Here is a 144,179-nt window from a genome sequence, read left to right on the forward strand (position 1 = left end):
ATACAGTCCCTTCGCACTCAATAAATACCATTGATTGTCTATTTGGGGAACAACACTGGAATAGATGCTTCAATCAATCAATCGATAGTATTTATTGAGCGTTTATTGCATGCAGAACACTGTACTAAGTGCTTAAAAGAATACAATGTAAGAGAGTAGGTAGACGTGTTCGCTGCCCACAAGGAGCTTACAGTAAAGACAGGGCCCTTGTATGCCCCTGAGGAGTTTACTTTCTAAAGGTTATGCACCCCCTTGACCTGCAGTTCTAAGGAGATGAATTTTAGGGTAATAACTTGATGAGGGAGGAGATTATACCAGGACCAGTTTGAGGGAACAGTATTTTCTGCCCATCTGCCCCTTCATGTTTATGCTCCTTGATGGCCCAATAAATCATGGAGGAAACTGGGCTGGAGAGGAAAATGCAGTCTGCCCCTTGGAGAGGACTTCCAACCCTGATCTCTGGATCTTCCTTTTACCTCCTGCAAAATAGACTTGATTTCTGTTCTGTTCCTGCTCAGTTCTGATCTGTTCTGCTCTGATTTGGTCCATTGAAAGCTTAACTTCTGTGGTATAAGTCCAAGAGGCTAATACAATGCTCTAAGCAGTGGGCATCTAATAAATAGATTGGTATTGATTAGGCCTGGAGCAGGGCACACTCTTTCAGCATGGCTTTCATGGATAGTAATGCCTTATTTACAAGGTAGAACTTGAAGGGCCCAAGTATTTAGTGCTTTTTGTCTGTCAAATCTGCAGAAACCCGGAGGCTTATGGGATCTAAAAATAAACAGGGATTTATCTGCATCCTTTTTTTTTCCTCAAGTCTTATAAAATGACACAGATTTTGACTAGTCAAAAGTTGCACAATGCCTGGCTGTTCTCTTTCCTCTGTTAATTTGTCTCTGGTCGAAAAATGTTCTAATTAGCCATTTTGCCTCAATCGGGAAGCTGTGACAAAACGATCCATTATTCATGTAGCCCACACATTGGTAACTACTCTATGTCATCTTCGCTGCTGGAATGATAAATTTTCCACTCCAGATGGCAGTCCTTGCCTCATCGTTTGGCTTGGGACAAAGCAGGGGAGATCCAATCAATCAGTTAACCCATCAATATTTGTTGAGTGTCTACTTAGGGTAGAACATGACACTAAGCACTTGGAAGAATGCAATAGAATTAGTAATAATAATAATTGTGGTATTTGTTAAGTGCTTACTGTGTGCCAGGAACTGGACTAAGCGGTGGGGTAGATAGAAGCTAACAAGGTTGGACACAGTCCATGTGCCTCACAGGGCTCACGGTCTTTATCCCCATTTTACAGATGAGGTAACTAAAGCATTGAGAAGTGAAGAGACGTCCCGAAGGTCATGCAGCAGACAAGCGGTTAAGTTGGCATTCGAAGCCAGGTCCTCTGACTCCTGGGCTTCTGCTCTTCCCACTAAACCAAGCTGCTTGTTCTCTAAGGTTACTTTTATCATTCTAAAAACAGAGTTATGGAGAAGGATTGGAGACAAATGAGTCCCACCAAAATTTATTGAGGTGAGTTCTTGTTAAATGTTAAGACTTCATCATGGGCAGGAAATTCCCACACTTATAAGCCAGGTGAAATGTATTTCTTGGAACCATCTGTTCTTCTGGGCCTCACCAGGAACTTCCAGTCAGAGAAGGTAAATTCCCCCTCAGACTTTTTTGTCTATTTTTAAATAGTACTTGTTAAGAACTTACTATGGGCCAGACACTGTACTAAGAGCTTGTTAGATACAAAACAATCAAGTTGGACACAGTCCCTGTCCCACAGGCTAAGTAATGATTAAGGAGCCGGGGGGAGGGGGTCCTCATCTAATAAGAAAATTTGCTACGTTTACATGTAATAATAACAATCATAATGGCATCTATAATCTATTTCTCTATACTCTATTACTCTATGTATTTTACTTATACATATCTATTCTATTTATTTAATTTTGTTAGTATGTTTGGTTTTGTTCTCTATCTTCCCCTTTTAGACTGTGAGCCCACTGTTGGGTCCGTTCCCTTCCCCACAGCACCTGTATATATGTATATATGTTTGTACATATTTATTACTCTATTTATTTATCTTGTACCTATCTATTCTATTTATTTTATTTTGTTAGTATGTTTGGTTTTGTTCTCTGTCTCCCCCTTCTAGACTGTGAGCCCACTGTTGGGTAGGGACTGTCTCTATATGTTGCCGACTTGTACTTCCCAAGCGCTTAGTACAGTGCTCTGCACACGGTAAGCTCTCAATAAATACGATTGATTGATTGATTGATTAAGCCTTTATAGAAATTGTGGTATTTGCTAAATGCTTACTATGTATCTCTAGATTAAAAATTCTTTTTGGGCAGAGAATGTGTCTACCATCTCTGTTGTAATTTTACTCTCCCAAGTGCTTAGTACGGTGCTCAGCACCTAGTAAACACTCAATAAATACCATTCACTGATGGATTGATTGCCAAGCACTGTATCAGACACAGTCTCTGTCCCACATGGGAGCTTACAGTCTAAGAGGGAAGGAGAATGGTTTAATCCCCATTTTATAGGTAAGGAAACTGAGGCACAGAGAAGCTAAGTGATTTGCCCAAATTCACATAGCAGATTAGTGACAGATGAGATCATTATTATTATTATTATAATGGTATTTGTTAAGTGCTTACTACATGTACATATTTATTTTATTAATGATGTGTATATAGCTATAATTCTGTTTATGCTGATGGTACTGACAACTATGTACTTGTTTTGTTTTTTTGTCTGTCTCCTCCCTCCTAGACTGTGAGCCCATTGTTGGGTAGGGACCATCTCTATATGTTGCTGATTTGTACAGTGCTCTGCACACAGCAGTGCTCAATAAATATGATTGAATGAATGAACGAATGAATGAATGAATGAATGAATGTGACAGGCACTATAAGAAGCAATGTGAAAGATACAAGATTATCATGTTGGACACAATCCCTGTCCCACACAGGGCTTAATCTCTATTTTACAGATGAGGAAACAGAAGTTCAGAGAAGTGAAGTGATTTACCCAAGGTCACACAGCAGACAAGTGGAGGAGCCGAGATTAGAACCTAAGACCTTCTGACTCCCAGCCCTGTTCTCTTTCCACTAGACCATGCTGCTTCTTATCCCAAGTCTCCTACCTCCTAGGCCTATGCTCTTTCTACCATAGTATGTGGCTTTATCCCAAATAATGTGGGACCAGAAACCCCCAGGACATTACACTCTTTGGATTAAGTTTGTAGCGATTATGGATATAAAGATTGTATAGTACAGAATCCTCAATTTTTGCACATTCTGAAGTTCACCATAGTGTCATTTCCCAGTGGGTAGAATTCCATCTTTGGTGGTTCTGAGGGTGGTTTCCCCTGAGCTTTGTTTTTACTGTAGGTGTGTGGAAGGGGCCACAGGACTTCTCTAGTGAGGAGTAAAAATCCTTAGTTCATATATTGGTCCATCTGCACCAGAATCTTGTCAACCTTGTCCTCCCATCGCCACGAACTAGGGTATTTATCAAGTGCTTACGATGTATCAAGCACTTTGCTAAGCACTGGGCCTGAAACAAGGAAATTAAGATAGTCCTTGTCTCACACAAGTGTAAGAGAGGGAACAGATATTTTATCTCCATTTTATAGAGGCAGAAACCGAGGCACGGAGAAGGTAAGTGACTCACCCAAGGTAACTCAGCCGGAAAGCGGTGGAGTCGGGATTTGACTACAGATCACCTTTCACTTATTCAATCATAATTATTGAGCGCTTACTGTGTGCAGAACATTGTACTATGCACTTGGAAGAATGCAATATAGCAATAAACAGACACATTCCCTGCCTACAGTGAGCTTACAGACTAGAGTGAGCTCAGAGGCCAGTGGTCTTTCCATTCATGGACATCTCTTTGTTTGACCTGAAGAATGAACCATTTACAATTTTTTTGCACGACTCAAATTTCTTTCCTCCTTTCACTGGATCTTTCATACCCAGGAGATCCACACCTGCTCTCTGCTCTGCTGCTCATCTCTTAAGGCTAAAGAAACTTCACTGTTGCCACCTCTTAGAAGAAAGGCAGAGGGACAGAATAGAAGTTGAAATTCTAAGTGAAAAGTGTCTTGTGCGGGAGGAAGGTGTCAATTACTCTCATCTGCTGAATGGAAACTTGCAGTGAAAAGCATGCTTCCTTACTCCCTTGTTATCAGATGCTCATGTGTTAACACAACCTTGCCTCATCATGTTCATACTAGAGCTAACAAAGCCAGAAGGGAAACTGAAGACACCGCTCCGAAGAGTGAGTTGGGCATCATGTATCAATAACGGTGTTATCTTCTCACTCCATGGAGTCCAACACATAGACATGTCTTGTTTCTATTAATATTTCATATTACCAGAAGGAAGTGGGGGAGTCAACCCCTCTCCACAGGCTACATTTTCATTTCTGGATTAGCTTTTAAGTAGGAGTGGGTTGATGAGCTCTGTTCCGCGGGACATCTCTTCCATCTGAGGAGGATGGATATTAAGGATGGAAGATTTCCCTTTGTGTGGGAAATCTGACTGGGTCACTGCATTTGCCACGAAGAGGCATAAAGGGGTAAATGACTTGGAGGTGGAGGATAATGGAGTGTTTTGGGACTTGGACCTATAGCAGAGGGAAACAATATGGGGACAGGGGAGGGACACTGGTCTCCTCCCACTTAGACTGCTTCCTTTGGGGTTTGCGCAGGATCCAACCCTGTGGTGCTCCAGGATGGGAGGGACCTGAAGGGTTAGTGGGAAAAGAGCTTTTCTCCCAGGTTTTGAGAACTCCTTCTGGTCTTCAGATTCCCTTTTTCTCTCTCCCAGCCTCTCCCCTGTGGGCCTGTCCAGTTGAAAAATGTCAGCATCTGTCTAGGGCAGACTGGGATCTGGGTTTTAGGTGTCAGGAGACAGGAATGAGGAGGACATCCTATGGTCCCTACACCTTTCAGCTGTAGCAAATTCACGAAGGTCCAAGGGGGAGGGAGGAGAGCTTCAAAGGAGGCAGTGTGGCCTAGGAGAAAGAGCTTGAGATGAGGAGTAACGAGACCCAGGTTTTAGCCCGGGCCTGTTGCATGACCTTGGACAAGTCACTTCTCTGTTCCCCTTTCCTCATCTGGAAAGTGGGGACAAAATACCTGTCCTTCCTCCCTGTTTGATTGTGAGTGTTGTGTGGGACAAGAACTATGTCTGATGTGATTATCTTCTATCTACTACCATGACTGGCAAACGGTAAGCACTAAAAAATGCAGCAATATGATTACCGAAGATTGACGTTTCAAGTGTCATACTGAAAGTTTAGGATGGACTGAAAGCCAGAAAAAAATAGCAAAAAGCTCTGAAAGAGTTTCTTCTGGACGTTTTCATGTTTAAGACCAAAGATGGGTGAGTTGACATTTTCCTAGCAATAAAGCAGGAAAAAGTGTAAGCTCCTTGTGGGCAGGGATCACGTCGTTTACCTCTATTGACCTCTCTCAGGCACGTAGTAGAGTGACCTGCATGCAACAGGGGGCTCGGTAAAATCTTTTGAGCTAAACATTGTTAGTTATAGGAATGTTGGGAAGATTGAGTTCTTCTGTCTCATTAACCTGACAGAAGGAACTGGTTTGTGTAAATATAAAAACATTGCAGAGCTTAATAAAAGTGAACTGATTGTTTTCTCCCGGGCTGTACACTTCATTGTGGATTTTAGCTTTGAGGGTGATTTATAGAGAACTATGGAAATAATTATTCAAGGGATGCATTGTAGACTTTTCTCATCATGAGTGATCAAAAAAAAAAAAATCCCAGAAAGCTGTTCTGGTCAGGTGATCTTTTGGACTGAGGGATCTGTTTATTTTAATTTCCAGAATTTTTCCACTCTCCACTATCTGCCTGAGAGAAGCATCAGAGAATGGCATCGGAGAAAGCGATGGATGGTTTCTCACTCTGCAGGCCACCCATCAAGTGATGGAAAAGAGCTGATTTGGTAAAGGTAATACCATTCCTCAAGGGTGGTTTATTTCTCCACAGTTTCTTGCGGGTGGGGAAGGTAATTCCATGTCCTCCTCCAATCCCCATTCCAAGTGTTTCCCTTTCTGACGTTGTGCTTTCATGTGTGACCTGCTGGTTGTTAGTAGTGAGGAAGGAAGACATCCATTGATAAATGGATCCAAAGAGGCAGAGAGGCCAAGAATGTGAAACTGCTTACAGGGCTTAGTAGGTCACTAGGATCTGTGGAATGATTTGCTGAAGCCTTCCAGGTCAAGAAAACGGACATTTTCTTAGTAATGTAAGCAGGGTGGGTTTAGTTTGCTGTGAAGGAAGCATCTGGATTTGAAGTTTTGCTACAGCTTTTGCTCTCTCATTGTTTTCTTCCAGGGTTTGACTCTCTAGTCGGAAGAGATGTGGGCAGGCAGAAAGTTGTGGAAAGAGAAAGAGAGATGGGAAAGAAAGGAAACCAAGAAATGTTTTCTACCAAAATACTCCTATTTCCTTTGTTCAGAAGGTTCTTTTCTTAATATTATTCCAGTACATGTGCTTTCTACTCAAGCTTGAAGTGCCCATTACAGCCCTCTGCATAAATAATGTATGTTAAAAATGCTTCTTTTGAACCATAAATATTGACCTTATTTAATAATTGATTTGGAGCTTATGTGTCTGCTCCCAGGAAACTGTGCTAAGAGACTCCCTTATCCTTGTCATTGGCCTTTATTTAGCTTTCATTTGCTTTTCTAAAATTCACTCACCTTTTTTCTTGGAGGAGGAGAGTAATTGCTCCAAGGCTGCTAATGAATAACAGCCCCTGGTTTAGGGCAGTAAAGCTGATGGAGAGGAACCACGCTTCCCTAAGGAAACACAAGTATTTTCTTTTGTCCATTTGGTCTCTAGAAACAGCGAAAAACATCCTTCAGGCATGAACGCGTCAAGGGGAGAGCCACTTCCCTGAGTGGTGGAGACCAGGTCTGTAGCCATTCTGTCTGTAGCAGAAGCAAGTAGATTTTGGTTACCTCCCTCACAGAGGGGACAGAAGATGTGTGAAGCAAGGAGAAGCAGTGTGGCCTAGTGGAAAGAGCATGGGATTGGGAATCAGAGGTTGCGGGTTCTAATCCCAGCTCTGCCACATGTCTGCTGTGTGACCTCAGGCAAGTCACTTCACTTCTCTGGATCTCAGTTACCTCATCTGTAAAATAGAGATTGACTGTGAGCCCCATGTGAGACAGGGACTGTGTCTATCCTGATTGTCTTGTATCTACCCCACTGCTTAGAGCAGTGCTTGGCATATAGTAAGTGCTTAACAAATACATACATATATAAAGAGAAGCAGCGTGGCTCAGTGGAAAGAGCTCGGGCTTTGGAGTCAGGGGTGTGGGTTCAAATCCCAGCTCTGCCAATTGTCAGCTGTGTGACTTTGGGCAAGTCATTTAACTTCTCTGTGCCTAAGTTCCCTCATCTGTAAAATGGGGATGAAGACTGTGAGCCCCATGTTGGACAACGTGATCACCTTGTATCCCCCCAGCGCTTAGAACAGTGCTTTGCACATAGTAAGCGCTTAACAAATGCCATCATCATTATTATTATTATAAAGCAGAGATGGATGCTCTCAGAAAGAATTCTCATATCTCATGAGTCTTTCATCATCAGGTAAAAATGGCCCCTTCCCTGGCTCCTACTGACTACTTGGAAAATAGGAAGTAAAAACACGTTACCTGCCTGCAAGAGATTTGGGATACAATGAGGGGCTAAATATCGAGATTCATTCATTCAATCGTATTTACTAAGCACTTACTGTGTGCAGAGCACTGTGCTAAGTGCTTGGAAGGACAAGTCGGCAACATATAGAGACGGTCCCTACCCAACAACGGGCTCACAGTCTAGAAGGGGGAGACAGACAACAGAACATGTAGACAGGTGTCAAAATAGTCAGAATAAATAGAATTATAGCTATATGCACATCGGTAACAAAACAGAGTAGTAAATATGTACAAGTAAAATAGAGTAATAAATCTGTACAAACACATACAAGTGCTGTGGGGAGGGGAAGGAGGTAGGGCGGGGGAGATGGGGAAGAGGAGAGGAAAAAGGGGGCTCAGTCTGGGAAGGCCTCCTGGAGGAGGTGAGCTCTCAGTAGGGCTTTGAAGGGAGGAAGAGAGCTAGCTTGGTGAAGGTGCGGAGGGAGGGCATTCCGGGCCAGGGGGAGGACGTGGGCCAGGGGTCGACGGCAGGACAGGTGAGAACAAGGCACAGTGAGGAGTGGAGCAGAGGAGTGGAGAGCACGGGCTGGGCTGCAGAAGAAGAGAAGGGAGGTGAGGTAGGAGTGGGTGAGGCGATAGTAGTAAAGGATTGTTCTCCTTCAATTAGTAGTTTTATTCAGGTAAAGAATGGAAAGAGCACAGGCCTGGGAATTAAGAGACTTGGATTTTAGTCCTGGCTCTGCCAGTTAAGGTCTCTGTGTTTCAGTTTACTTCTCCATGAAATGGGATAAAATACCTGCTCTTCTTTTTTTAAAATGGTATTTGTTAAGCACTTACTATGTGCCAGGCATTTTATTAAGCGCTTGGGTAGATACAAGTTAATCAAGTTGGACCCACTAAATAATAATAATAATAGTTATGGTATTTTTTAAGCACTTACCATGTGCCAAGCCTGATCTAAGCACTGGGAAAGCTACAAGGTACTCAGGTTGCCCCATGTGAGGCTCACGGTCTTAGTCCCCATTTTACAGATGAGGTAACCTAAGGCACAGAGAAGTTAAGTGGCTTGCCCAAGGTCACACAGCAGGCAAGTGGGGGAGCCGAGATTAGAACCCACGTCCTCTGACTCTCAAGCCCTTGCTCTTGAGTCACGGCCAGGTACTGCAGCCAAAGCCACAGCCAGAGCCAGTCGAACTACGGAGAGTTGCTCAGGCATGCCAGTGTCACCCAGTCACCTCAATGATATTAAGAGCATCAGGAAGAGGCAGAGTTAGCAGCATGGACCATTAACCCCTGGAGGGGGGTGTTATAGACAATCTCCTTCTCCACCATCCCTGGACAAGGACTCCTGCCCTTGTGAGCCCCGAACGCAAGCCCCCAAGCTGTTCTCTGAGCTGAGCTCCTCTGAAGGCTTCTCCAGCCATCTTTGAGACTGATGAGCCCGGCTCCTCGCTGCATGCCATTAATTTCACCCAGCTGATTCCCAAGTGCTTTCATGCTCCGCATCCTTAAACTCGTGATTAATCATCACCCTGGACAGCAGGCAGCAGTGAAGTGACTCGCACCAGGGTGACGACAGAAATGTGTCACTGTCCTCTCCCGGAAAGGTTTTTGTGACCTTTGCTGGCATTTTCAAGGAGGCATTTTCTCTGGTGCTTCCACAGGCCCTATTGATCTCTGCCCAGAATTCAACTATAGACAAACAGTCCGTATCATTTATGTAAATTCTGCAGGTAATTAAGCTCTCTGCCCAGTGGAAAAAGGTCAGTGTAGAATATTTAAGATTTCACTTAGGTTTGTGAGCCACTTGTTAGAGAAGGGAGGGACTATTTGGACTGTCGTGTAATTGGATCAGGGGACATTCATAGGTCAGTCCTGGCTTTGCTGCACGGGAGGAAGAGCCTGGGAATATAAATGAGCAGACCTGGGCTCTAATTCTGGGTCTGCAACTCGCCTGCTGTGTCACCTTGGGCGAGTCACTTCATCTTCAGGATTTCAGTGTCCTCACCTGTAAAATGGAGTTTAGATACCTGCTCTCTCTAACTCTCAGGCTGTGAGTTCTGTGGGGGACAGGGACACTGTCCAAACTGATTATCTTGTATAATAACATTAATATAATTGTGGTATTTGTTAAGCACTCACCATGTGCCAGGCACATTTATTGAGTGCTTACTGTGTGCAGACCACTATACTAAACACTTGGGAGAGTTCAATATCACAAAGCTAGTAGACACGTTCCCTGCCGATAACAAGCTTACAAGCCCTGTATTAAGCCCTTGGGTAGATAAACAGGTCCCACATGGGTCTCCTTTCTAAGTAAGAATGAGAACAAGTATTGAATCCCCATTTTGCAGATGAAATAACTGAGGCATAGAGAATTAACTGACTTACCCAAGGTCACACAGCAGACAAGCGGTGGAGCCAGGATTAGAACCTAGGTGCTCTGACTCCCAAGCTCATTATCTTTCCATTAGGCCACATGGGCAGTGAATCCAGGCTCTATGAGCCTTCATGCTGCTTGTTTAGATATTTATTCTCCACCAATTTCCGTTTTTCTATGTTTTCCCTTCTCAATAAGGAAGTTAATAGCCAAACAGGCAGAAAATATTTTCTTGTGCATTTTATATCCATATAGCAACAGGAGAAGGGTGATTTTACAGGGAAAATGAAATGGACATGGAGAAAAACGTGGCTTTGCATCACGAAGAGGAGTGGGTGTATTCAGAGGGACATCATGTGAGAAATGATCAAAGGAAACAATTACAAGATGGGGAGAGAGTGGCTGTTCAGAGATGAGTGTGGTCAGTGGAAAGAGCCCAGGCCTGCGGGTCAGAGGACCTGGATTCTAACTGTAGCTCTGCCACTTACCTCCTGTGTGACCCTGGGCAGCTCACTTAACTTCTCTGGGCCTAAGCTACTTCATCTGCAAAATGGGAATTAAATCTTGCTCCCTCCTACTTAGGCTGTGAACCCCATGTGAGATAGGGGGATCGGACTAGATTGACTTGTATTCGCTCCAGTGCTTAGAGTAGTATTTGACATGTAATAAGCACTTAACAAATAGCATAATTAACATTATTATTATTACTATCAAATGACATCATCTCTGCTTCTGGTGGAGAACCACTGGAAGTTTGAAACGCCAAACTGCAGCACTTCAGCAGCTATCATTCATTCATTCAGTCATATTTATTGAGCTCTTACTGTGAGCAGAGCACTGTACTAAGCGCTTGGGAAGTACAAGTTGGCAACATAAAGAGATGGTCCCTATCCAACAGTGGGCTCACACTAATTAGGGTACTATTCTTGCTCCTTCTGCCAAGTTGGTAGGATCTATTACTTCATCCCCTGAATGTAAGGCAGTCAATGTTCTCAAGGACAGGGCTGTATCTATTCCCAACTGCCTAATACAGGGAGATGCTTGGGTTGTGATGATGGAGGGGATTCTGATGTTGTGTGAGTATCATCTATCATCAATCTGTGAGACTACAGTGGTTCTTTTTCTTTTGGAGATGAAGCTACCGAGAGCGGGATCCTACACAGATACGGAAGTGTGGTGGAAAGACCAATGGGTGTCTGACTCTCCAGTCTACATTTTTTGCATGTGAGGGTGATGGATGATGGAGTTTCCCATTGAGAATGACGGATGAGGCTCAATCCTGGGACACTGTAGTAGAGAGATCACTGCAGGGACAGACCTGTTTGGAGGCAACAATGTCCAGACCCTTCATACCTGATGGAGATGCTGCTGCTCTGAAAGGATTCACCGGTGGATGTTTGTGAGGCTGTCACAGTACCAAACACAAGAGGCAAACACAAAGTAGTTGTAGTAATTATTAAGTATTTATTTATTTATGTGTATTTATTTATTATATTTGTATTATATTTGTATTAGTATTTATTAAGCAATTGTTCTGTGAAGACCACTGTACTAACAAGTCTGAAAAGACTGTCTCTATTTTTCTTTCACTCACTACAGGAAAGGGAGGCAGGGATCTGGGATGCAGTCTTTGCTCTGTCCCTCACCCGTTGCGTGACTTTTGGCAAGTCACTTAACCTTTCACACAGTAAACCTTCAATAAATACCATTGATTGCTTGATTTGAGACTCAGATTTCTCATCTAAAAAATGGGGATGAAGAGAGCGTGAGCCCCAATTCGGACAGAAACTGGATTCCATCTGAACCTTGAATCTTCCATATAGTAAGTGTTTAATAAAGGCTACAATTTATAATTCATTGAGCAGTTATTTGTTCAGTGAATTGTACCCATTCTTGGGAGGATATGGTTCCTACCCTCAAGGAACTGACAATTTAGGATGAAAAACAGTGTGTCCAGGCCAGGGTAGCCAGGCTATTTCAGCTTCAGACCCCCAAACCCTTCATGGTCATCAGCTGACTCCCAAGAGCCCAGGTGCTTTTTGACAAGAACACAATGGCAATTCGTATTGGTAGATGAGTATGATTTTTCTCTCCATTAAATTTCTGGAATAGGACTTAGAGTCCGATAAATAAACAAATACTTTCCAAAATATATTTTGTCACAGCTCAGGGTGCATTGCTCCATTAGGTCTCTAAAAAATTTAAAGATAAACAACGGTAACATTTTTCCAGAGGGCAGACGGGTGCCTTGAAAAGGTTTAAGTTAACGAGGATTGAAAAATACTTTGTACACCAGGGAAAACCTCCTTGTTGACACCTCCTCTTTCTTCTCCCTCCTCAGCACTAAATTCTATTTATAAATGGAAGTGGAGGCTTTCGCGGTTCCCTACAGGGGCTATAGAGAGGTCACAGCCATCTTAGACTGAAACGTGGCCTGTGAGCCCATGATAGAGATGGAAGAAATAGAAAATTTGGGTCAACTACTGCTGGGTGATAGAGAAATGGAGAGGAGAAGAAATGAAAACTAGAAAACAGCCTATTCCTACAAAGTGAAAATGAGATGCCGACATAATTTCCTTTCAAAATAAGCTCCCCAAACTCCACAGATCCAGTCCAAAACTCAGCTCCTTGTGGGGGGGAGACAGCTAGAGCCTGGGTCGTGCCTATCAGCGGCCTGGTATCTGACCAAAGAACCATCTAAGGTCAGTCAGTCGATCAATCATATTTACGGAGCACTTAGTGTATGCAGAATGCTGCACTAAGCGCTTGGGAGAGTACAATAAAACAGTGAAAAGACACATTCACTGCCCACAGCGAGCTTACAGTCTATTCTGTACCCCTAACCACAGTACCCTGCTGATGAGAGATTTTATCTTCGTGTTATCTTAGGTTTTTTGGTTTAATTTCTTCTTACACATTAGTCACCAGACCCCTCCCTCCAGTTTTATTTTTAGATGGAGAGCCTCCTGAGGGGCAGAGACCACATCTAATTCCCACCTATGTGTTTTTTCCAGTGCTTAGTGCAGTATTCTGCACCCAGTAAGCACTTAATAAATACTCTTACTACTATCGACACTATGCCTGAGGTGACTTTGCCCATAAACTGTTGCATATTCATAAATTCTTGTGCACACTTCGCCATGCACTGGTCTGTCTGAGACCCTAGAGGGAACATGATGGGCAGAGACAAAAGAGGATAAGGGGTGCTGGGCCAGCCACTAGCACTATTATCAACACCTCCACATTGTCCCTGCACAGACCATGAAACTGAGACAAAAACATGGATTACTGCCCAACTTCTCTTCTCTCGCCACCCAAGGTTATGAAGAGGTCAGACATTTCCCAGGAAAAGGGTAAGGATAACTTCATTGTTTTTCATCTGCAAAGAACAGACTCTAGACCGTAACCTCCTTTAGATTGTAAATCCTGGTGGACAGGAAACATGTCTACTGACTGTTGTACTGCACTCTCTTTGTACAGTGTTCTTCACACAGTAAGTGTTCAGTTAGTACTTTTGATTGATTGGAAAGTGCTGCCTGAAATTAAGGGGGAGGAAAAAATCCACAATTCTCTCTGTTGTGGTGTTATGAATTTGATGGATTAGAAGTGATTTGGAAGGAACTGGGACTCTAACTTCAAGACCCCTCCATCTCTCATGGTTTTCTTGTGTGGGGGAATGCTGATTTGCCAATACTGACTTTTTTGAGGCATAAGGAACTTGAAAACCATTTCATCTGCTTCATCCCATGGCAAAGGCCAGGCAGAAGTTATAACATTTCCAGTTTCATTTCCATGAGCTCATAGCAGCAAAGGCAAACACACTCCAGGAACCTCTCATGGTTTACATAACAAAGCTGCACTGTTTCCAAGAACTGCATGCTGCATATTAGGATCTAGAGGTTCCGAGGCATGAACAAACTTTGCGTGTAGCGTATTTATCCTTGTCTCTAAGGCCGTCTTAGCGTCTGATTGCTTCACTGCTACCAATATGTATTGCTCCAGTCTTCTCTTCTTACCTATATTCATAGATGGAGAACCCCTTGGTGGACATGGTCTGTGTCTAATTCCCACCTGCATATTCCTTCCCAGCGTTTAATTCAGTGCTCTGCACACAAGAAGAGCGTATTAAATACTACTACTACTATAGTTATGTGTGCTGTGGTCTAAGGGGCCATGGTGGTGAAATTAACAGTCTGGGGTGGGGCTTGTTGGGTGGGCCCAGTAATACTAGTAATAAAAATTGTATATTTTGAGTGCCCATAGGGGCAATGCACTTTAAGGCTTGGAAAATTACAGTTTAGGGAATTATAACAAAAAATTGAGGTATTTGTTAAGCCTTCACTATAAACCAAGCACTTTACTTAAAACAGTGCCCAGCACTTAGAACAGTGCTTTGCGCATAGTAAGCACTTAACAAATACCATCATTGTTATTATTATTTACTAAGATCTGGAGTTGATACAATATAAGCAGATTGGATGCAGTCTCTGTCCCACAAGGGACTCACATTCTAAGAGGAAGGGAGAATCAATTAATCAGTGGTATTTATTGAACACTTAGTGCAGAGCACTGTTCTAAGCACGTGGGAGAGTACAATACAACAGAATTAATAGACATGTTCCCTGCCTTACAGGTATTTAATCCCTATCTTCCAGATGAGGAACCTGAAGCACAGAGTGCCTAAGTGACTCATCCAAGGACACACAACAGGTGAGTAGTAAAGGGTAGAGGAGAAACGTGACACCTCCCTCACCCACAGGGAGTTTGCACTCTAACAGGAGAGACGGGAATAAGAAGTGGAGCACTCAACATCGATAACTGAATGTATAATCAAATAAAACAAATGTACACGTAATGGTAAGGCTTGTGCTGGTTGCAAAGGAAATGTTCAATCAATCAATCAGTGGTATTTATGGAGTGCTTATGTGCAGAGCACTGTACTAAGCACTTGGGAGAGTACAATTCAAATGGTTTCTCTTCTCTCCTACACTTGGAGCATGCACATCCTTATGGATCAAGAACATGTAAAATGCTCTTACTGGGCTTGATAGTTTGGAAAAAGCCCAGGCCTGGCAGTCGGAAGATCTGGGTTCTAATCCTACCTCTGCCCTCGCCTGTCATGTGAACTTGGGTAAGTCAATGCACTTCTCTGTGCCTCAGTTACTTCATCTGTAAAACGGGGAAGGAATCCTCTTCCCTCTGACTTGAGATTGTGAGCCCCGTGTGGGACAGGGACTGTGCCCAACCTGATTATCTTGTCTCTACCGTAGCACTCAGTACAGTGCCTGGTACATAGTATAGTGCTTAACAAGTACCATTCAAATATAAAGATGGACAGAGGCAACAGGGTGTTTGGAGAAACTGCATGCTGCATCTTGATAGCCAACTGAACGTTTATAGAAGGACCAGCGAGCATCTACACCAGACCACCACTGTCCCCACCTTCAAAGTCTTATTTAAGTCACATATAATAATAATCATTATTGTGGTGTTTGTTAAGCACTTACTATGTGTCATGCACTGTTCTAAACGCTGGGGTAGATACAAGGTAATCAGGTTGTCCCACTTGGGGTTCACAGTCTTAATCCCCATTTTATAGATGAGGTAACTGAGGCACAGAGAAGTGAAGAGACTTGCTCAAGGTCACCCTGCAGGCAAGTGGTACAGCCCACATTAGAACCCAGGTCCTTCGATTCCCAGGCCTGTGTTCTACCCACTAGGCAACACTACTTCTCTGTTTGATTGATTGATGACTTTGGGCAAGTCATTTCACTTCTCTATGCCTCAGTTACCTCATCTGTAAAATGGGGATGAAGACTGTGAGCCCCCTGTGGGACAACCTCATCACCTTGTAACCTTCCCAGCGCTTAGAACAGTGCTTTGCACATAGTAAGCACTTAATAAATGCCATCATTATTATTATTATTATCCTTAAATTTCCTCTTAATAGTCCATTATAGCCTGAGTTTACCTGCTGATACTTTCGCTTGCAAAACTAATAGTTTCAGCGTTTGCCACCTGCTGTGGAGAAGTATTTTCTTTTGTTTGTTTTGAATTTACCACCTCCAAAGATCAATGGGAGTCCCCTGATTTGACTGTGGAATTTGGTGAACAATTATGTGTTAATCCCACCCCAAATCAAAGTGATTTTGTAGCTTAATCATATCAATTAATCAGTCAGTGGTATTTATTGAGTGCTTATTGTCTGCAGAACACTTTACTAAGTGCTTGGGAGAGTACAATCCCGGAGCCCTGGCAGGTTGAAGGCCTATGAAAATTCAACTCCCTTCTTCATTACCTCCTTTTTCCTTCTCAAATCCATCTCCATATATAATAATAACTGTTAAGCACTTACTATGTGCCAAGCATTGAACTAAGCACTGGGGTCAATACAAGATAATCAGGTCCCATAGTCTAAGTAGGTGAGAGAACAGACAGATGAGAGAACTGAGGCTCAAAGAGGTGAAGTGACTTGCCTAAGGTCACAGAGCAGACAAATGGCAGACCTGGAATTAGAACCCAGGTTCTCTGATTCCCAGGCCGGTGCTCTTTCCACTAGGCCATGCTGCTTCTCTATGCATGTCCTTCCTAAGATCAGGACACAGCAACAGTGCAAGGACTCCAGAAACTCTGCCTTCCATTTCGTTTTCTTTCCTCTTCCCACTGATGCCCAGATTTCTGGTGGCTGTTTTGACTACTGCCTCACAATGGACCAAAGGAGAGAGCCTGCAAACATGTGAATGTACCAATTTCCACTCAATAATTACTACTGATCAGTTGGAAAGAGTTTTTCAAACATGCAAAACTGTCATCATCATCGATACAAATCAAGAACTGTCTTTTGAGTCCTGATGTCCTGATCCTTTAAGTAAAATTCCCCAACTACAGACTCCCCAAACAGTTTAAAACCCATGAATGTCCCTTATTTGATGTAGCTGATAAATGAACTGAGGGTAACGATTGTTCTAAAACAGGTCTAAAAGACGTGTGCTTTATTATCTTATTTCAGGGGAAAGAAAAGTGAAAAGAATATCCATTTGTAGGAGCTGAGTGACCCAGCGACGGAATTCACCCCTCTGCAATCCCTTAAAGAGATGCTCTGCGTGAAGAAATCTTATGAAGCATTTACACTTTGAATGGGAATGAAAGTTGAAAATGATGGAAATGTCCTTCTCTTTGTTATTTCGCCCATAGAAGAGGAAGTTTGCAGAGATGAGCTATAATTTCAAAACGATTATCCACTTTCCCCATGTGTATATATTGATCCTTTGTGTCCAGGCCTCCTGCTAGCAACAGATATTTCTCAAGCATGAAAATGTGACTGGAACTATCCCAAGACCAGCAAGCTCTTTCATACACTAAATGAGAAAGCATTCTGTTGTTTATGTAGTGGAATAAAAGAAAGAGTACAGCGCAAGGAGTCAGAAGACCCAGGTTCTAATTCAGGTATTGAAATTTGCTTGTTATGTAACCTTGGGCAAGTCACTTAACTGTGCCTAAATTTCCTCATCTCTAAAATGGGGATTTGGAGATGGAGCTGAGGACCCCAAAGTGCTAATAATAATAGTAATAATAATAATGGTGGTATTTCTTAAGCATTTAATATGTGCCAGGAACTTTACAAAGCTCTGGGGTAGATACAAACAAATAGGGTTGGACACAGTCCCTGTCCCAGATGGGGCTCACGGTCTTAATCCCCATTTTACAGATGAGGTAACTAAGTCACAGAGGAGTGAAGCGACTTGCCCAAGGTCACTCTACAGGCAAATGGCAGAGTCGGGATTAGAACTCAGGTCCTTCTGACTCTCAGGCCCACACTCTATCCACTAGCCCATGCGGCTTCGCTGATTTTGTTGGAATGGCACCCACCCTGATAGAATTAGATTACCTGCAGATTTGGGCCCCAAATTCATTTGCTCACTCAACTATATTTATTGAGTGCCTTAGAACAAATATTATTATTATTATTATTATTATTGTTATTCTGTGCAGAGTTCAGTCCTAGGCACTTGGATATGTCATAAGGAGCAGATGACCGGGGCCCTGACTTTGGGAAACTCACAGTGCAAATCACTTACATTGGACATTGCATTTTCCCCTGAAAAATTTGTCTTAAGAAAAACAGATTTCCCCAAACTCATGTGCACCACGTTCACAGGACAGTCAGAGAGGATGGAGTAGGAATAGAACCTTGGCCACCATCACGGAGTTTAAGGACGGGGTATGTTGTGCTCCAGATAGAGGAGCTGCATGTATTAAATGTCATTTTGTATTGAGCGCATGCACTTGTTTCGGGGACACAAAAACGCTACTCCATCCTCATCCCTCCCATTTGTCTGCCTCTTGATCAATATCAGAGTCTAGACCAGGATGACTGTAGAATCTTATTGCAGCTTAATTTCCCATAAGATTAACCTGACTTCCTGAAACATCTGGGATAATAGAGCACGGGGAAGAACAGCGGGAGTGACAAATGTCCCGATTCCATATTAAGAGGCACAATTAACAAAGCTAAGTACTTCCTGTAATTCTTACTCGATACTGTACTGGATCCGCCTGATGAATGTTTAGACTGTATTTGCCAAATCAAGGCCAAGGTGCTAGAATGAGTCACAAATCTTAGGAATTCAGGTGAAAGCCAACAATTTGCTTAATCTCTTTGGAGTGCAGGGCATTGGATTTTGAGTTACATCTCCATTCTCCTCTACAGGGAGAGTTGAAAAAGGCTAGTATTTTTCTCTCCAGTCAAGAAGCGGTATAGCTTAGTGGAAAAGAGCACCGTCCTGGAAGTCAGAAGACCTGGGTTCTAATCCCAGCTCTGCCTCTTGTCTCCTGTGTGACCTTAGGAAAGTCACTTCACTTCTCTGCACCTCAGTCCCCCCTTGCATGATACGATTGAATGAATGAATGAATGAATGAACACCTCTTCTCCTTCCTACTTATACTGTGAGTCCTGTGTGGAATCCAATAATGTGATGTCTTCCCCAGTGCTTAGTACAGTGCTCAACAAATAGTAAGCAAATCATGAATACTAGAATTATTATTATTAGTCATGGATTCTCAGCTTTCAGTCTTCATGGCAGGATAATAATAATGATGGCATTTGTTAAGCACTTACTATGTGCAAAGCACTGTTCTAAGCGCTGGGGGGGATACAAGGTCATCAGGTTGTCCCGCGTGGGGCTCACAGTCATCCTCCCCATTTTACAGATGAGGTAACTGAGGCTCCGAGAAGCTAAGTGACTTGCCCAAGGTCACACAGCAGACATGTGGCGGAGCTGGGATTCGAACCCATGACCTCTGACTCCCAAGCCTGTGCTCTTTCCACTGATCCATGCTGCTTCTCTTTGTGATGTGATGTGATTCTAGTACTTTTGAAAAACCTGGGTGTCTGTGGATAAAGAGAGGTCAGGGCAGAAATGATCCACAGAGTGAAGCTGGTTACTGCCCTTAATTGGTATTCTTAGCACCTAGCCTTAGACTGTATGTGGGGAATATATATTGACTACACGACAACATTTGCATACTATGGATCTGGGATAGCAAGTGTGGAGTGAAAATCATTATGAAAAAATGGTGACTTTGCAGCAACTGGGGGATTTTTGGCAAGTTTCAACCCTTTATCTTTCAAATGGAAAAAGAAGAAAAAAAAAAGTCTTCTTCCACCCTGGGGAATAGGATAGCCTATGAAAGGCCATTTAAGGAAATGAAGTCCTGTTAGAAGCACCTAAATCCCTTTTTGAACAAGATGTACATTTGGAAAGTTTGAATAATTCATACTTCATCCCAAGAGGAGAATTTCTGCATTTCAATCTGGAATAAATGCTCATGATCGGGAAATAGAACCTTAGAAATACATGTTCAACCTGGAAATGCAGACCTGCCTGGAACCAAAGAGGAACCGGGGATTTTCAAACAGATGGGATCAAGTAAGTCAAATATGGAGGATATAATGGTCATGGAGGTAGTAGTCACTAATTATGAGCCTTAAAACCAACTGTACTAATGAGGGTTTTTCTTCAGTGCTTATTATGTGCTCTGCACTGTTCTAAGTGGTGGGGTAGATATATGATAATCAGGTTGGATGCAATCCCTGTCCCTCACAGGGCTCATATTCTAAGTCGGAAGGAATAGGATTAAATCCCCTGCTTTACAGAAGGAGAAGCTGAGGCACAGAGAAGTTAACCAACTCATCCAAGGTCACACAGCAGACAAGTGACAGAGCCAGAATTAGAATCCAGGTCCTCTGACTCCCAAGCTTGTGCTCTTTCCATTATACCACACTGCTTCTCTGCTTTCTAGTTGTAGTATTCTGTGTTAAGCAGTGTGATAGATAATAATAATAATAATAATGATGGCATTTATTAAGTGCTTACTATGTGCAAAGCACTGTTCTAAGCTCTGGGGAGGTTACAAGGTGATCAGGTTGTCCCATGGGGGGCTCACAATCTTAATCCCCATTTTACAGATGAGGTAACTGGGGCACAGAGAAGCTAAGTGACTTGCCCAAAGTCACACAGCTGACAATTGGTAGAGCTGGGATTTGAACCCATGACCTCCGACTCCAAAGCCCGTGCTCTTTCCACTGAGCCACGCTGCTTCTAGATAAAAAATAATCAGATGGAAAACAGCCTCTGCCCCACATGAAACTCACAAGCTAAGAAGGAGAGAAAACAGATATTTTATTCCCATTTTTCAGAAGAGAAACCTAAGCCCCATAGAGGCTAATCGACTTGCTCAAGGTCACAAAGAGGCTAATAGCAGAGCTAGGATTCAACCCAGTCTTTCTGCTATCCACACTGTGTCTGACTGAAAAGGATAACTTTTTCCACAATTTAAATGAGAAGATAACGATTCTTATATATAAAAGTCATTCTGGTAACAGAAAAATTTGATATATGTCTAAGTTCAGCTATGAGAATTTCTTTTTAACCTGCCTTCTTCATTTTAGAAGAGACACTTATTCTGCAGTAAACTAAGTAAAATCTGAATCCACTTCTCTACTCACTATGTCTGAATTGTTTCTTGCCCTCAGTGAGTGGGCTGGTAGCTCATTGCAAGGATGCTTATACAAACACATAACCACCCTAAACTTGAATATAAGTTCATTGTGGGCAGGGAATGTGTCAGTTATATTGTTATTTTCTACTCTCCTAAGCAGTTAGTACAGTGCTCTACACCCAGTAAGCACTCACTAAATATGATTGAATGAACGAATGGTCATGGCAAGCAATACATTTTCACACATCATCTGGATTCAAACCCTCCAGGAACCACAGAACTAAATTCCTAGCCAAATAAATTGCCCCAGGGAATGAATGGCAATTTTGTAGGCAAATTTTGAGACTAAAATTTTTTAAAAAAGCACTATCCTAGTAGATGCCTTAAATAAAAACCCCATAGGTACAGGATTTGAAAACCCCATTTTCCTTTAATTCTGTGGTGGGGATATGGGGTTTATGCTGTTCTCCAGTCTTGGAGACAAGAGAACCAGTTTGTTCAGGGCTCTTCCTCCTGCTGGCTTGAGTTAGCAGAATTTACCTTGACCAAGAGAGATTTTATAATTATCTAGATTTCTCTGTGACATTTTCACTTTTGGGTGGAGCTCTGTTCAGTTTGAAGAGGGTGGAGTATGACAAGGGTAAAGCCCAGATGGGCTGGGGTTATTGTTCGTGTGCCTCTAACTCAATGTCCCTTTCTTAGGAAGCTCTTCCTTTCCTCTCCCTCTCCTTCATCCTCATCAATCCTGGCCTTGGCCCTTGGAGTTTCTTGAGGGTTTCCTGAACAGATAAGTCAATCAGTCAAAAGTAATTAATGAGCACTTACTCTGTGCAGAGCCCTGTACTAAGCCCTTGGGAGAGTACAATAGAGGTGGAAGACACAATCCCTTCGCTCAAGGAACTTACAATCCATTTTGTGTGAAGAACTCTATACTAGGCATTTAATAGAGTACAACGGAGTTGGTAAACATGATCCCTGTCCACACAGAGCTTACAGTCACTGGGGGTGGAACTCAGTTTCATGGGAGAATTCAAGCTAAAATAAGATGATGGCTTTCAATATTCTACTGCCTAGAGGTGGAAGACACAATCCCTTCGCTCAAGGAACTTACAATCCATTTTGTGTGAAGAACTCTATACTAGGCATTTAAGAGAGTACAATGGAGTTGGTAAACATGGTCCCTGTCCACACAGAGCTTACAGTCACTGGGGTGGAACTCAGTTTCATGGGAGAATTCAGGCTAAAATAAGATGATGGCTTTCAATATTCTACTGTCTCCTAAGTGGTGTGTATTTCTTGGGTTTGGGATTCGGAGTCACCTTGATTGACTTGCATAATAATAATAATAATAATAATGATAGCATTTATTAAGCGCTTACTACGTAAAGCACTGTTCTAAGTGCTGGGGAGGTTCCAAGGTGATCAGGTTGTCCCACGGGGGCCTCACAGTCTTCATCCCCATTTTACAGATGAGGGAACTGAGGCCCAGAGAAGTGAAGTGACTCGCCCAAAGTCACCCAGTTGGCGGAGCTGGGATTTGAACCCATGACCTCTGACTCCAAAGCCCATGCTCTTTCCACTGAGCCACGCTGCTTCTCTAGACTTGCATCCCAGAAATCCCTGCCAGTTAGCAGCTACAGAAGCCTACATTGGGGTAGTGTGGTATAGTGGATAGAGCGTGGGCCTGGAGTCAGAAGGTCCTGGGTTCTAATCCTGGCTCCACCACTTTTCTGCTGTGTGACCCTGGGCAAGTCACTTCACTTCTCTGTGCCTCAGTTACCTCATCTCTAAAATAGGGATTAGGACTGTGAGCCCTATGTGGGACAGGGACTGTGTCCAACCTGGTTAACTTGTGTCTACCCCAGCAGTGAGTACAGTTCCTGGCATATAGTAAGCACTCAACAAATGCCACAATTATTGCTATTATTACTAGTAGCAGTAATAATAATAAATTTGGCACCAGGGTAGGGACTGTAAGTTCCTTCAGAGCAGGGGTCCTGTCTACTAATTCTAATGTACTCTCTCAGGTGTCTAGTATAGTGCGCTGCACACACAGTAGTTGTCAAGCTCCTTGAAGACAGGGATTGTATCTACTTATGTATAATATCTGTAATTTTATTTATTTATATTATGTCTGTTTATTTGAGTCTATCTCCACCCTACCCCACCGCCCCCCCCACCAAACCCCAGACTGTGAACTCACTGTGGGCAGGGATTGTCACTTTTTATTGCTGTATTGTACTTTCCCAAGTGCTTATTACAGTGCTCTGCACACAATAAGTGCTTAAAAAATATGATTGAATGAATTAATGAATACTGATTTCCCAAGTGCTTAGTCAGTGCTCTGCACACAGTAGGTGTTCAATACATATTATTGAGTAATTAATGTGATTCATCATCAGAATGCAATTCAGAGGGAGAGTCACAAGACATGTGTTTTGAAAGATAATTTCACCTCTGTGTACCTTCTTTGCCCCACAATATCCCCTAGTCCCTGAATTGATATTCAGAGGTTGGAAGAACCATATTCACAGAAAAGTAAAAGTATCTAGGCAAGATTTTCAACATTGGGGAGGCTAGGGGAACTTAAGGGATAAGGGGACAGAATCCTTCAGGTTGGAATAATAATAATAATAATTATGGCATTTATTAAGCGCTTACTATGTGCAAAGCACTGTTCTAAGTGCTGGGGAGGTTACAATGTGATCAGGTTGTCCCATGGGGGGCTCACAATCTTAATCCCCATTTTATAGATGAGGTAACTGAGGCACAGAGCAGTTAAGTGACTTGCCCAAAGTCACACAGATGGCAATTGGTGGAGCCGGGATTCAAACCCATGAACTCTGACTCCAAAGCCCATGCTCTTTCCACTGAGCCACGCTGCTTTCCCCCCAAAATAAAGAGAATAAAGGAATAAAGAGAAAAGTTACTGTCAACCATTTTGGGCAGCATCTCACCACCTATAAATGTCTCTCTAGAGTATGCTTAGCCTAGGGTGATGCTTTTAATTCTTCAGGTGTGGATAAAAGGCTTTCTTTGTTCTAAATGCTCCTAGAAGGGAGTTGGAGTGGGAAGGCCAACGAGGCGACAGAAATAGCCTTTGGCTGGGGTATATTAGGTGGGAGGCAGGCTAAGGATTCTTGGACACCAGAGAAAAGGATAGTCAACTAAGGATGGTGAGGTGAATGAGGAGAAGTCATCCAGAGTGGAAGCAGAAGGAGAGGGAGAAGAGGAACTCTGAAATGGATAAGGGGGAAGAGAGGAGAAACAGCAGCCAGAAAGAATCAATTGTATTTATTGAGCACTTACTATTCATTCAATTGTATTTACTGAGCGCTTACTGTGTGCAGAGCACTGTACTAAGCACTTGGGAAGTGCAAGTCGACAACATGTAGAGATGGTCCCTACCCAACAACAGGCTATGTGCAAAGCACTGTACCAAGCACTTGGGAGAACACAATACAATAGAATTAGCAGACACTTTTCCTGCCCACAGTGAGTTTACAGTCTAGACAGGGATACAGCTATTAATATGAATAAGTAATTTATAATATATAATTTAAAGATAAATACAAAGGGCTGTGGGAATGGGGCAAATATCAAATGTCCAGAGGTCACGGGTCAAAGTGCCTAGGTGGTGCAGAAGGGAGAGTCAGCTGGGTAAAAGAGGGTACTGAAAGAATAGGGCAATAAATGGAAAGATATCAAGGAGGGATGCTGAGTAGGGCAGCCCTCCATCTGCACCTGAGTAAGGATCCAGAGGCCTAAGGCAAATCCAGGTGAAAGCATTCTGGCTGATGCTGCTCATTACCACAAATAGGAGACCAAAAGGAAAGACTAGGGAAACGAGCTAAGAGATGTGAGTTGCAGGTCTAGGGAAAGGCAAGTAATAATTATACTATTTGTTAAGTGCTTACTATGTGTTATAGACTGGTCTCAGCACTGGGGTAGACACAAATTAATCAGGTTGAACATTTTCTCTATCCCATATGGGGTTCACAATCCAAGTAGGAAGGAGAACAACTATTGAATCTCCTTTTTACAGTTGAGGGAACTGAGGTACAGAAAAGTTAAGTGATTTACCCAGTTCAGGTTCTGACTCCTAGGCTTCTGGTCTTTCCATTAGGCCATACTGCTTCTTGAGCAGAAGGAAGACATCAGGTAGCTCATGGAGGAAAAGAGCAAAGCAGAAGAAACAAAGGCAGCAGGATGAGGAATGATTCCATAGAAGCAACACTGCGGCTGGTCCTGGCCGGGGTCACAAGTAAGTTTTCATATGGGACCATTTACAGGAGTCAAGGTTCACGTTAATTGTCTGAAGTTTCATAAGGCTAGGGTGAACACCACGGGGTGGTAAAAGAATGACTCGATCTTATCTGTTGGCAAATCAACTCGAATTCAAGGCCAGATGGGTTGGATGTGGTGGTGAAGAGTCTTTATTTTGGGGATGGGGTGGGGGGAGATATGGTTAAAGGAAGCCCGGTGGAGGTGGCTTTATCTCATATAGTAAAGAGAAGGAAAACTACAGGGCAGGATTTATACCCAGCCTTTCTATAAGGACAAGTTTAGACAGCTGTATATCTTCCCTAGGCTTTAGGGGCATAGGAAGGATCAGAGGAGTCAGTCAGTCATATTTATTGAGCACTTACTGTGTGCAGAGCACTCTACAAAGTGCTTGGAGGAGTATAAAACAACAAAAAATAGACACATTCCCTGCCCATAATGAGGTTAGAGTCTAGAGGAGGTGTGTGTGGAACTGGATGAAAGTCACATATAAGGCAAACTATTTAAAACGTTTAGTACAGTGCTCTGCACACAGTAAGCGCTCAATAAATATGATTGAATGAATGAATAAAAGCATGTGAAGGCTCAAATAGAGGCAAGTTGCATTTTTTATTTTAAACTCATTTCACCTCACTATCCCAACTCTGCCCCTTCCTTGCAGATTTCTGCCCTGACTCTCTGAGGGACTGGGATAGGAATCAGGCTTGCCGGGGGAAGAGGGATGAGTGGGTACATCTGATGGATGAACTGGAAATTCCAGTTTCTTGGTGCTGTGACTTTGGTTCTTTCCCCTATTGGGATACACCAGCAGGCCGAGACCTGGTTTATCCTTGGACTGTCAGGACACCAGCACTAGGTGACTCCTCCTTCCTTGGGTTGGAAATGAAGTGGTTCCATTTGTGCTGTTAAAGAAGTTAGTGGATTCTTAACTGCTTTCAAATGAATGCTCGTCCCCTCTTGGTTGCTGAGTCTGCCCAGGACAAATGATTGAAGTGGCGCTATTAGGGAAAGAATGAAGAAAATCTCTGAGGGCAACAGAAATGGTAAAGAGGATAGAATAGAAACATTAATTTGCAGTTTCTCTGATGCGTTGGGTGGAAAATTTGAAAATGGTCAACAGACTGAGAATGCAGTAAAGAAGAACATGTGTTTTATTGCTGTGGAATAACCTTATCAGTGCCCTTTGAAGAAGGAATGAGTATTGCCTTAGATGTACTTTGAAAGGGAAAAGAGGGAGTGTGGATTCACAATATTCCAAAGGTTAAGCATATGTAAAGTAGAGAGTTATCAAATGTCCACTAGTGTACTATAATACTGGGGAAAAGCAATTAATTCACTTTACATTTCTGCCTGAGTCCCCTCCTCTTCTCTCTCCCACCCCCGCCACCATCCTGCCCCACACCAATAGCTTTCTCTCTTTAAAAAATAAAAAGTGCTTTCTTTAATCTTAAACCCTAACTGATGATTGGATTCTTAACTTTTCAGCACCAACAAGAGTAAAAAATTGATTTTTCTGGGGTTATTTTAATTCCTTTGGTGAACCCCTCAGAAGTCAGCTCTTAACCACCCCCTACTTCCCCAATCCCCTCTCCTCCACCGCATATAGCATGGCCTAGTGGAAAGATCAAAGGTCTGGGAGTAAAAGGACCTGAGTTTGAATCCCAGCTCTGCCACTTGTCTGCTGTGTGACCTTGGGTAGGTCACTTCTCTGAGTCTCAGTACATTCATCCGCAAAATGTGGACTCAATGCTCGTTTCCCCCCTCCTACGTGAGCTCCATGTGGGTTCTGATTATTTTGTATCTACCCCAGTGCTAAGTGGAGTGGTTTGCGCAGAGTAAGCACTTCACAAATACCACTATTACATTTCAAGCCTTGGGGATTTTGCATGAGAGTCTCTTCACTGTTGTTAGTAGGGAGAAACACATCCTTTTGACAGAGACTGTGTTCTAGAGGTGGGTCAGCTGGAAGGAGTGCCTTGCAAAACACAAACAATCCTTTGTGATTTGCATAATCATCTTCTCTTGTGGTGATGGCTGAAAGGGAAGCAGTGGATACTAGAAACTATTACAGTCTTAGGTGTGACTAGAGATTCAAGATAATTAGATCAGGCACTTTATAGGTGAATATATTGCGGTCCTGAGAGGTTAAGTGACTTGCCCAAGGTCATCCAGTAGGCCAGCTCTTGAAAAAGATGAGATTAGAACCAGAGTCTTTTGCTTCTTTCTACTAAATTGCACTGTCTCCCAAACTACAGTAACTTCTTTTTCTTCTACAGAGCAGCAGAAAATAATTTTTAGGAGCCACTACAAGAGCCATGTGTGGGTTTTTTTTTTTCATGCTCTAAAGATGGCTCTTGCTTACTCTAAGTCCAATAAAAAGAGTGAGCAATGTTACTACAAACATTTATTTTAACAGCAAGTATGAGATGTGGGTAGAGGAATCTCCTGGCATCTCTGAAAAGGTCACTACTTCATTTCTGGCTCTTTCCCCTGTGCCTGGAAAGTTTGGGTGGGGCAGAGCCCCTGGCTCTCTGAGGTACAACGGATTCCAGTAGGGAGTAAAGCAATCCAAATCTATCTTTTTTTTTCCCTATTATAAATAAAGATAAATAATGTACCTTAAGAGCGTGCTGGGAAAGGGACAGATAATCAGATCAAACATCCACCCTGCCATACACAGGTTCACCCTCTGAGAGTTGGGGAGAGCAGGTACCTTATCCCCATTTTACAGATGACGAAACAGGCTCAGAGATGTTGTGATTTGCCCAAGATCACACAGCAGGCAAACCTGGGATCTGCTGATTTCCAGTCCCGTGCTCTTCATCTTTTACACAACCTCCACTGAGAAGACAGTTTGTCAGCTGCACTTGGCTTTGAAATTGAGGACAGTGTTTCACTACCCACCTCCCCTAGCCCACTTCTTCCTCCCACCAATCTTCTTGTTGTCAGGGAGGGTTTATTTCAGGATGGCAGAGGCTGGGAGAGGTGAAAGTATCCAGCATACTGACAGCCTACCTGCTACACGTGAAGGAAATAATGAAGCAAGTCTCCCAAGTTGAGGAAAATCTTGGTTGGCAACAGTCTGGTTAAGTTGATCAATGGTGTCAATCAGTGGCATTTATTGAACAGATACTGTACTAAGCACTTGGGGAAGTACAATATGGCAGAGTTGATACACACGTTCCCTGGCCACAATGCACATGCAGTCAACAGCCCTAGTTCATTCAAGTCGCCCTACCCATCTCATCCTCAATCATGAGTTATTCTTTTATTTTTTGGGCCAGAACTAATTGAATCATTTTCCCGGCTCTCCCTGTCTTCCCCCTCCCCACACTTTTTTTTTTTTACCCTGGGTACATTCAGGGCTTATTCTTTGGTTGCTGGCAATCTCACTAACAGAACCCAGAGGAGAAACTCTGACTGTCCAAGGCCCCAAATACCATAAACAGTTATGGTTCTTTGGCCTTCCTCATTAATTTACCAGCCCTGTTAGGTGAATGGAGGTGAGCACCTTAACGTGAGCACCTGCTAATCAAACTATGCCCAAAGTTATACTAACAACCCATATATCATTCTGCAACATAAATTCAGGGTGTTACTCTTTTATCACCTTAATTACAGAGAACAAAGCAAAGAAATATTGATCCAAGAACAGAAGTTAACCTTGAAGGACAAACACGATGTGTATTCTTTAACTTCTCTTCCTTCACCTCAACCATTCTGTGTTTTCTCTCAACATAAAGAAACAGGTAAATGGCTGTGAGAACTCATCTGCCAGTTAGTGAGTTACCTATAAAAATCCAAGGAAGTTGTCAGGATAAGCCTAGGGGTGTCTCTAAAGGAAACTGGCCCTAACTTCACATCTTCTTGGCCTGCTGCTTTTTAACTGAAAGGAAGATTTTTATAGTCCTTGTATTGTTGGCCATTTTTCTGTAAAATCAAACATTGGTATTTATTGAGCACTCGCTGCGTACAGAGTACTGCAGTAAGGACGTGGGAGAGTACAACACAGCAGAGTTGACAGGCACATCCCTGACCGCAAGGAGCTCACAGTATAGAGGAGGAGATAGACATTAAAATAAGTAAATTACAGATGTGTACAGTGCATATAAGTGCGGAGAGTGGAGTATCAAGTGCTTAAAGGGTTAAAACCAATGTTTCTCTACACCCCGTATTCCTAAATCTAGGATGGAAACACAAACTTAGTACAGGGAAGGGAAAACTCCTCACTCTCAGCTTCAAGGCTGTCCATCACTTCGCCCCCTCCTACCTCATCTCCCTTCTCTCCTTCTACAACCCATCCCGCACCCTCCACTCCTCTGCTGCTAACCTCCTCACTGTACCTCATTCTCACCTGTCCCACCATCGACCCCTGGTCCATGTCCTCCCCCTTGCCTGGAATGCCCTCCCTCCGCACATCCGCCAAGCTAGCTCTCTTCTTCCCTTCTGAGAGCTCACCTCCTCCAGGAGGCCTTCCCAGACTGAGCCCCCCTTTTCCTCTCCTCCTCCCCATCCCCCCCACCCTACCTCCTTCCCCTCCCCACTACACCTGTATATATGTTTGTACAGATTTATTACTCTATTTTACTTGTACATATTTACTATTCTATTTGTTAATGATGTGCATCTAGCTTTACTTCTGTTTATTCTGATGACTTGACACCTGTCCACGTTTTGTTTTGTCTGTCTCCCCCTTCTAGACTGTGAGCCCATTGTTGGGTAGGGACCGTCTCTAAATGTTGCCAACGTGTACTTCCCAAGCGCCTAGTACAGTGCTCTGCACACAGTAATCAATCATATTTATTGAGCATTACTGAGTAAGCGCTCAATAAATACAATTGAATGAATGAATGTGCCAAGGACTGGAGTAGACTCAAGATAATAGTAATGGTATTTGTTAAGCACTTACTATGTGCCAAGCACTGTTCTAAGTGCTGGGGAATGTACAAGGTAATCAGGTTGTCTCTCACAGTCTTAATCCCCACTTTACAGCTGAGGTAACTGAGGCATAGAGAAATTAAGTGACTTGCCCGAAGTCACACAGCTGATAAACGGAGGAGTCAGGATTAGAACTCACGACCTCTGACTCCCAAGCCTGTGCTCTCTCCACTAAGCCACGCTGCTTCTCCATAATCAGTTTGGACACAATCCCTGTCCCGTATGAGGCTCACAATCTGAGAAAGGAAAACAGGTTACAGATGAGGAAACTGAAGCACGGTGAGGTAGAGAGACTTACCCAAGGTCACCCAGCAGGCCACTCTGCTTTGCATAAGATAAGATATTGTCTCTCCCTCCCCCTTAAATTATGAGCCTGATTGAGGGCTGAATGAGGGGGAATTATGTCCAACTTGATTATCTTGTATTTCCCCAGCAATTAGCACATAGTAAACACTCAAATGCCATTAAATAAATAAATAAGCCGACTCTAATCAAAGGGAACCAGTTACAATGCAAATAGTCACTACTTCTGGGCGGGCACTATAGTAATTAAAGTCCTTGGATAGACTGGGAGTTGGAAGAAGCAATACAACTCTTCCATAAACACAGACATGGGACATGGTTTACCCAACACCTGCTCCATCTATAATTAGCCCTGCTGTCAGAGGACTTTGACTCCAGAGTGGTTGAAGGGATTTTTTTTTTCTTTCTGTTTTTAAAACCATGATCATTTTCTATTTATCAGGTTTGATGTTTCCCTTTCACAGCTGGGGAATCTGTTGAAAACACATTACTGGGCACAGAAGAGAAAGCCACTTTTGTTCTCCACTCCTCCTCTTGGACCAACCAAAAGCTTCACCTAAGTGGAAGAGCTGCTCTCTGAGTGCTGCAAACTAATTATTATTATTATTCTTATCATTTTAATATTTGTTTAGAGCTTACTCTGTGCCAGGCTCCATACTAAGCGCTGAGGTAGATGCAAGCAAACCTAGTTGGAAACCCCCAGTGTGCCACTTGGGGCTCTTAGTTTTAATCCCCATTTTTCAGACAAGGTAACTGAAGCACAGAAAAGTGAAGTGATTTGCCCAAGGTCACACAGCAGACAACTGGTGGAACTGGGGTTAGAACCCAGCTCCTTCTGGCTCCCAGGCCTGTAATCTACCCACCACTGCTACTCTGCCAACTTGCTGGAGACAATTTTATTAGGAGGTGCTGGTTTTGAGGGGGAAGAAGGGCACTGGAGGCATAGTTAACTGGTCGTTAGTGATATTGAGTCACCCCAATATACTGCTATGTGTGGATTCCTTTCCTGGCAAATATAATCAGTTCAGAGGACTCATTATGGATGGGAGGAGGTGGCCAAATGAATTTACTACCCCAAAAGTAATAATAATAATAATAATGATGGCATTTGTTAAGCGCTTACTATGTGCAAAGCACGTTTGGACAAAGTACAAGAGAAGCACAAGATATTTTTCCCTGCCCACAAGGAGCTGATACTCTGCTGGGAGAGAGAGACCAAGAAACATTCTCAAGTGGTGGAAACAATGAATTAAGTTGTATGTTAAACTGAATAGTCAATAGAATGAATATATGTATATATTCATCAATCATATTTGTTGAGTGCTTACTGTGTGCAGAGCACTGTACTAAGCGCTTGGGAAGTACAAACTGGCAACCTATAGAGATGGTCCCTACCCAACAGTGGGCTTACAGATATCTCATGCTGTCGAGTCATCTCCGACTTACGGTGACGCCATGGACAAATCTCTCCCAGAACTCCCCAGCTCCATCTGCCATTGTTCTGGTAGTGTATCCGCAGAGTTTTCTTGGTAAAAATATGAAAGTGGTTTACCATTGCCTCCTTCCACGCAGTAAACTCTAGTCTCCACCCTCGACTCTCTCCCACGCAGCTGCTGCCCAGCACAGGGGAATTTTGCCTTGTATCAGATTGTGTCCCACTCACTAGTGACTGCCCCAGTTAGGAATGGAAAGGATGTGCCTCTGTCTGACTCTCCCTCCTGTAGACGAGATTGGTAGAGTACTGGAAACTCCCCAGGTGCGACCCTGAGAGGGTGTGTGTATATATACATTTATATATATATGTGTGTGTTGTGGATGACAAACAAACAACTAGGTGAAAGAGGCAGCTTAAGAGTTGAGATTTGGAATACTGATAATTAATTGTGATAATTAGAGCACAGAACACTGTACTGGGTACTTGGGAGAGTATAATAGAGACAAAACATACCGTTTCCTGCCTTCAGGGAGTAATGTGTGTCAGCTGCAGTCATCTTTTTCTAAAATCTGGTACAGCCACAAAGGCAGCCAATAGTTCCCTTCCTTTCTGCGAATTCTTTGCTTATCCACCAAGAGCCCTGGGCTGAGGAGTTAGCAGCCCGTTTTGTGGAGACTCCACCCAACTCACCCACAAACTTTAGGTTATTGTGTCACCGTGGAAGCTGCACAAAGAGCATTCACTAGCAATACCTCTTTGGGGACCACAAACGTGAAGCTGGGTTTCATTTACCTGGCCAATGAGTAAGATTCTCCTTGCCGGCTGGATTCCACTTTTCTCCCGCTCCCTGCTATTCTGAGACAAAACGAATTAAGGCCCTAGGTGTGGCAAATTGATCCATGATGGGTTGGCCCAAAATATATGGGATTGCAATCTGGGGAGGGGGGAGATTTAGCTATGTTGTTATGATCACAGTGAACCTTTGTTATAGCACTTTTTTTCAGGGGTCCAGGAAAAGAAATTTTAGTTGGAAAACATTTTATGGAGGTGAAACTACTTTTTAGGCTTCATGCCAGGGCTTTTAAATATGAATGATGTATGACAGGAAATGTCGTATATGAACAGCAGATTTCCCTGTATTTTCATCTGAATCAATGGACCCTATTCTCCCTAGCGCCTAATCCCTCCTTGCTAGGGAGACACCTGTAGAGGGGCTTTTAACTCTTTCAGGCTACCAGGAAACTCTGTGTGTGTGTCTGTCCACCCACATGCCACAGAGACCATGTTGCAACCTGTAAACAATCATGTCTTTAATGTCCCAATGGGGGTATCCTGGTGCCTGTGAGAATAACATGCTAAACTCACTACCTAAGGGGTAACATCATTTCTCTTCTTCCCTCAGGACAGAGTTGCTTGAAGGTTAACTGTTAGCAATTCTTAAACTGGGCAAGGTCGTTCCTTGTGTGTATAAATAGATGCAAATTTAATTTATCTGTCTTCTGACCAGGAATGTCAAATAATGCACATTTACATCTTAAACGCATTATATTTGTAAATGGTAGGGGGGAGGCAATGGTAATCTCCTTCTGTTTGATGTGAGAACTCTCTCCTCCCTCAAGCCAAAAAGGGCAAGGGGTATCTAAATCTAAAACTCTAGACTGAAAGCTCAGTGTGGGCATGTAATATGTCTGTTATATTGTACTCTCTTGAGTGTTTAGTACAGTGCTCTGCACATAGTAAGCACTCAATAAATACGATTGATTGATTAAACTCCCAGGGAAGGGATCAGTACTACTTACTCTACTGCACTCTCCCAAACCCTTAATGCAGTGCCCTAGGCTGTAAACTCGTTGTAGTCAGGGAAAGTGTCTGCTAATTCTATTCTATTGTACTCTTCCAAGCACTTAGTACAGTTCTCAGTGCATAGTAAGCACTCAATATATACCATTGATTAAATACTCTGCATACAGTAGGTACTCATGAGCCCGTTGTTGGGTGGGGACCATCTCTATATGTTGCCAACTTGTACTTCCCAAGCGCTTAGTACAGCGCTCTGCACACAGTAAGTGCTCAATAAATACGATTGAATGAATGAACACCTACTCAATTCCAGCTCTTAGAACAGTGTTTGGTGCATAGTAAGCACTTAACAAATGCCATCATTATTAATACATGCCACTGATTGATTCTGTGAGCTTTATAATAATAATGATGGTATTTAAGCGCTTACTATGGGCCAAGCATTATGGCTGTGACTCATGTAAGGGCTATTCCAGCCTCTACCTTTGATCTTTCCAAACCTGAATTGGATATGAATGTGTTTATCTCAATCAATTGTATTTATTGAGTGATTATGAATATCTGATCATGATATATCTGATCATGATATTAAAGGTAATGGTGATGTTTCCCATAGAGAAAGGTGGGCAGCTCTTGATCCATGTGTGGGTAGACTAAACTGCACCCAGAGTCTTCCTGGTGATTCTTCAAATTCAAATGAAATATTAAAACCCCCCACCAAAATTGAATGATTCTTATCAACTTAATTCCAATGTCCATGCACAATTCTCATTTATCTCGCCACTAATAATAATTGTGATATTTGTTCAGTGCTTAGTATATGTGAAGCACTGGGGTAGATAAAAGATAATCCCATCCCACGGGCTTAAAGTGTAAGTAGCAGGGTGAAATGGTGTTCACCCCATTTTACAGATGAAGAAACTGAGGCACAAAGAGAATTAAGCGATTTGCCCAAGTTCATGCAGCAGGTACGGGGCACAGCTGGGATCCTCTGGGGTTCTCTGACCCCCCCAGGACCGTGCTTTTTCCATTTGGCCTTGCTGGCTCACTGCTGCTGGGAATAAAGGAAACTGAGGCCCAGAGAGGGTAAGGGATTTTCCCAAGGTCACATAGTAGCAGAGCTAAGGCTAGAAGCTGAGCCTCTTGATATTCAGATGAATGCTGTTCCACTGCCACCCCTTCCCTTCAACTATGTCAACTCTTTTTCAAGTTGGGGTATTTACTGAGCATCTTTGGGTACACAGTCCTCTAATACTCTTTTGTCCAACAGTGACATATTGCTATAGATTGGAGCTAGGGGAACAATATATCCATCTTCTGTTGATTTTCCTACTAGATCATAAGCTCCTTAAGGGCAAGGATCATTGCTAGTAATTCTGTGGCCCTTCAGAAATCTGCACAAAATAACACTTCAGAAAATATTAATAGTATACATTAAGTTGCTGAGTACTGGGATATTAGGCAAAAGATCTGACACAAGACCCTGTCCTCCATGGCATGAAAATTTAAGAGAAGCATTTTATCCCATTTTCCAGATGAGGAAATGGGAGCTCAGAGAGATTGTGACTTGTTCAAGTTCACACAGCAAATGAGTGCAGAGCTGGATTAGAACCCAGGCCTCCTGTCTCCCAAACCCTTGATCTTGCCACTGGACCATTCAGCATCAATTCTGTAGATATTACTGAATGATTACCATGATTTCATTTAACACTAAGGTGCACCTCAGTCCGTCTTACTAATTCCTCATTGGCTTCTGCAACCACAATGAACTGGTGTCGTTCCCTGTCTCACAGTTACCAAAAACCTGGGCCCACTTGGTCTCTCTCACCAATAAAAGGTGCTGCTTGAAGCGTCTGCTTATTATTTCTGGTAAGTGAAAGAACAGAAGACATTTTGTCTGGCTTTCCTTCCATCTCAATAGACCTCTCTTTCTCTGTCCTTCGTGCAGACTGTTGACCTAACTCTCACATATTTTGTGGTTTTTCTCCAGTGAAAAGGGAGTCTTAAACTTGGAGCAACCGTAACAAGGTTGGCTTCACCAAGGGAGCGGCAGATTGAATATCACTCTGTCAGAAAGTTTGGAATGGCAGAGGCGGTCCTCTTATCTTCACAACTAAGTGGTGGGTAGAGTGTAACTGGAGTGAAATGGTTTTCCTCCCTGGAAGGCAGGGATTGGCTGATAGCTTGTCTTCCTTAGGCATTTAACTAGCCATTCTGCACTAATGAAGGTCTCAGGTCACAAGATGCCCATCTTGTACTCTCTAGAGACTAGGGGATATCCTGCATGCAGAATTCACCTGAGCCACAGTTAAGGGTAGGGGATTCAGGGGAGATGCTGACCCTCTCCAGGGCAACAGGGGCTGGAGTTGCTCCCTCAGTGAAGATTGCCCTGGGTGTATATAGCTTTACATGTAATCTCCTTGTGAGTAGGGAGTGTGTCTAGCAACTATGTTGTAGTGTACTTCGCACACAGTACGTGCTCAATAAACATGATTGACTGACTGACATTCATTGGCCCCTTTTAGTCATAAAGCATGGCCTTAATAGCCTTTGTGGTCTTCACTGCCGATGATCGCTGAGCATTTTTCAGGGTTCCCGCCGAGCCCATCCACCTGGTGGAATATTCTACCTTGAGTCTCTGCTCTTGTTGGGGTGGCTAGTAGAGTCCGTGATTCTGCCAAGATATCACTGTCTCCCCTCCTGTTCCTCCAGGATCAGGAAAAACCAAGAACCTGCTCCAGATTATTCCTTTCCATCGAAATAAGGCCTACATCCAAAGAGCACAGGCATTTTCAAAGCAGTGAACAGCTATGTGGAAAGTGCATCCTGTGGAAAATCAAAATCATGGAAGAAGGAAACAGAATGAACTGTTTCAGGGTGTGAGCAGTATTGCCTGAGCCATTCGATGGATTATAGGTCTGGAGGGCCTCCCGGGGCCATTTAGCTCATACCCCAGTGTCCAGATACTTGTGCCCCTAAGCTCCTTTGAGTAGTTTAATGGCCATTGTCCATGCCGAGACTTCTGAGGAGGAGACCTCTCAAAACTCCTGTTGCAGCCTGTCTCAGAATCCTGCAGCTCTCACAGCCAAGAAATGTTCCCTTCTGTTAGGCCTAAATTCCTTTCCCTGCACGGGGGCCCTTTCCTTTGGTTTCGTTCTTATTGAGGAACAGCTGTTCACCATTCTCACTATAATAACCCTATCGTGAAAATTAACACTTATCTGTCAGCCTGGGCCCAAGCAGATATTTTTATGGAGACAAATTAAAATCTGCCCTAATGAAATAGCACTGAGGATAATTAAAAAAAAATTGCAATGATCCACCATCCCTGCTACTGGAAGATACTTTATGTGGTGGGTTTGAGAAAGGGAGGAATGATGTGAAAGTGAGATAGGTACCAATGTGGTTAAACTACACTTCAGAGAAGGCTGACTAAACATTTTATTATAAATTTAAGTATTTTTATGTTGTCTTGCCCTGTTTGAGTGGTATCTACTTGGGGTCAGAGAATGTGCCACTTTGTGGGCTAGTTAGGTATCGCTTCCCATTTCAGAACTTAATTATAATTGTATTTAAGGGCTTACCACCTGTCAAGCACTGTTCTAAGCACTGGGGTAAGTGCAGGAAATTGAATCCCCATTTTGTAGTTGAGTAAACTGAGTCACAGAGAAGTTGAGAGCCTTGCCCATGGGCACACAGCAGACAACTAGCAGAGCGGGTATTAGAACCCAGATCCTCTGGCTCTCAGGCCTGGGTTCTGTTCACTACACCATACTGCTACCCTAATGATGTGGATTTTGACATTAGGGCAAGACTGTGTGTCCTGTTGGAAGGAACGTAAGACCAGGAACCAAAAGAGCCAGGTTCTAATTCCAGTGTTGCTGCTGACCTTGGACAAGTCACTTAACTTCTCTGTGCTTCAGCGGGCAGGGAGTATGTCTACCAAATCTGTTATATTCTACTCTCCCAAGCACTTACTACAGTACTCTGCATACAGTACGTGTTCAGTAAATAGGATTGATTTAGAGTCCTCTCATTTTAAGAATAGGTGATATGTTTCTTCTTTCCCTACCCCTTAGATTGTCCATCTGTCCCCTTAGATCATGGGACAGAGGCTGGTTGGGTTTCTATCTTCTCCAGCACATTACACCTAGCAAATGCTTATTATCATTTACACCTACTTAATTGGCTCTCAGCAATGAATCTGCAAGGCTAATCAGAAGATGACTCAATCAATGGTATTTGAATGCTTACTATGTGAGAGACTCAGCGCAGGGAACCATGGGCACCTTATAACTCCTGAACCTATCAGGAATCAATTACCACTCTAAAGAATTCTCCCGCAAATAATTTTCATCACTATATTATCATATACCTTCCCTTTAGACTGTAAGTTCCTTGTGGGCAGGGATCACATCTACCAACTCTGTTGTACGTTCCCCAGCATTTACTAGTGACTTCCACAGATTAAGTGCCCAATAAATACCACTGATTTATCTTGAAAATGTTCACCAATAGATCTTACATATTATCCTAGCTTCTTTATTAGGTCACTTACCTCTTCTTCTGTTTTTGCAGATGAGGAAACTGAGGCCCACAGGCACTTAAGGGGCCAGGGTCTGTGGGGAGAGACTTGTTTTGAACGCAGCTCTCTTACCTCCCAGCCCAGAATTCATGCTACTAAAATATACTAATTCCTCTAAATGATAAAATCGTTGTGGGCAGGGATGGAAAAGAGCACGGGCTTTGGAGTCAGAGGTCATGCGTTCAAATCCCGGCTCCACCAATTATCAGCTGTGTGACTTTGGGCAAGTCACTTAACTTCTCTGTGCCTCAGTTCCCTCATCTGTAAAATGGGGATTAAGACTGAGCCCCCCGTGGGGCAACCTGATCACCTTGTAACCTCCCCAGCGCTTAGAACAGTGCTTTGCACATAGTAAGCACTTAATAAATGCCATTATTATTATTATTATTATGTCTACTAGCTCTTTTGTAGTGTACATTCCCAAGTGGTGTTAATAGAGTGCTCTGCATATTATAGGCACTCAATAAATACCTTTAGTTGGCAGATTGATTCTCTTCAGTGATAGCCAAATCCTACTATCCTCTGCTTTGGGGATTAGAGGATTTCGCTTTGATATTTGGATCAATTTTCTTCTTCCCACTATCCATGAATTGAAGACCCTGTGAGGATCGGCAGCCCAAATGGACCTTTCCTTGGATTCAGGCCGAGGAAAAGAGCAGACATCAGGCTACGAGAGGTCACTGCCATGTCAGCATCAGTGGCGTTCCCCTTGGGGTGACATGATTTTCCTTAAATTGATCCCACCTGTTGTCCCCAGTCACACGCCACTGTGCCAGGCCAGCATCCCAACCAGAATAGTTCCCAGGAGACCAAAGCCGAGCTATGGCATTCCTAAGGTCTCGAATCCCATGGCAGCCTGCCCTGGGCATGCCGATCTGAAGCTCTTGGATGGCCCAGGGTGAACAGAGGAGGCAGATGCAGCCAGTCTGCACAGCTGCTCACTCTGGCCGGTGGTCGTTGACTGATCGGTGAACTGGTTTCAGTGTGAACCTCTGACTGAGGCAGCATAATCAATCAGTGATATTTACTGAGTGCTTGCTCTGTGCAGAGTGGTGTACTAAGTGCTTTCATTGTCTTCCCCTATAAGCTCCTTGTGGTCAGGGATTTTCTAGAGTGTGAGCCTGTTGTTGGGTAGGGACCATCTCTGGGTTTGGAGCCCATGACCCCTGACTCAAGCCTGAGCTCTTTCCACTGAGCCACGCTGCTTCTCTACCCTCCTGACCCTGATACTACCCCCTGTGTAGTATCTCTTCCTCCCTTCAAAGCCCTACTGGGAGCTCACCTCCTCCAGGAGGCCTTCCCAGACTGAGCCCCCTTTTCCTCTCCTCCTCCCCACCCCGCCACCTCCTTCCCCTCCCCACAGCACCTGTATATATGTTTGTACAGATTTATTACTCTATTTATTTTACTTGTACATGTTTACTATTCTATGTATTTCGTTAATGATGTTCATCTAGCTTTAATTCTATTTGTTCTGACCATTTTGACTCCTGTCTACATGCTTTGTTGTCTGTCTCCCCCTTCTAGACTGTGAGCCTGTTGTTGGCTAGGAACCGTCTCTATATGTTACCGACTTGTACTTCCCAAGCGGTTAGTACAGTGCTCTGCACACAGTAAGTGCTCAATAAGTACGATTGAATGAATGAATCAAGTCTCCCAACTCTATTATATTGTACTTTCTCAACCACTTAGTACAGTGCTTTGCACACAACAAATACCATTGATTGGAAAGGTATAATACAATAGAGTTGATAGGTGTGATCTCTGTCCATAAGGAGCTTGCAGTCTACAGGCATAGACAGACGTTAAAATAAATTTTGAATAGGGGAAGTAATAGTGTAAGTGCTGTTAGGCTGGGGTGAGTATAAACGTGGTTAAGCGATAAAATTTGATTTCACTACCACAGGCAACCCCCAATATGGCATTGATCCCATGAACTGTGAATTTTCTCAGCCTTCCTCAAGCAGATGTAGTATATGAATGAACTGAAATTGCATGGAGGAAGGCGGTATTTTTATTATCTCTGCACCTGAATCAGGAATTGTGCCTGGGTCCCAAATTCCTTCCATGATGCAACTGAGAGCAAAACGCTTATGCAGACTGCTTAAATATAAATGCATACATATGTGTGTTGTCTGCAGAGTATATTTATCACTTCTATCCCACTGGATTCCAATGCACTTTACACACCATATTTAGTAGCTGTTGTTTTCTTCACTGGAGTGTCCCTCTCTTTCTGGGGGACAGGCAGTAACAAACAGGGGGTGCCTGGTGTTAGGATCAGGGCAGGTTGATGCAGAAACACAGGTAAGACCCTGAGGGTCCACTCAGTCTCTGCGTAGCATGCGTGAGTGAGGGAGCAGCATGGCTAGAGCATATGAGATAGGAGACCTGGGTTCTGTGAACTTGGGCTAGTCACTTAACTTCCCTGTGCCTGCTTTTCCTCCTATGTAAAACAAGCGTAAGACCTCATTCTCCCTCTTCCTAGACTGTAAGTCCCATGTGGGACTGTGTACTATCTGCTTAAATTGAATTATATCAGCACTCAGCACTTAGCCAGAGTGTAACAAATGCCGCAGTGATTATTAGTTGGGGATAGTTCACTGACAAAATCTTGATTAAGGGAATGGAGCAAAGAGGGAAAATGTAGTATTCAAGCAAAATGTGGGAATGGGGAATTCCAGAAACATCGCTCTGAACATCTTTAGTAAGCAGGAGAGAGACTTGGGTCTAAATGTTGAGGTGGCAGTACAAGTGAAATACCAGGCCCAGTTGCAGTTCATTCAATTGTATTTATTGAGTGCTTACTGTGTGCAGAGCACTGTACTAAGCACTTGGGAAGTACAAATTAGCAACATATAGAGACAGTCCCTATCCAACAATGGGCTCACAGTCTAGAAGGGCTCATAATAATAATAATAATAGCATTTATTAAGTGGTTACTATGTGCAAAGCACTGTTCTAAGCACTGGGGACATTACGAGGTGACCAGGTTGTCTCACGGGGGGCTCATAGTCTTAATCCCCATTTTACAGATGAGGTAACTGAGGCCCAGAGAAGTTGACTTGCCCAAAATCACACAGCTGACAATTGGCAGAGATGGGATTTGAACCCAAGACCTCTGACTCCAAAGCCCGTGCTCTTTCCACTGAGCCACACTGCTTCTGAGCCATAGCTGCCTCCCTCCCACCGTATGGTATTAAAACCAGGATGTCAAATCATCCTGCCAGTGACAGATAAACACACACCAACTCTGTCCAGGCCTTGGCTGGAAAATTTTAGGAAGGTAGAAAATTTTGCCCCTGGATCCAGCTCCCCTGGGCAGCCATGCTCAATCCACACGGCATCTGTAGTTCTTGTGCAGTCACTTATTAAGGTTCTGAGCACTGTTCTGAGGAGCACTGGGACTCCTGGAAATGTGAGCTCACTGTTGGGTAGGGACTGTTGCCAACTTGTACTTCCCAAGCACTTAGTACAGTGCTCTGCACACAGTAAGCGCTCAATAAATACGATTGATGATGATGATTCTCCAGTCAGGGTGGCTGTCAGAAAGGCAGCAAGCTGGTCACTGGATTGGAAGATGTCTGCTGGTACTAATTCCCACTGTGTCTGGAACTTTAATAGTTAACTGGTCGATCCATTTAGGCATGCTTAAGACCAGGAAATCATGTGATTTTTAGCCTGAGTGTTGGGAGGGGGTGGGTAAGACCCCTCAGGAAATCTGAGTGAGGCTGGATGATTGAAAAGGTAGCCATTTTGTGACAAAGCTCAGTATCTCCTCACCAACACACACAGAAAACTGAAAGCCAAGGGTCCAGAAATGGCTGCTTGATGTCTAGTCTGTAGCATGGCTTGGGTAAGATTTGAAGAACATCTCTGTTTGGAGTCATCTGTTTCAAAATGACTGAAAAATGGGGTCTTGGAAAATGTGGAAGTAGTTAGGGCTCATCTGAATCATAAGGAATGGTGAAAGCGCAACCTCAAAAGACATGGTCTCCACCCCGACTGCCTAGAAAGAACAAAAGACTATACTATGCTGCGTTGTTTCCTCCTATTAACCTGACTGGAATTCTGTTTGCAGTTTCCTCTTCTCTAAAAACCTGTCTTTACAATGTAAATATTCATTCTTTTTTTTTAAAAAAAAATATAGACTTCAATCAAAGACTCCCTCCAATCTTTTTCTATGAAAAAGCAGTATAATTATAGGAAAGCATCAGAAATAACATCTGTTTCAGACAAATATTTTCCCCATCCCTTAACTCGTTGACCCTGGGAATTTTCCAGAGTCCGACTAATGGATATTTAGGAAGGGAGCTGCTGAGAGGGAGCCAGTGATGTTGTTTCCATAGCAGGCTCATAAAAGGCTGCTGGACCCAAACAGTATGTCATTAGGTTTATTAGGTTTGGGATGGTGTCACTGTGTTTTCCTCCACCTGGCTCTCCTTCGATTTTGCTGCTGGCAGCTGACTCACAGTTTCGTGACGTCCTTTTTGCTGACTCACTGGGCGCTCTGGCTTTTGAGATTATTGTTAAATTACTGACGAGGGGCGGGGGGATGTTGGTGGATTTTGTGCTGGTCAGCTGGGAAGCGATGGGCTCAGAACTAACCAAAGAAAACTTCTTCACACTACAGAGATAGACTGTAAACTTGTAGGCAGACAAAGTGTCTGTTATATCGTACTCAATCAATCAATCAATCGTACTTATTGAGCGCTTACTGTATGCAGAGCACTGCACTAAGCGCTTGGGAAGTACAAGTTGGCAACACAGAGACAGTCCCTACCGAGCAGTGGGCTCACAGTCTAGAAGAGCACTTAGTACAGAGCACTGCACACAGTAAGTGCTCAATAAATGAGTGAATGTCTAGATAATACTTACTCTCCGAAGGTTACATGGGCAGAACACGTCAATGATAGCAATAATACTAATTATTATAATCATAATAATATAATAATTTTATAATTATATGATATATAATAATTATATAATAATAATATAATAATATTATTATACGGCATTTATTAAGCACTTATGTGCAAAGCACTGTTCTAAGCACTGGGGAGGTTACAAGGTGATCAGGTTGTCCCAGAAGGGGCTCACAGTCTTAATCCCCATTTTACAGATGAGGTAACTGAGGCACAGAGAAGTGACTTGCCCAAAGTCACATACCTGACAAGTGGCAGAGCTGGAATTTGAACCCATGACCTCTGACTCCAAAGCCTAAGCTCTTTCCACTGAGCCACGCTGATTCTCTAGTAAATTGGAGAAAGGATTTGGGTAAAAGCAGGGGTGAAAAGTTTTCAGTGCTTGGCCCAGGGATTGGAAATCGGGAGTCATGCGTTGACCACTGACCTGCTGTGTGACCTTGGGCAAGTCATTTAACCCTTCTGAGTGTCCTCCTCATTTGTAGACTGGGGATAAGATATGTTGTTCTCCCTCTTTCATAGACTGTGAGCCTTATGTGGGACCAGGAATGTGTCTAGAGGTAAACTCGCTGTGGGCAGGGAATGTGTCTGCTTATTGTTACATTGTACTCTCCCAAGCACTTAGTACAGTGCTTTTCACACAGTAAGCCCTCAATAAATACGATTGAATTCATTCTCATAACACTGCTATTATCATAGTGGCTGTTTAAGGAAAGTTAGGGCTATGGATGGAAATGGTAGGGTTGGTTCCAGTTCTCTTCCAGGTGAGGAGGGGAAGGATAAATACAGGGTGAAAGGACAACTGATCTGACTCAATAATAGCATGGATTAGGTTTTGAGGCAGTATTTCTCAGGGAAGCAGTATGGCCTAGTGGAAAGAACGTGGGCCCAGGAGTCAGAGGACCTGGGTTCTAATCCAGGCTCTGTTACTTGCCTTCTGTGTGACCTTGGGCAAATCACTTGTTTAAATCTCAGCTCCTCATCTGTAAAATGAAGACTCAATATCTGTTCTCCCCTCTACTTGGACGGTGAATCTCCTTTGGGACAGGGATGCTGTCTGACCTGATTAACTCATGTCTACCCCAGCGCTTAGGACAGTGCTTGACACATAGTAAGCACTAAAAAATACCATAATTATTATCCATTTTAAGGTGATTGAACTTCCCCAGTAGGCTGTAAATGTCTTGAGGGCAGGGAATCATGCCTTCTTTCTCTGTATGTCCTCTCAAAGAATTAATTCAATGCCTTGCCTGTAATGGAGTTCAATTCAGTGCTGTTATTGATGATGGAGGAATGCTTGGGCCTGATAAATACCCGAATATACAATAAAATAAAAATATTGATCCCAGAAATGTTGTCTCAATAGATTTCACACATCTCTTCTGGTTAAGGCAAGCTGATGTTGTAGTTTAAGAAAAAATAGAATCGTGAACAACCCAGAATCTTCTAGAATCAGGGGATCTAACCTCTCGGTTTTTCTTTTCAACATTGCCCCCTCTTGTGCTAATTGGGTTTTAAGCTGCTAGTTGAGGTCAGGAGACTTGGATTCTATTCTGAGCTCTGTTACTCATGGGATGACTTGCAAATCACTTCATTTTTTTGGACTTCTTCATCTATGGCCCAAAGCCACACAGCTCCCAAACATAGATGACTTTGGAGGAAATGGGCTGATGTTGTCAAGCCCCTAACACATTCACTCCCACACACTGTCTCCTCACCACCACCCCCATCCCCACTGTCCCACGGGTGACTCTCCCATACCCCTGAATCCTCTACAGCAATTCCCAACCATTCCCCTGGTAGGCAGGGAAGTGGCATAGCCTTTTGGAAAGAGCATGGAACTGAGAGCCAGAGGATCTGGACTCTAATTCCGCCTTCACCATTTGACTGCTGTGTGATTTTGGGCAGGTCACTTAATTTTTCTGTGCCTGTTCTCTCATCTGTAAATGGAGGTCTAAATAAATACCTGTTCTCCCTCCCTCTTATATTCTGAGTCCTGTGTGGGACAGGGACTGTGTCTGACCACTTTATCTTGTATCTACCACAGTGCTTAGTAGAGTGCAAGGCACACAGTGAGTACTTAACAAATACCTCAATTATTATTAATTATTATGCAGTAACAATGCCTGCAAACCAGGACAATGACAAAGAGAGCTGTTCTTGGTCTCACTGAAGGGTGGGGGCTGATTAAAAGCACATGATTAAACATGGGTCAATCATCCTTTTGCCAAAAGTCCAAATTAATTTTCTCATATCAAAAGTGCTATTTTAGGCCTCCAAACTTCAGGCAAACTCCCAACAGTGACTCTCCTTCATCCCAGGAGATTGTGCTGGGAGTTTGAAAATATAAAAGCTGGAAAAATTCCTTGAAGTGCATTCATCCTGGATCAATTACAGCTGGTTTTCTCCCATAAAATTGTCTTGCCTGTGCCTAAAGCTACTGGTCTTTGATTCATCAGGTTGAACGTGATTGTACAGCTGAATTGCAATTTCTCCCAGGCGGTCTGGTATCGTGGAAAGGGAGTTGGGAGGTAGGGAAGCTGGGTTCTGGTCCCAGCTCTGTCTCCAATTTCCTGTGTGGCCTTAGCCAAGTTTGTTCATCTCTAGGGGCCTCAGATCTGTCATCTGTAAAATGAGGATCATGAGATCTGGCCCCCTGTACTTCTTGGAAATGAGAGGACAAAGAAAAGCAGCAGTGGAAAAGTTGCAGAAAGTGAAAGGGCTGGGTAAATTCAAGGTGTCATGATTCAAGTTGGGAGAGACAAAGGGGGACTCTCTCCCTCCAGGGACAGCTTGGCCCTCTCCAAGATAACACGGTCAGAGCATTTGTAGAACGGCTGATGGGAGGTAGAAACGTCAGCTGAAGTGATGAGGACAGGTGGGTGGTTAGCCCGAGGATGGAGAAGGAGTGCTGCCTTGAGGGAAGGAATAGGGCAAGAAAAAACTGAAATAAAAAATGACTATTCTGGCATATTTTCCAAGGCCCATACAATATGGCTGGCATTCAGTTCAACTGGGTTTAAACCTATGATGTGCTTCAGCTGTGATTTGTGACTGATCTGTCAATGACTGACTGACTGCCAGTTTTAATACCCAGCCTTCCAGGATTGGTGAAAACACATCCTGGCACCTAAATTGCAGGGTCTGGTGTTGATCTGACATCCAAAAATGAATGAGGAAAAAAAGCTCAAGGGAAATGCTACCCATGAAGAGATCGTGTGCAAGGTGCAGGGAACTCTATAGAAGATGATTTTGCTCTCTGGTTTATCTGTGAAATGCCCAGGGAACAAGAGGAACTGTGTGTTGGCTGTCAGACAGGGAAGTGGACACTGTGTCCTTGTTCCTGCTTTCAGATCTTTCCTCTGAAATAGTTTCCTTCCTGGTAGAACGCTTTGCTCCTTCTCGAGGCAACAGAGCTGGAAGCAGCTGAAAGTAATGTCATTTATCCCCAGGTATCCATCCATCTTCCTGCTTGTTGACTGTCATACAAACAGCAAGAAGATGCTATTCTGTGGTTCAGACTGGCAGTCTGGTGGAGTTTTTTTCCCCCCTCCCTAAGATGCAGCCCAAGGTTTCCTTATCTGATCCAGGAGCACTGCTCTGGGAATTGAATAAGTGGGGTTCTAGTTCCAGTTCTGCCTGCAGCTAGCTGTGCTTTGCAGCGTGCTGTACTGTTGCTCACTTGCTTGATTATTGAACTTCATGCCACTGTGGGCATGAGGGGAAAGGAGAGAAAGAATGTGTTTTTCCCCCATACAGGTTCTGGGGACTGAAGTCTTATGTGAGATGGGATACGCCCTTATTCTTTCAGGAGAACCAAGTCTTCTTCTGGTTGGCTCTTTCTTTTGCCCTGAAAGCCTGTTCCTCCAGAAGGAAATTCAGGAGTTGCCAATGCCTCTGGCCTTTGGACTCAGGCTTACTTCCACCTAAGCCCTTGATTGATTTTTAGCCTGTGGGACCTGGAGGATTAAATAGCATCATCCTTTCTTTAAGCCCAAACCAAGCAGAATCCTTCTGGTCACTGAAGGGCCTAAAATGGGCCATCTTGGCAGTCAAAACTAATTTGATTGGAACATGAGTAAACCCTGGGAACATTTCTTTAGGCGAACCCTGGGGTGGCGGTTTTAGGAAGTCTGGCATGGAGGTTGGGAGCCTCCTCCACATGCAGGGCTGGGACTAAGTTTTCTGGGCTCCTGTTTCAACTCTGCTACCGAACCCCCTCTTTTCCAGCCTCTAAGTTTGAGGGTTTTTCAGAGTGCTTTCACTTGATCATGTAGGGCCTCAGTATAAATCCTTTTTATTTTTTTTAAAAGCATCCACTGCCTTCCCCCTCCCCTTTTAGTTAATCATATTTGAGCGCTTGTTGTATGCAGAGCACTGTACCAAGTGTTTGGGAGGGTATAATATAACAACTAATGGATTCATTCCCTGCCCACAGTGAGCTCACAGTTTAGCGTGGGGAAGAGACAGACTGACTAGTTCTGCCCCTCACTGCCTAATTCCATCTCCAGGGGCTGATCCAGTATTTCTCTCTAATCCAGGCTTTCTGTGCCTTGCCTCATTTTATCCATCCATCTTCTGAATGCATCTCTATCTTGCTTTTCCTCTCTGAAAAAGTGTCCTTTGTCATTACTGCACTGCCCACTGTGTTTACAACACCAGAGCAATCCTGCAATTTCAGGCAGAGATGTTAATGGAAGCAGCCTTCTTTCAGACATTCATTCCTCCTGCCTTTTGAGAGAGCGCATCCTGGAAGAGCAAAAATACCATATGCAGGACTCCTGAAGAACAAGTTTATTTGAATCCAGAGTTTGGCCCTGTAAATCCCATCAAAATTAGTCTGTGTACGTTGCTTTCACTCCAAGTGGCTCTGGGGATAGATTTGAGCTGAGACTGTTACAGGGGAAACATACCATTTAGCCATTTTAAAAACCTGGGGCTGACTGGAAGCTCAAACAAAAGGGCAGAGAGGTACCATTTATTAATTGGGGGAAATAAAAAATAAACACAAATCTTAGAAGATACCTCAAATCCCTATAGTATAGATATTTTGATATTTTTTCAAATTTAGGAAGACTGTGGAAGAAAAATTTTAGCTGAAGGCTGCCTCTCTCTCCTTTCATTTTGAAAGAACAATTGCCTACTAACCTTAATCTTGGGTGGAGTCTTACTGTAAACCTTTCACAGCAGGTGTCATTCTGGTGACAAACTTCCATGTCTGTCTGAGATGGTCAGCAATTACCAATCATTGGAAGCCAATTCTAAATTGCTTCATGGATGAATCAGAGAGTGCTTCTCATCATGTCAGTAGTAGAGTAATAATAATAATAATAACAATAATAATGATATTTGTTAAGCACTTACTATGTGCAAAGCACTGTTCTAAGCGCTGGGGGGGGGAATAAAAAAGTGATCAGGTTGTCCCACGTAGGGCTCCCAATCTTAATCCCCATTTTACAGATGAGGTAACTAAGGCACAGAGAAGTTAAGTGGCTTGCCCAAAGTCACACATCTGACAAGTGGCGGAGCCAGGATTAGAACCCATGACCTCTGACTCCCAAGCCCGTGCTCTTTCCCCCGAGCCACACTGCTTCTCTCAAGTAGAGTAGAGGAAATGGTATTTATTGAGCACCTACTGAGTGCACCATACTGTACTAAGTGCTCAGGAGAATACAGCAAACAAAGCACACATTCCTTGCTCAGTAGGAGTTTACATTCTAATGGATGAGATAGATAAAAACGATTTACCTGAGGGGAAGGAGCAGAGGGAACAAGGATCATTCAATCATATTTATTGAGCATTTATTGTGTTTAGAGAACTGTACTAAGTGCTTGGAAGAGTACGGTATAACAGACACATTCCCTACCCACAGCGAGCTAACAGTCCAGAGGGAGGACCTGAAAGGTAATAGCGTGACTATGCCTGGTTGAAATATCAGCATAAAATATTGCTTATATATTCTTTACCAGTAAGAGGGATAGTCAATGAGGATGACTTGGCTGCTCTTGGATTGTCAGAGATACACTCACTGCTCTAAAACAGCCCTTGTCTTCCTTTGTGTGATTTAAAAGAGAAGATTGGCTTGGTCTTGGAAAGTAGGGAGGCTGATGAGGAAACAGCGGTATGTCCTAAACAAGACTTGGTGTCAGGAGACCTAGGTTTTAATCCCAGCTCCACTGCCTTTCCATTGTGTGGCCTGGGGCAAGTCACTTAACTTCTTTGTGTCTGTTTCCTCATCTGTAAAATGGAATTTAAATACATGCTCTCCCTTCCCCTTAGAGTGTGAGCCCTATGATCTCATCATCTATTATCTACCCCAGCACTTAGCACGGTGCTTCACATACGATTAGCACTTAATAAATACCACATTTTTTTCAATTACAATTATTTTCATAATGACCTAACTCTATTTATGGGGTGCTCACCCAGAGGCCACCTCAAGGTACCTGCTGCCCCTTTATTAGGCTCACATTTACGGAGTGATTTACAGAACACTTCTCCCAATCTATCAGTGCTAATTGTGGAGTGCTTAATTGTGTGCAGAGCATTCTACATCTTCGCCCTGCCCTTGGGAAAAGTTGAAGAGCCCTGAGACATAGCAGTACCCAGGCTTCATCTTAAGCCTAACAGCAGCAAATCTCTCTCTCTCTCTTTTAATGATATTCGTTAAGCACTTACTATGTGTCAGGTGTTGTACTAAGCGCTAATCAGGTTGGATACAGTTCCAGGTCCAACGTGGAGCTCGCAGTCTCAGTCTCCATTTTACAGTTAACTGAGGCACAAAGTTGAGTGATTTGTCCAAGGTCACACAGCAGGCAAGTGGAGGAGCTGTGATTAGAACCCAGAACCAGTCTCTTGATTGACTGACTCAGACAGATTTCCATGGGGGATGCAGTCTAGAACAGTGCTTGGCACATAGTAAGTGCTTAACAAATACCATGATAATTTTTATTATTATCTTTAAAGCTACAATCTGGACCAGAAACTTCATTCAGTCATATTCATTGAGTGCTTACTGTGTGCAAATCACTGTACTAAGCGCTTGGGAGAGTACAATGCAACAAAAAACATACTCCAGCCCAGCAGGCAGCCAGGTGGACTAAGTCTTTCTGTGAGTTTCTGGGAGTATGTTTATCGCAGAATTGTCCCAGGCAATCCCACTTTAATTGATCCCACTCTAAAGGTGCCATTTGCCCATTGTGAATCGGAGACTTGGGACCCCGTGTCCTCATTAATCAATCGGAGGTATTTTTTGAGCACTTACTATGTGCCCAGCACTGTATAAAGCACTTGAGTGAATACAATAATAATAATTGTGGTATTTAAATGCTTACTCCATTTCAGGTACTGTTCTAAGTACTAGAGTAGATTCAAGTGAATCAGGTTGGACACATTCCCTGTCCCCCACATGGGGCTCATAGTCTTAACCCCTATTTTACAGATGAGGGAACTGAGGTATAGAGAAAAGAAGAGACTTGCCCAAGGTCACCAAGCAGACAAATAGCAGAGCTGGGATTAGAAGTCGGGTCCTTCTGATGCCCAGGCCCAGGCTGCCCCCTTACAACGCAACAGAATTAGTAGACACACTCCCTGCCCATAATGAGCTTACAGGCTAGAGGGGAAGACGGTCATAATAATAATAATAATGGCATTTATTAAGCGCTTACTACGTGCAAAGCACTGTTCTAAGCGCTGGGGATGTTACAAGGTGATCAGGTTGTCCCACGTGGGGCTCACAGTCTCAATCCCCATTTTCCAGATGAGGTAACTGAGGCACAGAGAAGTTAAGTGACTTGCCCAAAGTCACACAGCTGACAATTGGCGGAGCCGGGGTTTGAACCCATGACCTCTGACTCCAAAGCCCGTGCTCTTCTCCACTGAGCCACGCTGCTTCTCATGGATATGAATATGTACGTAATTTATAATATATAATTTGATAATATGTACGTAAGTGCTGCGGGGCAGGGGGTGGGGTGAATATCAAATGTCCAAAGGTCACAGATCCACGTGCACAGACCATGCGGATGGGACAGTGAGCTGGGGAAAAGAGAGCTTAATCAGGGAAGGCCTGTTGGAGGAGACGTGACCTTAGTCAGACAAGGAGAAGCAATTCCCAGAGTGTTGTCGTGAGGGTTGTTCAAGTGCTCTGGCAGAATCAGTTCGGGAGAGGTTTTGGCATCCGATCATGCCGTTTGATCGTGTTACAGAAGCTGTCGTGGGTTCCTGTAACACAGGTTTTCACCGTGGTTTGAAGTGGGGAGTGATTCCAGGGAACAAAGTAGCAATTGAGGTTGGATGACTGACCCTTAAATCAAAAGGTCTGCGAACCAACAGACAGAGGCTATTGTTTATTATATAGCTGCAGAAATGTCCTTGGCTCACCCCCAAATAACTCTGCTTTGGGAAATGAGGAAGTCTACAGCTCATAGGCAGAGCTGGCCATGTGGTAGTTTGGGATTTATATATATTTTAAATGGTATTTGTTAAGTGCTTACCACATGCCAGGTACTGTACTAGGCCCTAGGGTAGATACAAATCAATCAAGTTGGACACAGTCCCTCTCCCACATGGGGCTCACAGTCTTAGCCCCCATTTTAAAGGGGAGGCAGCTTAGGCACAGGGAAGTTAAATGACTTTCCCAAGGTCACACAGCAGACAAGTGGCACAGCTGGGATTAGAACCCAGGTCCTTCTGATTCCCAGTCTGGATTCTGTCCACTAGGTCATACTGTTTCTCCATTTCTTTCTCTCTTCCCACTTCTTTCACCCCCCAAATTAAGAGAGAGGGCGGAGGGTTGAAGGAGTGTTTCTGAGATGTAGAGTCCCAGGAACCTTTGGGGAGTTGACTGTTGTGGTAAGGGTCTAGAAAGTCATGGCACCATCAGTGTGGAAGTGAATCCAGAGAAATAGGAAAGCTTTCTTCAAACAGTGCATGTCTGTTCATTCATTCATTCAATTGCGTTTATTGAGCCCTTACTGTGTGCAGAGAACTGTACTAAGCACTTGGAAAGCACAATTCAGCAACAGAGACAATCCCTACCCAACAAAGGGTTCACAGTCTAAAAGATGGGTTCAGGGTATGGTTTTGGAGGAAATGATTTGTGCACGGGTGCCCGGCATAGGACAGGATGTGTGTACTGAGAAGCAGCGTGGCTCAATGGAAAGAGCCCGGGCTTGGGAGTCCGAGGTCACGGGTTCTAATCCTGCCTCTGCCACGTGTCTGCTGTACAACCTTGGGCAAGTCACTTAACTTCTCTAAGCCTCAGCGACCTCATCTGTAAAATGAGAGAGAAGCAGCGTGGCTCAGTGGAAAGAGCCCGGGCTTTGGAGTCAGAGGTCATGGGTTCGAATCCTGGCTCCGCCAATTGTCAGCTGTGTGACTTTGGGCAAGTCACTTCACTTCTCTGTGCCTCAGTTACCTCATCTGTAAAATGGGGATTAAGATTGTGAGCCCCCTGTGGGACAACCTGATCACCTTGTAACCTCCCCAGCTCTTAGAACAGTGCTTTGCACATAGTAAGCACTTAATAAATGCCATTATAATAATAATAGTAATAATAAAATGGGGATTAAGACTGTGAGCCCCATGTGGGACAACCTGATCACCTTGTACCCCCCACAGTGCTTAAAACAGGGCTTTGCATATAGTAAGCGCTTAACAAATGCCATCATTATTATTATTACTAGGAGCCTAATTTTTCTTAGGGTTCTTTAAGAGCTTAACCTCTGTAGACCTAGGCATTCATCACTTGATTTGTTTATCTACTTATTCATTTTCATGTGCTCTGCTTGTCTGCCCCATTGGGCCATAAGCTCTTAGTGGAAAGAGTCTAGGCTGGAAGTCAGAGGACCTGACTTTGAATCCCAGCTCTGCCACTTGTCTGCTACGTGACCTTGGGCAAGTCACTTTACTTGTCTGTGCCCCAGTTACCTCATCTGGAAAATGGGGATTAGGACTACAGGCACTATGTGGGACAGAGACTGTCATCCTTATATCTAACCCGGTGCTTAGAACAGTACCTAGCACATAATAAGCACTTAATAAATACCACAATTATTATTATTATTACATGGACAGTGTCCAACCTGATTAGCTCGTGTGTAGCCCAGCACTTAGTACAGTGCCTGTCACATAGTAAGAGCTTAATAAATACCATTTTTTAAAAACGGAGTGGGGTAGGTGCTGTATCTCTTCTATTGAACTCTCCCGATTCTTAATAAATAATCGTGAGAGTTGTTAAGCGCTTATACATGCCAAGCACTGTATTAAGCTCTGGGGTATACACAAGCTAATCAGGTTGGACACAGTCCATGTCCCACATGGGGTTCACAGTCTATGTAGGTGGCAGAACAGGTTTTGAGTGCCCATTTTGCAGATGAAGGAAACTGAGGCACAGAGAAGTTACTGGCTTGCCCCAAATCACCCAGTAGGTAAGTGGAAGAGCTGGGATTAGAACCAAAGTCCTCTGACACTCAGGCCTGTGCTTTTTCCTCTAGGCCGTGCTGCTTCCCGTTGTACACTGGTGCAGAAACAAGCTGAATTCTCACTGTACAGCTGAGAGCACACGTTTGAATATTTGATAACACCGATAGTCAGAAAACTTCACTACCACAAATTCACAGGGGGAACCTGGGTGCCTGGACTGGCGAATTGGCCATTTGAATTACCTAAGGCCCAAATCCTTAGACCACCCAGTGAGAGGCTACAGGCTGATTTTTAGCAACTGTCCCTTAGAGGATTGCTTAAAAAGCCCCAATTTACAGATGAGGTAACTGAGGGTCAGAGAAGTGAAGTGACACGTCCAAGATCCAACAGCAGACATGAGGCTGAGCAGGATTAGAACACATGTCCTCTGACCCCAGGCCCTTGCTGTTTCCACTAAGCCATGCTGTGAAATGGGGATTAAGCCTGTGAGCCTCACATGGTACATTGACTGTCCAACCTGATGATCTGGTATCTACCCCAGTGCTTAGAACAGTGCTTGGGACATAGCAAGTGCCTGACATTGTGGCTCAGTGGAAAGAGCACAGGCTTTGGAGTCAGAGGTCGTGGGTTCAAATCCCAGCTCTGCCCCTTGTCAGCTGTGTGACTTTGGGCAAGTCATTTAACTTCTCTGGGCCTTAGTTTCCTCATCTGTAAAATGGGGATGAAGATTGTGAGCCCCACGTGGGACAACCTGATTACCTTGTATTCTACCCCAGTGCTTAGAACAGTGCTTTGCATGTAGTAAGCACTTAAATACCAACATTATTATTATTATTATTAACATATAGGATTAAAAAAACACAACACCACTGGAGAGGTCTCCCAAACAAGAGAGTGGGGACCAAGGCAGATTGAGCCTGGTTATCTATCTGGAGGCAATAATTACTGGACAGGCCGTAAGGCATTGAAAAGCCATTTTAAATCAGCCAATTGCCTTGGCCTCAGAACTTAAACTCCCTCAGACCCTTTTTCTTAAAATCTCAGGGTTGGGCCCTCAGTCTCCTGTTGAGTTCTTCAGGCTGAATGCTTTAATAGGTTTCCTTCACAGAATTATCTTTCTGCACAAAGATAAATGCATTCACAATGGTCATTTGCGTTGTTGGGAGGCTTATCCTAAGCAACAGGGCAGAGTTATCTGTGTGGACAAGTAAAGCAAATAAGACAAAGCCCTTTCTTTCTGACTAGATTTTGCAATTTTAATACTTTAGAGGGACCCGGCTGTTCTCATGACCCTGACATGTAGCCTTGGTGATAAATAGGGAAACCTGTCCAAGGAAAGGCAGAATCTCCCCTTCCTCCACATAATAGTACGGCTTGCTTCCAGGACTGGAGCAGGATGAACTGGGTCTCATTGAGGGCTTTGAAGTGATTGCCTGTTTGAGGACTCTCCAGGCCATCTGGAGATTAGCCAGACCTCTACTCTACCCACCTTCAAAGCCTTATTAAGGTCACATCTCCTCCAAGATGCCTTCCCCGATTAAGTCCTCTTCTCCTTGACTCCCTCTCTCTTCTGGGTAATATGTGCCCTTGGCTATCTACCCCGTGGACATTTGGTATTCACCCCACCCTCAGTCCCACTGTACTTATGAGCATATCTATAAAATCAGTCATTTATATTAATGCCTGTTTTCCCCTCTCTTGACTGTAAACTCATTGAGGGCAAGGAACAGGTTTACGAATTCATTCAAGCACTTCATTCAGTGTCCTGCACACGACAAGCAGCATGGTCTAGTGGGTAGAGCACGGGTCTGGGAATTGGAAGCACCTGGGTTCTAATTCTGGGTCCCTCACTTGCCTGCTGGGTGATCTTGGACAAGTCACTTCACTTCTCTGTGCCTCAGTTATCTCATCTGTAAATTGGGGATTAAGATTGCGAGCCCCTTGTGGGACATGGACTTTGTCCTCCTGGATCAGTTTGCACTATCAGATCAGAGTGCACCGTTTGGGAATTGTTTCCTCGGCTGTGATCTTAAATGGTGGGCAAAGGTACCCCCGAACCATGATTTAAATGGAAGAGAAAGATCAAGATTTCTGGCCCAGATTCCAAAACTCTGACCTAAAACCAGAAATTTTGAGTTCCACCTCCCCAAATCAATGGCCTCCACATAAGAACAATGCATCTCCCCACAGAACTGTTGAGATCTCACTAATGAGGGCAGAAGTCTCATGTCCCACCTTGCTCCTTTGCATCTTTCTTACCTGCTTTAGGAGGGGGAATCTAGGAAGCAGGGGACATCTTCCAGTCCAGCTATTCAAATCATTCCCCATCCAGAATGCCACCTGGGTTCTCAGTTGGGAAAAGCTGATTACAGCCCATTATATCTATTTCAATCCTTTCGTTCAAGTCCCTAGCAGGCAATTCCCAGTGTAGACGGTGTGTGAGGAGTCTTTCGTTGGGCCTGTAAATCGAACTGGAGAAATTGCAATGAATGTCTTCCAAAATAGGAGTTGGAGGTTGTCTTGGAGTTTGTGATCATTTTGCTGAGGGGTTGAAAAGACATGGGAAGTAAAAGCAGATGAGAAGCAGCATGGCCTCACGGAAAGAGCATTGGCCTGGGAGTTAGAGGACCTAAGTTCTAATCCTGGCTCTGCCAACTGCTTCCTGTGTGACCTTGGGCAAGTCACTTAACTTCTCCGTGCCTCCATTCTCCTCTAACTTAGATTGCGAACCCCATGCTGGACAGGGACCATGTCCAACCTACTTGACTTGCATCTATCCCAGTGCTCAGAATAGCTCTTGATACATAGCAAATACTTCAATCCTATTTAAAAAAAACCCCAGTTGATCATGTCAGAGAAGCAGCAGAGGCAGAGAAACTTGAAAGGAAGCTTTTGAAACCATTTGAAAGCCCGTTACTGTGTGTATATGGATCCGACAGGCCTTCTGTCGGTCCACTGAACCAAGCTCTGCTCTATGAATTGGGTTATATCTTGAGTTCCGCTCTTACCTGGCTAATGTAGGTGAAGACCACCCATGTATTTAACAGTGTGTTTCACCTCTGCCTTCCTACTGTGGCTTAGTGGATACAGCACAGGCCTGGGAAGCAGAAAGTCCTCAATTCTAATCCTGGCTCAGCCACCTGTCAGCTGTGTGACCTTGGGAAAGTTACTTAATTTCTCTGGGCCTCAGTTACTTCGTCTGTAAAATGGGGATTTTAAGAGTGTGAGCCCCAGGTGGGACAGGGACTGTGTCCAACCTGATTAAATTGTATCTACCCCAGTGCTTAAAACAGTGCTCAGAACACAGTAAGTGCTTAGTGGAAAGAGCACAGGCTTGGGAGTCAGAGGATGTGGGTTCTAATCCCGGCTCTGCCACTTTTCTACTGTATGACCTTGGACAAGCCATTTAACTTCTCTGTGCCTGTTACCTCATCTGTAAAATGGAGATTAAGACTGTAAGCCCCACATGGGACAACCTGATTACCTTGTATCTACCCCAGTGCTTAGAACAATGCCCGGCACATAGCACTAACAAATGTCATTATTACTATTATTATTAAAAACGAGTTCTATTGTTATTAATATTACTTTCTTGTTGCGTTCTATGCCCCAGAGGAAATGTGACTGCAGGGACGAGGAAGGATGAATCGCCCTGCACAAACCATGAGCACTATAATCCATTTCTTTGCACAGGGTCTTCATCCTGATGTCTCAGGACAAAGATTCATCCACTGTTCCTAGTGGAAGACTCCGTCTGCATTCATCTGAATCTGAGAAGAATGGATAATTGTCTCTCCTCGTCAAAGATGAGGCCACTGGTGATGAAGTTCGTTTATAGATAGTTGTGCATGTGTGTCAATGTGGAACCCAAAGTCTCCACTAAACTGTGGGCTCGAGTACCCGCGCACATAAATGCATCATCTTTGGTGGTCCTGGTACGTTTCACCTGAGAAGGCGTGATGACAGTTCTATGGTTCCTTGCTTCTGGATGAAGGCTCTTTGGGAATTACTTTGAGCTGGTAAATTGCTAGAAACCCGGCGTCCCTATTCATCCTTGGAAAAAACGCTTTCTGTTTTGGATCCTTCTTTTTCTCCAATCTCTTCCCACTGGCTCATAAACACAATTACCACGGTGTGGAGGTCTTTCGGCTCGCTTTTATCCAGGCCCATCCATTCTGAGCCATTGTAGGGCTGACGGATGAACAAAACAGACGACTTGGAGCCAAGCTGTTGCTCTGTGCTGTGAGAGAGGCACTGTTGGGGGAGAGGAAAGGGTGGCATCCAGAGTCTCTGCTTTCAGAGTGCTTTCATTATTCATTCATTCATTCAATCATATTTATTGAGCGCTTACTGTGTGCAGAGCACTGTACTAAGCACTTGGGAAGTACAAGTCGGCAACATATAGAGACAGTCCCTACCCAACAGTGGGCTCACAGTCTAGAAGATGGTAGATGTCTCAGTATTGTCACCATCAGAGATAGCAGCGGAAATTGTAGCGTTTCTTCTGTTTATCATCTGGACTGGCCTCTCCAGAAGAGGACCAGCCGGGGACAATAGACCAGGTGGAGAGAGAAAGGAAGTAATACTAATAATCGTAATAATAGTACATTGTGGTATTTAAGCAGTTACTATGTGCCAAGTGCTGTACTAAGCTCTGGGTTGGATACACGATAACCAAGTCAGACACAGTCTCTGTCCCACGTGATGCTCACAGTCTAAGGGGGAGGATGAACCGGTAGTAAATCCACATTTTCTTAGTTGAGGACACTGAGGCACAGAGAAATCAAGGGACTTGTTCAAGGCCACCTGGCAAGGAAGTGGCAGAGCTGGGTTTAAAACACAGATCCTCTGACTTGGGTCCTGTGCCCTTTTCACTTGGCCACGCTGCTTCTCAGTACTCAAATGTGCGAAGTTGAACAGGATGCAGTAGTGGGGCCTGAAGGGTGTTTAAAATGGGCCAAGAGGGGAATAAACCAACAACACTGAGCTGTGGGTGTCTTCCTCACTTTCCTTTCCTGTCTCAAAGGAAGTCTTAGAGCATGTGGGGGTGGGAAAATGCTGGGTGGAGAAAGGGTGCAGGTTGTTCAAGTAGATTAAGCTTTCCCTCATACCATTGCACTGGCATTTCGGCAGAGGAAGTGTGCAAGTGGCAAAAACCTGATCTGAGTTGAAACCATAATATTTTTCCAGGACGCCAGGTTACGAAAATGGAGCTTCTTTGCATGTAAACAAACTGCAGCTGTGAGGTATCTCTCAGCTGATTTGAGTTCAAACCAACCTATATCAGGATGTTTGATGTAGTTCATTTCCTCCCTCAGTTACTCCGACACACCCAGAATAAGTATAAACTTGTTTTGAAAAACAGTATTTTTTTTTCCACTTTTGAATCACCCCAAGATGCTAACTGTGATTTGCATGTAGGTGATGAGGACATATCTGGAAATACTAGGTGATTTGGGCTGCTAGGTTATTGTTTGGCAACATAAATGCAAAAACTATCCCTCGAATGCAGGAAGAAAAATATTTTACTCTGCGACATTAAAAAGCAGAACTTGTTGGGTTCTTTTTCTTTTTTTCAAATAGGTGACTGATTATCAAGCCAAGGAAATCATAGGCTTAGAGAATCATAGATGTCTCCAAAATTCAGAGGATCTTTTGCACTGACAACTCTGCCATATTGTAAGAAACTCCATGAGGGTAGGGACCTCATCGACTAATTCTGTTGGCCTTTTTTTTTTTTTTTAGAGAAGCAGTGTGGCCTAGTGGAAAGAGCTCAGGCCTGGGGGTCACAGGACCTGGGTTCTAATTTCTGCTCCACCACTTACCTGTTCTATAACCTTGGGCAAGTCACTTTTCTGTGCCTCAGTTTCCTCATCTGCAAAATGGGGATTCAATACCTGTTCTCCCTACTACTTTGAGCCCCCTGTTTGACCTGATTACCTGGTATCTACCCCAGATCTTAGCATAGTGCTTGGCAATAGAAAATGCTGAACAACTATTGTTATTGTTATTATTATTCTAAGTCTTAGAATAGTTTTATGCACACAATAGCTGCTCAGTAAGCCTTATTCATTGGCTGGCCCTGTCCTGATTGATCAGAGACAAATGGAGTTCTGTAGTAGAGACCATCTGGAGCTGTGATCATCTTTCTTCTGTGTGGCTTTTTTAAAATGTTATTTGTTAAGTATTTACTATGTGTCAGGCATGGTACTAAGCGCCGGAGCTAGTTACAAGCTGGTCAGATTGAACACAGTCCAAGTACCACATGGGGCTCACAATCTTGTTCCCCCTTTAACAGATGAGGTAACTGAGGCCCAGAAAAGTGAAATGACACTCTCAAGGTCACATAACAGACAAGTCTTGGAGCCAGGATTAAAACCCAGGTCCTTCTGTCTCCCAGGGCCATGCTCTATCCACTAGGCCATGTTGCTTCTCTACATGTCATCTACTTTCTTCTTGGGCCTATCCTTCATTGTGAACTAGAATCTCCTTGGGTCTGTCCTTCATTGTGACCTAGAAGGAATCAAGTACCCATTACTGGGTGTGAGGAATTCCGACTTTTCAGCACACAAAAGGGAAATTAGTTCTGTTACTTCTTGTGGATTTCTTGCTCACTAACCGCTTGACACATCATTTAATAGGTGTGCGGTTTTAGGCACGTCACTTCGCTTGTCTAGGCCTCAGTTTCCTAATATTTAAAAATAGGGATAAAGATGCCTGTTTCCCTCCCCCGCTAGATTGTGAGCCCTGAATGGGATAGGGATTGTGTTGGATCTGTGTTTATTGTACCTATCCCAGCATTTTGTCCAGTGTTTGGCACATGGGAAGTGCTTAGAAAAAAACCACAGTTATTTTTGTTGTTGTTATTGGTTCATTAGGGTTTCAGCTCATGGCTCAGCCATGCTTTTCTAGGCTCCAGAGACAAACTCACAGCACTCATCAGCAATGGCTACCAGAGAAACGTGAATAGATTTGAAAGGAGTCATACGGGAAAAGGAGTAAGAACATTTCTGCACCCTATGGCTCATTTTCAATGAAAAACAGGTGATCTTTATTTCAGGTAGTAATAGTAGTAGAAGATCCTGGAGTCTGAAAGAGATGACTCAGATTCTGAAAGAGATGACTCAAACTCACAGACCATATCCCAGCCTCTTTCTTTAGGCAGAGGTCTAGATGAATGGAAGTGTTCCATGCATTTTCTTGGTAGCTTTATTGAATATTTGCTTTATTGGCACCAGAAGAGATTTACCAATACCACCTGCCCACAGTTCCTACCTGGGGCATTTACTGGTAAAAACCAAGAGGAGAAAGCTGCAAATTTGCTTCCACCCAGTGGAAAAACACAAAATTTCCATTTCTAAAACAATGACATTTTACAAGCCGAAACTGTGGTTTTAATTTTTTCCCACCCTCTAAGAAAAGAGAACTTTGATTAAGCTCTTCAGTTTGATGTCAAGGTGGGACCTGTTGCTTTAGAAATATTGAAAATATCCTTACACTGATTAAATTGAAATTTTCTACTGGGGTTGGCAAAATTCTCTTAGGGTGCAGATATACTTTGTCCTGAGAGATGGGAAGTGGTTTTGGTTCATTTCCTCAAACAGGATTGCCTGTGAAGAAATGTTTTGTTGTGATTAAAAAATTCAACCTGTGCATACACTCCAACTTTCTTTCCTCTGACCTGAAGGTTTGGAAGCCAAATCTCTTTCTCATTGGCCATTTGGATCCTGACTTGGATCTTTGAGTGCTCTATACAGTTTGTGGAGAGAGGATGGGACTGGAAGTTGGGAGATCCGTATGGGCAGGGAATGTCTGTCATGTTTTCATATCGTATTCTCCAAATTGCTTAGTACGGTGCTCTGCACATAGTAAGTGCTCAATAAATAAGACTGACTGACTGGCAATCCTGGCTCTGCCCTAATTAGTAGGTGGCAATGGACAAGTCACTGAACCTGTTGGAGCCTCGGTTTCTTCATCTGTAGAGATAAGATCCTTCCATCTTAGATTGTAAACATTTTTCAGCACTGTACTGTAAAACTTTTTCAGCAGACTGCCTCAAAAGATGACAAATTGGGGAGGGTAGGACTGGCCCAATCTGTTTGACAGATCACTCTAATTTAAAATGATAATAATAATAGTGGTATTTGTTAAGCACTTACTATGTGCTGGAAGGGCAGAGAGCTCTGTGAATAATAGAGAACCTTATTATTAAATGCTTGCTACATGCCGATAACTGTACTGAGAGCAGGGGTGAATACAAAATGATCAACCTGGCCAGTCCTACCCTCCCCAGTTTGTCATCTTTTGAGGCGGTCTGCTGAAAAAGTCCTTCTGGTAGACCTTCTCTTTGTATCGATCAGTGGTATTTTTTGAATGCTTGCTGTGTGCAGAACTATGTACTAGGCACTTTGGAGAACACAGTACAGAAAAGTTGGTAGACACGTTCCCTGCCCACAATAAGCTTAGTGTCTAGAGTTGTAGAAACATCTTCTGCCTCCAAGGAGGAGACACTGGATTTGGCCACCATTTTGAACTGAGGGAGGACGTGGAGCCCAGAAATAATTCTTTCTGATGGGAAGAGTTGAAGAAAAGAGATTGACTGAGAGAAAAGTAAAAATTCATATTAAGTGTCTGAGTTGGGACAATGTTACATAGATGAATTTAGGGGCTATCTGCTTATTTTGGGAATTTGTAAATAATTTTAGGTCCCTTTCTTCAATAGAGTGTGCAGGGAACATGTGATTTTTGTTTTACACTTTCCCGAGACCTTAACCCAGTGCAGTGCCTCCAGTGAGAGCTCAGTAAATACTAGTTTTACTTCTTCAATTTGTAGTTTACAGGGGATTTTTCCCCTAGCACTTCCTGGGTGGGTAAGTAGTTATTGCTGAAATGTTACTTCTGAACCCTGATTGAGAAGTGTGCTTATAAAATGAGAATGCTTTTAGGAGGGTTTTTTTTTTTTAATGGTATTTTTATAGAAAGTGCTTACTATGTGCCATGCCTTGGGGTAGATTAGAAGGGGTGAAAAGTTGTGCAAATGACTTTTGTCTGGATTCAGAGGCATGAAGTGGGTTTCAGGAGTGAGCAGCGGACTTGTTGGCAAGAGATGGAGAACTGAATCTTTCTTCAGACTGTTTTCCATCTGCCCCCGGAGGGCCTCTTTTCATTTCTGAGCTCTTCCTCTAGACGGAAAGCTCACTGTGGGCAGGGAATGTGTCTGCTAATTCTGTTGTACTCTCCCAAGCACTAAGTACAGTGCTCTGTACAAATTAAGCGTTCAATAAATGCCACTGATTGATTTCCCCCTGAAATCTTGCTATGTCATTTGAAGTCGTCAGTTGTGATCTGTTGATAATTATAAGGACCTGGGAAATTCTTGAGACAGGTGCAGTGAGTGTTCAAAATGTTATAGTTTAGGTAATATTTAACGTACCCTCATTCTCTCAACTTATTCAACTGAAATACAGTGGGGATTTTATATCCTTCTCCCCTCCACTTCCTTTTCTCCTTTTCCTCTGCTTCCCTTCCATGTCTTCTCCCTCCCCATCTTCATTGCCTTAAAGCTCTCCATCCTTTCCTCCTGCAAATAGGCTAGGGGGGCTGCCAAATCAGAGCTTGTGATGGGCAGAGAACATGTCTGTCAACTCTGTTTTGTTGTTATTCTCCCAAGCACCTAGTAGAATGTCCTGCACACAGTAAGTGTTCAATAAATATGTTTGATCCCATAAAGGCCTAAATCAAAGGGAATACAAAGGAGAAGCCGGGTCTACTCAGTTTTGATAGGTCTCCTGCCTGATTTTGATTAGGTCTCCCCTGGTTTCTCTTGGGCCCTGGACACCTGGGTTGGTGCCTACTCTCTCCTCCAGTACAAGAGGTCTCTCTCAGGGTGTCAGATAATGTTGCGCATTTGGATTCTTCAAAAGAAAGGACTTGGGTGAGCCAAGCCCATGACTTGCTCATTGAGTGAGCCTTTGAAATGGCTGGGAAATGATAAGGGTTGTAATTTTTTATGAGGGGGTTTTTATGATGGCAATTGCTTCTCTTTTCCCACTTCTTCCCTGTTTCATTTTACTTGACTCTAGCTGTCCTTAGTCGAAAGGAATAGATAACACAGTCAAAATGGGCTAAAATTACTTTTTAACAAGTCCTTTTAAATCAACAAGCCGCTGCCTTAATGTCTTCCCCTCTACTTCCAAACACACACACACACACATATCAGGGAGAAAAGAATGTTACTGGACCCTGGAGCTGGGAAATGGTGTCCTAGGAGGTAGCTTGGACTTATGGAAAGGGCTTGGAGCTGGGAGTAAGAAACCCTAGGTTTCAGTTCTAGCCCTGTCGCAATCAGCTGTGTGACCTTGGGTCTCTGTTTCCTCATCTGTAAAATAAGGATAAGATTCCTGCTCTCCTCCCCCTTAGAATGTAAGCCCCATCTGGGACAGAGATTGTGTCTCGTCTCATTTTGAATAATAATAAATATAAGTGTTACGTGCTTACTATGTGCGAAGTACTGTACTAAACACTGGGGTGGATACAAACAAATCAGGTTGGGCAAAGTCCCTGTCCCACACTGGGCTCTCGGTCTCAATCCCCATTTTACAGATGAAGTAACTTGGGCACAGAGAAGTGAAGTGACTTGCCTGAGATCAAGAGCAGACAAATGGTGGAGCCAGGATTAGAACCCATGACTGTTTGACTCCTGGGCTCATGCTTTATCCACTATGCCATGCTGCTTCCTTATTCATTCATTCAAATTTATTGAGCGCTTACTGTGTGCAGAGCACTGTACTAAGCATTTGGGAAGTACAAGTTGGCAACATAATCTTCTCCAGGACTTAGCAAAGTGCTTTGTCATGTGGTGAGCCCTTAATAAAGAGCATTATTATTATTGTTATCATTATTAATGTTATTATTAGCCAGGAGCGTGTGAGGAAGATGATGTCCTCTGAAATGGGAGTCAGAAGAGTTCATGCCATTTGGGTCATGAGCCACCTGACCCTATGTGCCCAGCGTCACCTGGAAGCGGAGTCCTTGACTGGAGGCGGCAGAGCGAAAATCCTCACCTGCTCAGCCTCCCAGAGCCCGGAATCCAGCATCACTGTTTGTTAACTGAGATCAGCTAATAATTGCTCAGCGGAGCTTCAAAGGCCCAGGGCAGAGGTGATGAAGCTTCTGTAGGGGCCAGGACTCTGCAAGGCCTTGGACCTTGCATCTGGATTTGAATGTGAGAAATTGACTTTCAGCCCGGCCACAGCTTCAAAATCAGCCTAGGGAATGTTGGCAGCGAGGGTGTTGTCATGGAAAATGATGAATTTGAAGGTATTCTGACTCCCCAGTTTGGTTCAAGCAGAATATATACTAGGTGTGTGTATCTATATATCTATATAATAACAACAATAATAATAATAGCATTTATTAAGCACTTTATGTGCAAAGTACTGTTCTAAGCTCTGGGGAGGTTACAAGGTGATCAGGTTGTCCCACGGGGGCTCACAGTCTTAATCCCCATTTTACAGATGAGGGAACTGAAGCACAGAGAAGTCAAGTGACTTGCCCAAAGTCACACAGCTAACAAGTGGCGGACTACTTTCCTTGCTTAGACTGTTTTAGTATTTTCATTGTTTCAACTTTTCTTAAAGGTACTACTATTACTATTAATTCTGGTATGTATTAAATGCTTAGTAAATGCCAAGTGCCTTACTAAGGACTGGGATAGATGCAAGATAACCAGGTTGGACACTGTCCCTGTCCCATTGAGGATCATAGTCCTAGTAGGAGGGAAAACGAGTATCAAATCCCCATTTAACATGTGAGGAAACTGAGGCACAGAAAAGTTAAATAAACTTGCCCGGTCACAAAGAAAACAAGCGGCCAAGTCAGGATTAGAATCCAGGTCTTCCGATTCCCAGGTCTGACTTCTTTCGTCTAGGCCATGCTGCACCCTGACCATCTCTTTCCCCTTTATTCTTAGACTGTGAACCACTTAGAGGCCAAGGGACTCTAACTAACAATAATAGTGATTGTGTTATTTGTTAAGTACTTTCTACGTGCCAAGCACTGTAGTAGGTTCTGGGGTATAGATACTATGAACAGATCGGATACAGTGCCTGTACTACATGGGACTCACAGGAGGGAAAATAGGTATCTTATCCCCATTTTACAGATGAGGTAACTGAGGTGCAGAGAATTTAAGTAGTTTGCCCAAAGTCACACAGCAGGCAAGTGCCATGGTTGAAATTAGAATCTAGGTTCCCTGATTCCCAGGCTCATGCTCTTTCCACTGGGCTTAGCGGCTTCTCTCTAATTCTCACCCAGAACTTAATGCAACTCTACCGCTGCGGCATCAGATGATGAGGACCACCTAAATTCTGTTTCTTTCCCTGAACCAGGGACCGTTCAGGATGTGTTGTGCATGTTTGTGTTGAGTCTGGGAGCCCCAAGTGGGACAGAACCTGTGTCCAATCTGATTAATTTATATCTACCCCGGCACTTGGAACAGTGCTTGACTTGTAGTAAACACTTGCTAAATACAATAATAATGATAATAACTGTCTGCTTTTGGAGATAACGCTAATGGCAATAAGAGCCTCTCTGCCGTGACTGACAATTCGAGTGCTCCGTCTGCTGTATTTTACTCTCCCACGTACTTAGTACAGTGCTCTGCATCTAGTAAGCACTCAACATATATCACTGATTGATTGCTCAGAAAGATGTCTGCCTTCACTGATATAGTTCCCCCAAACACATCCAGTTTCTGCCTCTTAGTATCTCAATCTTCAGCAAGCTTTTCCTCAAGCAGAGCCGACCATCTCCTGATCACTGTACACAAGGCTAGTCCTCTGTCAAAAGGTTTATTGTGCTGAAAATTGGATTCTCTGAAGTCACAACCCTCTCCAGAGGAATGGTGGGTTTTTTTTTCCCCTTCTAAGTCAAATATTATTTCCCCCCCTCCCCGTAGACGGGATTGTCTTCAGTAACCATTTCTTGAGGGTCAATGCTGGAGCTCTGATTTTAATCCTCAAAAGTTAGAGGCTTCACTCATGTAGACTCAAAGCCTTTTTGACTCCGGCAGCGTCAGAAAAATTGACCAATGGAAGAGTAAATAGAGACTGGGGAGTGTGGTGTTTACTTTGTTTGGTGAGTGAATTTAGCCTTTGTGAAGAAAAAAGGAGCCAGACTAAGTTGCTCTGGAGCCTGAAGAGTTATATTTCTTCATGGTACAGACATGGGCTGAGCTTACTCTAATAACAAGCCTCAGCTCCAGGCTGGATTGATACCTTCTAGGAACTGGGAGTTGTTCAATATCTGTGCTGCTTTCCTCCCCCTCGCCTTTCCTTCCCTCCTCTCTCCCTTCTCCCTGTACTCAGAGGAGAGAAGGAAGGAGGGAGGGGAGAGGAGTTGTCTGAGGCACTAATATTTTTTTCCTGGGCAATGGGAAAATGAGGCCAATCAGTTAGATACCACTTCATCCCCCACGAAACGGGTATCGATTCAAATCAAAAGACGGTTCCCCTCTTCCGGAGTAGGCACAGAGGCGTTCATTTAGTGGTCCACATTTCCACACCGAGTTCTGTTTGCTCTCTTGGCGTCAGAATTCCTGAATTCTGAGTTTTCAGGAGGGTGTCCTGCTTTGGAATTGTGCCCTTGAGTGTTCCTTTCAGATTCCATCTGTTTCTTGCTTATGCCTCTTCACGTTTACTCGGTTTCGTCAGTGGATGCTGCGTATGAAATGTAAATAAGAATCGTCGCCTGTGCCCCTGGATGCATCGAGGAACATTCTCTGGATGGTTAAGGTTTGTTTCAGTGTCAGACTCCTGCGGGCAAGTCCTTGGAAGTGAAGGATAGCAGTTATCTCCAGTGATGCGGGGGGCAGGAGGGGAATGTCCAGGGAAGTTTGAGGTCATGAAAAAGAATAGAGGGAAATATGTTTCCCAATCAGATTTTAACATGTACATAATAAAAATCTAGTAGGCAGAAGCGGGCTCTGACCCCTCAGTAGATGGAGCCTTCAGTCTGTGGGGAGGAGTTGATAATAGTGCTAGTGGCTGGTCACCCCATCCCCGACACAATCATGTTCCTATGGGGGATGGAGGACAACAAGTGAGTAGATAGGCAAGGGGGCAGCACATTATGAGGTGCCCCTTTAATCCTTGCCCTCATTAACCAACTGTAGGTAGAAGTGGGATTAGGACCCAGACACTCTTTCCCCCAGCCAGAGCAATACTCTAATTCCACTGGGCTAACCGGGCTGTGAATATGACATACAGGAAGAGGGTTCTTGCCTGATGCATGGCCTTGAGCAAGTCATTTAACTTAGTGCCTCAGTTTCCGCATCTGGACTAAATACCTGATCTCTATTTTTCTTTTGGTATTTGTTCTTCTAGCCTGTGAGCCCGCTGTTGGGTAGGGACCGTCTCTATATGTTGCCAACTTGTACTTCCCAAGCGCTTAATACAGTGCTCTGCACACAGTAAGCGCTCAATAAACAAGATTGAATGAACTCTTACTAAGTGCCAGGCACTGTACTAGTGCTGGGGTAGATACAAGCTAATCAGATTGGGCCACAGTCCATTTCTAGACTGTGAGCCCGTTGTTGGGTAAGGATCGTCTCTATATGCTGCCGATTTGTACTTCCCAAGCACTTAGTACAGTGCTCTGCACACAGTAAGTGCTCAATAAATATGATTGAATGAATGAATTAGGCCACAGTCCATTTGTAGACTGTGAGCCAGTTGTTGGGTAGGGATTGTCTCTATATGTTGCCGATTTGTACTTCTCAAGTGCTTAGTACAGTGCTCTGCACACAGTAAGCGCTCAATAAATACGATTGAATGAATGTCCCACCTAGGGCTTAATCCCCATTTTGTAGATGAGGAAACTGAGGCACAGAGAAGTTCAGTGGCTTTCCCAGAGTCAAGCAGTGGAGAAGTGGAGGAGCTGGGATTAGACCTGAGTCCTTCTGACTCCCGGAGTCGTGCTCTATCTATCAGGCCATGCTGCTTCTCCACACTGGGACTATGATCCCCATAAGGGACAGGAACTGAGTCTGACCTGATTGTCTTAGTGACTCAGCCACTACAACCACAACCTTTTATTTGGAAAATCAGCTACTTTATTCTCTTGATGGAACGATAGAGTGCCAGGACGAGATGTTTTCTGTGCATTCTGGGCCACAGGCAAGTTTTCCTCCTCCTGCAGTGCTCCCCGAGGTGTTTTGAATTTTCTGTTGGCTCTTTGATGATGTAGCCCATGACATTTCACTTTCAAACTTCAGTCAAGTGCTTGTTCTTTTTATATCCCTACTTGCAATCTGCTAACCTTTTCAGCTGTGATGATCTTCCCTTTTTCCATGCGATATTATTTTCTCTTTGCAACAGACGAAGTTCAATCCAGTGACCTGCCTCTTTCACTTTCCTGGACCACCTTTTGAATCTCTGGTGCCTTTTTGCTGTCTTTTTCAACCTGCCTTCTTATCTAACGGGCCCACTTCCTCCTCCTTCATTTTGCCGATTTCCCTCGATGAGATATTTGGTTGGATTGTATATTGTAGTAACTCTCTGTCCTATAAAATACCTTCACTTCCTGTTTCTTGAGTTATTGGAGCATGAGCGAAACCTTATGAAAGGTGGCCCTCTATTGGAAGGGTGGCTTGATGCTCATAATTTTTTAACTTAGAGAGCTAAGAAGGTTTTCTTTCCATTTCCCCCGTATCCATCTCCACCTCACCTCATAGATTCAAATGACTTTTCTGAAGGGCCCTAAGTTCACCGTGACTTCCAAATCATTGCTACCTCTTGCTCTTGTTCTCTTCACCTACTGAATATTTGGCAATCTGTGTCTGTAGTATCTAGAATGCCAGCATCACTTCCTTGGCCTCAGTACTTATCCCGATCCAGTCCTGGTCCCTTCTTCTGCCTTTCCCATCATTCCTGAGATCCTCCTAGGGAAAAGAAAGCAGAAAGGATGAGACAAGGGGAGAGAAAATTGGAAGGCGGTTCGCTGGGTCACAATAATAATAATGGTGGTATTTGTTAAGCGCTTACTATGTGCCAGGCATTGTACTGAGCGCTGGGACCGATACAAGCAAATCAGGTTGGACACAGTCGAGCTGCCTCTCTGTTTTCCTTGGGGTCAGAAGGTTACCTTCCACCCTCCTTTTTTATTCATTCAATTGTATTTATTGAGCGCTTACTGTTTATCTTGAACACCCCAGTAGGGTTATGCTTTTTGAGGGCAGGGTCATCGAGAAGCAGAGTGGTTCATTGGAAAGAGCATGGGCTTGGGAGTCAGGGGTCATAGGTTCGAATCCCAGCTCTGCCACTTGTCAGCTGTGTGGCTTTAGGCAAGTCACTTAACTTCTCTGTGTCTCGGTTCCCTCATCTGTAAACTGGCGACTGAGGCTGTGAGCCCCACGTGGGACAACCTGATAACCTTGCATCTGCCTCAGCGCTTAGAACAGTGCTTGGCACGTGGTAAGTGCTTAACACATACCATTATCATTATTATTATCATTATCCTCTTTGCTTTCATTCTAGGTTCCCAAGAGCCACTTTGGGAAATAACTCCAGTTCCTTAAATTTCTGGTGTAATCCCAGAGTCTGGGTTTGCATGTGGTATCAAGCTCTTAGTACAGTGCTCTGCACACAGTAAGCACTCAAAAATATGATTGAATGAATGAATGAATCAGCAACACCAAGGAAAAGAGTTGAGAGAGCTATCTTATTCCCTGTGTTCTTCCAACAGCTAAATAATTTTCCAGCGCTGGGGCTTATGACAATTCCATGGGGACTGAACGGTGAGAGTATTTGGGGCAGTGTTCCAACCACCCTGGGTTTCGCTTCCCTTTCCTCTTCTCCAGGACAAGGTGAAGTGACTGCCCTTTCCTGCAGTGTCTCTTTAAGAAATCCACCCGGTGAGGCAGAGGATTGGCCTATTTAAAAAATGGATTTGAGCCTGCCACTCACCCGTTGACTTGGCCTACTTAATTTCCAGATCGTCGCCTTGCCAGGAATTGACTTTCACCACCCTGAAATCAGTTTATCTCACCACTCCAGAGGCAAGCACCTTGACTCACTTTCCAAGTCACCCAGGACGGAGGAAAGGTCACAACCCTCTGCTACTGCAAATGTAAATAGATGGTGAAATAGGATGCTCTGTGGTTTGTCCGTCTGAGTTGTTCATCACGGAGCTGAAGCAGGGTTATGTGTTCTATCAAGAAGAAAGTTACCGCAGTGAAGTTTTGGAACAATCTGCCCTTTTCTTCTAAGTTAGTGCATAAAGGTTAATGCATTAAGTGACTGTTAAGGAGGCATTTAAGGCTAATGTGTTTTCTATGCCCTAGTGGGGGTTTAGATTTTCATTCTATATCTTTATTTCAGCACTGAGTCTGAACATTACGTGACCTATACCTGCTTTAACTCAGTCAAGATTTACCGTTGGCAAATTGTCAACCAATTCTGACGACAAAGTTATAGCTACATCTTCTGCTGTTAGGTGGGTGGGTGTCTGTGTGTGGGAATATGCCTATATTCGGGGTTCAAACATGACACTTCAGACAGTGAGACTTTATCTGCGTAACACGTGTGGGGCTGATAAGATTGATGCCTGGCTGAAAAATCTCTTCCGAGTCAGAGGCCTGTAGGTATTTCTTCTTGCTACACTTGCATCTGTGAACCCGCAGAGCCTTCTATCTGGTTGGATAGCAATCTTCTTGAAGCCTCTGCTCAGAGAGAGTCACCCACCCCGTTTCCAGTTCTTGTGGACTGGGGTGATCTATGAGGAGCTGTAAGAGGGGGGCCCACCAAGAGGCCCGGAAGGTAAAAGGAATGATTTAAAGCCAGAGTGAAGCCAAATCTCCAACAAAGATATAGCAATGACAGTGCTAGACCAGCTCGAGATGCAGCAATCTCCAGAAAGGGGCTGCCGGCTTTCAGCAGACCTGGGAAGCTAAGTGGTAGTCTGGAAAACAGAAGCTGACAGTTCTTTCTCCTCCGTAGACTGGGAACCCCATGGGGGACTGGGACTATATCCGACCTAATTGATTTTTTTTTTTGTTGGCATTTATTAAGCGCTTACTATGTGCAAAGCACTGTTCTAAGCGCTGGGGAGGTTACAAGGTGATCAGGTTGTCCCACGGGGGGCTCACAGTCTTCATCCCCATTTTCCAGATGAGGGAACGGAGGCACAGAGAAGTGAAGTGACTTGCCCAAAGTCACACAGCTGACAAGTGGAGGAGCTGGGGTTTGAACCCATGACCTCTGACTCCAAAGCCTGGGCTCTTTCCACTGAGCCATGCTTGTATCTACCCCAGAGCTTAGAACAGTGCTGGACACATAAGGGCTTAACAAATGCCATTATTATTATTACGTTTATGGGACAAATTCAACAGCGTGTCTCAGTGGAAAGAGCACGGGCTTGGGAGCCAGAAGTCATGGGTTCCAATCCCGGCTCTGCCGCTTGTTGTCTGTGTGACTTTGGGCAAGTCACTTAACTTCTCTGGGCCTCAGTTACCTCATCTGTAAAATAGGGATTAAGACTGTGAGCCCCCTGTGGGACAAGCTGATCAACTTGCAACCTCCCCAGTGCTTAGAACAGTGCTTTGCCTAACAGTAAGTGCTTAATAAATGCCATTATTATTATTATTAGTGCAGTAGGGATTTACCCTTAAGCTCAAAGAATGCAGCATGGTCTAGTGGTGAGAGTACAGGCTTGGGTGTCAGCGGATGTGGGTTCTAATCCTGGCTCCGCCACTTGTCTGCTTTGTGACCTGGGGCAAATCACTTAACTTCTCCGTGTGTCAGTTACCTCATCTGTAAAATGGGGATTAAAACTGTGAGCCCCATGTGGGTTAGGGACTGTGTCCAACCTGATTACCATGTATCTACCCCTGTTCTTGGAAAAGTGTTTGGCATATAGTAAGTGCTTAATGAATACCATGGGGAAGCAGCGTGGCTCAGTGGAAAGAGCCCGGGCTTTGGAGTCAGAGTTTATGGGTTCGAATCCTGGCTCCGTCAATTGTCAGCTGTGTGACTTTTGGCTAGTCACTTAACTCCTCTGTGCCTGTTACCTCATCTGTAAAATGGGGATTAAGATTGTGAGTCCCCCATGGGACAACCTGATCACCTTGTAACCTCTCCAGTGCTTAGAACAGTGCTTTGCACATAGTAAGCACTTAATAAATGCCATTATTAATAATAATAATAATAATAATAATAATAATAATAATAATGCAGACCAGCGTACTGGTCTTGCAAAGGTCTTTTCAGCCACACTTGCATGCATGGCTAGGGTCTCACTGTCAGTTATATGATTTTCATAAATGAAGGAATAGGACTTCTCATTCATTCATTCAGTCGTATTTATTGAGCGCTTACTGTGTGCAGAGCACTGTACTAAGCACTTGGAAGGTACAATTCAGCAACAAATAGAAACAATCCCTATCCAGCAAGGGGCTCACAGTCTAGACAGGGAACGGGTCTGCTAATTCTGCTGTACTCTCACAAACGCTTGGTACAGTGCTCTGTACTTAATAAGTTCTCAATAAATTGATTCTCCTTCAGGAAGCCTTTCCCAGCTAAATTCTCATCTCTGGATCCTATTCGCCTTTCCTTCTGTGTCACCCATGCACTAAGGTATTCATCCCCTGAGGGACAAGGACTGTATCTAATACCCAACTGTGCATTCAACCTCCACAACATCACTAAAATCCGCCCTTTCTTCTCCATCCAAACTGCTATCCCATTAATCCAAGCACATATCCTATCCCACTTTGACTACTGTATCAGCCTCTGCTGAACTCCCTGTCTCCTGCCTCTCTTCACTTAAGTCTACACTTCACTATGCTCCCTGGATCATTATTCTACAAAAATGTTGTCCATATTTCAGTCCATGTTTTTCCACTCCTCAGGAACCACAGTGCTTACGTCCATATGTTATTTATATTAGTGTCTGTCTCCCCCTCTAGACTGTAAGCTTACTGTGGGCAGGGAATGTGTCTGTTATATTGTTATACTGTACTCTCTCTACACACAGTATAAGCACTCAAAAAATGTAATTGACTGACATCTGTAATTTATATTAATGTCTGTCTCTCCCTCTAGACTGTAAGCTCATGGTGGGCAGGGAAAGTCTGTTATATTTCTGTGTTCTACTCTCTCAAGTGCTTAGTACAGTGTCTTGCATACAGAAGCCCTCAGTAAATATGATTGATTGATAGACATTTGCCAAAGGACAGATTTTTACACACAACCAGCGTGGGTGGGGCAGCGGGTCATGCCTGCATCAGATCTTCCAGCCTCCGTCACACCAATAAAAAACAAAACCCCGGACCGTGACATCTTCAGAGGTGAAAGGTAATACCATGGATGGTAGAATGAGTCATTCTTAACCCTTATTGTCTTTGTTCCTGATCACTGTGTGAAAAATGGTCAACCGAATGGAGAAATTGGCCTACCGAGGCTCGCTGGTTCACGTTCCACCTTTTGAAATTCAGTTGCCCCAAACAAATATGGGATACAGAAGGTGTTAGGAAATTGTGTCTCAGCCTCTGAGACTTCAGAGCTGTGGGTTAGTAATACGTTCCAGACAACGTTGAAAATTAGTTTTTAGAAATTTTCCCATTGGTGGTGAGAAACAGCCATGGCCTAGAGCATAGGACTGGGAGTTGGGGGGCCTAGGTTCTAATTCTGCCTGTTGCCAATTCATTCATTTAATTCATTCAACTGTATTTATTGAGGGATTACTGTGTGCAGAGCACTGTACTAAGCACTTGGGAAGTACAAATCGGCAACATATAGAGACGGTCCCTACCCAACAATGGGCTCACAGTCTGTTGCCTGTTAGGTGACTTTGGGTAAGTAATTGTGGTATTTAAATGCCAGGCACCGTACTAAGGACTGGGATAGATAAAAGATAATTGGGTTGGACACAGTCCCTGTCCCACATAGGGCTCCCAGTCTCAATCCCCATTTTTCAGATGAGGGAACTGAGGCAAAGAGAAATGAAGTGACTTGGCCAAGGTCCTCCAGCAGACATGTGGCAGAGCCAGGATTAGAAGCCAGGTCCTTCTGATCCCGTACTCTATCCGCTGGGCCATGTTGTGTCTCTGTGCTTCAGTTCCCTTATTTGCAAAATGGGGATTTGAATACCTGTTCTCCCTCCTCCTTAGGCTTTGAGCCCCATGAAAGACAAGGACTGTATCCGATCTGATCTAATTATCCTGATTCCATCCCAGCATTTAGCACATAGTGAGACCTTAGCAGATACCACAAATTATTATTATTATTCTGAGAAGGAAATGTATAGACAATTTTCCACTAGTTGGAAGCAGGGATGACATTTGAGGACTCTGAGTCGCGGAGCCGGGAAAGGAGGTGTGGACCTTGATGCTTTTTGGGGGCGGAGGGGGGAGGTCAGAAGGTTTGTTCCTGAGATTTGAAATTGTAGAGCGCCCCACTCCATAATATCAGCTGGGCCCAATAATAATGATAATAATAATAATAATATTTGTTAATATTATTAATATTCTCTAGGCCACACTGTTTCCCTCTGAGAGCTGGCCAAGTTATCTGGAGTTGAATAAGTGCTTTGGAACACATCAATCAGATAGTGGTTTTGAGTGCTTTTTGGGTATAGAGCACTCTTCTAGGTGCTTTGGAGAGAGCAACTTAGAGTTGGAACACATCACAATGATTCCTTTATTGTTTTAATGGCATCTGTTAAGCGCTTTCTATGTGTCAAGCACTGTTATAAGTTCTGGGATAGCTACAAATCATTCAGGACGGACATAGTCCCTGTCCCACGTGGGGCTCACAGTCTACGTAGGAGGAGGAACAGGTATTGAATCCCCATTTTACAACTGAGGAAATGGAAGTCCAGAGAAGCCACGTGACTTGCCCAAAGTCACGCAGCAAGGAAGTGGCGAAGCTAGAATTAGAAACCAGGTCCTGTAATTCCCAGGCCCGAGCTCTTTCCACTTGGCCATGTTGTTCTCCATCCATCTGAGCCTTTCCTTTCCATCAACATTATTCATTCATTCATTTATTCAATCATATTTATTAAGCATTTACTGTGTGCAGAGCACTGTACTAAATGTATGGGAAGTACAAGTCGGCAACATATAGAGATGGTCCCTACTCAATAATGGGCTCACAGTCTAGAAAAAATGATTCTGGACTTCAGAATGGGGGCCTACAATTTCATCCCACAGGGCAGTCATCACTACCATGAATTGAGCAACTTAAGCCAGGCTCTGTCTGTTTTTTTTCAAACCTCTGCTTGAGCCAGTGTCCTGTTTGCAAGAGGTGGGTCAACAATCGAAGTACCCTTCACCTTTGGGTTTTGTCATACTGCCTTTATTGAAGCTGACCTAGAGCTCTGTCCGTAAGAGTAGGCTTCTGTCAGAGGATTGGAATTGTGAGCTGACGTCTGATGTGAATCATCCGTTGGCAGACTGCTGCTTCAGGACAGGGTCCAGGAGTGGGATTTAAGGAGTGGAAGCAGCATGGCCTAATGGATAGAGTACAGGCCTGGAGTCAGAAGGACCTGGGTTCTAATCTTGGCTCTGCCACTTGTCTACGTGGCTCTATGTGGGACCTGATTAACTTGTGTCTACTCCAGCGCTTAGTGCAGTTCTTGGAACATAGTAAGCACTTAAGAAATGCCACAATTATTATTAGTTGTTATTAAATGATCTGTGCCTGTTACCTTATCTGTAAAATGGGAATTAAGAATGTGAGTCCCATGTGGGACATGGACTGTGCTGATTAGCTCCTATTTACCCCAGCACTTAGCCCAGTGCCCAGCACATAGTAAGCGCTTAACAAATACCATTATAAAAAATACTTTTAAAAAAGTATGACAATCATAGATCCCAAGCATTCTGGAAGGCAGCAAGACTTGGTAGCTCAAACAGGACTGCCGAGTTACTTCATCCCTTCCCTAGAGATTCCTGTAGCGTTCCAGGAAGGAGAAAGCTGGCTACACTTTCCTGGGTTTAAATAGTAATTAATTCAAAGGATCCCTCCAAGGGGAGGCCAGCTGAAGTAATGTTTTTAAACAGAACCACAGCCATTAGAGAATAAGCTCCTTATGGGCAGGGAATGTGTATGGTGCATTCGCTATATTTTCAAAGTGCTTAGTATAGTGCATTGTATTCAATAGACTCTCGGCCATTACTATACCATTGAAGGTCCTGGGTATCGCAGGGGAATTTCATGTTTATTGCCCAAATGACCAAAGATTGAGACTGATTGTGTGATCCAGGGGACAGAGGAGAGTTGGTGACAAGGAGAATGATCTGCCTCTTAATGCCGTTCCAACAGCAAACAAATGCTCAGTTCCTGGGCAAACAGAGGCTCCAGGTGGATGCTTGAATCTCAGACTGCCTCGTTGTCAAATCTGGGTGAAAATGAGTCCAGTCTGGTGGAAATCCAAATATGGAGCTCGTCTTCCCGTGGAAATCCACATTGCTGAAATGGGGAGAGAAGTGCGTGGTTCATGGATCCCCTGGTGAATGTTGGGGGAATATCCCAAGTGCTCAATTCATTGTGTCTGAGGGCAGAAAACTGGAGATTTTAGGTTGTCTAGTAACACTCAGTCATTGAGCCCTTACTGTGGACAGAGCGCTGCACAAAGGCCTTGGAAGAGTACAACAGAATCAGTAGATAGGAGTCCTCCCCTCAAGGAATTTAGAGAAGCAGCATGGCTCAGTGGAAAGAGCACAGGCTTTGGAGTCAGAGGTCATGGGTTCAAATCCTGGCTCCGTTACATGTCTGCTGTGTGACATTGGGCAAGTCACTTCACTTCTCTGAGCCTCAGTTCCCTCATCTGTAAAATGGGGATGAAGACTGTGAGCCCCACGTGGGACAACCTGATCACCTTGTATCTCCCCCAGTGCTTAGAACAGTGCTTTGCACATAGTAAGCGCTTAACAAATGCCATTATTATTAAATAATAATTATTATTATGGAACTTACAGACTAGCACGGGAGACGGACACAAAATGATTTATAGAAGGAAAAATGGATATGGAGGTGATTAAGTGCTTGAACAGTAGGGCAAGTGCTTAAGAATTACGATAAACAAAATGTTTTGTTTGAACAGACTGTGGGGGCTGAGTATTGAGCAATGGAAAAGACTTCCTGTCCTCTGAACAGCACGTGAACTGTCAAAATTTCACTTTTAAAATCAACTAAGTTTGTTTTGTTCTTCAACACCAGCAGGGAGCTTGGTCTTAATGAGTTTGAAAGCAGTCTCCTTTTACTGAGAAAAGATATCCTCCCCTGTATTGAGAATGAGTACACATGAAGCTGCTTCTCACTTCTGCAGTCGATGGAAGTCCGTAACTGCTGTGTTTTTGGCACTGCACAACTCTGTCTCAATAAAAATGAAATAGTTTCTGGGAAAAGAGAGGTAGCTTGGTCCTTAGTGAAACTGGAAACCGTTAGTCACTATCTTTCCTTGTAAAGAACTGGTGAAACAGTGGGTAAAATTAATGTTTACAGTTGGTCAAATTAATTTGAGTAGGCATTGTCAGTTATCAGCTTTGGTGATCCTGACCCACTTGGGGCATTTGGATGATACAAACTGTGAGAGACACCTTAAACAACAATTCACTGTCTTGGTTCATTTCCAATAAAGAAGTGGGTGGCTTTCCTCCCAGATTGGTTCTGGAGTCTAGAGGAGTTGACTCCATTCCAAACCTTGTACTAGGTTCTTTGTCAGAGGTAGAGACCCAAATAATTTTGCCGTGACATGACAACGTCTTGGTGCGGCTTGTCAGCGATGACATTTTTCGATCTCAGTGGTAACTGACTTTAATTCATTTGAAAGCTGTTGCCCCTTAATTGGAACGAAGTCCAAACCTTCTAGTGGTGATTTTTGAGGGCAACTTCTCTGAGTGGTACAAATTAGCATCACCTCGAATGATATCAGCACAGAACTCCCCTCTTCATTCTCACTTTCCACCACACAAATCCACCAAAAAAAGTCTTTCCCTACCCTAAAAGTTACTAAGAAGTCCTTTGCTCCAAGAGAAGGATCTAGAAGGGTTAGCATGAATCAGGGACCACAGGGATGTGTGATACATGTTAGTTTAGAAGCCTCCTTAGAAATATCACCATCACCAGGAGTCTTGCCAGTCACTCCAAGGGAGCATCTATTCCATAATCAGTGAGTGGTTTGGGCTGAAAACCAATGAGGAATTAGTATACCACCATTTATGGAAACCTTCATGGGCACAGGCAGATGAGAAGTAGCGTGGCCTGTGGGAAGAGCATGTTCATTCATTCAGTCATTTATTGAGCATTTACTTTGTGCAGAGCACTGTACTAAGCACTTCAGAGAGTACAAAACAATCAACAGACACATTCCCTGCCCACAATGAGCTTATGGTGTAGAGGGGCAGATGGACATTAGTTTAAATAAATGATAGGTTTGTACAAAAGTGCTGTGGAGTTAGTTGCCTGGTGGTCATGGGACCTGGGTTCTAATCCTAGCTCCACTACTTTTCTGCTGTGTGCCCCTAGGCTGGTCACTTTACTTCTCTGTGCCAGTCTTCCTTGCAAGAATGTAAATTCCTTGGGGGCAGGGGACCATGACTACTAACTACTAACTGGAAGCAGCGTGGCTCAGTGGAAAGAGCCCAGGCTTTGGAGTCAGAGGTCATGGGTTCGAATCCCAGCTCCACCACTTGTCAGCTGTGTGACTTTGGGCAAGTCACTTGACTTCTCTGGGCCTCAGTTCCCTCATCTGTAAAATGGAGATTAAAACTGTGAGCCCCCCGTGGGACAACCTGATCTCCTTGTAATCTCCCCAGTGCTTAGAACAGTGCTTTGCACATAGTAAGCGCTTAATATATGCCATCATTAAATTAAATTAACTCTGTTACACTCACCCAAGGATTTAGTACAGTGCTTTTTCATGGAAAAGGAATTAAATGACTTGCCCAAGGTCACCCAGCAGGCAAGTGGCAGAGCTGAGATTAGAATCCAGGTCCTCTGACTCCTAGACCTGTGCTTTTTCCACTAATAATAATAATGATGATGGTATTTGTAAAGTGCTTACTATGTGCCAAGTGCTGTTCTAAGTGCTGGGGGAGATACAAGGTGATCAGGTTGTCCCACGTGGGGCTCACAGTCTTAATCCCCATTTTACAGATGAGGCAACTGAGGCACAGAGAAGTGAAGTGATTTGCCCCAAGTGATACAGCTGAGAAGTGGTGGAGTCAGGATTCGAACCCACGACCTCGGACTCCCAAGCCTGTGTTTTTGCCACTGAGCCACGCTGTTTCTTGGAACAAAGAAAGTAGGCCATGCTGCTCTTGGAACAAAACCAATGGTTTTACTATTGAAGCTCTCCTAACCTAGCTGTGCTGGGTGGGTCAGAGGAGGGGACAAACCAGATCAGGATGTCCAAACAACCGCCGCTGTTTGAGAAGCAGCATGGCTTAGTGGATAGAGCACAGGCCAGTGTGGGTTTAAATTCTTGTCCTGACTTCTCAGTGAGGGTATAAACTCCTTAGAGAAGCAGTGTGACTCAGTGGAAAGTGCCCGGGCTTTGGAGTCAGAGGTCCTGGGTTCAAATCCCGGCTCCGCCAATTGTCAGCTGTGTGACCTTGGGCCAGTCACTCAACTTCTCCGTGTCTCAGTTACCTCATCTGTAAAATGGGGATTAAGAGTCTGAGCCCTAAGTGGGACAGGGACTACATCCAACCCAATTATCACTATCCCAGTGCTTAGTACAGAGTTCCCTGGCATGTAGTAAGTGCTTAACAAACGCCATTTTTTAAAAAAAGGGTACAACTGAGAAACCAAAGAAAACCAGAGACTTCATCTGAATTGATTCTCATGCCATTATGCCAGAACTCAGTGTTCTGCACCTTGTCAGTAGATAAACCTGTTATCAGTTTATCAGCTGGTGGAGCTGGCCTTCTACAGACACAGAACTTTCAAGGCTTTACCCTCAAGCTTTACCCTCAAGCTTTTGAAAGGCTTTACCTTTCAAGGCTTTACGGTGAGGGAATTTACCCTCACCGTACCTCGCTCTCGCCTGTCCCGCCATCGACCCCCGGCCCACGTCATCCCCCGGGCCTGGAATGCCCCCAGTCCCTCTGCCCATCCGCCAAGCTAGCTCTCTTCCTCCCTTCAAGGCCCTGCTGAGAGCTCACCTCCTCCAGGAGGCCTTCCCACACTGAGCCCCTTCCTTCCTCTCCCCCTCGTCCCCCTCTCCATACCCCCATCTTACCTTCTTCCCTTCCCCACAGCACCTGTATATATGTTTGTACATATTTATTACTCTATTTATTTATTTTATTTGTACATATCTATTCTATTTTATTTTGTTAGTATGGTTGGTTTTGTTCTCTGTCTTCCCCTTTTAGACTGTGAGCCCACTGTTGGGTAGGGACTGTCTCTATATGTTGCCAATTTGTACTTCCCAAGCGCTTAGTACAGTGCTCTGCACATAGTACGCGCTCAATAAATATGATTGATAATGATGATGAAGGCTGAGGCGCCTTCCATCGTGACTCTTGTCGCCAAGGTCCACGGCTTGTATGTGGAGCTCACATTCACAGGGAATAAGTGGTTGGTAGGGGAGGGAAGAGAGTATACCAGATAAGTGCTCTAGGTTTGGGATCGGCAGACGTCCGCCAAAATGCCTAAATGACATCATCAGGCTCGGCTCACGTAATGCTTGTGACATTGTAGTGCATCATGGGGTATGGTATTTTTGAGGTTTGTTTCTGGTTACAGTCCTACGCACTCGTTACCAATATCTAGAGATAATTTTCAAGCTCCCTCTGAAGGTTTTAGGTTTGCTGTAATCAGATTTCAGGTTTGTAAATAACAGTCAGTATTTACTGTTAGGAAACACCCTTTGAGGCAATTTTAGTGTTGACACCTACTCCTTCCTTCCCCTTAATAATAATGATGGCATTTATTAAGCGCTTACTAAGTGCAAAGCACTGTTCTAAGAGCTGGGGAGGTTACATGGTGATCAGGTTGTCCCACGGGGGGGCTCACAGTCTTAATCCCCATTTTACAGATGAGGGAACTGAGGCCCAGAGAAGTTGAGTGACTTGCCCCAAGTCACACAGCTGACAATGGGAGGAGCCGGGATTTGAACCCATGACCTCTGACTCCAAAGCCCGGGCACTTTCCACTGAGCCACGCTGCTTCTCTAAGGAGTTTATACCCTCACTGAGAAGTCAGGACAAGAATTTAAACCCACACAGGTGAAAAAGAGAAGTTTGGGGGCCTTAAAACCTAAGAGCACAAATAAAATGTGCATACGAAACGTATGTCTGTATAGTTTTCATTTGCATGCAAGAGTATACTGCATAAGGTTTACAGCCATATGGGTAAGCAATATCAAGGTAAAAAATCAGAAATTCAATGTCATCAGCATATAAATAGGATGTTGGATTTGAAAGAACAGCAAAGAAGATTATATCATTTCCTGTCGTAAAAAAAAAAAAGTGAATTGACTAGATCAGAGTTGTTCCACATCATGGTATTTTAAAGGTGCAGCATGTCAGCATCATAAGGCGACAGAATATAATTTGCTCCTAAACTATAGAGTCAGATTTCATGAAACCTGATCTTGGCCACATATTGAGGAGGGAAAGAGAGCGCGGGAAATGGGGGGAGAGAGCGAAAGAGAGAAAGAGAGTGAGTTATCTCAAGATCTTGATCATTGTCTGACAAATACTTGGTATTTTAAAACTCTTTCTGGGTATTTAGCATCTGTGATGAATGTGGTATTTATTTTTCTTTGCAACTACCACATTAGCCAAGGAAGTGAAAAATGAATATTTTTTTAAAAACATGCAAGAGTTAAATAATCTTGGCTTGATGTTAAAATGGTGAGAAAAAATATGTCAGTTTTAGAAAATGACAGAAATAGGCTACTGGTTTGAATTTGGGCCAAGTTGTCAAATCCCTCTTTTCTGTAAGAGCTCAATAACTACCACTGATTGATTGAACACAGACAGATAGCAAATTATCAAAGTCAAAGCGAGAAATTCCAAAAATCTGATGGGAAATAGTTTAAAAACTCAAATCCTTGACAATTCCAGAAATACAAATCAGCCTGGCATAAAAAAAAGTCTCTGTCAAAATGACAAAATTTTATTTTAATTTCTTTTTGGTCCACCCCAGGAATCTCCAATAGACTGCTTTCGAATTTTTTTTTAAGAAAGCTTGATTTTTTTTTAGGTGTTTTATTCTAGATTTGTCATTGAGCCAAATTAACCACACTACTATTTGTTATATGTTAGTATAAAAATAGAACTGCCATTGCTAATCATGTTTGCCTTTTGGTTCAGCCTTGTTTTTTAATTAAAACTCTCCACAAAGAAATGCCTGAAACAAGCTATTTGACAATTACAATTTTTCTCCCTCTTTGACCGAAGAAGAGAGCTGGCATGTCCTAAATCATTCAAATTAGATACTTGAAATCTCCCTTTTTTGACTTAGGCATTTTTTTCCCTAGTGTTTCCTTCTTTAAAAATAGAACCACCCCAGGAAAATAGGTTATTTAAATCAAAAGTTCAGAACCAAGGGCTAAATCTCCATTGGATCCCTCTAAAGTATGGACTAGAAGCCTGTGGGGTCATGCTGGATTTTAATCAGTCAGTAGTATTTAATGAGGATGTATTGGGTGCGGATCACTGTACTAAATGCCTGAGAGAGTACTCTAAAATTAACAGACATAAGTGACAGAACTGAGTGTTCAGTGCAGCACTTTGCACTGAACTAAGCACTGGGGATTGATGATGATTGATGAACACATAGAATACTCCTCCCACTGAGGATTTCAAAGGGTGTTGGAGTGACTTGGCCCCCTTTTTTATGGTATTTGTTAGGAGACCACTATGTGACAAGCACTGTTCTAAGCACTGGGGCAGATACAGGTATATCAGGTTGGACACAGTCCCTGAGCCACATGAAGCTCATGCTCTAAGTAGGAGGGTGTAAAATTTAATTCCCAGTTTACAGTTAAGGAAACTGAGACACAGAGAAGTTGCCACAGCACACAGTTGGCAGATGTAGGATTAGAACCCAGGTCCTCTGACTCTCAGGCCCAAGCTCTTCCCACTAGGCCATACTGCTTCTCCTTCTTAAAGGAGAAACAGATGTAGCCTTGGAGCCCAACACCATCCAAATGTAAAATCTAAGAATCTGACCAAGTTGAATCTATGAGGTAGAATGAAATAATTCTATTTTCTGCCCCTGGGATTTCGGCAATAAATATTATGAAAGATAAAGGTATTCCTGGTTTTGGCGATTTTGACACCTGTCTACATGTTTTGTTGTCTGTCTCCCTCTTCTAGACTGTGAGCCCGTTGTTGGGTAGGGACCGTCTCTATATGTTGCCGACTTGTACTTCCCAAGCGTTTAGTACAGTGCTCTGCACACAGTAAGTGCTCAATAAATACGATTGAATGAATGAATGAGTTTGAATTCCTAAAGAAAAACCAAAGCAAATTTTAAGCTAGATAGGTTGTCTTGGACATAATTGTGATTTGCTCTGTGACATGGATAAATCCAAGACTTTTCTGGATCTTGATGTTCTTATCTATATGTTGAAGGCACTAAGAGGTCCTACTAATACCTGGAGGAGTTGGAAAGACAAAACTGCATTGTAAGCTCATTGTGAGCAGGAACGCGCCTACCAACTCTGTTATACTGATACATTGTACTCTCCCAAGAGCCTGGTACAGTGTTCTGCTCACAGTAAGCGCTCAAAAAATATGGTTGATTGAGGAGCAATTGCAGACCCAAATGGTTCGTAATTAAAAGCCCCTTAAGAGACAGAGGCTGGGTCTAATTCCCATCTGTGCAAGTCCTTCCCAGCGCTTAGCGAAGTGTTTTGCACACGGTAGGCATTTAATAAATGCTATTATTACTACTACTACTAATTGCTTCTGACTTTGTGGTGATTTAGAAATTAGGAAAACTATTCACCTGCGCATAGACCTCAGGAAATCAAATCTAACACATTATCACAGTGCAGTTTAAATGTAGAGTCAAATGGATGGCGATATTGTGTTCAAACACATCTGACATCAAGGATACAAATAACACAATTAGAAGCAGATTTGCCCAGCACATGGATACAATCACTTTCACAGTTGGAAGCAAATGATACAACAACTCTCTATATAATTTGAGGATCATTTATTGAGCGGAAAATACAATATTCAAAGTCATCTTTTGCCAATATTTCAAGTGGAAAATTATACCGTGCCCCCTGGGATTGTAACAATCGATTCTGTAATTGAGTTTTCCAGTTTAAATCTGTTTATTTCCATCTCTGGACAATTGATCTTTGGAAGGCAACTGTCCCACCAACCTTCTGTTCCCAAGCCTTTCATCCAAGGGGGACACTCTTTTAAAGCACCTTCAGATTTGGGATATTGATACAATTTCGTACAGCCCTCTAGACTGTAAACTCTTTGTGGGCAGGGAACATGTCTACCAAACCCATTATATTGAATTCTCCAAAGTGCTTAGTGCAGCGTTCTGCACACAGTAAGCACTCAAGAAGCAGCATAGCCTAATGGATAGACTGTGGCCTTGGAAGTCAGAAGGACCTGGGCTCTAATCCCAGCTCTGCCACTTGTTTGCTGTGTGAGCTTGGGCAAGTCACTTAACTTCTCTGGGCTTTAGTTACCTTATCTGTAAGATGGGGATTAAGAGTGTGAGTCCCATGTGGGACAGGGACTGTGTCCAACCTAATTATTCTGTATGTACCCCAGTGCTTAGAAGAGTGCTTGACACATAGTAAGCTTAACAAATATCTCAATTATTATTATTCAATAACTTTCCTCCTTGGAATCCCCAGGCAAATCTCACCTGCAGTAGTCAGCCCCACAGCTATTTCCCTCCTGATCACAGAGATGTTGTCCCCAATTTACAGATCTGGAAACCGAAGCATAAATGACTTCAACAGTGAGCCCACTGTTGGGTAGGGACTGTCTCTATATGTTGCCAGCTTGTACTTCCCAAGCGCTTGGTACAGTGCTCTGCACACAGTAAGCGCTCAATAAATATGATTGATAGATTGATTGACCAACCTCGGAGCCGGGGAAAGAACTAGGGCTGGCCGGGCTTTGGGACTCCAGGCACTTTTCTCTCGTTTCCCTGCCTCCTTTCCCATTTGACAACTGAAATAAGCCATTCCTGTTCTTGGGACTGACTGAGTAAACAGGCCGGTTGGGTTTGGCACCAGGCCAGGCCCTATTAAAGGACCCTCCTAAAGGCCTCTCTGGAGGGGAGCAGGTTTGCTGTTCTACCGTCTTGTGCCCGGGAGTCAACAGGCTGTTGAACTGGAGCTGTAGTCAGTGGCCATTGGCCAACCCTGGCTACCCAGAGGGGCTGATAGGTGTGGTCAGCCTCTCTGCTGATTTTACAGAGAAGCGTTGATTGTAAACTGCACTGCAGCAGTCCTCCAGGGTGGCTGTGCCAGACAATTCTCCCAAGAAACCTGTGAGCTCCTCAGCCTCTTCCCTCCCCGGACAGCTCCCAGAGGAAAAACGGGGCCAGAGACTAGAGCCTCCCTCTCGCTGACTGCCTATCCTCCAGGACTCTCTCAAGTGTGTAGTACGGTGCTTTGCGCACAGTGAGTGCTCAATAAATATAATTGAATGAAAGAATGATAGGACTCCTGAAGCTTTCAGCAGAGAATCGCTGTGTGGTCTCTGCTAGACTGTAAGCTCCGTGAGGGTGTTCTCTGTCTCCCCCTTTTAGACTGTGAGCCCACTGTTGCGTGGGGACTGTCTCTGTGTGTTGCCAACTTGTACTTCCCAGGCGCTTGGTGCAGTGCTCTGCACACAGTAAGTGCTCAATAAATGCGATTGATTGATTGATATATGTATATATGTTTATACATATTTATTACTCTATTTTATTTGTACATATCTATTCTATTTATTTTGTTAATATGTTTGGTTTTGTTCTGTCTCCCCCTTCTAGACTGTGAGCCCACTGTTGGATAGGGACTGCCTCTATATGTTGCCAACTTGTACTTCCCAAGCGCTTAGTACAGTGCTCTGCACACAGTAAGCGCTCAATAAATATGAATGAATGAATGAATGTGTCTTCGAGTTCTTGGGAACTCTCCCAAACACTGAGTTCAGCACTGGATGCACAATAGGCACTCAGCAAATGCCACTGGGTGATTGATGAATTAAGCAAGAGGCTGCAGTCTGAGCTCCCCAGCAAGGGGTGGGGCAGAGAGAGAAGGATGGTTAATTTGGTGCTATAAGGTTTTTCTCTGCAGTATTTCCAAAGCACCCCAATTTTGAAATCTGCCAATTATAGGATTGAAACTAATGGTTGATTAGATTGATCCTTTGTCCTTATTAATATAAGGATATGCATTTAGGTGCCTGTCATATTCAAAGATGCCCTGATGGTCTTCTTACTAGTAGTAAGCTCTTGACCTATATTTCTGTGGATCTGGGTAAAATGTTCACTGATACCATCACGGGGATGTTGTGCAGCCCTGGTGAGCCACCAAGCCTCACGTGTTCTGGGACCACCACCTTTAGGAAGGCCGACAGTGATTCCGCTACTAAGGCAGCCAAATGTCTTGAGCTGGTTGCCCAAAGCACCCTTCTCCATTGTGAAGCAGTGCTACCCAATGGAAAGAGCACAAACCTCAGAGTCAGGAGCTCTGGGGTCTGATACCAGCTCTGCCACTTTTTTGCTATGCGACCTTGAAGAAGTCACTTGACTCTCTGTTCTTCAGTCTTCTCATCTGTAAAGTCAGTCAATTATATGTATTGAGCTTACTTGCACACTTACTGTGAGTAGGGTGTGTGTGGTTCAGCGGAAAGAGCCCAGGCTTGGGAGTCAGAGGTCATGGGTTCAAATCCTGGCTCTGCTACTTGTCAGCTGAGTGACTTTGGGTATGTCACTTCTCTGGGCCTCAGTTCCCTCATCTGTAAAATGGTGATGAAGACTGTGAGCCCCACGTGGGACAACCTGATCACCTTGTAACCTCCCCAATGCTTAGAACAGTGCTCAGCACATAGTAAGCACTTAATAAATGCCATCATCATTGTGTGAAGGGCTTGGGAGAGTAGGCCATGCTGCTTCTCATTGACTGAAAGCTCCCTGGTCAGAGACCTCGTCATCTCCTCCAAGCAGTGATATTTATTGAGCACCTACTGTGTTTGGAACACTGTGCTAAGCACTATATCAGAGTTGGTAGGCCCATTCTCTGCCCACAAGGAGCTTAGGATCTAGGGGAATGTTTCCATACATCTCTGTAGCAACCAGTAGTAGCATTTATAAATCGACTTTTGAAAGCAATGCACTCTGCTATTGCACTTGAGAAATACAATGGAAACACAAGCCATATTTCCTGCCTACAAGAAGCTTATACTTTATTGCCCTTTGGTTCAAAGACGGCCTTGCCAATGAGGAGACGCTATCTTTGAGTGAGGGCCATTTTGAGAGACTTTCCAACATGCTGCCACACTTCATTTCATAGTACCCTACACTATGTTTCTTAACAATTAACATGAGCGTTCTTAAGACACTGATGAACGAAAGAAAACTTTGTCCTTCTGCCAGCAGGACCCACACTGGAATCGTGCTAGCAGTAATGGGGATAGTTTGCACTGAACCATCCACACTCTCTGGCCCAGTCCCCCCATCTCCAGCTGCATGCACTGCCAAAGGAAGGGTAGGGAGAGAACACTGAGAACTCAACAGTAACAGATACCACCGCTCACTTTGTAAGCCGTTGTTGAGTATAATTAGTCCTCAGTAAGTATCAGGGAGTCTCCATTCTCTGGCATTATAGTTTCCAGTCTCTGCACTGCCAATGGCTGGTTTGTGAGTCACTTAGGCTTCGTTGATGTCTCAGATTTTCCACCAGTGAATGAGGATAACACTGTGTGCCACCTACTCCGTGGGGGTGGAGTGTGGATTGGCTTGTGAAAATATGGCTGGCCAGTTACTGCTGTCCCTGGGACTTTCCCCATGGGAGAAACAGGCCCAGAAGAAAGGGTGTGTGATAGTCTGGGTGGGTCATAAAGAAAAGGTGGGCATCTATGAATCACTAGAGCTACCCCCTGATGTTTTGATAAGGGATCAGTTTCTTGTTCTTATGGGGCAGATGAGAACATTCAAGGTAATGGGGAAAGGAGGCCAATTAGGCTGGAGGTTATGGAGACATCAAGCGGCAAATTTGGAATTAGAAGTCACGATGTTTGTGTTTACAGTCTCTGATTAGCCCAGTACTCCACACTGACATCCTCTATTGTGTTGCTTTAATTAAAGTCAGAAAGTGAGGTGATAATGCATGTGACCAATTATGGTTTCCATGGGTGTATTACAAGTCCACATGCAACTGACCAGTGGTATTTATTGAGTGCTTAGTACTTGCAGAGCACTGTACCAAACATTTGGGGTAATACAATAGAATTAGCAGACACAGTCCTAGTCCATAACAAGCTTACCATGCAGAAAATACACACTCTCCCTCTCCCTCTCCTTCTCCCAAATACTTGACTTGTAAACTCTGTTTTGTCTGTGTGAGACTTGGACTCCAATCAAGCCTAATACAAATACCCAACCTGGATACCCAACGGTAACCCCATTTTTAAAGGTTTTAAAAGTTGGTCTGAAAAATGATTTAAAAGAGCAGTGCAGTGTAATTCTGGGTCCTAGCTCGGTGAGACTCGTGAAAATCCCTATTTTATAGATGGGAAAACTGAGACCCAGGAAAGGGATTCCTCTGTTGCCATTAATCAGCCAAGTTAGCAGCTGATTTCTTGCCCGTCCATCTTGTTTTCTCATGCATGTTGCTTCCCACTTTGTTGAGAGGAAGGGATGAGATAGAAATAGAGCAGAGGAATAGGAGAATGCATAGATAATACACAGTTAACTGTTTTCCTGTTGGGTAGATTATAAACTTTCACTTGCTGATATTGGAGAGCTAAGAAGCAACAGTTGAAAACAGTTGTGGAGGGCACCCCTCTGGGTCTGCTTGTAGAAGCTGCTGATGAAATCACCGGTTGTATTGGAAATGGCTTCCCCTTTTCCTTTCCCTCTGTTTTGTTGATTTCTAGGACTCACTTCAACCCTATGTCTCCTGTTTCCTCCACATCAGACCCTGCCTGCCCTCCTCTGGTCTTTTCACACCTCACAGGCAAGAACATCCAAGTCTATCCAGAGATGATCAAGAATGATTGTTTTGATGGAAAGGTAGAAAACCAGTTTTCTCTCTTTGGAAGTCAAAGAATACAGTCTGGGTGGCATGAAATAGCAAGCTTGGAATTCATTTCTGTCGTGTAGGAACTTCCATTCTGAAGCTCTCTCTGGGCAGGGAATGTATCTACCATCTCTGTTGTACTGTACTGTCCCAAGCGCTTGCACAAAGTAATCTCTTAGTAAATACCATCGATTGATGCTTACACTGCATGGGCTAATCTCTACCCGAATGTCATTGATACCCCATTTATATAACAACTTTTCCCATGAATCTGGAAGGGATATACAGAGACTAGTCAGTAAACCCTTCTGTTTCTCCTGCCAGGTAAATAAACTAACATTGATTTTTTTTCTATTTTCCTGTAGGAAAAATTGAGGCATAAAAAGAGCAGTAGTAGTGACAGTGGTATTTATTGAGCACTTTCTGAGCGTAGTGCACTACAGTAAGCGTTCAGTGGGTAAATTAGAAGCATAAGACATGTATTCTGCCCACAAGGAATTTTTATTCTAATAGAAGAGACAAGATAAAAATCATATATATGCACGTGTACTTAGTACAGTGCTCTGAACCCAGTAAGCATTCAATCAATCAGGCATATTTATTGAGGACTTCCTGTGTGCAAGGCACTGTACTAGGTGCCTGGGAGTGTACAACGCAACAATATAACAGACACATTCCCTACCCACAATGAGCCTTATGGTCTAGAGGACCATCGATTGATTTGACTGAAAGGACTTGAGAGAGGAAGTGACTAAGTAAGTTGAAAGACTAGGAATAATAGCCAGGTCATCTTTCTCCCACTGTAGCTCCCAATAGGAAAGATAGATCATGGATTTAGGAAAGGGGACATGATTTTGTAACAAAATGTACTGCTATGTGAGCCTTGTTTGTCTCCACTGAGCAGGAAACCAATCACTGCCTTATTTCTGAACAACAAATAGCTTATTTATGAAACCTGTATTTACCAAGGGACTTGCCTTATGCTTACTCTTCTGCAACTGATGCCCTTTTGCCAGACTTCCTAAGCCCTTCTAGAACTCTCCCTCCCTTAAAGGAATACTCTTCCGATATGGGCCTTTTCTAATCTTTGGGAAAGCAAATACACCTTCTGGGCCTTAAGATTTATAATTGTCAAGTGGAGGTAAGTCAACTTCCTCACGTCAATATAAAAGAGTTGGTAGACTACGTTCCCTGATTCCAAGGAGCTTACAGTCATTTTCTTTCATTTCCCCATGCGTCAACTTATCTTCTCGCTTATCTCCCTAGTTTTTAAATGCCCCAAACAGACCAAATCCAGAAAGCAATACTTTCCCTGACAAACATTTCCTGCTTATACTGTTCCATCTCTCAGTCACCTGGAAAACTTTACAGCGAAAGCAGACATAAAAGCCTCCTCTCCCTGATAATGCCAACAGTTTACCTTCTGTTTAGCATATCTTGGAGAGCCCAATAACGGTGAATGACCTGCTTCAAATTTCAGCTGGGGAAAACAACCTAGGCACAAACAGAAAAGAGTCAAATGTGAATCAAAGTCAGCGTTGTGTGTGTCCAAGGGATGACTCGATGGATGCTGTGTGTGTACAAGGGATGACTCGATGGATGCTTCAACAGTGATGTCTTTTATGATGTGTCCCCATGTTGAAGAAGATTCTTAACGTTCTCTAGTTACTTTTCAATAGCCTAAAGAAAATAAAATGTAAAGTTCACATCTATATTACTTCCTGTATCGATCATCTCTACTTCAAGTTCACCCTGTCCAAAATTACAACTCCTTCACCTAATTGTCTTACCTCTAGTCTTTTTCCTGCTCCCACTGAATGCAAATATTTTGTGCCTGTATGACTTTCTTTTTAGATGGCAAGCCCCCTGAAGGCAGGGGAAATAGCTTTGGCTGCTGTGTACTCTCCCAAGTGCTTAGTACAGCGCTTTGCATACAATAGATACTCAATAAATACTACTGATTGGTTGAACACCATCAGAATATCTACCTGGCCTCAAAACTCAGAAATTCAGTGTAGTATTTGAGATTCAATAGTTCCTCACTCTATTATATCCAATTAGTTGCTAAATCCTGATTTTTCTCTCTCTGTATAGCATCATGTTCGACTTCTGCAGTGGCTACTTTGTTCCAGATTCAACAGACACTAAAGGATAGCCCTCTTTGCATAACTTTTATATACATATTAAATATATTCACTATTCATTTGTCACTTATCAGAGCCAATAAACAAACTTTTTCTGGTAGTGCTCAATTTTCTCCGTATTTCCCCCACCCTGTATTCCTGCTGATGCCTTGTAAATAATTGCTACCACCACCACCACTACTACTATTAATAACAATTGTAGTAGTTTTTGTTAAGCACTTACTATATGCCAAGTGCTGGGGTAGACATGATATAATCACCACCTAGAATAACAAGGACTTTGAGACTCTCCTCTTATCAAGTGAAGGCCTGCTATTCTTAAATTTGGTATGGAATTGACTCTTCAGTCTGTTATTCTTTTCCTAAATGTTTTTCTTCCCCCTCACCAAACCCTCCCACTATTCAATAGTAAGCCCTCTGGGAACCAGAACTCTGTCTTAATCAATGTCCTTCTCTCTCTCTCCACAGTGTTTAGTGCCAGGTTTTGCACATTGTCAACACATAATAAATGACACTGCTAGAGGAAGTTGTCTTATAACGTGAGGTTTGTGTTCCGAAGGAATCTTTTTTATGGGAAAATCGTGTTGCGGAGTCAGTGGATTTGGGCTTAGCTGGATTCAGTGTTATGGATTCAGTGGATTTGGGCATAGCTGGGGTGGAGGATTACCCTACCCCGACTGACATGTTTCAGTACAGATCCCAATATTATAGTCCTGTCCACCACTAGTAGAAAGCTTTGCATTCTTACCACTGGTTGCTATCTTACTGGTTTCAGATACTGTAAATACACAAAGAAACCCAAGGATGAAGGTGAGACTGGGATTTGGAGCAGTGGTATTCACTGACCAACATCACATAGTGGGAATAATATTTATTAAGCACTCACTGTGCGGACCACTGTTCTAAGTGCAAGGAGAGAATACACAGGTGAGAATCACACATAAATGGCTTGCACCATTTCTTTCTACCAGTAATCTACTCGTCCCCATTTATGGATCTTATTCATTCAATCATATTTATTGAGTGCTTACTGTGTGTGCAGAGCACTGTACTAAGTGCTTTTATACCACAACAGACTCATTTCATAGGGAGAACTGTCCCCAGTTCCTCCACTGTGTTATTAACAAGTCATGTAATGAAAAGTCGTTCTTTAGCGGAACTGGATGTGCTACTACTGTCACTATTACCACTCAAGGAGTAACTATAAGCTACTGAATAAAGTAATATTTATAACTATCAAATTAGAAGAATCTATTGACAACCCATCCAGATATTTGCTGATTGATTGATTGCTAAGTGATCTGAGAGAGGACAGAAAAGTTAGCTGACGTGACTCCTGTCCTCAAGGAGCCTACTCTCTTGGGGTTTCAATTGGTAACATCCAACACTACATAGGCATGGTCATCAATTTTTCTGTACAGATTCCTATCCTGAATCACTGCCTCCCCCTCTAGACTGTAAGCTTGTTGTGGGCAGGGAATGTGTCTGTTCACTGTTATAGTGTACTCTCCCAAGTGCTTAGCCCAGGACTCTGCACACGGTAAGTGCTAAATAAATAAGATTGACTGTTGGGAGACATTTCCTCCTCCTAGCCCCCCTCCCCCCAGCCCTCCTTCCCCTCCTCCTACTCCTCAGAACCTCAGAATCAGAATTTGCTTAGGAAAATGCCTTAGGTCTCTTTATCACTGATGTATGAATAGGAATATGAAAGGTGATTTAACAAGCATTGCAGTCTGGTTCTTTGCTTCTCCTGTTTAGGTTAATGAATTTCAGTGAATATTTTTTCCATCCGTTACCCACTTCATAGTCTTTTGCTAAATTCTGCACCAGCCATTTCTCTGGGGAAGAGGAAATGTTTGACATTTTGGCATAGTCTAGTTGAGTGCTAAATTGTCAGTGTCACTTCCCTAGAAACTGTTTATCCATTTGAAATTAACTCTGAGCTCTAAAGTTTTTTTGTAGCCAAAAGTGCACAGAGGACTCTTTCTGTCTAGCTCCTTTTAAGAACCACCTTGACCTTTCTGAAATTCCACTATACCTGGTTGAACTCTAGGTCTTTGATGTTACCCCAACATGAATGGGTACGATCTTATCATTAAGGACCTAATATCCTTCATGTTAGAGGATGCTATTCAGTGATAGATAAATATATGTGAAGGACTGTTACATAGACACACACCTATGCAAATATTCAAATATGATGTGTTTATACCCCAAAACCCATCTTTACAAAACTGCAGAACAGTATTACCCAGAGGTGATGGAAAGGTTTTATGAGACATCTGATTCACCTATGGACCATCTATGGTTAAAACTAAGGTGATCAGAATTTAGTCAATCAGTAATATCTATTAAGCACTTAGCTGTGTGTAGAATACTGTACCAAATGCTTGATCAATTGCAGTATTTGTTGGGCACCAAGCCCTGGGCTAAGTACTGAAGTAGATATAAGATAATCAGATCAAACTTAGCTCCTGTCCCACATGGGGTTCACATTGAAATGGGGAGGGAGAATAGGTATTTGTTCTCCATTTTATGGATGAGGAAACAGAGAAGCTCTGTGACTTGCCAAAAGTCACAAAGTAGGAAGGGTTCCATGCTGGGATTAGAACCCAGGTCTCCTGATTCCCAGGGCTGGAGTCCCTCACTTGGCCCTCTGGGGGGACACCAGGGCTGAAAGTGGGTGGGGCCAGAGGGGAGCAGGGAAGGAAAGAGGGTGGAGGGGGCAGAGAAGGTGGGAAAACAGGAGAAGGGAAGAGAGAGAAAACAAGGAAACAGGAAGAGAGGAGGAGGATGAAAACAGGGACGAGGGGAAGGAAACAGAGCAGGTTGCTTTTAGCTGTGGCCATATATTTCCACCATCTTCTGCTGTGTAGTCAGCAAGGGCCTGCCAGGTGGGGGAAAATAGATCAAACACTTATTACAGTGTTCTACACACAGTAGTTGCTCAGTAAAAACTACTGATCAGTTGACTGACTCACTGTACTTCCAAAATCCTCTGCCTCCCAGGAGTAGGATGCATATCCTGCCCCCCCCCAAAAAATATGGGGTGCCCTCAGCCCAAATTCCTGCACGAGAGCCCCTTTTCCCAAGTCCCCATCCATGGCGTTGGCCGTCTTGCATTAACGTTTGGGACAGGTTGTAGAGATCATAAAAAATAAGCAGATGGCCACCTGTTCTGAATGGCTTACTCATTCACCTGCTTGGAAGCTGGGGCCTTTTTTTCTTTCTTTCTTTCTTTCTTTAAATGGCACTTGTTAAGTGCTTACTATGTGCCAGAGTTTGCTTAGGAAAATGCCTTAGGTCTCTTTATCACTGATGTATGAGTAGAAATATGAAAGGTGATTTAACAAGCATTGCAGTCTGGTTCTTTGCTTCTCGTGTTTAAGTTAATGAATTTCAGTGAGTATTTTTTCCATCCGCTACTTACTTCATAGTCTCTTGCTAAATTAGGTACTGTCCTCTCTCAGATCACTTACTGTCCTGAGGTAGATACAAGATAATCAGGTTGGACACAGTCCATGTCCCACAAAGGGGCTCACAGTCTTAATCCCCATTTTTCAGGTGAGGTAACTGAGGCACAGAGAAGTGAAGTCGATTTGCCCAAGGTCATCCAGCAGACCAGGGGCAGAGCAGGGATTAGAACCTACATCCTTCTAATTCCAAGGGCTGTACTCTTTCCACCAGGCTATGCTGCTGCTTTGTGCTCCTTCTGCTACTTTCCTCAGTTCCCTATTTCTTTCAGACTGACAAAGATTTTGAGCTTGAGTTCTTGTGCACTCTTTCCCAACTCAATCTCTACTCCATCATCCCAGGTTCATTAATTCTTAGAAGAAAGCTGGGCACTAAGCATTTTTCATTCAACATGGCTGGGAGAACACTGTACCTCTTCTGAAATTCCTTAGACCATTTCCAACATCCTCCTTATCCAGGTTTCTGGAGGCTAATGCATCAGGTGTAAATTTTCCTGTACTCATTCATAAAGTGGGCTGTAAAATAGAGGCAGCTGTGGGTTTTCTTGTGGGAACTTTTTTCTCTTTGGTCTTGGCTAGTTATCAAAAGCTTCACTTGCTGCTCATCAATGGCTACTATGCAATTATTTCCCCCGTGCAAAGAAGCCAAAAAGGAAGTGGAAGAAGTCTTTGAGAGAAGAGGAAACACTGTGTGGTGTGAGCAGTGTATGTGACCGAAGTAAAGACGATTGACAGTCTTTTTTTTTGTCAATGAAATCTTCTAACGGGGGCAAGTTTCAGGGAGTGAATGGCTTCCACTTTGATGGCAGTGCCCTACTCTCCTGGTGAGAATAAAATACAAACAGCATGGCAGAGCACTGGCCTGGGAAGCAGAGGTCATGGGTTCTAAGCCCGGCTCCACCACTTGTCTGCTGTGTGACCTTGGACAAGTCAGTTCACTTCTCTGGGCCTCAGTTACCTCATCTGTAAAATGGGGATTGAGACTGTGAGTCCCACATGGACAGGGACTGCGTCCAACCCAATTTGCCTATATCCACTCCAGAGCTTAGTACAGTGCTCGATACATAGTAAGTGTTTAAAAAAAATAATTATTATTATTAAGTGGGCCATTGTGGGGAATCAGCTCTATTCCACATTTCCATCAATCAGCTACTCTCCTTTGTGCCAATCAATCATATTTATTGAGCGGTTACTGTATTCGGAGCACTGTGCTAAGTGCTTGGGAGAGTACAATATAAGATAATTGGTAGACCCATTCCCTGCACACAGTGAGCTTACAGTCTAGAGGAGGAGAAGGACATTAAGATAAATACAATACGGATATGTACAAAAATGTTGTGGGGCTGAGGGTGTGTGAATAAAGGACACAAATAATAATAATAATGATAATGATGGCATTATCATTATCATTATAAGTGAGTTTGGGCACGTCATTTAACTTCTCTGTGCCTCAGTTACCTCCTCTGTAAAATGGGGATTAAGACTGTGAGCCCCCTGTGGGACAACCTGATCACCTTGTAACCTCCCCCAGCACTTAGAACAGTGCTTTGCACATAGTAAGTGCTTAATAAATGCCATCACCATCCTCATCATCATCATCATGGCATTTATTAAGCACTTACTATGTGCAAAGCACTGTTCTAAGCGCTGGGGAGGTTACAAGATGATCAGGTTGTCCCACAGGGGGCTCACAGTCTTCACCCCCATTTTACTGATGAGGTAACAGAGGCCCAGAGAAGTGAAGTGACTTGCCCAAAGTCACACAGCTGACAAGCAGCAGAGCCGGGATTTGAACCCATGACCTCTGACTCCAAAGCCCGTGCCCTTTCCACTGAGCCACGCTGCTTCTCTAATTCAAGTGCTGAGTGCTTGGGGAGTATAAAAGAATTAGTAGGCCTAACCCCTGTCTTCAAGGGTTTTTCAGTCTAATGGAGGAGACAGATAATTAACTAAATCACGGCTAAGATGTAATAGTGTATAAATATATGGATATAAGTACTTTGAAGGTATGTGAACATTTAAATGTTTAAATGCTTACGTAGGTGTCTGGATATAAGGTGGGAAGTTTAGAAGCAGTGTGGCCCAGTGGAAAGTGCGTTGGCTTGGAAGTCGGGGGATCTGAGTTCTAATCAATCTATCCTATCTATTAAACACTTACTGTGTGCGCAGCACTGTAGTAAATGCTTGGGAGAGTACAGTATAACAGAGTTGGTATATGCATTCCCTTCCCTCAAGGAGCTTACAGTCTGGAGGGGGAGGCAGGCATTAAAATAAATTCAAAGAAATTACAGATAAAATAATCCCAGCTCTGCACCTTGCCTGTTGTGTGATCTAGGGCAAGTCACTTCACTTCTCTGTGCCTCAGTTTCCTCAGCTGCAAAATAAGAATTTAGTGCTTTTTCCACTTAGACTCTGAGCCTCATGTGGGACCGGGACTCTGTCTGATCTGATTATTTGTATCTACCCAGTGTTTAGTACAGTGCTTGGCACATAATAAGTGCTTAACAAATACCACATTTATTATTATTATTAGTTGTGAATTTGTAAAGGCTTCCTGGAGAAGGCGTGACTCAGAGGGGCTCGGCTACCCCAACGGCTCCCTCGCAGTTCGCCATATGTTTGGATCCTATCAGACCCTCCTTACGGTGTCCTCCCTATCCAATCCGGCAAGCGGCGTGGATTGCGTGTTGTAGCATGCTCAGTAACAGACAGATGAAAGCAGCATGGCTCAGTGGAAAGAGCCTGGGCTTTGGAGTCAGAGGTCATGGGTTCAAATCCTGGATCTGCCAACTGTCAGCCGTGTGACTTTGGGCAAGTCGCTTCACTTCTCTGGGCCTCAGGTACCTCATCTGTAAAATGGGGATTAAAACTGTGAGCCCCCCCGTGGGGCAACCTGATCACCTTGTAACCTCCCCAGCGCTTAGAACAGTGCTTTGCACATAGTAAGCACCTAACAAATACCATTATAAATAAATTAATTAATTCATTAATGGAGAACCTGCCAACAGGGGCCTGTGAAGGAAGAGATGTAGAAAGGGGTCAGAATGCCTTCACCCATCTTGTTCAACCTGTGGCTTGTAGCCTTTCTGGCTCAGTGTAAAGAGCACGGGCTTTGGAGTCAGAGGTCATGGGTTCAAATCCTGACTCTGCCAACTGTCAGCTGTGTGACTTTGGGAAAGTCACTTAACTTCTCCGTGCCTCAGTTACCTCATCTGGAAAATAGGGATTCATTCAATCGTATTTATTTATTCATTCAGTCATTCAACCGTACTTATTGAGCACTTACAGTGTGCAGAGCACTATACTAAGCACTTGGGAAGTACAAGTTTGCAACATGTAGAGACAGTCCCTACACAACAGCAGGCTCACAGTCTAGAAGATTAAAACTGTGAGCCCCCCGTGGGACAACCTGATCACCTTGTAACCTCCCCAGCGCTTAGAACAGTGCTTTGCACATAGTAAGCACTTAACAAATACCATTATTATTATTATTATTGTTATTATTTATCTCTCCCCTAAAGGACCCAGCTCTCCTTGGGATCCTCAACCAGGATGCTTTCCTTTAGAGTAGCAACATCTGACCTTCTGGGCAGCCAATAGCAAGCCGAGCCACCTCCTGGCCAGCCAATCAGAATAATAATAATAATAATGATAATAATAATAATAATAATGATGGCATTTGTTAAGTGCTTACTGTGTGCTAAGCACTGTTCTAAGCACTGGAGACATCCAGCAGGTGGAAGTCCCAGTTTACTATAATAATAATTTTGGTATTTGTTAAGCACTTACTATATGCAAAGCACTGTTCTAAGCACTGGGGAGGATACAAGGTGATCAGGTTGTCCCATGTGGGGCTCACAATCTTAATCCCCATTTTCCAGATGTGGTAACTGAGGCACAGAGAAGTGAAGTGACTTGCTCCAAGTCACACAGCTGACAAGCGGCAGAGGCAGGATTTGAACCCATCACCTCTGACTCCCAAGCCCGTGTTCTTTCCACTGAGCCATGCTGCTATAGATATGTCGGTGCGGCCCAATCGCTTCAGAGATGTTATGGATACCAGAGGCCATAAGATGCACACTTCTCTTATGAATGTCTTTAAATAGCTTTTTCAAGTGAAGAGTCTATGGTCTCACATTGTGAAGTTTCTGCTTGTGAAGGCTCTGTAATTAGACTAATGACAATTGTGGTATTTATTAAGCATTAACTATGTGCCGGGCCCGGTACTAAGCACAGAGTAGTTACAAGGCAATTGGATTGGACACAGACCGTGAGCCCCATGTGGGATAACGACTAAGTAGGAGGGTTGGCAAGTATTGAATCCCCATTTTACAGATGTAGGAACTGAGGTCCAGAGAAGTTAAGTAACTAGCCCAAAGTAACACAGGAGGTAAGTGACAGAGCAGGATTGGAATCCAGGTCTTCTGACACCTAGACCCATGCTCTATCCACTAAGCCACACTGCTTCCCATAGAAAGTGCAGGTTGTGAGTCTGTGAGATAGTTGGAACTACAGAAGAATCTGGGAGACTTCACTGTGGAAAAGAAGTTTAAATAAATTATGTACCACTAGTATATTTCTATATATAGCTTTCTACTCTTTAAACATGAGAACATTATTACTCTATTTATTTATTTATTTTACTTGTACATATCTATTCTATTTATTTTATTTTGTTAGTATGTTTGGTTTTGTTCTCTGTCTCCCCCTTTTAGACTGTGAGCCCACTGTTGGGTAGGGACTGTCTCTATATGTTGCCAATTTGTACTTCCCAAGCGCTTAGTACAGTGCTCTGCACACAGTAAGCGCTCAATAAATATGATTGATTGATTGATTGAGAAGCAATGTGATCTAGTGGAAAGAGCTTAGGTCTGAGGATCTGGATCCTAATCTCAGCTCTGCTACTTTCATTCATTCACTCAATCGTATTTATTGAGCGCTTACTGTGTGCAGAGCACTGTACTAAGCGCTTGGGAAATACAAGTTGGCAGCATATATACTTGTCTGCTGTGTGATCCTGGGCAAGTCATTTCACTTCTCTGGTCCTCGGTTTCCTCATTTGAAAAATGGAGATTCAATACCTGTTTAGAATGTGAGCCCTCTGTGGGACAGGGACCATGTCTGATATGTCAATCTTTGTGTAGCCCAGTGCTTAGTACAGTTCTTGGCACATAGTGTATGTGAACCAAGTGCCACTATTATTATCAATTTGGGGCCCAGAAGGACCTCTTACTCTTCCTTTTCTCTGCTTTTCCTTTGGAATAAGGGATGAAAGAGAGGGAGGGTCCAAGGAGAAGTTGTTTGCCCTTCATCACAGGCTCCCTGCTGGGGTTTTGCCTGAATTAGTTCAGTGCTTTGCACACAGTAAACACTTGATCATCATCATCATCATCATCAATCGTATTTATTGAGCGCTTACTATGTGCAGAGCACTGTACTAAGCGCTTGGGAAGCACAAATAGGCAACATATAGAGACAGTCCCTACCCAACAGTGGGCTCACAGTCTACTTGATAAATACCACTGATTGATGTACAGGGGCCTTACAGCACAATGGGAGTAAATAGGGCAGTGAGGGGTTTAGAGCCCAGTTGGGCTAGGGAGGGCAGCTGATACATGATCCTCAAGCCATTGTCCATCGTTTAGTGCAGTGCAGGAGCCAAGTTGCTCAGCACATACTAGAAATGCTAGTGAGAAAGCATTCCATGTCAGTTAGCCTGACTGGGATATGTGTAACTCTAATCTTTATTTTAGAAACCACTTTACCCTGTGGTCTCCCCTGAGTGTTTTCTTTGACTTGAAGTGTGAAACTGAAAGCTAAAGTGAGGGAGGAGTGACAAACCAGAGAGGTCTTCATTTCAAAAATCCTCTGTTAGAGATTTGCACATGCATCCGTCTCCTTGTGACACATCTTCTCAGCCTTCCTGAGTTTCACTTGTGTGGGCTCAAATTGTCGTGTCTACCAACTCTATTGTGTTGTATGTTCCAAAGCACTTAGTACAGTGCTCTGCACACTGAAAGTGCTCAATAACTACTGTTGATTGATTATCATGGACATCTCTGGGGATTCAATCACAGGACCGATGAATTTGCCACTCTCAGTCCTCTGGTTCCCAGCTTCCTCCTTCCCCACTATACTCACTCCTATGACTCAGTTGAGTACTTTTCTGGGTCCAAGTCTGGAAGACTTTCTGGTTGTAAGAATAATAATAATAATAATTGTCATATCTGTTAAGTACTTAACTAGTTGTCAAGCACTGTATTGAGTGCTGGGGCAGATGCACGATTTATATTAATAATAATAATGATGGCATTTATTAAGCACTTACTATGTGCAAAGCACTGTACTAAGCGCTGGGGAGGTTACAAGGTGATCAGGTTGTCCCATGGGGGGGCTCACAGTCTTAATCCCCATTTTACAGATGCGGTAACTGAGGCCCAGAGAAGTGAAGTGATTTGCCCAAAGTCACACAGCTGACAATTGGTGGAGCTGGGATTTGAACCCATGACCTCTGACTCCAAAGCCCGAGCTCTTTCCACTGTGCCAAACTGCTCTCTCACTCTAGACTGTAAGCTCACTGTGGGCAGGGGATGTGTCTACCAACTCTGTTGTATTCCACTCTCCCAAGCACTGATTAAGTGCTCAATAAATATCACTGATTTATTGATAGACTGATAGGTATTTTTCTGAATCCAAGCCCTAACTTTTCTGATAAGATGTCAGGGACAGGAGGCAGGATGGAGAGAGTGCCTATTCTATCTACACATTCCCTAGATTTCATTAGGCAGCTTTGAAACAACTTGCTCCCAAAGCACTAATATAGCATATCTTTATGCTTGGTTGCTTCCTCTACTGGTAATTTATTTTTATATCTGTCTCCCCTGCTAGAGTGTAAGTTATCTGAGGGAAGGGGTTGTGTCTACTTACTCTATTGTTCTACTGCCCTGTGATTTAAAGATCAGTCCTGGGAGGAATCGGTAAAATTACTAGGAGGATAGAACAGGATTCTCTCTCACTCTTTCCCCGTTACAACATGATTTCCAGGAAAAGATGCAGACTGCAGTGAGGTTTAGAAAAGAACATGTCAGGGTGAATCACTTGGCCACATTTTTCTGGTCTGTGAAACTAGAGTAAAACATGTTAAGAATAAGGGCCATGGCCAGCAGCAGTGGGAGGGCCAGGAGTGGGCCTGAAGTAGCTCCATCCTCAGGGATACTTTGGTCTTTGGGGGTCTCCATGGCCAAGGAGGCAACTCACTAAGCCACGATCAAGTCATCCATTTTAGGGAGTTGGCAGATACATTCCCTGCCCATAATGAGCTTACAGTCTAGGAGGGGAGACAGACATTAACATAACTAATTATGTTTGAGAAACACAAAGCCTTGTGAGACCTGGCTGGGTGGTGTTGGCTGGATGGTGTTGGACAATCACATGAAATTCCCACTACAGAGAAGGAAAACCTGGAAAAACATCTGAACAAGAGTAGAATTGCTGACCTCCTTGCCTCCTGCCTCTCTCACCATCAGTCCACGCTTCACACTGCTGCCTGGATTATTCTTCTACATGCCATTCCCCCCTCTCCCCACCCCCAGCCCTGCCCACATTCTCCTACAATGCAGCCCACCCACTTCACCCCTCTAATGCCAGCCTGTTCACTGTACCTTGATCTCACCTGTCTCACTGCTGACTTCTCATCCACATCCTGCCTCAGGCCTGGAACCCCCTCCCTCTTCAAATCAGACAGATGCTAAACACTTAGTACAGTTCTCTGCACACAGTAAGCGTTCGATAAATATGATTGAATAAGTTTTCCCAAATTCAAAAGCCCATTTCCTCCAAGAGGCCTTCCCTGTTTGAGCCCCCATTTCCTCTTTCCTTGCACTTGGATTTGTTTCCTTTATTCTCCTCTCCCTCAGCTCCACAGCGTTATGTATGTATCCATAATTATTTATGTTAATGTCTGTCTCCCCTTCTAGACTGTAAGCTCATTGTGGGAAGGGAATGTATCTACCAGTTTCCTAAAATGGATGATTTGATCGTGGCTTAGTGAGTTGCCTCACTGGCCATGGAGACCCCCAAAGACCAAAGTATCCCTGAGGATGGGGCTACTTCAGGCCCACTCCTGGCCCTCCCACTGCTGCTGGCCACGGCCCTTATTCTTAACCACAGTGCCAATGGTCCCACTTGGGCACTGCTGCCAGGCCCTCCACACCTTTAAGGGGTGATGCCACAGACTGGCACCAATTCAGTTTGGATCTATTGCCCAGACACCTATGCCACTGAGGATGGGTCAGGACCACAGAGGAAGCATGGGACAGGGCCACTGGTTTTCAGAGGCCACTTGCTACCTGTATTCAGATGCTGCCTCTGCTCAGCCATCTGCTCCTTGATGGAAGGAACTGTACTAGCTACTTTTTCACCCAAGTGCCTAGGACAGTGCTCAGCACATAATAGTTTCTCAATAAATGCTGTTAATTCCAATTCATTCCCCCAGATGCCTGTAGTAGAAATGTCATTTATTGAGCATCTACTGAGTGCAATGCAGTGTATTCAGAGCGTGGGAAGTAAAACAGAAGCACAAGACATATTCTTTGCCTGCAAGGAGCTAGCACTCTGAGTGACACAAAGTGCATGGATAATGCTCTTTGGAAATGATATGCTTGTAGAGGCAATGATCTTAGGCTAGAAGGCAGTGAGTGCTTCTTCTTCGATGCTATAACTCACTTGCTTTGACCCCCTCGCTACGTTTTGAGTTCAAATCTTGGCTTTGAATGAAGTTCCTTGAAGATTAAAAAATGTTCTAGACAGCAGAAGTGGAAAGGTTCTGGTTTCATTCACATAGAGACCGCATGCTCATCAGCAGATCAGAGACCTGGGAAAAACCCTTGTAGTGAAAATACCTTAAGGTTAAAGAGAGTTTAAAGTTTTGGGGCTAAAGGAAAAGAAACCGAAAAGCGGGGAGTAAGAGAAAATATCATCAGCAGGTTTAAAGGGTCCCAGATTCAAAATGTTCTTCGGTAGCACCTGCGATGCAGGAATTAAAGCAGATTTGTGAAATCTTAGGTATGTCCAGTCCTGTGGGGCATTAAAGCAGGGAAGCTGGGTCACAGTGTCCCTGTCCTCCCCTTTCTTAGGGGTTCTGAAACTTAAATCAGTTGACTGATGCTCAAAATGGGAAACCTGCACTGTTTCTTTTACACTCCCAGCCTCCCGCAAAGCATGACGGAAGTGCGGATGAGGGGGTTTTTGGAGCCAATTGGGCAGGTGCTCATTTGCTTCTCAAGGGATCGGAGCACGCTGGCTCCCTTTGCCATGGGACTCAGTTCCCCGTATGAAACCCTAGTTTGGGTGCAGATGAGATGTCTTTTTAGCTGGCAAAATCGAGTTTCTCAGTTTCACCTTCTGCTTCGGGGTTCTGGGTTGGTAAGGTTTATATCCTAGTGCTTGACCACTGGTGGGTGATTTGATAGCGGAGCAGGCTGCCAATCACGGAAACCGATTTGGTTTCTCCCGCTGCTGGGTGGGTCCCCCTCACGCCTCTGAGGATGTCGGCCCCCCAGAGCCATCCACAACCCCTTTGCTCCACCACCGTGAAACAACCAATCGTATTTTCTGAGCGCGCACTGAGAACGTAACACCGTACCAGCTGCTTGGGAAAAGTACAGCAGACGCGAGACACGCGTTCTTTGCCCTCGAGGAATTTACAGCCTGACCGTGGAGACAGCAAAAACTCTACAATTTTGGGAGCAGGAAGAGCAAGAATCTAGCAGGAAGTATAAATACAGCAGGAGAGAGCTGAATAAATAATTGAAATAAATGTACCTATATGTTGGGGACGACGACAAAATGTATTTGTGTTTGGGCCTGTACCCCTTTAGTACTCTGATGCCCCACGTTTAGCCCCTCACTTATGTAGCTCATTGTGGGCAGGGGATGTGTCTGTTTATTGTTGTATTGTACTCTCCCCAGAACTTAGTACAGTGCTCTGCACACAGTAAGCACTCAATAAATACCATTGACTGACTGACTAATACGCTGCTATTTCTCCTAACTGTGATTTATTTTAGTGTCAGTGTGTCCCCCGCTAGACTGCAAACTTCTTGAGGGCAGAGATTATGTCTACGAACTCTATTGTATTGTACTCTGCCATGAGTTTAGTAGAGTGCTCAGCTCACAGTAAGTGCTCAGGAAATGCCATTGATCGACTGATTGCGTATGGGTTGTGTGAGTCAGTCAGGGAAGGATGCCGTTACTGCTTTGGAGCCCCGTAGAGGGAGCCAAGACTGAGGAAGGAGGGAGAAATGGTCACTGGGTTTGGCAACCAACCTAACCTGATTTGGGCTGATGGCTTGCACTCCTTGTTGTTCGCGGTTTTGCAAACAGACCATTGAGACTAAGCAGAACCCTTGAACCTCAGAGCTATAAAAGGCCAAATTCTCCTGACAAAGTACACCTGCTCCTCCTACCAAGTACCCGAACCATCTCCTCCTCCCCATCTCCCCTCCCTGTCTTTTCCCCTGCCTCCTTCTCCTCCTCTTCCTGCCTCTCTTCTTCCTCCTTCTGCCTAACTTTCCCTCCTCCTGCCCCTCCTCCTCTTACTCCTCATTCTCCTCTTCCTAACATTCCTCTTCCTCCTCTTCTCTTCTTCTCCCTTCTCCTCCTTCTTCTCCGAGAAGCACTAAGTGGAGTATTGAGCATTTACTGGAAGAGGTTGGTCTAGAGACAGGAAGTCTTGAAAGGAGGAGGAGGAGGAGGAGGAGATGGAGAAAGGAGTAATTACTCAGATCTGGGTGGACTGACTGTGGTTATGGTTATAGAAGAGGATGGGGAGCCTGCTGTTGGGTAGGAACCATCTCTATATGTTGCCAACTTGTACTCCCCAAGCTCTTAGTACAGTGCTCTGCACACAGTAAGCGCTCAATAAATACAACTGAATGAATAAATGACATGGTGTGTATGGGAGAAATAAAGCCGAATTATAGGACTGGGGTAGAGCTTGGGTGCAGATCAGTCAATCAGAGGTATCTGTTGAGCACTCACTGAATGCAGTGCACTGTATCAAGCACTTGGGAGAAAAATACAAGACAGTTGGTAGACTTTATACTGCTTAGTACACTGCTCTGCACACAGTAAGCGCTCAATAAATACAATTGAGTGAATGAATGGATTCTCCATCTCCATCTACCCTTTGTGGTAAGGGTGCTGCAACTGGGTCAGAGGTCAACAGAAGCCAGACCTTTCTCCACTTTTTTTTTTTTTTAATGGCATTTGTTAAGTGCTTACTATGTGCCAGGCACTGTTCTAAGCACTGGGGTAGATACAAGGCAATCAGGGTGGGCACAGTCCATGTCCCACTGGGGGATTCACAGTGTTATTCCCCATTTTACAGATGAGGGAACTGAGGCACAGAAAAGTAAAGTGACTTGCCCAGGGTCACACAGCAGACAAGTGGTGGAGCTGAGATTGAAACTCAAGTCCTTCTGACTCCCGGGCCTGTGCTCTATTTACTAGGCCACACTAGTCTACTGGGCTACTTTTAGACTGTGAGCCCACTGTTGGGTAGGGACTGTCTCTATGTGTTGCCAATTTGTACTTCCCAAGCGCTTAGTACAGTGCTCTGCACATAGTAAGCGCTCAATAAATACGATTGATTGATTGATTGATTGGGCCAGAGGGGATAATGGGGCAGGGGTTGAGTGAGATTCTACTCTGCACAAATGGGAGAATCAGGTTCAATGACTGAGTCCTTATTTTGCATTCCTATGAGGTTGCAATGACAAGTCATGTCTCATTAAGAAGATGCGGCACTTATCTCTGCCTGTAGAGGTGAAAATTGGTAGCTAATTAACAGCCTGGGGTACATAGAAGAATAAGGCAAAAAGGAAGTTGCAGGAGAATGCCCCATTAGAGTGAATCAGTCAATCATTAATTGAATGACTACTGTGTGCAGTAGGGAGAGTATGATAGAATTAAGATGCATGAACCCTGCTCCCTAGGATTTTACAATCTAGTGGGAGGAGTTAGGCATTTAAAATAAGTTACAAAGAGCAGGAATAACATATATAAGGTCTGTACATTAACTGCTATGGGGTTTGTGAATACCAAAGTGTTTAGGTGGTACAAATGAGGCAGTTGGGTAATATTCAGTGAGGAGATGAGTGATTAATCAGGGAAGACCTCCTGGAAGAGATGTGATTTCAGGAGGGCATTAAAGATAGGGAGAGCTGCGGTCTGCCAGATATGTTCAGGAAATGATTTCCAGGGAACAGGAAGGGTGTGAACCAGGATTAAGTGATGGCAGAGACAAGGATGAGGCCCGGTGAGTTGGTTATCCAGGGAGCATTTTTATAGATGAACAGAACATTGCGGGCAATTTTCTTCCACCAAAGAGACGAGCAGAGCTTTTGTCTGAAACCCGACAGGCTCATCTATCACTGTGCTCTGTACTCCAGCTAGGGAATTTCTTTAATAAGATGATCACTGAGGACCCAGCCACCTTCGGGGTTAATCAAACAACTTCCCGTGTTCTGCATTTCAGATTTCGGCTGTAAGCCCAGCAGCTGGGTGAAGACGTTGTTTCGGTAGTTTGTGGTGCAGGCTTCCAGTGTTTTAAATAGATTGTTGGACCAAAAGGAACTGGGCAGTAGGAGGTTGCCAACAGAATGCAAATAATAGTGATTGTAGTAGTAGCATTTATTGGACACCTACTGCATTCATGGCACTGCACTACTCTTGAGAATCAAGAAAACAAAGAATTGACAAGTTCCCTGCCTACAAATAGTTTACGTTCTAATGGGAGCGACAGATCTAAAAATATTTACAAATCGAGGAATCGAGATAATTGATTGCATAACTGAAGTATTCTAGTCTACTCCATCTGGTTTAGGCTGTTTCCTTCACAGAACCAGCATTCCTGTGGGTTACCATTCACGATCTCCTCAGTTAATTTCTCAGCAGTACATTTGACCGAGTTTCTAAATGCTTTTGATTTCGCAGGCAATGGAGGTTGGGAAATAATAATATTAATAATAATAATGGAATTTATTAAGTGCTTACTATGTGCAAAGCACTGTTCTAAGCACTGGGGAGGTTACAAGGTGATAAGGTTGTCCCTTGGGGGGCTCACACTCTTAATCCCCATTTTACAGATGAGGTAACTGAGGCACAGAGAAGTTAAGTGACTTGCCCAAAGTCACACAGCTGACAGTTGGCGGAGCTGGGGTTTGAACTCATGACCTCTGACTCCAAAGCCCCTACTCTCTCCGCTGAGCCACACTGCTTCTCTATGGGACCTAGAATTCAGAAATATGAATTTCAGAAATACGGGACCTAGAATTCAGTTCTGACTGTGAGCCCGTTGTTGGGTAGGGACCGTCTTTATATGTTGCCAATTTGTACTTCCCAAGTGCTTAGTACAGTGCTCTGCACACAGTAAGCGCTCAATAAATACGACTGAATGAATGAATGAATAGGTTATAGGGCATGATAACTTGGTTATGTAAATATGAATGGCTATTCTTTAATCCATCATCGTGTGTGTGTGTGTGTGTGTGTGTGTGTGTGTGTGTGTGTGTTTGTATCTGAAGAGGGCAACCTGGGACTCACAATCCCAACCTTACAGTGCACACTCGTTAACTGTCTTTGGTTGTGCTGCTGTACTTGTTGTTCTGGCGACTTGGACTGTTTTCACTTTTGCCATCCTGCTTCACAATTCTTTGGAACTTCTGTTCAAACCAAGCGGTTCCCTTTGTGATTGCTGTGAAGGTGCTGGTCTGCCTGCCACAAGGATCTCCCAGATTTCACCTGAGTTGAGGTGTTACCTAAGGCCCTTCTTCACTATCTTCTTAAAACAGTTCCTCCGTCCCCCTTGTTTTCGGTTATCTAATTTCAGATCACCAAAAAACAGCTGTTGGCGGATCCTACTCTTATTCCATTTCCTCCCAGCGCAGCTGTGTTAAGATGAGCAAAGCTTCAGTGCTACAGTGCTAGAAGACTGACTGCATTCAAGGCCTCGATTGTTTGTGATCGTAGCTTGCCACTCAGTGTTGGATTTAGCCTGAGGATTGTTGCTGATGGAACCTCTCGGAGTCAGATTTAGAGTTAGATATGGTGGAAGGGGCTTGTCTCTCTCAACTATCTATCTTCAATTTGGTCTGAAACACAATCTCCCAAAGGATGTGCTGGTCTTTGTAATCTCATTTTCTACTTCCTTGCCTATCGTTCCATCACTGGCCAGCGTGCTGCTTCGTGCGACCACGTTTGACTCAGGATGTTTCAGTGGAAAAACAATAGAGCTGGGACCCAGGAGACCAGGGTTCCAGTCCCGGCTCTGATCCTGAAGCAGTGTGGCCTAGTAAATAGAACCCGGGCCTGGGGTTCTCATTCCAGCTCTGCCACTTGTCTGCTCTGTGATCTTGGACAAGTCACTTAACTTCTCTGTGTCTCAGTGACCTCATCTGTAAAATGGGGATTAGGACAAAGAATCCCATGTGGGACAGACACTGTGTCCAGCCTGACTACCTCAGGCCTTAGTAGAGTGTCTGGCACACAGTAAGCACTTAACAAATACCATTTAAAAAAAGAAAATCTTTGTGTGTAGGGTTTCTCTGGGGTAGGCTGATACTTCTCTTGATCTTTCTTCAGATTTATTATTACCATAAAGCCCTTAACTGACCCTGGAAAGCAGTTTACACAAACAATTGCTTCTTGGGTGCACATTTCTAGTGCAGCTTTCCAACCATAGCAACTCTTGATGACTTCCTCTGGGAAATATGGGGGAAGGGGAAGTAAGGCAGAGCTGCCGGCTCCCTTAGGTGGTAACTGTCAATCAAGCAGAACTTGGGCCAATCAGGAGGCATACTGGATGATCTACGTGGGGAAAAAAAATCCCTACCTGCATGACCTCAAAAGGTATGCTTTCTCATATCTACCTTGCAGTGAAGTCTATTATTAAATAAATGCGAGGCTGGGCTTCCTCCATCCATATGTTCTAAGGCTGCTACACTTCTGGGTAGAATTTTCAAAGGCAAAGTTTAGGGAGATTGGCAAACTATAAGGGGAGAAATCTGAGGAAAGGAGGATGGAAAGTGATGCTGCTCTTAACTGCCCTTCAGGAAATGTGAAAAAGAATGCTGTATTCCTTACAGGACCACCCAGAATGCCAGGCTCTTCTCTCTAGTAGTTCACTCCGGCCACAAGCAAATCACCTCCTGGATAAGAAGGCAGAAATAATTGGGAGACAGAATGATTTAGCGGACTGAAGATAGGGCTGGGACCCAGGATTAAAGGGTTCTAGTCCCGGTTCTGACCCTGAGCTGCTGTGTGACCTTTGGCAAATCACTTGCCCTCTTTGGGCTTCAGTTTTTTCATCTATAAATTGGGGAGATGCTGCCTGCTCTCTCTATCTCACAGGAATGTGGAAAAACTAAGATGGGATCATTGACAGGAAAGTGATCAGGGAAAAATGAAAGGTAACATACAAATTCAAGTTTTTGTTATGATTGGAAATTCCTTGAAGGCAGGAGTTAGCACTACTATTTTTATTGTGTGTTCCCAAAAGCCTAGTACAATGCTCTGCAAGTTGGTGTTCAGTAAATAGTGATGCCGAACCCTGCCAATTCTTACAATCCCAGCTTTGCCACTTGTCTGCTGTATGACCTCAGGCAAGTCACTTCATTTCTCTGTGCCTCAGTTCCTTAACCTGTAAAATGGGGGATTAAGACCGTGAGCCCCATGTGGGACAGGGACCGTGTCCAACCTGATTATCTTCTGTCTACCCTAGTGCTTAGTAGAGTTCTTGATGCATATTAAGCACTTAAATACCACAAATCTTGTTATTAGTAGTACAAGCAGACATTTTTCTCTCTGCAGGCTTGGCTATTGGGTCACTTAATCAGAGAAGGAAAAAAAAAGAGAATTGCGGCATCAAGGATGTTTGGGTTCAATGTGAGGGATGTGTCACTTCCATTCTTTACTCTAGCAGAGGGTAACATGCCAACTCTTTTAGACAATACAGAAGCTCTTTTCCAAGAATTTTCTAGAATTTACTCAAAAGATGTGAATATCAAACCCTTATTTCATAACCCCTTCCAAAAGGAATTCTTCAAGGGATTCCCATCAAGAGATGAGCTATCCCATCATCTTTCTAATGAAAGCAGAGTGCGAACAAAATAGATCACTGTTTTTTTTTTTTTTAACTGGAACACTATATATAGATTGTGCTTTCAAGTTAAGTTGTAGTAAAACCGATTTCCTGCTTTCTTTGAAGAGGCTCATGAACTCTTGGGGGAGAGGATACTCAAACACAGAATTACCATCCCCCAACAAAACCAATAGGCTGTTTCTTGTCTGGTTGGTTTTTTTAACCGGATCCTTGGAGTATTATAGTTTTAGCCAGAGAGGTATTATACAAGGATGTTGAAAACACCTTCCATTGCAGTCCTCAATCTCTCTCTCTCTCTCTCTCTCTCTCTCTCTCTCTCTCTCTCTCTCTTAGAATCACTATTTTTAGGGTTCTCTCTTGCTACTGATCTAAAAGAAAACAATACCTGGAGTTCCCCCTAAAGTGAGGCCTCATCAAGAAATGCTTCTGGTCCTGGTTTGAGTAAGAAGTCAAAGCCTGTGGTTCTGGGTTGCGTTTACAAGACTCCAAGCTAAATTATTGCACCTCCCATGATCAAAGTAAAATTTCTTCAGGGTCTTTTTTATCAACCTTCTAATTTGTATGGGGTGGAGGGGTGGGGGAGGATCATGCCCTGAAAGAGCCAAAAAGGAAACATTTATTCAGTTATATTGTCAAAATAAAAAAGAAAATTCACCTCAGCCCTGACTAGGATTTTCAATGAAAAATACATTCTTATACTCCCAGAATGCTCTGAGAGGAAGTCTGCCAGCTCTGGACTGATTTTCAATAATTTATCAGTCAATCTTCACATTCTCCATCTAATTATTGGCATAATTACATTGAAACTCAATTTTCCGTGGCAGTGAGGGTACGAGATAATGCAAATTCACAAAATCTGCAGATAATCCTGACAGCTCATTCTAGCCAATAGTTGCATTCTATTTGCTACCCAAGCCTTTACTCGAGGTGCTAACAAATAATGCAATGGACCAATTTGAGTTTCCTCTCCTTTCCCTCCCTTATTCATCCTCAAAGGTGCTAACCAGTAATGAAATGGCCAAAAGGTAAGCAAGATGAAAAATCACCAACGGAAGGACCAGTCCCTGAATAATGGAGAGTTGGCTCTAAGTCTTAACCTTGGGCTTTGCAAAGATAGGCTGCTAATTTCCACATGAGAGGCGATGAGCGGATTTTGTGCCATCATTTTAATTGATCATTCTTTAATGCCTTTCCTGCTTTTCGAGGACAAGTCTACATAGCTCCATAGCTGCTCTTGTGATGTGGCCTTCCCCAAGTTTCTTCTCTACTTTTTCACCTTCCCTAAAGTCTGAAGACTCCTGCTCTGACCCTGCCCAGACAAGCCCTTCATTTATTTAAAAAAATAGCATTTGTGAAGTGCTTACTATGTGCCAGGCACTGTACGAAATGCTAGACTAGAAACAAAATGATCGAGTTGGACACAGTCCCTATCCCATAAAGGACTCACAGTCTTAATCCCCATTTTACAGATGAGATAACTGAGACACAGAGAAGTGAAGTGACTTGCCTGAGATTCCACAGCAGACAAGTGGCGGAGCTGGGATTAGAACCCAGGTCCTTCTGACTCCCGGGCCTGTGATCTAGCCACTGGACCACCCAGCTTTTCAGCAGAGAAACTCATCAATCCCTGCACATGATTCTCCCAATCCTGAAAAGCTGTAAAATGCCATAGACACCACTTGGAACAGTTAGAATATGCAGTCTTGTCATCCGTCTTTTCACCTTCCTCAAATCTCAGTCCTTGCCTCCTTTATAACACTCTGAAAACCCTTTCTTTTAGGAGGCACCATTCAAGGATTCAGGAGGCATAGGTTCTGGCCTTGGTTCTCCTTACTGGGGCTGTGCCATCAGTGGTCAAGGCTTATTATAACTGGAATTTTAAGTGATTACTATGTGCCAACACTCTACTAAGCCCTGGGTAGATAGAAGATAATTGGGTCAGACACAGTGCCAACCAAGCAACCGCCGACCTGGCCATGATGGTCCAGCATTTTGGCCCCAGGCCATGGCCAACTCAGCTTGTCACAAGAAGTCATACAGAAGCAGCATGGCCTAGTGGATGGATCTCCGGCCTGGGATTCAGAAGGATCTGTGTTTTAAGAAGTTCACTTTTCTATGCTTCAATTACCTCATCAGTAAAATGGGGATTGAGACTGTGAGCCCCATGGTGGGACAGGGACTGTACCCAACCTGATTTGTTTGTATCTACCCCAGCGCTTAGTACAGTGCCTGCCACATAGTAGGCACTTAACAAACACCTTAATGATCAAATACTGCAATTATTAAGGATTTCTACAGAAGTTCTGTGGGAGTGTAGGAGTGGTAAATATCATACTGCTTAGCAGGAACAAATGCAAGTGGATGGGGGAATCAGAAAATAGCACCTAGGATATGGGTCAAAGATGGGTAGAAACATACCGGGACTCAAGAGATATGGGAGATGCAGCTGTACCCCTTAATGGTAATAGTAAAAATAATTGTGGTATTTGCTAAGCAGTTATATTACTATGTTCCAGGCACTGTACTAAACTCTGGGGTAGATATGAGTTTATCAGGTTGGACACAGTCCCTGTCCCACATGACGCTCACAGTCTCAATATCCATTTTACAGCTGAGGAAACTGAGGCACAGAGCAGTGAAGTGTCTTGCCCAAGGTCACAGAGCAGACAAGTGGTAGAGTCAGGATTAGAACCCATGACCGTTTGACTCCCAGGCGCGTGCTCACTTTGATCCTCACCCCAACCCCACAGTATTTATGTACGTATCCTTATACTCTACTATTTACCCTATCTATAATTTATTTTAACGTCTGTCTTCCCCTGTAGTCTGCAAACTCTACATGGGTAGGGATCGCGTTTTCCAACTCCTATTGTACTTTCCTTAACACTTGGAACAGTGCTTTGCACACAGCAAGCACTCAATAAATTCTATTGAGTGATTGACTGATTTCTTCTCAGAGTGACCAGAAGCCACTCGTCAGGAGGCAGACACCACCCAATGTTCATGTTCAACATCCTGCTAGATTGAGGAGCAACGTGACCTAGTGGAAAGAGCACAGGCCTGGTAATCGGAAGACATGGGTTCTAATCCCGGCTCTGCTCTGTGACCTTGGGTAAACATGGCCTAGTGGATAGAGCACAGGCCTTGAAGTCAGAAATACCTGGGGTCTAATCCTGGCCCCACCACTTGTATGCTGTGTGACCTTGGGCATGTTACATCATTTCTCTGTGTCTCATTCATTTGTAATGGGGATTAAGACTATGAGCTCTATGTGGGACGGGGACTGTGTCTGACCCAATTATCTTGGGTCCACCCCAGCACTTAGTACAGTGCCTGGCACATAGTGAGCCCTTAAACAATACCACAATTATTATTATTCTCTGTGCCTGTTTCCTCATCTGTAAAATGGGGATTCAATACCTGTTCTCCTTCCTACTTAGACTGTGAGCCCTATGTGGAGCAGGAACTGTGTCTGACTTGATCATCTTGTATCTTCCTCAGCGCTTAGAATGGTGCGTGACACATAAGTGCTTGACAAATATTTTTATCATTATTATTATTATTATTATGGACTCACTGTAGGCCAGGATCAGGTCTTTTTCCATCATCCTTTCCCAAGCACTTATTCTAGTGCTTCGCACAGAGCAGGGGCTCGATTAATACTATAGATTGGTTGATTGCCCCCTCCTCCCCCCTGCCAGTCCCTGAGTCCCCAGCCTCCACCTGCTGAAACAGCAGAGCAAGGAGAATCTGTGAAGTGATCCTTGGTGACTGAATTGCTGGGTGCTGCACAGACACCACCAGATGTGTGGTCAGTGGTCCAGCCTAAGAATGGAGCTCTAGTCTTTTGGTTCCAAGTCCAAGTTCCCAAATCCAGGCCACAGCGGGAAGCAGCATGGCGTAGTGGATAGAGCCTGGGCCTGGGAAGGTGGTGGGTTCTAATCCCAGCTCTACCATGTGTCTGCTGGGTGACCTCAGGCAGGTCACTTCAGTTCTCTGTGCTTCAGTTACCTCATCTGGAAAATGGAGATTGAGATTGTGAGCCTCATGTGGGGCAGGGACCCGATTGGCCTGTATCCACCCCAGCACTAAGCAGCGTGACTCAGTGGAAAGAGCCCGGGCTTTGGAATCAGAGGTCATGGGTTCAAATCCTGGCTCTTCCAACTGTCAGCTGTGTGACTTTGGGCAAGTCATTTCACTTCTCTGTGCCTCAGTTACCTTGTCTGGAAAATGGAGATTGAGATTGTGAGCCTCATGTGGGACAGTGACCCGATTGGCCTGTATCCACCCCAGCACTAAGCAGCGTGACTCAGAGGAAAGAGCCCAGGCTTTGGAGTCAGAGGTCATGGGTTCAAATCCTGGCTCTGCCAACTGTCAGCTGTGTGACTTTGGGCAAGTCACTTAACTTCTCTGTGCCTCAGTCACCTCATCTGTAAAATGGGGATTAAGACTGTGAGCCCCCCATGGGACAAGCTGATCACCTTGTAACCTCCCTAGCACTTAGAATAGTGCTTTGCACATATTAAGTGCTTAATAAATGCCATTATTATTATTATTTATTATTACAGTGCCTGGCACATAACAAGCACTTAACAAATGTCATCATCATCATCACCTTGCCGAGGGCTCGAAGAAGGCTTGTCCAGGCCTTCCTGTGGAGAAGCAACAAGTGGCCATCACATTGCCTCCGTCCGGCTCACCAGGGTCTGGGGAGTCAGCAAGTCGGCAGTTGCTGATGAGAGATAGATAGCCCCATAGGTGGAAAAATGAAGGCACTTTCGTATTTACATTTCCCAGTTTTCAAATCTATCCGTGGTGGCCGTGAGGGCTAATGCAGAACTGTTTTCTCAGACAGATCTTGGTCATTCTGTGAACATGAATAAAGTCCAAACTGTTAGAGCAGAAAGCAAAGTTAAAAATTCTGGGTAACTATACTTTCTAAATTACCAGTACTAAATGTTTAAGTGATAAATAGCAGTAGTTCTTATCTGCTGATATACATCCCTTTACCCTGTGCTCTACTTGCCAATTGACAACTCAGTTATTCAGTGAGCAGAATGGTCTGCAACATGAATCACCAATTAATTAATTAATTATGGTACTTGTAAAGCACTTAATACATGCCAGGCACTGAACTTAACACTGGAGTAGATGAAACATAATCAGGTTGGACACTGAGGAAACTGAGACGCAGAGAAGGTAAGTGACTTGCCCAAGGTCACACACTAAACAAATGGCTGAACACAGGTTCTCTGACTCCTGGGTCTGGGCTCTTTCCATTATAACACGTTGTTTCTCAGGTTCTTCAATATGTGATATTAGAAGAGAGTGGGCTCTGCGTCAGTAGCTCTATGTAGCAACCAAGATTTTATTAAATATATGTCAATATGAATGTCTAGGCCTGCACAGACCAATGCACTTTTGAGTGAGTCACTGCTATTGTTAGTAGTAGCAATATTAATGATACTAATGGCATTTGTTAAATGCCCCCTATGTAACATGAACTGTACTACTAAAATAACCAGATTGGAAACAATTTCTACCTCACAAGGCATCACAATCTAAGAGGGAGGGAGAGCAGACATTTTAGTTTCCTTTTATAGATGAGGAAAGTGAGGCACAGAGAGGTTAACCGACTTGTCGGGTCACACAGTGGCAGAGTTGAGACTAGAACACAGATCTCCTAACTCCCGGCTCTGTCATCTTTCCATATGGGCACTCTGCTTCGTGGTCTTCTTTAGTCGGGGTATCAAGTGAGGAGTAGAGCGGAAGCTCCTTGTGGGCAGGAAACCCATCCCTTCTTTGTTTTGTACTTCCCAGGGGATTAGTACGGGAAAATTGAGCTAAGAGAACACTCCATAAATATAAAATTCTACTAGTAGGAGGAAACTATCATGTTGGCAGTCTGGATCTTGACGTTATCCAGGCCCCTGGGGCCTGTGAAAAATCTGGTGAATGTTGGGCAAAGCGGAAGTCTGGGGAATGCATTCTTGTCAAAAGTCCGAGAATGCTCAGGTCTCAGCCAATCTCCCTTTGCTCATATGGTGAGTATTTGGGTAAAACAAATTGAACAAATCTATTATAGTTCCATGGATTGCCTTACTCATCAGTGAGACAATGGCACACACACAGTGAAAGGTCTGGAAAGCCCTTTAGAAGATGATCAGTGACTCGAAGCCTCATTTAATGGATGTGAAATATGTAATTTAATATTATCGTTGCACCTCTCAATCACCCCGTGGAAAACTCCCTCAGAAGCACTGCAGTGACAGTTATCTAAAGAAGTGGGTTTCTCTGTTTCTTAAAAATATATTTACACACGTACAGAATAAGAGTACAAAAAGTCCAAATCAGATGAATTTAGGCATCGATTAATCAGTTGTATTTATTGAGTGCTTTCTGTGCTGTACAGAGTACGCTTTGGAGAATACAATACAACAAGGATGGTAGACATGATCCCTGCCCATCATGAGCTTGTGATCGAGAGGCATTCTGGAAGAGTGTGGTTAATTTGAGTTTTGGGGGGGCGGTCAGTTCTCCTGTAATCGGTCCCCCCACTTCGGGCCCTCAGAGTCTGACTCCTGGGCAGTTGGGGTAGCTGAGCCCATAGCCTCTCCATCCGATTACGGTGGTAGAAACGATTCTCCCATTCCTCCACATTCTGGCCACGATGGCATCTCTCGCCATGAGCGTTGGATGAACCTCAGTCCAGTCAAGGGACTGAGGACCCAGTTGAAGGAGTTGATTCTTGTGCTAGTAGCTGCTCAGCGCCGCTCACATTCCTCGTCCCTGCCTGTTGCATTACTACTGTGACAGGGATCCAGCTCCCATTGGGCAGCGCATGTATCGACGGATGTGCCAGTGTGATTGCAGCACAGTGCCAACTGTAATAATAATAATGATAATAATAATGGCATTTATTAAGCGCTTACTATGGGCAAAGCATTGTTCTAAGCGCTGGGGAGGTTACAAGGTGATCAGGTTGTCCCACGTAGGGCTCACAGTCTTCATCCCCATTTAACAGATGAGGGAACTGAGGCCCAGAGAAGTTAAGTGACTTGCCCAAAGTCACACAGCTGATGTGGCGGAGCCAGAATTAGAACCCACGACCTCTGATTCCCAAGCCCCGGCTCTTTCCCCTGAGCCACGCTGCCCAGCACCCAGACCGGTCAGTCAGTCAATCATATTTATTGAGTGCTTACTTTGTGCAAAGCACTATACTAAGTGCTCGGGAGAGGACAATATCACAAAATAACAGACCAGCGGAGGGAAACTTGGGTATCCGCCTACCTAGCTGCTGGTGTCTTCCCCGCCCACATGAGCCAGCTTTTTGTTGTTCAGATTGAGGCAATCAGGGCATTTCCCTCATTTCCGCCTCCTCCTTCCCTCCCCCCCCCCCCCACGCAAAGAGGGGATGGAAGGGTGAGAAGAACGAATCCAGACTCATTGCTTCTTCCAGAACACTGCAGCATGTGTCTGTTCGCTGGAAGCTAGAACCGTTTTCCGTAGATTATGGACCACCAGGACTATGTGTTGATTCAAAGTACAGCACTCTCTTCTGTTCACAAAAAAATCCCTCCGGTAGTCTTATTTCCTCCTGATTAGATCTGTGTGCTTTTTTGAAAATGAACAACAAAAATACGGCAAATGACGTGTATTGTTTAGATCATCTTTTTAAGGCCCTCTTTTCACACCTTACCCGAAAGATCTGTCAAAATCCTCCATTTAGCCATTCAAGGATATTCAAGCTTCAGCTGCGGGAATGAACCCAGATATTTACAAACAACAAAACTTTCTGTGTCTTCCCTCTGGGTGTGCTAACTTTCTCACTTTTCGGATGAGGAAAGTGAGACCCATACTAAGACTTCAGTGCACTTTAAGGCACTCCCACAGCACACACTCACACAACACAACACATACTCATAGAACACACCATAGACAAGCCCAACCAAGACTTTATTCTGAGTGTTTTTTGTTGTTTTTTTTTTACCAAGGACTTTGGCCTGATTACATTGCCTTTGCTTGTCAATGTCAGTGATACTGTGGGAGTTGCTAGTTTTCACCAGATCGCCAACCAAACCACTACAGGAAGCAGCGAAGAGCTGAATTCTATGAATTCTGGTTTCTTCTATTTTCAGAATGCTCTAGAAATTTACCTGCTTTAGGAAGTGAGTATTCACCACTTGACTTCACATCAGGATTTCTCTTGCTTAAAGATTACATTAATTGCATTCAGAAAGAGCTTTGGTAAAGGATTGCCAAGTTTCCTGGTTTCTCTGCTATTCTTTATTTCCTTCCCTAAGAGCCAGCCCAGCCAATAGCTAGCTTTGTTTAGTCTGGAAATTCTCATCCTTCTCTAGGTGGGAAACAGGGCTGGCTCCAGATTCTTGTTAAGTGCTTACTATGTGCTAAGCACTATGCTAAACAATGGGGTAGATACAATATACTCACATAGGACACAGTATAAGGGGCTCACCACCTAAAAGGGAGGAGGGCAGGTAGCTAATCTCCATTTTACAGGTCCAGAGAAGTTAAATGCTTTGCCTGAGGTCACACAGCAGGCAAGTGGCAGAGCTATGACTAGAACTCTGGTCTTCTGCCTCCCAATCCTGTGTTTTTTTCCACCAGGCCATGGTGCTCCCCTGAAGGCGCACTCCAGCCTTGGGCAAACTTCTGTATGATATAATAATAATGATGGTATTTGTTAAGCGCTTACTATGTGCAAAGTACTGTTCTAAGCGCTGGGTGGGATACAAGGTGATCAGGTTGTCCCACGTGAGGCTCACAATCTTAATCCCCATTTTACAGATGAGGGAACTGAGGCACAGAGAAGTTAAGTGATTTTCCCAAAGTCACACAGCCGGTAAGTGGCAGAGCCGGGATTAGAACCCATGACCTCTGACTCCCAAGCCTGTGCTCTTTCCACTGAGCCACGCTGCTTCTCTTAAGCAGCGTGATGTCAGAGTGATATGACATCACTCTATATGCTGGGTGCAGCGTATCACAGGCACCTGGATGTGAGCTCATTGTGGACAGGAAATATGCCTCTTATATTGTTATATTGTACTTTCCCAAGAGCTTAGTGCAGTGTTCTGCACATAGTAAGTGCTCAATAAATAGAATTGATTGATTAAACGGTTGGATATCCGGTAACTGCGGCCTACCTAAAATGGCTGTTTTTTAAAAAATTTCCTCAGGGCAGCCAAGTGCCTGAAGTAGGCACTGGCTGGAATAATAATAATAATGATGGCATTTATTAAGTGCTTACTACGTGCATGGCACTGTTCTAAGCACTGGGGAGGTTACAAGGTGATCAGGTTGTCTCATGGGGGGGCTCACAGTCTTAATCCCCATATTACAGATGAGGTAACTGAGGCACAGAGAAGTGAAGTGATTTGCCCAAAGTCACACAGCTGACAGTTGGCCGAGCAGGATTTGAACCCATGACCTCTGACTCCAAAGCCCATACTCTTTCCACTGAGCCACGCTGCTTCTCTAAATTGCAGCTAGTCTGTGAGGAGGGGCCTCATTTCCCTCCCCTAGAAATGGTGGGGGGTGGGGGGCAGCAGTGCTCTGACAGAGAAAAAGTCCCCATTCTAGTGCAGAGTATTTGATCTATTCTCCCTCCTAGTGAGACTATGAACTCCCAAGGCTTAGTACAATGCTTGACCCACAGTAAACACCTCTTCCCCTTCCCTTTCTCCTTCCCCTCTCTTTCCACTCCCCATCCCTTTCCCTTTTCCTTCCCTTTTCCCTTTTCTTCTCTTTCCCTTTCCCCTTCTGACTTCTGTCGTCTCCAGTCTTCTTTTTTCTTCTGCTCGCTACCAAAACTTGAGGACAAACAGCATCCCCCCCCTTCACCTTAAGCCCACTTTCTGGGCTATTTTTGGGGTCCCCAAGTCTAACAGCAAGGCATTTAGGGTTCTTTGCAGTAGAGTGTGTAGAACCTGGTTGGTACCTAATGGTTTGTGGATGATCAAAACCGAAAATGACCCCCACTTCCAACCACAGGGAAAAACAGATATATTAATGCCCTTTTCCTGCCTTCACGAAACTGGGTTTCAAGAGCGTTTGTCACAAAAGGTGGGAGGTGAGCAAATCGTTGCTCAAAACTTGCTAACATTCTGCCCCTCTGCCCACTATGGCTTCTGAGGAATGAGTCACCCCAGGGTTGGCTGAGCACTGTGCCCAATGGCACCCTTTCCCCATAACTGATCCCATCAAAGATACTTCAATCAATACTTCTCCTGGATCGTAATGTCAGCCTTGGGCTTCCATCTGGCGCATCCTTGGGAGCTTTAAAACATCTTAATGGAAGTCACAACACTGATCTGCATAAAGTAAGAACACAACAGATATAATTAAAATCACACTTTCACAGGACCACTCCATCCCAGTTTTAGACACCCAGTTTTGGGGGACCATTCCTCCCCTGCACCAAATATCCTCCAATTTTTTCTGATCCATTTAGAACATCTGTAATCAATAAAGGTGAGAAAAAGGTCCATCTTCATCTTTTCCCTTAACTTATTTTTACCTTTCTGCAGAGACTTTTGCTTCACTTCACTCGATCCAATAAATCTGTGGTATTTATTTAGCGCTTACTGTAGTATTCTAAGCATTTGAGAGAATGCAAAAGAGTTAGTAGACATGATCCCTGTCTAAAAGGACCTCACAATCATTCCATTTTCTTCTTTGGTGTTTATAAACCTCTTTAGTTACATTTATAAACTCATTATTGGGGAGGGAATGGGACTGCTAATTCTGTTGTATTCTGCCAAGTGCTTAGTATAGTGTTCTTTCTGCACATAGTAAGTGCTCAATAAATACCACTGACTTATTGATATGTGTGGTGTTCACAGTGCTCTGTCCATAGCAGGTACTTGATAAATACCATGGGTTGATTGATCGGAGGGTATACTTGGGGGTATCCTTGTAGTCTTAGGTTTTCTTTATGGGTCTTGCATATATTATCTACTTATATGCCTGAAGATTTGCAGTACCATTCATCTCTTTTGAGCGCCCACTTGATGACATGCACTGTCCCATGCCTTTGGGAGGTACGTACTATAGAAGGTAACGTTCCTTGACTACAAAGAGCTTCCACTCTACTGGCGAGATGGATATAAATAGATTTACAGGAGTAGTCCAAAGTAATAATTGGAAATACAATTGAATGAACCTTCATATGATCAATCAATTGTATTTACTGAGCACTTACCGTGTGCAGACTGCACTAAGTGCTTGGAAGAGTACAGTATAATAGAGTTGGTAGGCACATTTCCTGCCCACGATGAGCTTACAGTCTAGAGAGGAGAATTCTGAAGATGGATGTGAATAAACTCCTAAGCTCGTATTTAGTTTGCTCTCTCCTTAGATGGTAAGTATCCTGAAGGCAGGGATTTGGCATGAAGCAAAACCTCTTTAGCATGAGCTGCAACTTCCACTGTCTTATATATCAGCTCTCTTCACCCCTCCATCCTAACTGACCATTTTCTTCCTCCTCAGCTGACCTTATAGCTGACCCTTTCTCTCGACTCTCCCACCTCCTGCCTCTGTACTATCATCATGCCCCAGGCCTGAAACTTGTCCCCATCCCCAATCTGCCAAACTACATCTCTTCCCATCTTCAAAGGACTCTTCAAATCTCACCCCACCAGGAAGCCTTCCCAGATTATTCTACAACACCCCAAGTCACAGGAACCCAAACGCTTCCCTTAATGTTTATGTATTTCATAGTTCTCCATAACCCATATGTGCATAGTAGTATTCAAGTGAATATTCAATTACTTATTCATGTTTTTCATTCAGGTACGTTCACACTATCACTAGTTATATCCTGATTCTTCCTCCTGCTTCCACTGTTGTGAAATAATGATTTCCTGGCATCCTGTTAAGTGGGAATGTTTGACTCTCTTCTGGTTGCTAAACATTCATTCATTCATTCATTCAATCGTATTTATTGAGTGCTTACTATGTGCAGAGCACTGTACTAAGCACTTGGGAATTACAAGTTGGTAACATATAGAGATGGTCCCTACCCAACAACGGGCTCACAGACTAGAAGGGGGAGACAGACAATAAAATAAACAGGCTACTAGTAATGACCAAATGACTCCTCACACCAGCCTAGCTAATAGTACTAGTAGTAGTAGCAGCAGCAGCAGTAATAAGAGCAGTAGTCTGTCAGTCAGTCGTATTTATTGAGCACTTACTGTGTGCAAAGCACTGTACCAAGGGTTTAGGAGAGTACAATATAACAGACACAATCCCTGCCCACAGTCAGCTTGCTGTTTAGAAGGGGAGCAGCAACAGCAGCTAATAGTAGTAGCAGCATGGCTTAGTGGCAAGAACACGCGCTTGGGAGTCAGAGGTCATGGGTTCTAATCCTGGCTCCACCATCATCAGCTGCATGACCTTGAGCAAGTCACTTAACTTCTCGGTGCCTCAGTTCCCTCATCTGTAAAATGGGGATGAAGACTGTGAGCCCCATGTGAGACAACCTGATTACCCTGTGTCTAGCCCACCGCTTAGAACAGTGCTTGGCACGTAGTAAACGCTTAACAAATACCAACATTATTATTAGTAGTAGCAGCAGCAGCTGTAGTAGAAGTAGACAGCAGCAGTAGTTGAAGTAGCAATAGTTGTACTAGTAGGAGTATTTATTAAGCACCCACTGGATGTAATGCATTTCACTAACAAGAGACATTGCCTATCCACAAGGAGCTTACACTCTAGTGGAGGAGAAAGGGAGAAATTAGACATGGTCCCTATCCCTCAGAGGACTCACAATCTAAAAGTAGAAGCGGGGAGACTCGTCAGGAATGATGAAAAAATGAAACACTGTAGTGAGATTCTTCTCCTCATAGCCTAGGCCAAACTGGAATTTCTGGGAATCAAGGGGAGGAGCGGAGAAATGAACTGCAAATTTGCATAACCATGGTGACCGCTTTAAGTGCTTGTGAACGGTGGATGCCAATGAACAAATGGAATGAGGCAGGTCAAAGGCTTTGAGGATATGTATTTAACATTTTGAAAAATGAGAACTTCATTTACTCAAAGTCCTTATCTCTATGGGAATGTAAGTGATGTTTATCTGTTTTACCTATTTGTATTCTTAGGTCTTTTTTGTGTTTATAGATTTGTGTTATTTGTATTCTGTGTTTCTTTGTACCTTAAAAATTGTAATTCTCTTGGGTTGCCTAGAGATTACAAGCTCCTCAAGGAGAGATTATATTTCTTGTTCCTCCCCAGTAACTACTCTCTCTCTCTTCTTCATCACATTTTCCCTTAGGTTTGGACCCATTAAGCACTTGGTATTCATCCCACCCTCTGCCCCAAAGCTGAGGTGTATAGAACCATAATTTATTTTAATGTTGTCTCCCCCTCTGGAATGTAAACTCCTTGTGGCCAGGAAACATGTCTGTCAACTCTGTTATACTGCAGTCTCCCAAGGGCTTACTACAGTACTTTGCCCACAGTAAGCGCTCAATAAATATGATTGATTGATTGATACAGTGCTCTGCACACAATGGGAGTCAGTATAGTTGACTGACAAAAATATTGTCCAAATGAACTGAATTCATACAGATAGTGTGCTCAGATTTCATCTAAAGGTTTATGTGAACCTCCCAAAATTTAGGATTAATACTTTCACTGAGTCCACATTAAACATTTCCAAAATGTTTACTCTTTCTGACTTTCAACTCTTGGCCCAACACTTCCAGTATCTTAGGGTGGCCTAGTAGAAAGAGGATGGGACAGGGGCTCAGTAGACCCAGGTTTTAATCCCAGCTCCACCGGCTGCATGACCTTGGCCAAGTGATTTAAGTTCTTTGAGCATCAGTTTCTTCCTCTGTAAAAAGAGGATTAAATACCTGTTCTCCCACTCCATTAGACTGGGAGCCCCATGAGGGACAGAAACTGTGTTCTGTTTGCATCGTATCTGCCCCAGAGCTTAGTACAGTCCTTGGCACATAGTAAGCTCTTAACTCATACCACAGTGGTCATGATCATTATTTAACAATTGCCATTTTGTTGATGATGGCAATGATGAAGTAAAATGGCCAAACATTGTTAACCGTGGTTTCCCCTTGGGGGTACTGGACTCCAGTGCAGTAGAGGAAGGTTTTGAGGTGTTTTTCAAACACATGACAAATAGCAAGCACCGAAACCACAGCTAAGATCATTCAGTACCTTTTAGAGAGGGCAAATGCATTTCAAGCACGTGACAAATGGCAAACACTGAAACCACAGCTAAGATCATTCGGTGCCTTTCAGAGAGAGCAAATGCATTTTAAAGACCATTTCTTAGAGTATTTTTAAGGTGACACATTTGACCTTTGAACTCCAGAAAGCCAGTCACTATATTCACAAAGACACAAAGCAAAGGTAACTGTTTTAGGTATGCATTTGTATGGCTGATCCCTCAGCTCCGGGTAGCTGATCAGTGGGGTAAAGCTGAACTCCGGTTCCAGAGGTCTACATCCTCCACGTGTGCTGGTTTACCTATAATTCCAGGCCTCGCATTCATGGATTTGGAGTCTTTAAGGTAGCCATGTACCGGAAGCTTTGGCAGGGGATTTCCCTTTCAAACCCATTTAAACTTTTCAGAACTGGGTGTCATTAAACAGTTCTGGTTTTCTTGTTCAGTTGGGCTGACCCTATTTATCTTCTGGTAACAGGGTGAGTCATTCTGGCAGGTGGAGTCTTTCTCTGGCCCCCGAGAATCGCCTCATGTGTCGTTAAATGTCAGTATATGGTGGGGGGACATTCCCCCTGCCCGGCCTGAGGTGACGATGTGAGGCACTTGACTGTTTCAGCGGTCTCTGAGTCTGAGACGGAACATAATGAAGCCAAAGTCTGTTGGTCTCTTTTGTTTGAAAACAGATGTGCCCACGACAGAATCAGCCGTGAGAAATTCCCTCTCAAAACAGGGTAGGGAACTGATGAATGAAGTAAGGGGAGATCAGTGCTCTACTTGGCTTCTGTGAAGTGACTTGGTCCTTGGATAAGGCCACGCAGCAAGTTCAGCCACCGAGCTGATCCAGATGAGGAAAGACAACCAAAGTCGGTGTGAAGATTGTTTCATGATCCCAAAGCAGGGATGCCCTGGAGATCCTCTGCCGCATTTGGGATGTGCCTAGCTACATGGCCTAGTGAAAAGATCATAGGCCTGGGAGTTAGAGAACCAGGGTTCTAATCCCAGCTCCACCACTTTTTTTTAAAAAAATTATTTGTTAAGCTCTTACCAGTTTCCAGGAACTGTACTAAGCTCTGGGGTAGATACTAGCTAATCAGGTTGGATACAGTCCATATCTCACATGGGATTCACAGTCTTCATCCCCATTATACAGATGAGGTAACTGAGGCACAGAGGTTAAGTGACTTGCTCAAGGTCACCCAGCAGTTAAGTGGTGGAGCCAGAATTAGAACCCAGGTCTTTCTGATTCCCAGGCCCATGCTCTAGCCACTAGGTCACATTGCTTCACACTTGCCTCCTACAGGACCTTGGACATGTCATTTAGCTTCTCAGTGCCTCAGTTTCCTCATCTGTAAAATAGGGATTAAATCCTACTCCCTTTTACTTAGTCTGTAAACCCCAGTGTAGGATAGGGACTGTGTTCAACCTGATTGATTGTATCTACTCCAGCACTTAGAACAGTGACACATAGTAGGCACTTAACAAGTACCATAAAAAAGAAGCTGACAGGCTTAATAATATTTGTGGTATTTGTAAAACTCTTTTTTGTGTGCCACACACCGTACTAAGCACTGGGGTAGATTTAAGATAACTATGTTGGACACAGTCCCTACCCATGTGGGGCTCACAGTCTAAGAGGAAGCAGCTTGGCTCAGTGGAAAGAGCACGGGCTTAAGAGTCAGAGGTCTTGGGTTCAAATCCCGGCTCAGCCACTTGTCAGCTTGTGTGACTTTGGGCAAGTCACTCAACTTCTCTGTTGCCTCAGTGACCTCATCTGTAAAATGGGGATTAAGACTGTGAGCTCCATGTGGGACAACCTGATTACCTTGTATGTACCCCAGCGCTTAGAACAGTGCTTGCCACATAGCGCTTAACAAATGCCATCATCATCAAGTAATGGTAGTGTTATTTATTATGCATCCACTGGGTGTAACACAGATTACTAAATAGTTGGGAAGCACTAAGCAAAGAAATGGTGCATTTCCCCATCCATAAAGAGCTTCCACTCTAACAGGAGAGACATTCTTCTTGTGCGGCCCTGAAGATAAGTGCCGGTGAGCTCACAAATCCCAGGCTACAGTGTTGGTGATCATTTCCTTTAAATGAATGTTTGGCAACATTCACAAATCATCCACTCATGAATCCATATTTCATTGGAATGTATTTGAATCCCAGACAGGATCTTTTTCAATTGGAAAAATCATTTAGTGTAATGGAGCAGAAACATTATTTTGCTGGAGAAAGGATTCTGGGGAAGATCAAAAGTGAATTAAAGAGGTTCTGTTAAAAACATCTGGGAGCTACCGTACAGGCACCGAGGCTACGTGTTAAGAATAGACGTTTTCCCTGACCTCAAAATGTTCAGAATCTAATCACAGAGGGACAAGACAGGAAAACAAAGGCCCTGACATGTTGTTCCCACCTCCCCAATTCTTACTCCCTATCACCTACCCTCTTACCTCTCCTGCCTCCTCTTCCTTATCTACCTCTAGGAGACTCTTTTCTGCTTCCTACAGGCTAACAACATGGAGAAAGGAGAAAAAAGTATATCACGCAATAGAGCATGCTATTGAGAAATACTTGGCTTTATGTAAGTCAAAGTTTAAAGCCCAGAAAGACTCCAAAATCTAGGTTTCTTACCTTCTCATGTGCAGCATGATAAAGAACAAGTAGAACAAGCTTATTTTGACTCTCTGCATGACTTTATTCTGTTTCCAAAGAAGCGAGGTAATGAAATTTTTAGGACATTAGTAATTTTATATACAGGGCTTTAATCTCGTTGCCTGTCCATGATTTTAGAAAAGCTCTTAAGTTATCTGACACACCAAGACCTGGGTAGACCATCCTGGCAGAGATCATTAGGACAGTTAATAAAACAGTTTTATAATGTATTATCCTCAGCTTCTCCATGTGTCAAATGTTAAATGGTGGTTAATGCAAGGGTTTGGGTTTATGGGTAAGTACTGATGCAGAGAGTTGCACCACTTAAATTGCATATCCTTGGATAAGTCATTTAGCAGTCTACCCGCCACAGTGTTTATGTCTATTACATGGAGATTATACTGAATTGAGTTTGGAAGGCATTTTGAGGGCTTCTCATGAAGTGTGCTCCGTAGTTACCCCAAAGATTTTATTATTTGTAGCTGAAACATTTGCCACATTGTTGTTTACTAAAGATGTATGGCTCAAGATGCTGTAAATGGGAGTGAACATGGGAAGGGTGAGAGGGGTGAGGAGAGAGAGGATGTTGGAGAGGAGGATGGGGAGAGGGAGCTTGGGAGAGAAGGAGGTGGAGAGAGTGGGTGGGGAAGAAGAAGGTGAAGAGGGTGAGGGAGAGAGAAGGAGAGGGAGAGAGAGTGGGTGAGAAGGGATAGCAGGAGGGTGGAAGAGAAGAAGGGAGGGAAAGCAAGAAGGGGGAAAGGGAAGAAGGAAAGAAAAGAGAAAAGTGGAGGGAAAGCGATAAGGAGGGAGAGAGCACAACATTTGCCTAAGCATCCCTATGTGTAAAAGAGTCCCCTGCTACGCCATGCTATAATTTAGCTGTGATGTTTTTCACCCAGTTTACCATCTCCATCCTCACATTGCTTCACCCCAGATGGGCACTGTCAACATGGAAATCCCCAAGAACCATCTCTCCCATTGTGGGGAATAGAGAATTAGGCTCACTACATTTCTGAAGATCTACCCTTGGAGAGAAACAGATGCAAGACTTATTCGGGACAATTTTACTTAGGTACAATGAACCCCAGTTAATGAAGTTCATTAGTATGCTTACAGAAACCCAATCTCTAATTATGATACTGGGGAAAATTAGGAGGATGAATTGAGGAAAATCAAAACGGGCCCTGATGTTCGGTGAAGGAAATACCGGTCCTGCTGGATAGGTTTAAATGTGGTCTCAATAACTTAATTTCCAAGGTTATCTATGGGAGAAAAAAATTGCCTTATAGGAGAAAAAAATTCTCAGATGTTTCAAGGATCTTAGAAAAAGGATAGATCGTGGATGGCTCACAAAGAACTCCAGCACACAAGTCTAAGTGTGGCTCAGGACCGTCAGATCCATATTGACTTTGCCCTGACGTTGCTATGTAGGCTGGGCCTTTTTCTGTTTTCAAGCCTTCCTCTTGGTACTCTGAACCCTTTTCTCCTCTTGATAGCCTGAAGCACAGGTGCTGCAGCCCAGGCCATGTATCTGCCACAGTGGCCTTTCATCAGTCCACTGCTCTTTTGTTTGGTTCTCTAAATCATTTTAATAATAATAATTTTGGTATTTGTTAAGCACTGTTCTAAGCACTGGGGGAGATACAAGGTAATCAGATTGTCCCACATGGGGCTTATAGTCTTAATCCCCATTTTCCAGATGAGGTAACTGAGGCACAGAGAAGTGAAGTGACTTGCCCAAAGTCACACAGCTGACAAGTGGCGGAGCCGGGATTAGAACCCATGATCTCTGATTCCCAAACCTGTGCTTTTTCCACTGAGCCATGCTGTGTTTTGTCAATCATCCTTGCTGGCAGGTGTTCCCTTTTCTCAGAGCCGCTGCCTGGGTATCCCGCTGTCATAGTAATAATGATAATAATAATAATAATAGAAATAATAATAATTGTGGAATTTTTTCAGCACTTTCTATGTGGCAGGCACTGTTCTAAGCACTGGGGTGGATACAAGGCAATTGGGTTGGACACAATCCCTGTCCCACATGAGGCTCACAGGCTTAATCTCCATTTTACAGATGAGGTAACTGAGGCACAGGGAAGTTTATTGTCTTGCCTGAGGTCACACAGCAGAGCCGGGATTAGGCCCCAGGTCCTTCTGACTCTCGGGCCTGTGCAATTCTTCATCCCTCCATCCACACCCAGCAGGATATAAATTATCCACCTAGCTTACAACAGAGCTTTAATATGTATAATGATGGTAATAATAATAATAATAATTGTGGTATCTGTTAAGTGATTACTATCTGCCAAGTGCTGCTTGTGGAAGCAGCATGGCCTGTTGGAAAGAGCACAGAAGCTGGGGAGTCAGAAGCCCTGGGTTTTAATTCCAACTCTTCCATGTGTCTGCTTTGTGACCTTGGGCAAGCCACTTAACTTCTCTGTACTTTAGTTTCCTCATCTGTAAAATGAGAACTCAATACCTGTTATCTTTCTTACTTACAATGATAGCTCCATATGGGACCAGGTCTGCGATTGGCATGATTATCTTGTGCCTATTCCAGTGACTAGTGCAGGACTTGACTCATAGTAAACACTTAACAGATTCCCCAATTATTATTATTTTTAGACTCAATGCAACTGGATCAAGTACAATCCCTCTCCCACATGGGGCTCCCAGGGTTATTCCTGGTTATTCCCAGGGTTATTGAGAAGCAGCATGGCTCAGTGGAAAGAGCCCGGGTTTGGGAGTCAGAGGTTGTGGGTTCTAATCCCGGCTCCGCCACTTGTCAGCTGTGTGATGTTGGGCAAGTCACTTCACTTCTCTGTGCCTCAGTTACCTCATCTGTAAAATGAGGATTAAGACTGTGAGCCTTAGTCAAGTTCTTTACCTTCTATCCTGATTACCTTGTATCCCCCCAGTGCTTAGAACAGTGCTTGGCACACAGTAAGTGCTTAACAAATGCCATCATTATTATTCCCATCTTACAGGTGAAGAAACTGAAGTACGGAGTAGTTAAAGTGCCCAAACTCACATGGCAGGCAAGTGGCAGAGCTGGGATTAGAACCCAGAATTCCCCATCCTCCATTCCAGATTGATTTTGAAAATCTCGGGCCTCCTACTAGAGTTGTGTGTTTAAGTATAAAGGAGAGGAGTTCTTCTAGTGACACTAGGACGAGGCCTTGAATAGTTTTTCAGTAGTGGTGATGGACTGTCCTGAATCATTCATGCTCTTTCACTTGGTCCCACCATAGCCAACAGCAAGAGTCGTTTCAATGGAATATCGTGACTTTAGACCATTCATCTGCCCAGTGCCTTCATGCCATCCATCTTGGAAAAATCTGGGGTTTATAAGTTTTTGTTGACTTCCTTCTCTTGGATCAAGAGAATTACAAATGCCTAATGTAAAATATTCTCTAAAATACTGCAGACAGTTTTCATCCCTGACATTTTGCCATCTGCACCATAAATACATCAGAAATCAGAAGCACCCAAAGAGAAGGGAGAAGAAGACTGAGAGTGATTCTTTGCAAAATTTGCCAACTGGAAGCGGAAATTTCATCCGCCTTCCAAACTCTGAAACTAGTTGATTTCCTTGGGGAAGGGAGGTGGAGAGGGGCGGCGAAAGGAAGGGGAGGCCTGCCTTTGGTGGCCAAAATCGCTGCAGGAAATGCATAGTTTTGTGTTCAGGTCAGACTGTTTCACAGACAAAAGATGCCAGGACTCTGAACTCAGCCGGTTTTTGGCAAGGACGGCTCTCCAACAGGACTTTATTAAGCAGTGTGTGGGATTTCCTCTCCTCTTCCGCTTGTGGGACCCACACAGGCAGGCGGCCCTGTGAGCCAGCACTGTTTTTCTCTGCTCCAAAGGATTGAAAGTTTCCTTTTAGAAAAGGAAGCCTTCCCCCTCCCTCTAGTGTCTACCTCCAGCCAACACTACCCGCTCCTCATCCTGGCCTTTTCTGAGACTTTGATTCCAACTAATTCTTCGTCTTTTCCTCCTCCTTCCAAAATCTTAACTTCTCTGTGCTTGTTACCTCCTCTGTGAAATAGGGTTTGATGCTGTGAGCCCTGTGTGGGACAGGGACTGTGTCCAACTTGATTATCTTGTATCTACCCCAGCTCTTAGAAAAGGTCTTGACACAATAAGTGCTTAACAAATACCTTAAAAAATTGCATTAGCATAGGTGTTCTCTGTGCCTGCATTAAGACAGTTGGGGAAGGAAAATTCCCTTTCTGCCCTCTGTCTCATTCTCATTGTGGGCAGGGAATTTGTGTACCAACTCTGTTGATTCGTACTCTCTCAAGGGCTTAGTACAGTGTTGTGAACACAGTAAGTGCTCAATGAATACCATTGATGGATTGATTCTGGATGAAAAATGAGCGGAGAAAGCAGGAAGGGGTTCACTGCTGCTCCTGAGCATGATATTTGCAGGAAAAAAAAAACACTGAAGCGATGGCCAAAGGAACTTTGAATTCAACTCAAACCACGACTGCTTCCTCTGAGCCTTCCTAGAAAGTAATAGAAAAACAGCTTCTTCCTGCCCTGAGACACTGCATGGTCATCTACCAAATCTTGGCTCCAGAGCTGAGTTAAGATTGGCAATTCTGGCTTTGTTTCTCTGAGAAATTACTTACTGACACGAGGAAGTATGGCAGTAATGGTGAGGGATCATGAAAGTCAGAAGGCCCTAATCTCTCCATATTAATTAGTCACCTTTAACTTGTTCCTGCCCTGGTGGCTTCTTGGAAACTGCTAGAAGTGCCCATTTTCTGACCACTTTACTCTGTCACAGTGGCCATATTCCCGCATCAGGAAGGGCTCCCAGGTACACCTACACTGTTGAGAGCCTCAATAAGAATGAGCATTTGTTAAGCACTTACTCTGTGCTAAGTATTACTCTGTGCCGCTGAGTTTGATCCAATATAAGCAGATTGGACAGAGTCCCACCCTGACCTCACATTCTAAGGGGCCAGGGAGAACAGGTATTGAATCCACATTTTGTGGATGAGGAAACCGAGGCACAGAAAATTTAAGTGGCTTTCCCATGGTCAAGGGCAGCAGCAGGCAAGTAGCCAAACCAAGATTTGAACCCAGGATCTCTAATTCCCAGGCCCGGGCTCTTTCCGTTAGGCCATGCTGCTTCTCTAATATATTTTTTTAAGATAAAGGTGGATACAGCCATGAGAGCCATTCCACACAGGTAGGTGCCTATTGGGCTCTGCAGAAGTGTGGAGTGATGGCGTTCGGCTGCCATAGTTGATAGAGCATGGGTCTGGGAGTAGAAGTTGTGGTGAGCCCGCAACAAGCTGCTTTACAATTGACTGTTTGTGATCCCGCAAACAACGACAAAGACAAAGAAGAAACTCACGAAAGTGCTCTACTTCAGGGTGAGTCGTTGCTAGCCCACAGGGTCGGAACATGGAGGGAGATGTGGCCTTCTCTCCCTGCTCTACCCAGTAATGGGCCTGGACCAATTAATGACTGCCACACAGAGCCACAGTTGTGACACCTAACGCAGAGAAAAGGCGGTTGCTTTGAATCGCGAAGAGGGGAAGCGTTTGAGTAGGAAGCGGTGCTGGGGAGAAGCAGTGTTTGGAGGGACACAGTGTGAAGGAAGCAGCATGAGGAGGAGGCTTCCAGCATCAGCGGTCTACTTTGCCAGGAATTTCTCCCAGCCTTCTGCCATGGAATCGACAGAACGGGCTCCCTTGACCAGCAGAATGGTCCTGGACCCCTGGTGGAATGGAGTGGGTGAGAGTGAGTATGTGTCATTCCCCTGCACGTTGGTCAAAAGCTAAGTAAAACTTTCTACGGTAACTTTGGTGGTTTGGTTTGACTCTTTAGGTGGCATGGAGGCTACCCTACCCAGGATAGTCCGGTTGGTATGAGCCAGGGGCCCCATTGCTTCCCAGCTCCACCATTTGTCTGGTTGTGACCTTGGACAAGTCACTTCACTTCTCTGGGCCTCAGCAGCCTCATCTGTAAAATGGGGATTGAGACTGCGAGCTCTTTGTGGGACCGGGACTGTGTCCAACCCCATTTTCGTTTATCTACTTCGGCACTTAGTACAGTGTCTGGCACATAGTAAGCACCTAACAAATGCCATAATAATAATTATTATTATTATGTCTACCACTGCCAATCAGTGGTATTTATTGAGTGCTTACTATGTGCAGAGCACTGTACTAAGTGCTTGAAAGCGTGCCTTACAACAAAATTAGCAGATGCCTTGCCTGCCCATAATGAGCTTACAGTCTAGAGGGGAACTCAGTACATACCCTTGATGGGTTGGGCTGGCCAAGTAAACCTTCAAGGCAGTTGCGTCAGTCTGGAGGTATAGCTGTGAGTTTGGAAATTCTCAGACCCACCTACAGTTGGGCATTGGTGCTCTGGGGCAGTTGTGTTAACTGCTGGAAAGAACAATGGGGCTTCATTTCAGGAGTTCTGGATTCTAATCCCAGCCCTGCCACTGGCCTTCTGTGTGACACTGGGTAAACCACTTAACCTCTCTGAGCCTCAGTTTCCTCACTGTAAAATGGGGATAAGATACCTGCTCTTCCTGCCTTTGACTCTGTGAGCCCTATGTGGGACACGGACTGTGTCTGATCTGATTATCGTGTATCTGCATCAGGGCTTAGCACAGTGTTTGGCATGGGGTGAGTTCTCAGTACATACCCTTTCAAAAAGGAGAGAAGGCTTACATATGGGGGAATTTATTTTCAAAGGCTCTTGTACTTCTATGAAAAAATATAGCCAACTACCAGTGCTATTTTTGACTTCCTCATAGAGGTAGAAAAGAAAGCTCTGACCTCTCCTATCAGGACAACCTCTGCTACCTCTCCAACCAACGACAGTGGTTACATTGACATAAACAGGCACTGTTGTTTCTCTATTTTGCAGAAGAAATCTGTAAATCGATACTATCTATGATATTATTCACTCACTCTGTGCAGAGCACTGCGCTAGGTACTGGGGAGAGTGCAATAAGGTTAATAGATATAACCTCTGTCCTCAAAGGAGTTTACTATCTGGCCGGGAGAGACAGGCACAAGAATCATTTGCAATGAGGAGGAAGAAGGGAAAGGGGTTAGAAACTTAGTGTTTAAGTAATGGGGTGTGTGAGATAGATACATAAGTGTTAGGGGAGGTGGTGAGTACACAAGCATTTTATCTGGATACATTTCTGGCTCTCTCATTATGGCTGTCCTCATTTTCAGAGGTAGCAATCTCCGTTTATTGAAACAAGCAGCGATGCTTTGAGGACTCTAATTATCTCTGTATTACTAGGCTCTGTGGTATCAAGCATGCAAGACCTTTGATTAGAAAGTACACACGCTGGACCTCCCCACAAAGCCCAATTAAGCTGACCACATCAAGTTACAGAGAAAAGAGGAGTCCGAAAAAGGCCATGGTGGTTTCTCACTGGGCTTGGTAAAGGCCAGGAAATTAGAGCTGAGCAGCGTGTTCACCGTTCTGGGTGCCGGAAGACTGGCGGTGGGAGGGTGAAGCCTCCCTTCGCTCTCTGATCTGGGAAATTCTCCTCCGTGGCCTGGTTTCCCCTAGCTGAGCAGAAGATCGGTATTGTAGCCACCTTTCCCCACCGTCCAAATATCAGTCAATCAGCGATATTTTATTGCAAGCTTACAGTGTACAGAGAACTACTAAGCACTTGGAAGAGTACAGTATAACAGAGTTAGTAATAATAATAATAATTGTGGTATTTGTTAATCACTTACTGTATGCCAGGGGCTGTACTAAGCGCTGGGGTGGATAGAAGCAAATGTGATTGACACAGTCCCTGTCCCACATGGGGTTCACAGTCTCAAGCCCCACTTTACAGATGGGGGAAATGAGGCCCAGAGAAGTGAAGTGATTTACTCCCACTGTTGGGTAGGGACTGTCTCTATATGTTGCCAACTTGTACTTCCCAAGCGCTTAGTACAGTGCTCTGCACACAGTAAGCGCTCAAATATGATTGATTGATTGATTACCCAAGGTCACATAGCAGACAAGTGGTGGATCCAAGATTAGAACCCAAGACCTTCTGACTCCCAGGTGCTATATCCACTATGCCACACGCTGCTTAGTACAGTGTCTGGCACATAGTAAATGCGCAATAAATACCATTATTATTATTAATGCTGGGGTAGGTATAATATAAACAAATTGGGTACAGTCCCTAACCCACACAGGGTTCACAGTCTAAGAAGGAGGGAGACCAGGTATTTTAACCTCATTTTACAGAGGAAGAAACTGAGGCACAGAACAAATAAGTGACCTACCCAAGGCCCCCCAGTTGACCAGTGGTGGAGCTGGGATTAGAACCCAGGTCTCCCGACTCCCAGCCCCTTACTCTTTTCACTGAGCCTTGCTGCTTCTCTACTTGACTTACTTTTGAGCTAAAGAAGTGATCCCAGCGGCTGAAGGCAAGGACTCTTGAGGGATGTATAGGTCTATTTCTTTTGATTCTTCCACAGATATCAACAGCCAGTGGTGTTCTGGCACACTGAAAAGCTGCTGAGGGAACAGATTGCTGAGTGAGAAAGGAACAGTGGGGCATAGTGGAAAGAGCATAGGCCTTGGAGTCTGAAGACCTAGGTTCTAATCTCGGTTTCGTCACCTATTTGCTGTCTGACCTGGGGCAAATCACTTAACCTCTCTGTGCCTCAGTTCCCGCAGCCACAAAATGGGAATGTTCTCCCTCCCACTTGGACAGCGAGCCCCATTGTGGGACCTATTTTGAATCCACTGTAGCGTTTAGTACACCGGTTGGCATTTAGAAAGCGCTTAACGAAAAACCCCATTATTATTATTAGAGGAAAATGCCTGGTGCAGTGATCAGCTGCACAGGAATTCAAGAGCATCACATTTTTATCTTCCTTCTTGTCACCCTTATTTTGCATTGGAACAGAAAAGCAGCATGGCCTAGTGGATAGCACATGGGCCTCAGAGTCAGAAGGATTTGCGTTCTAATTCCAGCTCCACTACTTGTCTGCTGAGAGATTTCTTCTCTGAGCTTCAGTTACCTCATCTGTAAAATGGGGATCAGGAATGTGAGCCCTATGTGGGACATGTTCTGTGTCCAACCCAATTACCCTGTGTCTACCCCAGCGCTTAATGCAGTGCCTGGCACATAGCACTTAACAAGTACCACAATCATTAAAGCCTGGTGTACCATTTTCTCCTAAGTCATCTCAGGCCTTGTCTTATCTGCATTGAAGGGGCTCACTGATAGCATATCTTCTAATGCCCCACCTACGCTTTCATTGTTTTTATGTTTGTGGATGGGAAAATTCTGACAATAGGTCAGCGTTTTAGTGAGTCGGTACCAGAACCCAGATTTTAAGGCCAAGACAAACTGCGGGCCATAACTACAAAACTTGTGTATTTTATATTACTCATGCTTTCATTCCCTCCGCTCCATTCTCATCATAAAGAAATTAAATCACCTAATTAGAGTTCCTTTTTGAGCTGGCTGTGTCCGTCCCCGCCCCCCCCAGTTTAGGTCAGAAGTACTCTAAGCCACTCTATACCGTTTGTAATCCATCAATCGATCATATTTATTGACTGCTTACTTTGTACAGAGCACTATACTAAGTACTTGGGGGAGTGCAATCTAACTGACTATTAAGAACTTAACAGTCGTAACTGTAATATTCACACATAAGGAAACAGTTCAGCTGTGTGCAGATCTATTATCCACTTGCATCTATCAATGAGTCAGTAATTCAATCAGTGGTTTTAATGAGTACTAAGTGGTCAAGGTTCTTAAAATAATATGTTACAAATAGGGGAAGCAATAGAGTATAAAGATGATTCTTTTCCTGCTTCTCCTCTTCTTCCAGTTCCTCCCTTTCCCCAACCCCCAAATATCAGTCCTCTTCCTACTCTTCCTCTTCCCTCCTCCTCCTCTTCCTTTCTCTCTATCTCCTCTTCCTTCTTCTCCTCCTTCTTCTCCTTCTCCTCTGTTCTAAGTGTTGTGGTAGAAACAAGTTAATCAGGTTAGATATAGTTCCTCTCCCACACGGTGCTCATAGTCTAGGTAGGAGGGATAGGAACAGAAGTTCCACTGGGCAGTTGAGGTCCTTACCTGTTGTAGGGGGTTGAAGTGGCAGTTGTGTAGGGATACAGAAATCAATCAGGAAAACCCTTGGGAATTAGTTTAGCCTAGCAGAAAAAGAATGGTCTGGGAGTCAAAGGACCTGAGTTCTAGACCCAGCTCAGCTACTTGCCTGCTGTGGGACCTTGGATCAGTGACTTAACTTCTCTGTGCCTCAGTTTCCTCATCTGTAAAATGGGGATTCAATACCTGTTATCTCTCCTACTGTGGGCCCCTGTGGTACAGGGACTGTGCCCAACCTAATTAATCAATCAATCAATCAATCAATCGTATTTATTGAGTGCTTACTATGTGCAGAGCACTGTACTAAGCGCTTGGGAAGTACAAATTGGCATCACATAGAGACAGTCCCTACCCAACAGTGGGCTCACAGTCTAAAAGGGGGAGACAGAGAACAGAACCAAACATACCAACAAAATAAAATAAATAGGATAGAAATGTACAAATATAATAAATAAATAAATAAATAAATAAATAGAGTAATAAATATGTACAAACATATATACATATATACAGGTGCTGTGGGGAAGGGAAGGAGGTAAGACGGGGGGATGGAGAGGGGGACGAGGGGGAGAGGAAAGAAGGGGTCAGTCTGGGAAGGCCTCCTGGAGGAGGTGAGCTCTCAGCAGGGCCTTGATGGGAGGAAGAGAGCTAGCTTGGCGGATGGGCAGAGGGAGGGCATTCCAGGCCCAGGGGATGACGTGGGCCGGGAGTCGACGGCGGGACAGGCGAGAACGAGGTACAGTGAGGAGATTAGCGGTGGAGGAGCGGAGGTTGCGGGCTGGGCAGTAGAAGGAGAGAAGGGAGGTGAGGTAGGAGGGGGCGAGGTGATGGACAGCCTTGAAGCCCAGGGTGAGGAGTTTCTGCCTGATGCACAGATTGATCGGTAGCCATTGGAGGTTTTTGAGGAGGGGAGTAATATGCCCAGAGCGTTTCTGGACAAAGATAATCCAGGCAGCAGCATGAAGTATGGATTGAAGTGGAGAGAGCCACGCGGATGGGAGATCAGAGAGAAGGCTGGTGCAGTAGTCCAGACGGGATAGGATGAGAGCTTGAATGAGCAGGGTAGCGGTTTGGATGGAGAGGAAAGGGCGGATCTTGGCAATGTTAACTTGTATGTTATCCCGGCACTTGGAACAGTGCTTGGTACAAAGTAAGTGCATAACAAATTACATTGTTATTGTTATCATTATTGTTTCCTCCTAGAGCAGGGGTGATTTCTGAAGTGCTTTGACTTCTACGGCTGCATTTTAGTGAGAAATCTGCATTTTCTGTGTCCACTGCCGCTCTCCCTTTCTCTCTGCTTCTCTTGTTTGCTTCCTCTCTGTGTCCACACACGCACACATGGAAATGGATATAGAATCTCCATCCTCGGGGGTGGAAGTAGTGACTGAGCTTTTTCCATCAGTGTTCCATCCAGGTTCCTTGGAGTACCTTCAGGATGGCTCTTCCAAACCATGGTCCCAGCCCCCTGGACTTCCTGGCTTCTCTGCTTTCCTCATCTGATGCTTGTCCTTAGCCTAAGCCCTGCACTCCACTTTCCTTCTACTCACAACCTCTCTCTCTCTCTCTCTCTCTCTCTCTCTCTCTCTCTCTCTCTCTCTCTCTCTCTCGCATTAGGGTGGCCAGATTATTTGCATCCTCTCTTGACTTCAGCAATTACGGATCAACTGTGCTCTCCTCCTGCAAAGTGTTTTCTTCATTGAGTGGTACCCTTCCTCTCAATCCATCAAACAATCCATCAGTCTATCAAGAGTATGTATTGAGTGTCCTACAGTGTATGAAGCACTGGACTAATTGCTTGGTAGAGCACAACAGAGTCCAAAGACAATCACTACCATCAGAGAGCTTACAGTTAAACAGGGGAGATGGACACAAGGCTGTTTGCAGATAATAATTGCTCCCCACCATTCTGCCCTCTAGACTGTAAGCTTGTTGTGGGCAGGTGACATGTCAGCCAGTTGTATTGTATTATACTCTCCCAAGCACTTAGTGTAGTGCTCTGCTCACAATCTATTTTATTTTATTTTACTTGTACATATTTACTATTCTGTTTATTTTGTTGATGATGTGCATCTAGCTTTACTTCTATTTATTCTGATGCCTTGACACCTGTCCACATGTTTTGTTTTGTTGTCTGTCTCCCCCTTCTAGACTGTGAACCCGTTGTTGGGTAGGGATCATCTCTATATGTTGCCAATTTGTACTTCCCAAGTGCAGAGTACAGTGTTCTGCACACAGTAAGCGCTCAATAAATACGATTGAATGAATGAATGAATGAACAGATACGATTGATTGATTGCCCGGGTAAGAGTGAACATCCTCAAGTACCTGAAAGGTAATCTGGGGTCATCCTGAGGAAAAAAAAATCATCAAGGTTAAACCACCTCTAGGGAGGGAAGGAATTAATTTGCATGCTAATTGAGTGAGCAAAGAGAACCAAGGACCACAGTTGAAAGTGAAAAACAGTATGTTCCTTCTCCAATTATGCCATCTACATTGAAAATGATAAGAGAAGCAGTGGTTGAGAAAGTCACTCTTCCCCATGGTGGCATGTCCGGGAATGGTTATGTTTCTGGTATCATCAGAATGGTTTGAGCTGAGAATTGAATATCTGGCCTGTCTCCATGATTTGCTTCTTCCTGTTAGGCCTCTAAAGGATAATAATAATAATAGAATTTTTAAGCACTTAATATGTGCAAAGCACTGTTTTAAGCACTAGGGAGGTTACAAGGTGATCAGGTTGTCCCACGGGGGGCTCACAGTCTTCATCCCCATTTTACAGATGAGGTAACTGAGGCCCAGAGAAGTGAAGTGACTTGCCCAAAGTCACACAGCTGACAAGTGATGGAGCCAGAATTTGAACCCATGACCTCTGACTCCAAAACCCGGGCTCTTTCCACAGAGCCACGCTGCTTCTCCATGGTCATGGCATAAAACCTCCTTCCTCTTCCTTCCTGCTGATGGGTAGGAGGCCCATGGAAGGTTCTTCCCATTCACTGTCACTTCCGGTATTGGGTTGTCTTGATATATTCTTGCTACTGACATTTATTTGTCAAACATATAGAAATTGCTCACATTGTTACTTGTATTCCATTCCCTCCGAGAACTACATATTTACTATCCTATTTATTGTGTTAATGATGTGCATCTAGCTTTATTTCTATTTATTCTGATGACTTGACACCTGTCCACATGTTTTGTCTTGTTGTCTGTCTCCCCCTTCTAGACTATGAGCACGTTGTTGGGTTGGGACCGTCTCTATATGTTGCCAACTTGTACTTCCCAAGTGCTTAGTACAGTGCTCTGCGCACAGTAAGCACTCAATAAATATGATTGAATGAATGATTGAATAAATACACTAGAGGAAATAGATGGCAATGTGGTGTGGTGGAAGGGGCCTGAAGCTGGGATTCAGGAGACCTGGGTTCTAACACTGGTCTGCTGTTTTACATTAGGCAAGTCTCCTAGAGTTTCTCTGCCTCAGTTTCTTCATCTGTAAAATGAGGACAACATACCTGTTCTTCCAACCTCTTAGCTTGTAAGTCCTGTATGAGATGGGGACTGCGTCCTATCTGATTATCATATATCTTCCTCAGAACTTAGTGCAGTGTACTTGGGAAGTACTTAATAAATACCATCATTATTATTATTGATCATCATTAATGGATTTTAATTAAGTTAGGAGAGGTTGACTTGGCTACAAGAAAGCATCGCTTCACTATCAGGTGCTGTTTGCTTTCCTCACTCGCCTGGTGGCCAGCACGGAGAATTCGCTGCCTCGGGAAGTTGGGCAGGCCAAAAAATCAGCCGGGGTCACAGTAGGGGAATTCTGTCAATTTAGGGGAGAGAGGTTTATGCAAGATTTGCAGAGTGAGAGTTACATTTGTAGAGTGAGCTGTTCTCACTTAGGCTACTGGTTGGGTTCATGGGTGAGAGGGGTTTCACAAGTTTGAGAAGGTAAAGTAGGGGATGAAATAGTAACCACTAAGCTTTAGGATGATTTCTCCATGGTTCCTCCAAGTATCTTGGGACGCCAGTGTTAGACGATGAGGACTGGATCGACCCAGTAATTTCCTTATTCTTTTATGAAAATAATATTAATAATCATATAGGTGATATTTGTTAAGAGCTTACTATGTTCCAAGCACTGTACTGTACTGAACTATGAGAAGATTAGACAAGTTGCTGTCCTACCTGGGGTTCACAGTCCCTTGAGGTTTCTTCCAGCATCGGTGCTTTGATATTTTATGTTTGATGAATATGGGAGTGATTTGATCTCGGCTTCATCTTCCCAGTAATGGCTGTCATCTCCACCTTTCCTTAAACCCCACCTCTCTCTCTCTCTCTCTCTCTCTCTCTCTCTCTCTCTCTATTTACACACATATATATTTTTATCTATGTATCACATTATGTAGAGAAGCAGCGTGGCTCAGTGGAAAGAGCCCAAGCTTCGGAGTCAGTGGTCATGGGTTCAAATCCCGGCTCCACCAATTGTCAGCTGTGTAACTTTGGGCAAGTCACTTAACTTCTCTGTGCCTCAGTGACCTCATCTGTAAAATGGGGATTGACTGTGAGCCCCCGTGGGACAACCTGGTCACCTGGTAGCCTCCTCATCGCTTTGAACAGTGCTTTGCACATAGTAAGCGCTTAATAAATGCCATTATTATTATTATTATTAGAGATACATGTATATGGATGTGTATATATAGAGATGATTGATCAATCAATGGTATTTATTGAGTGCTTATTATGAGCAGAGCATTGCACTAAGCACTTGGGAGAGTACATTATAACAGAGTTGATAGTCACTTTCCCTCCCCACAAGATTCTAGTCTAGAGGGGAGTCAGACATTGTTATAAATAAATTAACAAATCCTGGACATGCACAAAAATGATGTGAGGCTGAAGGAGCTGGGGGTGAAGGTCATGTGTCCCAAGGGGAGGGTCCAAATTCACCTTTGGACCTTCGCTGATAATGAATAACAAGCACCCAACCAGTTATTCTCTAGTCTTTAGACTCCTTTTTCAAACACACTGGATTTGGAGGGTTTTTGTTTGTTTTAAACATCCTAGATTTAGCAAACCAAAGACATAAAAGCAGGAGTGAGGGCAATTAAATGAAATTAACCTTCATTGAAGAGTTCTAGAGCTGTAAAGATGACCTCTCTTACTTATTTTCCCCATTTCTTCTAACTATCCTCTTCTCCCTCCTGTCTTTTTTCATCCTTCTCCCATCTCTCCAACTCCTTTCCTTATTTCCCCTCTCCTTTCCCGATTCCTCCCATTCCACCCATTCCCAGCCTCTTCTTCCCAGGGCCCATCTTTCCCGAGACAGTGATGGCAGCCACTTCGGAAGGAGAACGGAAATGGGCAGAAGAAGCCGATGGACCCTTTCCTCCACCCCCACCC

At 43.9% G+C, this 144,179-nt stretch overlaps 1 long non-coding RNA gene across 1 annotated transcript; it reads left to right on the top strand.

Moving 5' to 3' along the window:
* Positions 1–25,220: 25,220 nt before the first annotated feature.
* LOC119939957 lies at positions 25,221–92,165 on the top strand. Its single transcript, XR_005454863.1, has 3 exons — positions 25,221–25,344; positions 89,865–90,000; positions 92,102–92,165. It is a non-coding gene; the product is annotated as an uncharacterized LOC119939957 (long non-coding RNA).
* The last annotated feature ends 52,014 nt before the right edge of the window (positions 92,166–144,179 follow it).

Source organism: Tachyglossus aculeatus, chromosome 18 (genome assembly GCF_015852505.1).
Source record: "Tachyglossus aculeatus isolate mTacAcu1 chromosome 18, mTacAcu1.pri, whole genome shotgun sequence".
Classification (NCBI taxonomy): domain Eukaryota; kingdom Metazoa; phylum Chordata; class Mammalia; order Monotremata; family Tachyglossidae; genus Tachyglossus; species Tachyglossus aculeatus.